The sequence below is a fragment of the Lithobates pipiens genome, unplaced genomic scaffold, assembly GCF_037356315.1.
Source record: "Lithobates pipiens isolate NorthernLeopardFrog02 unplaced genomic scaffold, aLitPip1_a1.2 Scaffold_8, whole genome shotgun sequence".
In the NCBI taxonomy this organism is placed as follows: domain Eukaryota; kingdom Metazoa; phylum Chordata; class Amphibia; order Anura; family Ranidae; genus Lithobates; species Lithobates pipiens.
The window spans coordinates 199,790,510-199,934,688 of NW_027507903.1; the positions used below are offsets into that span (position 1 = coordinate 199,790,510).

A 144,179-nucleotide genomic window follows, 5' to 3' on the forward strand; every position below is an offset into this window, starting at 1 on the left:
ATGCGAACTGAATCGCCTCTAGGCGCTGTGGCGAGCTTTGATCATCTGCTAAAAGAGGAAGGTCTTGAGTTTTTTCCTAAAAGCCAGGTGATTTTCTTCCAGGCGGATGTTGATTGGTAGAGCATTCCATAGCCGAGGCCCTTGGACAGCGAATCTCCGATCACCCTTGGATTTATACCGGGCTTTGGGCACGAGGAGGAGGTTTTTGTTGGCTGATCGAAGACTGCGGTTTGGTGTGTAATGATTTATTTTCTCCATTAGGTATTGCGGAGCTTCTCTATGCACGCATTTGTGGGTGAGGCAAAGGGTCTTGAACGTGATCCGATTTTTTACGGTTAGCCAATGTAAGCTCCTCAGTGAAGGAGAAATGGATTCCCAGGGTTTTTTTCCTGTTATCAGCCTTGCCGCCGTGTTTTGGATCAGTTGTAATCGCGCAAGTTGATATTGTGGTAATCCTATGTAAAGCGAGTTTGCGTAGTCCAGTCGTGAATTAATGATTGTTCCAACTACCACTGCTTTGTCATTCTTTGGGATAAAAGGGATGAGTCTGCGAAGCATTCGCAGCAGATGGTGAGATCGACTGACTACAGATCCTATTTGCGCATCCATTGACATTTGTGCATCTAATATAACCCCGAGACTCTTCGCTTTGGTCTTTGGGGAGATAGTCTGCCCAAAGACGGTTGGTGGAGACCAGGAGGTTTTGGTTGCGGGCTTATGATTTGGGTGTAAGATAAGAAGCTCTGTCTTTGATTGGTTCAGCTGGAGGGAGTTGGTGGTCATCCAGTCCTCTATTGATTTGAGGCAGTTTTCAAGTTGTTGTTGGTGATCTTTTTTTCCATTGATCCGGAAATAAAGTTGCGTGTCGTCAGCGTAAGAGTGGAAGCAGAGATCTGAGCATCTGATGATTTGAAGGAGTGGGCGAATGTAAATGTTGAAGAGAACGGGTGACAACGGAGAGCCTTGAGGGACTCCGCAGGTGACTGCCCGAGTTTTGGAGAGGAATTTTCCTAGTTTCACTGTCTGTGACCGATTTCCTAGGAAGGACGCGAACCATTGGAGATCTATGTCTTGGACTCCGGCTACTTCTGTGAGGCGGACGAGTAGAGTATTGTGATCTACTGTATCAAACGCTGCACTTAGGTCTAGCAGTACGAGGAGACACGGCTCTCCGTCATCTGCTGCTTCGAGGGCGTCATCCCAAATCTTGAGGAGAGCCGTTTCTGTTCCATGACCCGGGCGGAAGCCTGATTGCAGCGGGTCCAGGAGTTTGTGAGTATCCAGGTGAAGTTGTAGCTGATGTACTACAGCTTTCTCCATGATCTTAGAAATGGTGTTGAGGCTTGTAATCGGCCTACGGTTGTTTGGATCCTGAGGGTCCAGGTTTGGTTTCTTGAGTAGAGGTTTGACGATGCCTTGTTTGAGGATGCTGGGAACAATCCCTTCGTGGAATGATTGGTTTATGAGGTGGGTTATGGTTGGAGCCACGATGTCAGAGCATTCTTTCAGTAGTTTTGTGGGGATGATGTCAATAGGTGAGGTACTGTCACGCAGTTTATTAATGATGTTTTTTGCGGCGTCTACGGTAATTGGGGATAGTGAAAATTTTGGCGGTTGCGGTATGTTGGTGCGGACATCCTCTTTATGTATTTGCTGGCTGAGGTTGGATGTTTTCTTCTGACAAATTGTTTCCCTGATGGTTTTGACTTTATCGATGAAAAAATCCGACAGTTTGTCACAGTAATCCTGGGATTCGCTTTCTGGGGGTTCTAGGCACACCGGATTCATTGATTGATTAACCAGTTTAAACAGTTCCTGTGGTTGGTTTGCGGCCGTTGAGATTGTATATGAGAAGTGGTCCTTTTTGGCTTTGAAGATTGCTTTCCGATAATTCTCTGTCAGACCTTTGTAGTTAAATAGGTTTTCCTCGGTGGGATTTCTTCTCCATGTTCTTTCCGCTCTTCTGCGTTCTTGCTTTAGTACGGAGAGGGAGCTATTAAACCATCCAGCATTTTTCTTCCTGTTGAGAGCCCTGCATTTTGGTGCTACCGAGTCTGCTGATTGCAGTAATGCCTTGTTCAGGGAGTTGAGTGTTTCCTCCGTAGAGTGGTTTAAGGTTATTGTAGATATTTTTTTGGACAGAGTGGTTTTGAAGGCTTCGGAGTACAGTTTTTTATGCGATCTGGTCCAGTGCGTTGTTACAGGTTTCCGTTTTGCGTTGGTCATGTTGGTAGTGATTTTGAATTTGATGGCGTGGTGATCCGTCCATGGCAGAGTTATGTTGTCGAGTATGTTGACGTCGATGTTCTGTTTGAAAATGAGGTCCAGGGTGTGTCCTGACCCATGCGTGGGAGTCTTTATCAGTTGCTGTAGACCCAGTTCTTCTAGTTGATTGATGCAGGCAGTTGCGATGGGGTCTTTAGGCTCGTTTGCCCAAAGGTTGAAATCTCCGAGTGCCAGGAAATTTTTGAATTTTAGGGTGTGCATTGCAAAGGATTCCGTGAGGGGTGAAAGAAGATTGGACTTTGAGTCACTGATTGCTGCCATTACTAGTAAAAAAAAAAGGATGTCCCCGGATTTCATTTTAAAAATCTGGTCACCTTACTGTAGAGGGTGCTGAGAAGGGCCTCATAAGATCCCAGGTGTGCTGCCTCAAGTAATACTGACGCACTGGTATCGTTTGAGACCAGCCAGCTATGGGCATGGGTGAGCATTGCTGCCAAATAGTATACGTGAAAGTTGGGGCAAGCAAGTCCCCCCTTTGTCCAGGGCCTGCGCAGAATTTTCTTGCTAAATCTGGCCGGATCTGATTGCAGCCTTAATAGAATCTTAAACAATTAGCTGTGGTGTGTGTAATTAATTAAAAACTGTTCAGTGCATTACAAATTCAGTGTATTGGGATTTAATTGTTGCTTGCAGGGTGAGTCACATGCTGGCTTATTTTGGGAACTGCAATTGAAAGATATCCCCCTAGACTTCACAGTTCTCTCAGCTGCTTAGTATAGTTACAAACAACATCATCAGGCTTCTTCTCATGGATTCTCCATTGTGCAGATTAAATGAATGACTAAGAAATCCAGCTGCAAAAGATAAACACCTGTTATAATGTACTGTAAAAGGGGGTGGAGTTATAAACTCCTGTATATATAAGAAGACAGATCATAGTTCAACTCATAGTTACGTAGTTACATAGTAGGCGAGGTAAAAAAAAAGTCCATCAAGTCCAACCTATGTGTGTGATTATATGTCAGTATTACAGTGTATATCCCTGTATGTTGTGGTCGTTCAGGTGCTTATCTAATAGTTTCTTGAAACTGCCGATGCCTCCCTCTGAGACCACCGCCTTAGGAAGGGAATTCCACATCCTTGCCACTCTTAGCCCTTGTACACATGGTCGGAGATTCCGACAACCAAATCCGTCGGAGTAATTCCGACAGATTAATTCCGTAAGAGGTCCGGAAGTGATGTTGCATACACACGGTCGGACTAAGTTGTCGGAAAATCCTTTTGTACATAACGTGATGACGTTATTTCGTTACGACGGGACTACGTTCAGGCTAGAAGCCAATAGCTTTGGTCTAGGAATTTGATCTGAGCATGTGTGGCACTTTGTCCGTCGGAGTAGGCTACACATGATCGGAGTATGTTCGAGGAGCATTTTGTCTGAAAATTTTACCGGCAAGTTGGAAAAATTGGTCCGTCGGATATTCCGATGGAAACAGTCCGATGCAGACCACACACAGTCGGAATATCCGACAAAATGGTCCGATAGGAAACATTCCGATGGAATCTCCGACCATGTGTACAAGGGCTTACAGTAAAGAACCCTCTACGTAGTTTAAGGTTAAACCTCTTTTCTTCTAATTTTAATGAGCGGCCACGGGTCTTGTTAAACTCCCTTCTGCAAAAATGTTTTATCCCTATTGTGGGGTCACCAGTATGGTATTTGTAAATTGAAATCATATTCCCTCTCAAGCGTCTCTTCTCTAGAGAGAATAAGTTCAGTGCTCTCAAACTTTCCTTATAACTAATATGATTCCAGACCCTTTATTAGCTGTGTTGCCGTTCTTTGTACTCACTCCATTTCCAGTACATCCTTCATGAGGACTGGTGCCCAGAACTGGACAGCATACTCCAGGTGCGGCTGGACCAGAGTCTTGTAGAGAGGGAGAATTATCGTTTTATCTCTGGAATTAATGCATGCCAATATTCTGTTTGCTTTGTTAGCAGCAGCTTTGCATTGTATGCCATTGTTGAGCCTATCATCTACTAGGACCCCCAGGTCCTTTTCCATCCTAGATTCCCCTAGAGGTTTTCCCCAGTGTATAGATTGCATACATATTTTTGCCACCCAAATTCACTATTTTACATTTTTCTACATTGAACCTCATTTGCTATGTAGTTACCCACCCCATTAATTTGTTCAGATCTTTTTGCAAGGATTCCACATCCTGCGGAGAAGTTATTGCCCTGTTTAGCTTAGTATCATCTGCAAATACAGAGATTGAACCATTTACCCCATGTTTCAGGTTGTTTATGAACAAATTAAACAGGATTGGTCCCAGCACAGAACCCTGGGTGACCCCACTGCCCACCCCTGACCATTCCGAGTACTCACCATTTATCACCACCCTCTGAACTCACCCTTGTAACCAGTTTTCAATTCATGTACTCATTCTATGGTCTATGCCAATGGACCTTATTTTGTACAGTAAACATTTATGGGAAACTGTGTCAAATGCTTTTACAAAATCCAAATACACCACGTCTACAGGCCTTCCTTTATCTAGATGGCAACTCACCTCCTCATAGAAGGTTAATAGATTGGTTTGGCAAGAACGATTCTTTATGAATCCATGCTGATTACTGTTAATGATACCGTTCTCATTACTAAAATCTTGTATATAGTCCCTTATCATCCCCTCCAAGGGTTTACATACTATTGATGTCAGTCTAACTGGTCTGCAATTTCCAGGGATGTATTTTGTGCTCTTTCAAATACTGGTGCTACATTGGCTTTTCTCCAATCAGCTGGTACCATTCCAGTCAGTAGACTGTCAGTAAAAATTAGGAACAATGGTCTGGCAATTACTTGGCTGAGTTCCCCAAATACTCTTGGATGCAAGCCACCTGGTCCCGGTGATTTATTAATGTTAAGTTTCCCGAGTCTAATTTTAATTCTGTCCTCTGTTAACCATGGAGGTGCTTCCTGTGATGTATCATGAGGATAAACACTGCAGTTTGGTTACTGAAGACCCCCACTTCCCTTGTGAAAAGACTAAGGAGAAGAATAAATTAAATACCTTCACCACCTCCCCATCCTTTGTAACCAGATTCCTTTCCTCATTCTTTATGGGGCCAATATGGTCTGTCCTCTCTTTACATACTTAAAGAATTTCTTGTGAAATTTTTTTGCTCTCCTCCGCTTTGTGTCTTTCATGTTCTATCTTAGCCATCATCATTGCCCACACTGAACTAAAATTTTACATGTACTTCAAAAATGTGTGCACTGTTTTTTTTTGTTTTTTGTCTACTTGATAAACGTATTCTCCCGGGAGAAGAGGAATTTAGGAGGTGATATAATCACAATTTACAAATCTTTTTTTTTTTTTTTTTAAGTAGATTTTATTTATTTTTTACATGACATGTTAGAATTTACAAATCTTTGAATGGTGAATTTAGCATTGGGAAGAAACTCTTTAACCTACCGTATATACTCGAGTATAGGTCGATCCGAATATAAGCCGAGGCCCCTAATTTACCACAAAAAAACTGGGAAAACTTATTGACTCGTGTATAAGCCGAGGCTGAGACATGCAGCAGCTACTGTTACAGCTTAACCACTTGCCGACCGCCTAACGCCGATGTACGTCGGCAGAATGGCACGGGCAGGCATAAGCACGTACATGTACGTGATTTGCCTCCCGCGGGTCGGGGGCCCGATCGGGCCCCCGCCCGGTGCCTGCGGCGGTCGGTTTTCGTTCGGGAGCGATCCCGGACGAGGGGACGGCCATTCATTCATGGCCACCCCCTCGCGATCGCTCCCGACGAATAGAAATCCCCGGTGACATCACTTCCTCTCCTGTAATGTAAACACAGGAGAGGAAGTGATGTATTCTCTCCTCCGTGTCGGTATTTTTCGTTCCGACACGGAGGAGAGCGGATCAGTGAGTTGCACCAACACATCCCACACACAGTAGAACATGCCAGGCACACTCACACCCCCCCTTTACCCCCCGATCACCCCCCCAATTACCCCTGCCCCCCAGTCACAGTGACACCAATGTCATTTTTTTTTTTTTTTTTTTTTTTTTTGCATTGGTGTCATTTGTGACTGTAATAACTGTTAGGGCAGTTAGAGTTAGCCCCCTTTAGTTCTAATGTACCCCCCTAACCCCCCCAATAAAGGTTTAACCCCGTGATCACCCCCCGTCGCCAGTGTCACTAAGGCTGGGTTCACATTGCAGCGGTTTATGAGAACGAATGTGATTCGCACCGCACTGCAGTGCAAATCACATCCGATCTCTGTGCGATTCGAGTTCAGCCATTCGCCGCACCCGCCGCACCCGCCACACCCGCCGCACCCGCCGCAAATTCGCACGGGACCCTTTTTTTGGCCCGCAGCAGAATCGGATCGCATGGGTGTTCACACCATGCGATCCGAGTTTGCAGATCGCACTGCGATATGCGAACTGATCTGGGGGTGTCAGTAACATTTCACTGACACTCCCAGCAGTTCGCATAGGGCAGTGTGAACTGCCGCCGGGAGGCATGCGATGCGGGAACCCGCCGCGGATTCGCGGCGTTTCCGCATCGCTCCAGTGTGAACCCAGCCTAATAAGCGATCATTTTTCTGATCGCCGTATTAGTGTCCCAGGTGACGCTAGTTAGGCAGGTAGGTATTTAGGTTCGCCGCAGCTTTTTATAGCGCCAGGGACCCCCATATACTACCGCATAAAGCCCCCTGATTGCCCCCTAGTTAACCCTTTCACCAGTGATCACCATATAACTGTTACAGGTGACGCTGGTTGGTTAGTTATTTTTTTATAGTTTCAGGGCACCCGCCATTTATTACCTAATAAAGGTTTAACCCCCTGATCACCCGGCGGGTGTCATTTGTGACTAATAACTGTTAGGGCAGTTAGGGTTAGCCCCCTTTAGTTCTAAGGTACCCCCCTAACCCCCCCAATAAAGGTTTAACCCCGTGATCACCCCCCGTCGCCAGTGTCACTAAGGCTGGGTTCAGATTGCAGCGGTTTGAGAACGGATGTGATTCGCACTGCAGTGCAAATCACATCCGATCTCTGTGCGATTCGAGTTCAGCCATTCGCCGCACCCGCCACACCCGCCGCACCCGCCGCAAATTCGCACGGGACCCTTTTTTTGGCCCGCAGCAGAATCGGATCGCATGGGTGTTCACACCATGCGATCCGAGTTTGCAGATCGCACTGCGATATGCGAACTGATCTGGGGGTGTCAGTAACATTTCACTGACACTCCCAGCAGTTCGCATAGGGCAGTGTGAACTGCCGCCGGGAGGCATGCGATGCGGGAACCCGCCGCGCATTCGTGGCGTTCCCGCATCGCTCCAGTGTGAACCCAGCCTAATAAGCGATCGTTTTTCTGATCGCTGTATTAGTGTCACAGGTGACGCTAGTTAGGCAAGTAGGTATTTAGGTTCGCCGCAGCTTTTTATAGCGCCAGGGACCCCCATATACTACCGCATAAAGCCCCCTGATTGCCCCCTAGTTAACCCTTTCACCAGTGATCACCATATAACTGTTACAGGTGACGCTGGTTGGTTAGTTATTTTTTTATAGTTTCAGGGCACCCGCCATTTATTACCTAGTCTCACTAGTGTACCCCTAAATTTAGGGGTGTCTACTTTCCAAAATGGGGTCATTTGGGGGGGGTTTGTGCCATCTTGGCATTTTATGGCCTTCAAAACTGTAACGCCCTTAGAAAGCCTGAAGGCGGTGCTTGGTTTTCGGGGCCCCGTACGCGGCTAGGCTCCCAAAAAGTCCCACATATGTGGTATCCCCGTACTCAGGAGAAGCAGCAGAATTTATTTTGGGGTGTCATTTCACATATGCCCATGGCATGCGTGAGCAATATATCATTTAGTGACAACTTTGTGAAAAAAAAAAAAAAAAAAAAAAAGTTTGTAATTTTCCCGCAACTTGTGGCAAAATATAAAATATTCCATGGACTCAACATGCCTCTCAGCAAATAGCTTGGGGTGTCTACTTTCTAAAATGGGGTCATTTGTGGGGGTTTTGTGCCATCTTGGCATTTTATGGCCTTCAAAACTGTAATAGGTAGTGAGGAGTGAAGTCAAATATTTACGCCCTTAGAAAGCCTGAAGGCGGTGCTTGGTTTTCGGGGCCCCGTACGCGGCTAGGCTCCCAAAAAGTCCCACATATGTGGTATCCCCGTACTCAGGAGAAGCAGCAGAATTTATTTTGGGGTGTCATTTCACATATGCCCATGGCATGTGTGAGCAATATATCATTTAGTGACAACTTTGTGAAAAAAAAAAAAAAAAAAAAAAAGTTTGTAATTTTCCCGCAACTTGTGGCAAAATATAAAATATTCCATGAACTCAACATGCCTCTCAGCAAATAGCTTGGGGTGTCTACTTTCTAAAATGGGGTCATTTGTGGGGGTTTTGTGCCATCTTGGCATTTTATGGCCTTCAAAACTGTAATAGGTAGTGAGAAGTGAACTCAAAAATTTACGCCCTTAGAAAGCCTGAAGGCGGTGCTTGGTTTTCGGGGCCCCGTACGCGGCTAGGCTCCCAAAAAGTCCCACATATGTGGTATCCCCGTACTCAGGAGAAGCAGCAGAATTTATTTTGGGGTGTCATTTCACATACGCCCATAGCATGTGTGAGCAATATATCATTTAGTGACAACTTTGTGTAAAAAAAAAAAAAAAATTTTTTTTTTGTCATTATTCAATCGCTTGAGGCAAAAAAATAAAATATTCAATGGGCTCAACATGCCTCTTATCAATTTCCTTAGGGGGTCTACTTTCCAAAATGGGGTCATTTGGGGGGGTTTTGTACTGCCCTGCCATTTTAGCACCTCAAGAAATGAGATAGGCAGTCGTAAACTAAAAGCTGCGTAAATTCCAGAAAACGTACCTTAGTTTGTAGATGTGACAACTTTTGCGCAAACCAATAAATATACAATTATTGACTTTTTTTTTACCAAAGACATGTGGCTGAATACATTTTGGCCTAAATGTATGACTAAAATTGAGTTTATTGGATTTTTCTAATAACAAAAAGTAGAAAATATCATTTTTTTTCAAAATTTGCGGTCTTTTTACGTTTATATCGCAAAAAATAAAAATCGCAGAGGCAATCAAATACCATCAAAAGAAAGCTCTATTTGTGGGAAGAAAAGGACGCAAATTTTGTTTGGGTACAACATTGCATGACCGCGCAATTACCAGTTAAAGCAGCGCAGTGCCAAAGTGTAAAAAGACCTCTGGTCATTTACCAGCAAAATGGTCCGGTCTGAAAGTGGTTAAAAGAGTGGAAAAGAGGGTCAACAATGCCCATCTGCAGCTGCATACCTCCCTGTGTCCATCCCTGTGTCCATCCCTGTGTCCGGTCCATCCCTGTGTCCATCCCTGTGTCCCGTCCATCCCTGTGTCCCATCCATCCCTGTGTCCCGTCCCTCCCTGTGTCCCGTCCATCCCTGTGTCCATCGCAGCCTACCTGTGCCAATCTGCAGCCTCTTTGTCCTTCTGCAGCCTCTGTGTGCCATGCCGCACCTCTCCTCCTCATCTGACAGACGGCGGCCATTCCACTGTTCAAAAGCCGCGCCTCTCTGTCTGTGATAGGCGGAACACTCAATTTCCCAGCAGTCAGTGTTCCGCCTATCACGGACATCCTCTCATCCTCGTCCGTAGTATGAGAATGAGCGGATGTTCGTGATAGGCGGAACACTGACTGCTGGGAAATTGAGTGTTCCGCCTATCACAGACAGGGAGGCGCGGCTTTTGAATAGTGGAATGGCCGCCGTCTGCCTACCTGATCTGCGTGACTCGAGTATAAGCCGAGGGGGGCACTTTCAGCCTAAAAAAAGGGGCTGAAAATCTCGGCTTATACTCGAGTATATACGGTAAGCTCTCTAGACAAGTGGCCACTCAATGAAGTTGTTCAACTTATCATTGCCCATGCTAAACCAAAATGTTACCCACAACTATCAAAAATGCGTGCACTTTGTTTGTTTTTTTTGTTTCGAGGCAGCATGGTGCCTTGGTGGCTTCCACCCTGTCTTGCAGCACTAGGGTCCTTGGTTTGTATCCCAACCAGGAGGCTACTTGCATAGTTTGCATGTTCTTGCGTGGGTTTCTCTCACTCTCCAAGGGCTCTATCCTGGGACCAGTTTTGCTTAACCACTTCAGCTCCAGGAGGTTTTACCTCCTTCATGACCAGGCCATTTTTTGCTATTTAGCACTGTGCTACTTAAACTAGTAATTGCTTGATCATGCGATGCTGTACCCAGACAAAATTTATATCATTCAAAAAAAAATAACTGAAGAGCTTGGGAAGATCTGCTGTACTAAATATCCAGTGTTTACAGCGACCTTCCCTGCTGAACTATGGCATTTTGATGAAAGGACCTTTTTTGGTCATGCCCCTTTGACAGAATGATGGGCTTCTTTTGGACCAGCTGCTGTACACACATGGGCCGAATGTGCCCGTTTCTGTTGGGTCAGCTGATGCTGCCCAATATTTGGCCCATGTGTATGGCCCGTTAAAGAAGAGAGGATTAGAAAGTGTACTTATACAAACAATGTGACAATGTGGCAACAACATTTCTCTGAACACTAGCAGTATTCTGACTAACTAATTAACATAACCGAATACCATTTACATAACAACAGTTTATAAAGACAGTCCTAACTTGCTATAACAGTCACCATTTTATCACACTGGTCAGTGAATGATGAAAGAAAAATAACAGCTGACAAAGTTGGGACCCTTGAAGAAAGCACAAGAGTTTCCAGCAGACAACAAAATAACTTTTGCAGGAATAATCTCTTAAAGCGGGAGTCCACCGGGAGTCCGCCGTTTTTTTTTTTAAAAGCCAGCAGCTACAAATACTGCAGCTGCTGACTTTTAAAATAATGACACTTACCCGCCCAGCGTGCCCGTGATGTCGGCACGCGAAGCCGATCTCTCGATCGTCTCTCGGGTGCTGCCACCGCCATCTTGGGTATGGGAATCAGGAAGTGGAGCCTTTCGGTTTCATTTCCCGGTTCCCTACTGCGCATGCGCGAGTCGCGCTGTGCAATAAGGATGGTCCCCGCTGTCTCTGGGATCCATGTGTTTCCCAGCAGGCAGCGGGGGACCTTCAGAAAGGGGTGTAGATTCTGCGGAAAGGGGCGTACCTTCTGCAGAATCTACGCCGGAAGTGGGTGCAGATACCTGTACTGTACAGGCACCTGCACCTCCGCCCTGAAAGGTGCCAGTTGTGGCGCCGGAGGGGGGGAGGGTTCCAATGAGCAGAAGGTCCACTTTAGGGTGGACCTCCGCTTTAAGGCCCCATGTATGCTGCTGCTGCTAATCGGACGTTCAGAGGCAGTTGGACACTTTTTTCAACTGCCCCTGAACTCATCTTATGTGTACATGTACACAGGTTAGTTTACTGTTGTTTTTAGGCAGTTGCGTTTAAAGGCGTTTAAAGGCCTTTATTTGAAGGCAAAAAAATGATTTCACGCGCCAAAATTTCTGACATCTCAGACGTCAAACGTGTCTAAACGTGACTAACCCGCGTTTAGCCGCATTTTGTTTATAGGCCTTTTTTTTGTTTTTGCCCATTTAAAAAATATATATATTTTTTTAATTTTTTTTAGAAACGCTTCTAAACGCAAACGCTGTAAAACGCGGCTAAAAGCGGCATGTTAACGCGGCAAAACAGAGGTTTTAAACGTGGGTTAATATCTGTGAAGTTAAATCATTCAGGAGAGGTTGTAAAAATGCCCCGTGTACATGAAGCCTAACAGACCCAGGGCACAATCTTCTGGGTCTTTTGGATACATAATCAAAGTGAGTAGAAAATTCTGGACAGCCGCACTCCAAATTAAATTTCTCGTGCCTTTACCATGCATTTACCGATGTGCACAATGAATATACATGTTAGTGTATAGACAGATCAATCCATGTATACTTGTAAAGTGTGAATGTAGACAGACATCGCGCCATGCAATTCACCATGCATTTATAAATGTGCACAATGGCTGTGCATGTTAATATATAGACAAATAAGTCCATGTATATTTTCATAGGCTGTAAACTGACTTTGTATAAAGTGTGAATGCATTTAAATGCATGTAAATCCTCAATATCGTAAACATATCAGTGGACCTAATAAAATCAATGGAAGTGCACAACTCAATGTCTACATATACAAGCGGGCTCGAGCAACTCTCTGTGTAATGGTGTTTAAAAAGCCTGCAAACAGACATAGAGGGATGCAGTTCACCATGCATTTACCAATGTGCACAATGAATGTACATTTTAGTGTGTAGACAGATCAATCCATGTATATTTTTAAAGTGTTAATGCAGACAGACATCACGACATGCAAGTCACCATGCATTTATCATGTATTTATCTTTTGGATACATAGTTTAGTTAAAACCCTAAAACAGGAATAGGAGTTGCTGTGATGTCTCTCTTTCACTCCTGCCTAGTCAGTCCTTCTTTTCCTTCCTTAAAAGCAGTGGGGGTGCTCTCTAGTACAGTCTGATTTCATCCAAATCACATTTTGCACCCTCCCAGGGGGAAAGTTCCTGGTCTGTCAGGCAAGGTCCTTCAGTCCTTGAGCCTTCTCTGAGGCCTCTCTCCAAATTGTAGTCTGCTATAGCATAGTTCCATGCAGCCAGGAGCAGCTCTGACTTTTCCCTATACACCTGTTTGCTTCCAACCAGCCCTCTCCTCTTCCCTTTGCAGCCTGGAGGCCACCCTCCCCTTTCTCCTTGCTTTTCATGTACCTAATGATCAGGCCTTAGATCTTCATAATGCTAGTCTGCTCTCAGTGACCGGAGCAGAGCACCGACCCCTCACAAGCAGAGGACCCGTCACCCAACCAATTACCACGCCAATGACTGGTTGCTTTTTACAGACCCAGGTTCTTTAGGTATACCCCAAGAACCAACATGCACTCCTTTGAGTAACTTCAGACAAGGCTTTGTGCAGTAGAAACAAACTTCACTGAGAATTCAGCAGAACATGTTTAACATGCGTAAACATTCTCAACCTAGCTACACCTAACTCAGACTGCCCCAGGTTACCTGAACAGGTGAGGTAATAATGGGAATAGTCCATTCTTGGAAAGACTCGTACATAGATACATAGTAGGTGAGGTTGAAAAAAGACACAAGTCCATCAAGTCCAACCTATGTGTGTGATTATATGTCAGTATTAAATTGTATATTTCTGTATGTTGTGGTCATTCAGGTGCTTATCTAATAGTTTTTTGAAATTATCGATGCTCCCCGCTGAGACCACTGCCTATGGAAGGGAATTTCACATCCTTGCCACTCTTACAGTAAAGAACCCTCTACGTAGTTTAAGGTTAAACCTCTTTTCTTCTAAATTTAATGAGTGGCCACGTGTCTTGTTAAACTCCCTTCCACAAAAAATGTTTTATCCCTATTGTGGGGTCGCCAGTACGGTATTTATAAATTGAAATCATATCCCTTCTCAAGCGTCTCTTCTCCAGAGAGAATAAGTTCAGTGCTCGCAACCTTTCCTCATAACTAATATCCTCCAGACCCTTTATTAGCTTAGTTGCCCTTCTATATACTCGCTTCATTTCCAGTACATCCTTCCTGAGAACCGGTGCCCAGAACTGGACAGCATACTCCAGGTGCGGTCGGACCAGAGTCTTGTAGAGCTGGAGAATTATTGTTTTATCTCTGGAGTTGATCCCCTGTTTGCTTTGTTAGCAGCAGCTTGGCATTGCATGCTATTGCTGAGCCTATAATCTACTAGGACCCCCAGATCCTTTTCCATCCTAGATTCCCCCAGAGGTTCTCCCTCCAGTGTATAGATTGCATTCATATTCTTGCCACCCAAATGCATTATTTTACATTTTCCTACATTGAACCTCATTTGCCATGTAGTTGCCCACCCCATTAATTTGTTCAGATCTTTTTGCAAGGTTTCCATATCCTGCGGAGAAGTTATTGCTCTGCTTAGCTTAGTATCATCTGCAAATACAGAGATTGAACTGTTTACTCCATCCTCCGGGTCGTTTATGAACAAAATAAATAGAATTGGTCCCAGCACAGAACCCTGGGGGGCCCCACTACCCACCCCTGACGATTCCGAGTACACCTCATTTATCACCACCCTCCGAACTCGCCCTTGTAGCCAGTTTTCAATCCATGTACTTATCCTATGGTCCATGCCAACAGACCTTACTTTGTACAGTAAATGTTTTTGGGGAACTGTGTCAAATGCTTTTGCAAAATCCAGATACACCACGTAGATTGGTTTGGCAAGAACGATTCTTCATGAATCCGTGCTGATTACTGCTAATGATAACGTTCACAATACTAACATCTGAAGATAGTGTGAACCCACCCTGAAACATTTAGTGCATTTTTTTTGCCTAATGCATGTTTCACAATAATCCAAAACAAAAACATGCATATGCATGATGCATGATGTCGTAAGTCAAAGTGTGAATAGGGTCTTAGTATTTCAGTCTGAACCGGCTCTCACCTTCAGAGATGGATCTATTAAAAATGTAAAAATAAAATAAAAAAAGAGGTCAGTCAAAACTTTGACCCACTAGGGGTTAAACATTATTCAGGATCCAGCTCAAAACAATCATATTCCCCTTTTTGACTTTCAGCCCCCCTGTTCGCCCCGGGGCGGCTTTGAAATCACACATCTTCAGCGCAATTTCAAAGCCACACATCAGTGCCGATTTCAACGTGGCTTGTGACTTCATTTAACAGAAGTCTATGTAAGTCGCAATGAAATTGGCAAAAAAAGTAGTGCAGGAACCTTTTTCATAATCACTTCGACATGAGTCGTGGCAATGGGGTGTCACTTTAAAACTGTCAAATTGCATGACAAATTGCATGGGTGTGAACGGGGGCTCAAGCTTTACATGTTTTTTGAATGCTTATCTGCTTGCTGTGTTTGGGGTACTATTAACAATGAATGGCACTCCAAGCGTAACGTATTTTTTTTGCGTTCGTGTGCTGCTATAGTGTGAATACAGCCTACTTTTCAGAGGTATTTGACAGGCAGCTTATAGGCATTCTGTCACTTGCTTAACCACTCAAAGCCCACAGCACCGCATGCATTACATGCTATGTAAATAGATGGCTCCTGCGCTGTCTATTAACCTAATCTAAGGGGCTGTCAGGAACCATGAACCAGAGCAAGACAGAAGTACAATTAAATCACACTGTTAATTAATAAAAAATAAAAAGGAAAATAGAGTAAGCGTAGTCAAAGCATAGCCAGAGTCCAGTAACTGGATCGAGTAGTCAGCCAGGCCAGAGTTCAATAACCAGATCGGGTAATCAGCCAGGCCAGAAGTCAGGGATCCAAGTAGAGGGACAGTAAGCAGGATAAGGAGCCAGAAGGGATGTCAGCAAGCCAGTATTTAAACAGGAATGCAGGAGATGGTTTCTTGTGATTTAACCAAGGCGAAGGCAGAGATGAAGTGAGCTGGACAGCTTTAAGTAGGCAGGTCAGACAAGCAGGATCAGGAGCAGCTGGGTAACTGTGGAGAGAGGTGAGAGCTGGCAATTAGCCAAAGCTGAGCAGCCAGCCCAGAGAAGGAAGGGCTAAGCCAGCCCTAACAGGGGCACTGCTGCAAACACCTGTGAATCTGATCCAAACAGAAAAAATGGTAAATGAGTAAATGGTGATGCCCTGATCCCCTGATGAAAGCACATGATGTGACGATACGTGTTGGGATTGGAGCACTAGGTATATTCACATTTTGACTGTAGGAGGCGAGCTCGGCGCTCGTGGAAGTTTACACTGCGTGTCATTACAAATGTGAGTTTGCCCCCTATGATTTTTATGACAATAAATTGTTCTATATGCAGGATTATGCTATGAGCATCTCTCTTTCCATTTCCTAAATACCATCCGAGTTCCTATTTGAAGCGCTTTGGAGCAAGAGCAGACCAAGGACTACATTCAAGGGGCTTATGAACTCGGCGTTTGTGGATTGACGCCTATGCTCCCTATTTAAAAGGGAGTGCATCACTTTTTGATCTGATCCTGTCCCATTGCGTCCGTCTCACTGAGTTATGCTATGTATTTTAATTTTTATGTTTCTCCATTTGCTTTAAAATTCTGCCATTGAGACCATTGAAGCAAACTAACACAGCCAAGAGGGGACTATCACATTTTGCATCTGCCATTTTTATCTGCATCTGTGACCAACCCATGCTGTATACCTTACGGCAGTGGTCATCAACCCTGTCCTCGGGACCCACTAACAGGCCAGGTTTTATGTATTACCTTGGGGAGATGCAGACTAGAATACTGCAAACACTGAGCAGCAAATGATATCACCTGTGATGTATTTCAGTTATCTTGCAAACCTGGCCTGTTAGCGGGCCTGAGGACAGTGTTGATGACCACTGCTGTACAGCAGTAAGGTGAGCTGCTTGCAGACAAACAGGTGTCATCACTGAAGATTTTCCTTTCAACACTTGTGCCTCCTGGTGGTGGGACTCATTGATTACAGTGTCACATGGATGTTTTTTTTTGAGTTTTCACTTATCACAGTATCATTCTATATATAGATTAGATTAGATTATATATCGATTTTTTATCTTTCACTGGACTGTATTGATTTGTTACACCTGACACTTATTTTACTTGGATTTGTTTTCGTGCTATATTCATATCAGGACTTACCAAGTTTTATCTCTATTATGTTTTTGTTAATGTTATTCACTTGATTATGTTAATTGATGCACCTAGATTGTATCACGTTTATGAGATTTTATTTGATATCATTTATATTACCCACTTTTCACACATTAGTCGTATCACTTTGCTGTGTCCAGTGGACATATTTCCTTTCACACAGCGTAAACATCACCATCTACTCATCATGCATTACATGCTGTTGCTTGGTGGTTGTGTCGCAATCCTTTGCATTTTAATGGGTATGTGTTTGGCAGCAGTTCCACCTGCCAAAAGTGGCTGGTGATATAATTTTCACTGTGCTGCAAATGAATTAATGTGTACTAACATGGGTGCTGGTCATGTTACCTTGGGGCTCAACGATCACGGAGCTGTAAAAGTTTGACTCAACTTGGCTACCCATATAAACAAGGCCTAAGGAAGACGCTTCATTATCTGTAAAAAATGATTTTTATTCACAAGGAAAGCGGATTCTGATTGTGAACTGTTATATTCTCTCCTTATAGGCTGGATTTATAAAGAATTCCAGCTATGGATATAATAAAGTAAGGATGCATATACGTACCATACCTATGGGATCCCTCTAGAACCCTGGTGCCCAACCTGCAGACCTTGGGGCCCCTGCAGACACTAGTTTTTGTTTCCCTGTTACAATAGTGTTTTCTAGCAGGCTAATGTAATATGTCTCTAGTCTATGACTGTCTCTGGAATCATGACCCCAGTCTGCAACAACTTCTGTATCATGTCCGCAGTCTCTGGCTATTTCTTGTATCATGTCCGCAGTCTCTGACCATTTCTTGCACCATGTTTGAAATCTCTGAGCATTTCTTGCATCATGTCCATAGTCTATGATCATCTCTTGTATTGTGTCTGCAATTTCTGACCATCTCTTGTATCATGCCCATGATCTTTGACTATAGCCTACTGTGTGTCTGCTGTCATTGATAATAAATATTCACTTAATATTATCTGTGACACTTTGGTGATGTCAGGGGCCACACCTGAGGCTCCCCATATTAAGAAAGTTGACCCCTCCTGCTCTAGAAGCTGGAAGTCACTGTGGTAAATGCCGCTATTTCAGAGATATCCACTCAAGTCCAGTGTCGAGCGGCTGCCCTACTACACTTTGAACATAAGTGGTCGACTGCTTGACATGCCATCAGTCAGAGTAAGCTTTACAATTTCTCAAAGAATGCAATGCATTCTCTGATCAGACAAGGTAGAGAGGAAGGGTGATGTATGAAGTTTAGCAAGCGCAGTACACCCCAACAAATGTTAATGTGTTACCAATTGTAGAGCCCTCATAATCACTAAACTCTAAAGTGCCTCCCACTGGCTACACATGGTACATATGAATTATTCATATTTAGTTGACAAAAAAGAAACACACAAATACATGTTTTAAATGTTTAATCTTGGGCCCTAAACATAATAATCAAGATATACAAAACACTATACATTCCTTTTCAATATTGCAATATCAACTTCTTCCTTATTGTGTCTCTTAAAGAGGAACTGCAGTCTGCACACATAATTTGTAATACAAACCTCTTTGCCATTCTGAAGCTTCTCTCCAACCACTTTGCATCTTATTTTATATATACTGTGATTCTGTACATGCCAAATATGCTGCAAAAATCTCCCTCCACTAAGTCTAGGTGCAGCCATTTTAGCTGTGGGCAGCTGAAGCTGCTGCCTGTTCACTTCCTATATTTATACAGACACACAGGGGCACACATCCAGCTCTGCAGCTCTCGTTGGCCCTCTTATGACTCATCCCCCCTTCCTTCCTTCCAGGCAAACTCTCACAAGAGTGAGAGAGAGAGCTGTGCATGATGTCATGTGCTTAGCATAGGCTAATGAGCAGACCAGAAACAGGAAGTGGGTTGTATAAGGTATTTACTGGCAGAAGAAAAATGGTTAACTATCCAAAATTAAAACAAAAAGAGCAGAAGAATTAATAGATGGAAGGATGAGAAAATGACTGAAGGTCCGCTTTAGCCACTTCAGCCCTGGAAGGATTTACCCCCTTAATGACCAGGACATTTTTTTGCGATACAGCACTGCGTTACTCATACCTCCCAACATTTTGAGATGAGAATGAGGGACACCTACTAGAAAATGTATGTAGACATAGGACACGCCCCCCTGCCACACCCCCCTTAAAGGAGAATTAACCAAAAAAAAAAAAGGTTAATTAAATCCATACAGGCTTTTTTTTTTAACCACTACTATTCCTTTATAATGGCTTTTAAAATTTACAAATGCAGCAATTTAGAATTTGGATGAAAGGTTTAGAACTGCAAAACACTTTTTGAAAAATAAAAAGTGCATTTTATATACAACTATATAGATCAGACCAAAATGAGGGACAAATGAGGGGGGAAGAGGGACAGAGGGACATCACTTCAAATCAGGGACAGTTGGGAGCCATGGCGTTACTTTTTCTAGCAATTGTGAGGTCGTGCGACGTTGTGGCCAAATGAAAATGTATGTCCTTTTTTTCCCCACAAATAAATCTTTCTTGTGGTGGTATTTGATAACCTCTGCAGTTTCTTTTTTTTGGGGGGGGGGGGGGGGATTTTTTTTTGACTTTTTGCTACAATACATATCCAATAAAAATAAATAAATGTATTCATCAGTTAGTTTAGGGCAATATGTATTTTTCTATATATTTTTGGTAAAAAAACGCAATAAGCGTATAGATAGATTAGTTTGCGCAAAAGTTAGTGTCTACAAAATACGGGTGCAATTCATGGGATTTTTATTATTATTATTACTTTATTTTTACTAGTAATGGCGGAGATCAGCGATTTTTATCCTGACTGCGACATTGCAGGGGACAGATCGGGCACTTTTGTCATTTTTTTGGGGACCAATTAATAAGCTCTTCCGTATTTGTCTCTATTACAGGCGCCATTTTGTTGAAGCCTTCATAGTGATCTCGTTCTCAGTTTGATCGACTGTCCCGCTCTCCTTGAAACATTGAAGCTGCGGACATTTTCTTCTCTCCTCTAGCAGTCAGCCCGCCCCGTAGCACGGAACTGCTTGAGCTACACGTGCGCGCGCATTCCCGGCGGCTGGGAGCGAGCACGTCCACCTACGCATCTCCAGTCCATCCAGGGGAGGAAGCGGTGCCACTGGCTTCGGACCCGCCCACAACACGACGACAAGCTCCCGGGACATGGAGCGGCCCTGATTCACTGCTTTCAGCTCGGACACCCAGCTGCCCCTAGCAGGGAGACCGCCGGCACAGCAACATGAGTAACAACAACAACGCCGTGAACAACAGGCAGACCAAGAGGGCCACCACCAACTGCGGCTCCATCCTACTCACCGTGCAGGAGAACGAGGCGCTCTACAGCTACCTGGGCAAGAAGTGTGTGGTGAGTGAGTTGTGCGGGCCTAGCTGGAGGGAAGGGGGGATGACAGGCGGGGTAGTGCGCACCTCACTCCCCTCTCCTGGAGGAATGGTGGCCTGCCATAGGTGTGTATATACATTACCCCAGCACCTCTCTGCTGCACGGTCACCTGCCTTCTATACACAGCACACAACGATTGTTTTACTAAGGAGGAGTCCCAGGCAGGTGATCTGTGGCAGCTGTGTGCCCAATGTACACGTTTGGTGTTGTCTTACCTCAATCTGAAAGAAAAACTGTCTGTGATGCTTCACTGTAGACCTGTCAGCAACTTCACGTCTGATCTGTCATTACATACAGCAACCATGTCATGTTTTATCACTGCCCTGCTGTCATTGAAAAGCTTCACTCAACTGACTGGCTTGGGTGATGTCATTGTTCTGCTGCAGGCTGAAAGAGGCATTGTCTCGGTCACCTCTTCCCCAAGTATAATGCTTCTGTAGCAGGCAATTCCCGAGCAGATTATTCTGCTTCAGGAAGCATTTCTTTTTTAAGGTCTCCTCTCCTCAGAGATTTGTCTGCTGCAGGCAGTAGGAAGAATTTCTCTAGTCTCCTCTGTTCCAGTGATTATTCTTCTGCAGTCATTGTTGCTCTATTTTTCCCTCCTCCCATTGATTAGTCTGCTGCAGGCAGTAGGAAGTCTTTCTCTAGTCTCCAGTGATTATTCTGCTGCAGTCAGTATTGCTCTTTTCTTCCCTCCTCCCATTTATTTAGTCTGCTGCAGGCAGTAGGAAGAATTTCTCTAGTCTCCTCTGCTCCAGTGATTATTCTGCTGCAGTCAGTAGAAAGCATTGCTCTATTCTTCCCTCCTCCCGGTGATTAGTCTGCTGTAGGCAGGTGGAATCGTTTATTCAGTCCCTTCTCCCCACAATAATCTGGCTGCTACAGCAGGCGTTTCCTCAGTATCACTTCCCCAGAAATTAGTCTGCTGCAGGCAGTAGAAAGCATTTCCTTGGTCACTTCCCCAGAAATTAGTCTGCTGCAGATAGGAGGAGGCTTTTCCTGTCACCTCTCCAGTGAATATTTCAGGTACTTGTATAGCGCCGTCAATTTATGCATTTACATATACACTGTACATCGATCCCTGCCCTCAAGGAGCTTACACTCTAAGGTCCCTAACTCGCATTCATACATACTAGGGCCAATTTAGACAGGATCCGAATAACCTACCAGCATGTCTTTGGGGGGGGGCGGAGGAAGATGGTGTCGTGGTTGGGATTCAAACCAGCGACCCTTTTTACTGCTAGGTGAGAATGCTAACCACTACACCACTGTGCTGCCCCATTATTCTGCTGCAGTCAATAGAGAGCATTGCTTTATTCTCCTCTCAGTGATTAGTCTGCTGCAGGCAGGAGGAAGCATTTTCTCAGTCCCCTCTACCCCAAGAATCTGGCTGCTACAGCAGGCATTTCCCCAGTATCGCTTCCCCAGAAATTAGTCTGCTGCGGGCAGTAGAAAGCATTTCCTTAGTCACCTCCTCTCTCTCCCCTCCCTGGTGATAAGTGTGCCGCAGACAGGAGAAGGCATTTCCTTTCGCCTCTCCAGAGATTATTCTGCTGCAGTGTTTCTCAACTCCAGTCCTCAGTGCGCCCCAACAGGTCATGTTTTCAGGATTTCCCTCAGATGAAACGGCTATGATAATTACTAAGAAAGTGAAACTAATCAAAGTACCTGTGCAAAATAATGGAAAGCCTGAAAACATGACTTGTTGGGGCACCTTGAGGACTGGAGTTGAGAAACCCTTGTCTACTGCAAGTACCAAAAGGCAATTTGCTATTCTCCTCTTTTTCCCAGGGAAGGTAGAGCTGCACAATTATTAAAAAATAAAATTGTGATCTCGATTCAACAGGTTTCTGGAGAGAAGGAGATTTCTAGTGGCAATTGGGGTAGGAGGAATTCAGGAGGCCAGCTGGGTTTAGGGGAAGAGGAATAACTGCAGCAGGCAGAACAGGGGCAACAGTAGCTATTGAGCTTTGCTGGAACTCCCCATATAAACATCTGCAAATTGGGCTTCATACAGGGGAGGAGCTCACAGCCAGAAATGCTAGATATAAAAAAATGTGCTTTAATGCCAGGTGGTTCTGTATATATTTTCTGAGCGCAGATTATATTTTTACATGAATTGCTGGACTAGCAAGTAAGTATTTTTCTGCTGAGACTACTCCTTTTATTACCCTAAAGTGTCACACTTTATTCATGCATTTAACATTGTGATGATATGATGACTACATTAAAGGCCAGCCCAGCATGTCATCCTGGTATTTGTAATGTGAAACAATTAGCTGAAGATTTGGTTTTCTGTGGGCAACACCGGTTTCCCTTTTTAAAATGAAATAACCTAATGTGTGCTAAGCATTTAGCCAGTTCCCAATGTTCATTGTAAGCTATTATTGTCCTATTAGCATTCCTCTATATGTTTTGCCAACCAAAACTGACTATTGAAGGGTGAGGTAGGCAAGATTTCCTACCTGCATGTACAGGATTACTCAAGAGGTTTCATATATAGAATGGATGTACTATGATGCACCACTTATTGCTGTGAATCATTGATACTTGCATAACTGGGTTTAACTCTCTGTAAGAGATAATCATTTGTGGAGGAAATATGTTGCTATTTATAATCACTCAGAAGCAGTGTCCTTTTATAATTTTGTGATGCGTCTTCTGATACCAATATTGCTTTATTGAAGTCTGTGATGCATCAGTGTTAAAGGAGTTGTAAAGGCAGAAGGTTTTTTTTTTTTTTATCTTAAAGTGGTTGTAAACCCTTACAAACCACTTTGACCTACAGGTAAGCCTAGATTAAGGCTTACCTGTAGGTCCAAGCAATATCTCCTAAACCTATATGGTTTAGGAGATAGTGCCCGAAAATGGGCACCGCTGTCTACGGCGCATGCGCCGTAGACAGCGGCGTGCAGGCGCACTGAGCGCGGCATTCTCAGCGACGGAGCTGCCGCGCATGTCGGCTCCCGTGCGCATGCGCGGGAGTGACGTCATTGCGGCTTTGCCGAATGACAGCGGCGTAGCTGCGAGACCTCACCAACAAGATGGATGCGGCGGACTACAGGTGACAGCGGCGACTTCGCTGGCTCCTGTGTCAGGTAAGTGACACATAATGGGCTACTATGCGATGCATAGTAGTCCATTATGCTTTGCCTTTGCAGGGAATGAAAGAGGAAGTAAACTCATCAGGGTTTACTTCCTCTTTAATGCATTCTATGCAATAAGATACAAAGCCTGTGTGTAGCAGCCACCCCAGCACCCCCTAATACTTACCTGAACCCCATCTCTCTCCAGTGATGTCCACAAGTGTCTCGGCCAACCAAGACTCTCCCTCCTGATTGGCTGAGACACAGCAGCGGCACCACTGGCTCCTGTTTCTGTCAAAGTCGGCCAGTCAATCAGGAGGGGGGGCAGGCCGCAGCTCCATATCTGAATCGACACTCAGAGCTGACTCGCATGCCCCCTACAGCAAGCTTCTTGCTGTGGGGGCACTCCACAGGAGGGAGGGACTCAAGAAAAGGAGGATCTGGGCTGCTCTGTGCAAATCAACTGCAACAGAACAGGTAAGTATAACATGTTGTTTTTATTGAAGAAAAAATTGATTTTACAATCATTTTAACTCTTGCTGTTGGCTGTTGTCTTTAAAACCATTGACAGAGCAGGTAAGTATAACCAGTTTGCAAACATTAAATGTTTTGTTTGTGAACAGTATTTCAACCCTTATCAATTTTTTGAAAATTTAGAAAAAATAGTGGCACTTAAATCACAATATTGCAGTCATATATAAATGCTAAATACAGCAAAAATAAATGTAATTTTTTTTTGACAAAATATTAACACCCAGTGACAAGTGAAAAATGAATCTTATAATGAAAAGTCCATAAAAATAATCCATTAAATATTTTCAGTGTAATTCTTATTGGCCCACCACACCAATGTGCAAGTGATTCCGCTCCCTTCAGAAAACACACTCACCAGAATAATATGCCTTACACACTCGTGCTTGGCTCAAACCACACAGAAAGGGTTAAGAAAAATATCCGATATCCAGCCATGTATATAAGGGATCTCTCTGTGTAAAAATAATAAAAAGTGATCCAATAGTGTAATAACGTATAAACCAGTTTAATAAAACACTCTCAAATCCTCAACCATTACACTCACATTTTAGTAGATTAAAAACAAGTAGAAATACCACAGCAAATCTTCCATAAAGCTCTAAAGTTGTGAATTGTGGTCACGGCAGACCCGAGGTGTGGCGATGCTGTCTCACTCTCACCCACTCCTCAGACTTGGACCTCCACTTCATGGTTCGGCGTATCACATCAAACGTTAGTGATGATTGCCATACAGCCACGCCCCAACATGTTTCGTCACACAGATTTAATCATGGGACTGGCTGTACGGCACGGCAACCACCCCTCTTATACCCTTACATCAATCACAAATGGAAGTGTACAGACTGCGCCCGCGCAAACCTCGTGTCCCCGTACCCGCAATATCCCTACTGTTGCATCGATTGCAGGCAGTAAAAGGGACAATATTTAAGAGTACATTGCAAACGTGCACTAATTTGTCATGTTTAATACACCCTCCAATTAAACAGCAGCTGGAGATCGTTCCATAAGGTGCACATCACAGGAGGGAGGGGCCGGGAGCACCAAAGAGGCACCTGAGAAGAGGAGGATCGGGGCTGCTTTGTGCAAAACTAACTGCACATGGCAGGCAAGTATAACATGTTATTTTTATAGAAAAAGAAACAACACTTTAAAATCGCTTTAACGCACAAAGATCGCTGCCCTGTGTACAAAGCCCTGTGTGTTTGTGAAGCCCATCAGCAGGTCTCAGCTGTAAACCATTGGCTGGGACCTTCTGACATAATCCCGCTGTAGCCAGTGTCCTATGCGCCCCTAACCTGGATCACGCTGGATTATATACTTTATCCTGCCTGCTCGTGCCACCTGCTCGCAGTAAATGTACTGTGGGTGGGCTGGAAGCAGTTAATATAATTAGGGGTCAGGTGAGCAGAGATGAGGAGGAGCACTGAATGGAGGTGACACGAGCTAAATTAGATAAACCTCTCCTTGGGATGGCGCCTCTCACAGCTCCACAGGATGACACAACCACCACCGGTGAGGACTACTGAAGTCAACCACAGACAGGGTACAGAGCCGCCATAATCCGGACCTGCCAAAAGTGGAAGCAGCAAGAGATGCAGGTAGTCCAGCCAACTGACGCCTTTCCTGACTGACAGTCGCCGAGGCCAATCACAGGCAAGAATCCCGCAGGCCATCCAACCATTATTCTATGCATGAAGGTAAAAAAAACTCTGTGCAGAAGCCCCTCTTATTGCTTACTTGAGCCCGTCTTAATCTAGTGATGTTCTGCAAGAGTTTTGGCTCTCTGGGGATTCTCTTGATTAGATGAGACATTGGCTCCTGCTGCTGTCAATCACAGCCAGGCAATAAGGGGAGAGAAGGGGCGGGGCTGAGCCGCGGCTCTGTGTGGGAATGGACGCGTAGAGCCGCGCTTCGGAAACGAGCTTGCTTGTGTTCCCATATGGCAAACTGCTTGATCAGGGGGCAGGAGGAAGGAGCCAGTAGCGCCGGCGGGGACCTGATTAGAGGAGGCTCTGGGCTGTTATGTGCAATACCACCAGCAGGTAAGTATAACATGTTTGTTATTTAAAGAAAAAGAGCCTTTAATATCACTTTAAGCTCTTTGGGATATGTTCGCATATGTACTTTGACCTCCACTGTGCAATAAAAAAAAAAAAAAAAAGAATGAGCTCTAACCAACTACCTGTGACCTTGCTTTTATGTAAGTGCAAGAGCTGCCTAAATTGATGGCGCTATATAAGTACCTAAAATAAGTGCAAATTACTGATGTGAAAAATTTAGTAACCAATCCAATTAAAATTAAACCTGTTCTGACAAAATACATGGGCTATTGATGATGTATCTTTTTTTTTTTTTTTTCTTTTCAGTTTTTGAAACAGCTTCACCAACGCTAAAAAAAAACGCTATTTAATTGATTTTAACTATGCAATGCAGAATGCAAACACACCCATCCATTTTTGTCTCCATGCTCTGTTTTGTTGAGAAAATGCTTTGAAAAACACACCTGCTAGCATTTCTGGCTGTTGCCATCTTGAGTTGATGATTCTTGTAGCATTTACTTCCTTGAATCCATCTGCCCCTATGCTAGGCCATCATGCAGGCGGATGTGCTTGGCTGAGAAAATCCATTTTGAAGACTCCTGGATGTATGGCCTCCATTTTTGCCTAGGCCTGGAAACCAGAAAGTCACTAAAGAAATGTAAAAAATAGTTTATAACAATATTTTTTTCTATTTACTAATGTTAGCAGCATAAGGATTAAATAGATTAAATAGTGTTTGAAAGAAGGAAGTTCAACAATCTTTTTATTTTTTTTAAAGCTTTTATTTTTTTCTTAAAATAATAAACATGCTGTACATACCCGCTCAGGGCAATAGTTTTGTGCAGGGCATCCCTGAACTCTTCTGGGGTCTCCCACCAGTGCTCTCTGCTCCTCCCCCACTTCTGAGTGCTTCCACCGTAAGATAAGGCAAAATACCTGTGGGCTTTAGGGGGTGAGTTCTCTGCTTTGGGTCAGCCTTTGGCATTGGATGCAGCAGGTGAGTTAAAGTACTATAGGCTAAACTTTATTTTTTTTATTTTGGATAGTGTGGGGGGGGGGGGGGGGGGGCGGGGGTATAACCCCTGTTAACTTTTTAACCCCTGTTAACTTTTTAACCCCTGTTAACTTTTTAACATCTGTGTCCCATTGGAGAGATTTACCTTCACTTGTCCCAAAGACAAAACAGGAAGTGAGAGGGAATCCCTTGGGGACTCCTAGGCCCCAAGGGATTGGTGTCCCTATTGGAATATTTCCCCTCTATTACTTTTCTGAGGACTCGATTTGAGTTTTTTCTTTTACTTTCACTGCAATTTTTTTTTAAAATCTGTATTGGGGTTTGGTTATATAGGTTAGATCTTAGTGGGGTGGTTCTTTAAAAAGTTACTACTATGCTTTCTGCTGTGTGAAATGACACGTGCTGTCATTCCCATGAACTTTTTCTTGTGTCCTTATTGGATGCTGTGATCATGCTTCAGCATCGCTGGCTCCATTCCAAGCCTTAAAATGCGTGTAGTTGTATTACTGTTAGTGCTCTCTCATCCACATCACAGCATGTAATGGAAGTTCAGCACAAAGTGCCTGTGATTAGCTCTTATGGAATTGCATTGAGCAACCACAAAGCTAGAAGTACATCATTTTATATAAAATAATTCAGAAGAGATTTTATAGATGTAGGTGAAATTGCTCATCCCTGGCAAAGTATATTTCTCATTGCACTTGCAGTGTATCCGGAAAGTATCCACAGCACTTCGCTTTTTCCACTTTTTATATTACAGCATTATTCCAAAATGGATTATTTTTCTGGAAAAATTCTACAAACAATACCGCTTGACTCAGCCAATCAGAAAGCTTGTATTCATTGATAAAATAAGGCTTCAGGTGAATGGCTAAGCGTAGCCGAACTGTTTTTTCCTGCAGTAGATGGGAAATCCCCCAACTGCTACCGGTGCACAGCACTGTAGTTTATACAGTATCTCTCAAAAGTGAGTACACCCTCACATTTTTGTAAATATTTTTTTTTCATGTGACCACACTGAAGAAATTACACTTTGCTACAATGTAAAGTAGTGAGTGTACAGCTTGTATAACAGTGTAAATGTGCTGTCCACTAATAACTTGACACACAGCCATTAATGTCTAAACTGCTGGCAACAAAAGTGAGTACACCCCTAAGTGAAATTGTCCAAATTGGGCTCACAGTGTCAATATTTAGTGTGGCCACCATTATTTTCCAGCACTGCCTTAACCTTCTTGGGCATGGTGCTCCCCAGAGTTTCACAGGTTGCCACTGGAGTCCTCTTCCACTCCTCTGGATTGGAGTTTGTAGATGTTAGAGACCTTGCACTCTTCCACCTTTTGCTTGAGGATGCCCCACAGATGCTCAATAAGGTTTAGGTCTGGAGACATGCTTAGCTAGTCCATTCCCTTTACCCTCAGCTTCTTTAGCAAGGCAGTGTTAGTCTTGGAGGTGTGCTTGGGGTCATTACCCTGTTGGAATATTACCCTGCGGCCCAGTCTCCGAAGGGAGGGGATCATGCTCTGCTTCAGTATGTCACAGTACATGACACCACCACCACCATGCTTGACTGTAGGCAAGACACACTTGTCTATGTACTCTTCACCTGGTTGCCGCCACCCCAGCTTGACACCATCTGAACCAAATACGTTTATCTTGGTCTCATCAGACCCCCAGACATGGTTCCAATAATTCATGTCCTTAGTCTGCTTGTCTTCAACAAACTTTTTGTGGGCTTTCTTGGGCATCATCTTTAAAAGAGGCTTCCTTCTGGGATGACAGGCATGCAGACCAATTTGATGTAACGTGTGGCGTATGGTCTGAGCACTGACATGCTGATTCCCCACCCCGTCAACCTCTGCAGCAATGCCGGCAGCACTCATACATCTATTTCCCAAAGAAAACCTCTGGATATGGCGCTGAGCACATGCACTCAACTTCTTTGGTTGACTATGGCAAGGCCTGTTCTGAGTGGAACCTGTCCTGTTAAACAGCTGTATGGGCTTGGCCACCATGCTGCAGCTCAGTTACAGGGTTTTCCAATCTTCTTGTAGCCTAGGCCTTCTTTATGTAGAGCAACAATTCTTTCTTTTCAGATCCTCAGTTATTTTCCATGGAGTGCCATTTTCAGTAATCAGTATGAGAGAGTGAGCGAAAACACCAAATTTAACACACCTGCTCCCCATTCACACCTGAGACCTTGTAACGTTAATGATTCACATGACACTGGGGAGGAAAAATGGCTAATTGGGCCCAATTTGGACATTTTCCCTTAAGGGTGTACTCTTTTGTTGCCAGTGGTTTAGACATTAACCACTTAAAGAGGAAGTAAACCCTGATGGGTTTACTTCCTCTTTTTTTCCCTGCAAAGGTAAAGCATAATGGACTACTATGCATCGCATAGTAGCTCATTATGTGTCACTTACCTGACACAGGAGCCAGCGAAGTCGCCGCTGATCCCTGTAGTCCGCCGCATCCATCTTGCTGGTGGCGTCTCGCAGCTCCGACCAATGACAGCGGCGAAGCCGCGATGACGTCACTCCCGCGCATGCGCACGGGAGTCGCGTCTCGCAGCTCCGCCGCTGCCATACGGCGAAGCCGCGATGACGTCACTCCCGCGCATGCGCACGGGAGTCGACAAATTAGGCAAATCCATTCTTGGATTTGCCGCATTTAGTGCGCCTGCGCGCCGCTGTCTACGGCGCATGCGCCGTAGACAGCGGTGCCCATTTTCGGGCAAATATCTCCTAAACCATATAGGTTTAGGAGATATTGCTTGGACCTACAGGTAAGCCTTAATCTAGGCTTACCTGTAGGTCAAAGTGGTTTGAAGGGGTTTACTTCCTCTTTAAAGACCGGACCATTTTGCTGGTCAAAGACTTTTGCGATTCGGCACTGCGTCACTTTAACTAACAATTGCGCAGTCGTGCAACGTGGCTCCCAAACAAAATTGACGTCCTTTTTTTTCCCACAAATAGAGCTTTCTTTTGGTGGTATTTGATTGCCCCTGCGGTTTTTATTTTTTGCGCTATAAACAAAAATAGAGCGACAATTTTGAAAAAAACGAATTATTTTTTACTTTTTGTTATAATAAATATCCCCCAAAAATATATAAAAAAACATTTTTTTCCCTCAGTTTAGGCCTATACGTATTCTTCTACATAATTTTGGTAAAAATCGCAATAAGCGATTGGTTTGCGCAAAAAAGGGATTACAAAATAGGGATAGTTTTATAGCATTTTTATTAATAATTTTGTATTTTTTTTTTTTTACCAGTAATGGCGGCGATCAGTGATTTTTTTTTTTTTTTTTTTTTTTTTTTTATTGTGACTGCGACATTGTGGGGGACCCATCGGACATTTTTGACACATTTTTGGGACCATTGTCATTTATACAGTAATCACTGCTATATAAATGCAGTGATTCCTGTGTAGATGACACTGGCAGTGAAGGGGTTAACCAGTGGGTGGCAGTGTAGGGGTTAAGTGTTCCTAGGGGTGTGTTACTAACTGTGGGGGGGTTGGGCTTTCATTTAGTGAACACTGATCTCTGCTCCGATCACATGGAGCAGAGATCAGCATCACTTGTTGCTAGGCAGAATGGAAAAATGCTGTTTACACGGCATTTCCTCCATTCAGCTGTCCCGTGAGACGATCGCGGGGATGACCGCGGCGATCGAGTCCGCGGGTCCCGCGACTGGACTCACGGGGGACCCGACCAGCGTGGGAGCTCGCCGGCAGTGGCGTGCTCCCGATGGCATGGCGGCATTGAAGATTGGACGTACCTGTACGCCAATATGCCTGCCCGTGCCATTCTGTCGACGTACATCGACGTGCGCTGGTCGGGAACTGGTTAAGGGATGTGTGTTTAGTTATTTTGAGGGGACAGCAAATTTACACTGTTATACAAGCTGTACACTCACCACTTTACATTGCAGCAAAGTGTAATTTCTTCTGTGTTGTCACATGAAAACATATAATAAAATATTTACAAAAATGTCAGGGGTGTACTCAATTTTGTGAGCTACTGTAGTGCTGACAGCAGATGCATTTATTAGTAAAGGTAATAAAGAGAGGTAAGGGAAACTAAACCTGAAGTTAGGCTTTAAATTGGAAGAAAAGTCTCGTTCCAACTACAAATGTCGTCCGACCCATGACACTACCTGCCTGGAGTTTGCATGTTCTCCCTGTGCCTGTGTGGGTTTCCTCCCACACTCCAAAGACATACAGGTAGGTTTAATTAGCTTCTGTCCAAAATTGGCCCTAGTATATGACTGGGGAACTTGGATTGTGGGCTTCTTCAGTGTAGGGACTGATGTGAGTGTGCAATGTACAGGGATAGGGGCAATTGTAGACACTCAGGTTGAACTGGATGGACTGGTGTCTTTATTCAACCTAACTATGTAAATATGTTTATTTTTATAAATAAGTAATTTTGCTTTTTTATTACATCATGTTTTACTTCAGACTAAAACTAATGAATATGCAGCCCTTACACGTGTTATTTTGAGGAATGGTTACTGTTTACCTAATTAAACAGCAAAGGGTTTTCTTTTGCAGTAGACATAAAAAACACTTGATTTTCTTACTCCCCTGAACTATTTTATGTCCAAATGAGCACATTTTGCTTACCCTTTACAAAAACTGGGGTTAGGTGTCTGTCTCCCTTCTTGCTGCTATTAAAAAACATGGCCATATGACCCCAAATAATTTTCTCCCCAAGCAGTGAGTTAGGAACTTTCTAACAGTCTGGGTCTTATGTGTCCTGTAATGCTCTGCAGAATATGTTGGCACTATATACCAAGATGTTTCCAAACTGATTGATAAAAGCTTCTTATCCTGTTTATATCCAGAATTATTAGAATTTGCATAGACTTATGTAACTGAGTGTGAAAGGCATAGTATTGTGTTCAGGGAATCAAAGTGTGTTTATTTACTTTGTAAATAATGCGCCTTCCTTTTTAAATGTTTTTTATATGTTTGATCTGCTATATTTTTTTATTAAATTTAGAGATGTGTACATTTGGCACTGGTGAGAGCTACTGCAAGCTGCCTGAGAAGCTTTGGTAAGCTCTCAACCTGCCTAGTGCAATAATTGTAGTAAATCGGTTGGCTGTGAGATGGAGCACTGACATGGGCCAGCGCTGCAAAGCAGGAAGCAAGAAAATATGGCTGCCTTCCTTATAAAAATTGAATTGCAAATTAGATTGCGCTTCTCTTTTACATTTATAAGAAAAGGGATGCTTTTAGGGCCAGTTCACACCACATGCAGTCTAGTTTTCTGCATCAAGAATGCATGGAAAGTAGGTTAGTTTCCAATAGCATAGTTCACACAAGTGTGGTCTGTTCCAGAAAAAGAGTAGAACATGCTGCATTTCTCCTGCACTGGACTGCAGTTAAATGCATTGGAACTCATCAGAAACACAATGGACCCCAGCACAGTTAAAAAACAAAACAAACAAACAAAAACACATCTGGGGGACACACCAAAAACACGCATGCAGAAATGCATCCAGAAAGGATCTGGAGTGCATTTTCATGGTGTGAACCAGCCCTTAAAGCAAAGAAATAATTAACAGCGACATCTTCATCCTTGAACCTTTTTGTACACATCAAACAGACATGGTTGTGATTGCAGAACTCCAACATACCTCCCACCATAGCAAACGGGAGCCTCAGAGGCCAATACAGAGGTGTTTAGCTGGGTGATGGGATGGGTATACCAAGTTGAGGTTTCTGAAAGCAGAGTACAGCCTCAGCTGGTGACTCTCAGGCCACATAGGAGATTGTTTTGGGACAATGAAATGTACAAACAAGCGCCATTTGGTATCCCCTTCAGCGTACTCATGTCAGGGAAGTAGAAAACTTCTTTAACACATGACATTCAGGCAGCATCTCCGCACTCAGATCCAGACTGAACCTGGAGCCAATAGATGGAGAGTACGATCAGGACAACGGGGGATTTTTGGTTAGTGTCTTAAATAGATTTTGGGATCACAAGAATAACTACAGTTACACTAAATGTAGATATCTGACAGAATAATGCCTTGTTTTTTAATAGATTCTGATTACTTGTTTTTAAGTCTGTATTGTGAATTTCTGGAATTTTTGTTCCCTGTTGCAATAAGGAAACCTGTAGTGTTTTCTGTAATCATAGGCCTTCTCACAGGTCGCCTGTCAACCCCTCCCTACACAACTGATCATTGCTGATCAGAGCCTGGAAATTCCTATTTCTGTTTCGTCTGTGTAGCCAGGAGACAGGCTGTGAAACCTTCTACCTGCTTTTTCTGAAGCACTTCACATGAATAAATGTGCCACTGTCCACATTCTCATTCATATAATCCAGCAACACAGTATAAAAGTAGTGTGGTGTTTTTCTAATATATACCATGCAGAACACTACAATTAGAATTCAGAAACCAGAAGGAAATATGGATTACTTAGGGAAGCGAAGGTTCTTTCTAATCAACGCCAGCAGGGTAGAGCCCTCTTAAAATGGGTGTTATCATGTCATAACTTCCATCACAAATCTCACTTTGTATCGTTATTTGCTGCTTTATATTAACATATTTGTATTAAAATACTTAAACACTTATCAGCCCAGTTATACTGAGCTGATAATTGTTTAAGTATTTTCAGATCCATTTAAATGAAACAATCTGGAATCCATTTTGGAAATTCCTTTAGATTTATTTAAACAACCCTGCTCTTTCATGTCTTTCCCAGTCTTCATACAATTCAAGTGCATTTCTCAGTTCTACAGTAGCGCATATATAAAATGAAAGGGGGCATTCAAAGTGGGTGGTGGTGGTGGTGGCGGCTGTTTTTTTTTTTTCCTCATAGTTTTCCTTTTATAACCAAAAGACAACCATTTAACCATTTTAAAATGTGTGAAATCAATATAAGGTGACTGGTCATCTTCTGGGTTCAGATTCTTCTGCTGATTTGATTGCTCAGCACGAGATGATAAAATAACTGCCACAAAAGTCTTTCCTGCCGTAAAAGGCTACTTGTCAATATTTTTAAAGCTGAACTAAAGTTAATGCCTCTGTCATTGGAGTCAAAGGGTCGGCATAGACACCACCAACAATTTTTTAATTATGTGGATTTCATTAATCAGCAGACTTGATTGTTTTCTCAGTTTGCTTTTTTTTTTTTTTTTTTGCTACAATTGCCTGTATTGTCGTTTTAAAAAAAAAAAAAAAAAAAAAAAAAAACTGAACAGAGTTGTAGTATTTGCCTATTTTGCCAACTCTTTTTCAGTTATTTACTCCTTTCATTGGCTATGGAGCCTAAAGTATCTTCAGCATCTGACACTTCTGGGAGGGTCAGATGCTTGCTCCCGCACTGTGTGCTGTGGTTTAGCTCAACAGCTCCTACTTCATTACCATTTCTTGTAATGACATAGCAGCTGGCAGGTGAAACCACAGCACACCGGGTGGGGGACAGGCATCTGACAGAAGTATGTCAGATACTGAAGATTCAAAAGAATGGAAGGGGCATGACGGGTAAATATAATACCCCCTCTGTCCCTTTTACAGGATTTACAGACGGAGCCAACAGAACTCCATTTCTATATTAATATGGATGATATTGTAGATACCTTGTAGATTTTGATATCCTCTTATCAGTCCTTACTTTTCCTTTTATTCAATTATCTGGAAAAGCCTGTTTGTGCTATTCGAATGATTGAACTTCCACTCCATTATAGTTGTGCTGGGAAATCCTAAGAAACCAGTTTTGCTGCATACCAGCATATAGCTGAGGGGATTTATTGGCTGTCTTGGGCTGATGCAGCATCCTGTGTGAACAAGTTGCTGGAATTTAGCAGTTCATTTTTATTTATTTTTTTGTTCACTTATTTGTTGGTCATCTGTTCGATGTCTATTAATCCACTTTGGTACAATAACATGACCTCTTTCTTGCACTGATTTATACAGACAAATTAAAATGAACTTTAAGTGCTACTGACATACTGCCTGTTCCATTTGAAAGGAGGATATTGGCCCTTTCTTTGAAATTGGAGTGATTTTTAAAGCCTGTTCTTTCTACTGCTTGCAAACTTAGATTCTTTGCCAAGGAATGCGTCAGACTACTAGAATAGCACAGAAATACATCTGGATTCCTTTCATTGCTATTGTGACACCATGGCACTTTTATTACAATATGTACATATCAGATCCATCTTCTAACACATCAACAGGTTAAAGCGTTTATAATAAAGAACTATAACTAGGGCTGAAAGAACTAATTGATCGACAACGAAACGATTATGAAATGAATCGATTACTATTTTCATAATCTATTAATCGGGCAGTAACATAATGGGGTTAAAAAAACTAAAATGAGCCCTTTATAGTACAAAGAGCAAATAATCACTACTGTAAATATTTTCACAGTTCTACAGTAAAAAAAATTAAGTCCTTAGGCTCGGTTCACACAGGGGCGACTTAGCTGCCTGACAAGTTGCGCTCCGTTCTGTACTATGGAACCCTTCTAATAGGAGCGACTTAAGTCGCTCCGACTTAGAAAAAAGGTTCCTGTACTATTTTCGGGGCGACTTCAGGCGACTTGCATTGACTTCTATACAGAAGTCGTTTTGCAAGTCGCCGCTGAAGTCGTGTGCAGGTCGCGTCTGTGAGTCGTGCTGCAAGTCGTGCCGCGTCTGTGTGAACCGAGCCTAACAGTAGCGATTATAATTTTTATTTAATTTTTTTGTATTGGGGCTAATTTTTTTTTTTTTTTTTTTTCCCCCATTATGTTACTAAATGTCTTAGACCTGGTTCACTTCACACCTAATGTGTTTTTTTTTTTTTTTTCTTTTTGCAGAAAAGTTCATTTACATGGTTTCCTATAGGACACACTCACATCTATGCTTTTTTCAGTCGCTGCGTATTTGGAAAGGGTCAGGGACTTTATTTATTTTCATTTTTTTTATGCAAAAACGGTGCTTTTTTTTTTGGTTCAATACACTGCAATGGAGAAGCTGCAGAAAAGCATGCAATGCATTTTTGCAGCAATTTGGGTTTTTAAATCTGCCCAACAAATCGACCAAAAAAAGCAAAACCTCAAATCGCAGCAAAATCACGTGCACAAAAAACAAAACGCACAGCAAAAAGCAGATCAAAAGAAAACTGCATAGGTGTGCGCTGAGCCTTATGCTGGCCACACGGATCAATTTTCACCCAAGAATATTCAGACCAAAAATCTTTGTACATTCGCTGAATGAAAGATTGTTTGAAATCTTCACTTGGTTTTTTAACATTCTGCTTTTAAAATGAATGCAACTTCTGAAGGAAAACCACATACACTGTCAGAAAACTTCTTGGTCAAAGGAATTTTCAATTTGTAAATTTTCTCATCACTGTGGTTGAAAATGAATGTCGATTTGACCCACTAACGATTAGAAAATCTAACAAACGTTCTTAAAATGTAATTTTTTTTTTTTAAAGGAGGACATTGTTTTTGAAATAAAATGTTATCTCGATGTCTGATATTTACCAGATTCACCCTTTAATAGTTTATACAGTATATAACTTCTAATAGTATATACAGTATATCTCCTCTCTAATAGTATATACACTATATCTCTTTCTGTTATTCTCAGTGAATTAGATATTTTGCTCCCTAACTATATATATATATATATATATATATATATATATATATATATATATATATATATATATATATATATATATATATATATATATATATATATATATATATATATATATGTTATTTATATTTACCATTGCATATAGAGATATTTAAGAATAAATAGCTTTTTTTTCTGTTACATATTTAAATTATACACCACACTTTTTCTTAAGATTATCAGCTGAATAATCGGCTAACTAATTGAAAATAATCGTTAGTTGCAGCCCTAACTATAACTATGGAAAACATCAATATGTTGTACATATTGTAAAACGTCCCAGTAAAATAAAAATTGCACTCCATTTGCGCTTTAAATTTTTAGTTTTAGTTTTTTTGAGTTTAGTTAAATATTTGGATATGGAGCCACAAGTCAAATGAAGCCTGTAGACCAGGGTTGTCCAACCTGCGCCCCAAGACTTCTATGAATAGGGCCAAATACAAAAATCATGAACTTGGATTTAAAATTTTTTAAATGCATAACATTTAGCAAACACATGATGCCGACTAAAAATTTGACAGTGTTAGGAAGAACAAATTGTCTCTTTACTGGACTTTTAAAATTTTTATCTTCCCAAAGGAAAATATCCCACTCTTCACAATCGCACCTTATTCATGTCATCAGTTTTCGGGAGCCCCTGTATTTTTGAGCAGCTATTTTCAAGGGTGAAGCACACGAAGGGCAAAATTAGAACAAAGATATCTGATGAGCACCTTGAAAATTCTTTGAGAATTGCTACTACATCCATCGAGCCACATATTGATTCTTTTTTTTAAAAGCCGTGTCAAACATCGCAAACGTTGCCATTATCTATATCGGTGATCTCTAACTTGCGATCTACTTGACTTTTTCTGCTCATCAGCTAATCAGAGCCTGGTACACACGAGATTACCCCGGATGACAGATCGTCCTTTTTTTTTTTTTTTTTTTTGCATGCTAATCTCATATCGAAAATCATCCATTTACTAAAGTGACAAATTCTCATATGATAGAACAAAAATTTGTAAATGATGTAAAGCATTGTAGTGTACTAGTATTGTATTTTTCGATTGACAACTGTACTAATTAAACAATGCAATCTGCTATTGTACGAGAGTTTTGTGCTTGTCCCATCGATAATATTGGATGAACTGTCGTGATCGGCTCTCGATCAGATTACTATCTGATTATTATACGTTCGTTTCAAAAGTGGTATTTTTCATACTATTTTCTGATTGTGTACACGGGCCATTAGGGTGCATGCTTGTTGGGCTTAAAAAACGCCAGTTTTTTTTTTTTTTTTGTGGAAAAAATGACTCGTATAGTGTGTTAGTACAGGTGTTTTGGAGCATTTAGCGTTTTTCCTCTGAAACGCAAACCAGAGTGTTTTTTTTTATTTATTTTATTTTTTCTGCCTTTTAAATGCTGAACTTAAAATAAGCCTCTGCCCAAATGTGCATGGACACAGAGGATAACACTAGATGCTTCTATAGGCAAAACTCCTGTAGAAGCAACTTTTAAAGTGATTGTAAAGTCTCTTGTTTGTTTAACTAAAAAAAACAAACAAATCTTATAAATGAATGAAATACTTGTATAGCGCACAATGCGAACTGAATCGCCTCTAGGCGCTGTGGCGAGCTTTGATCATCTGCTAAAAGAGGAAGGTCTTGAGTTTTTTCCTAAAAGCCAGGTGATTTTCTTCCAGGCGGATGTTGATTGGTAGAGCATTCCATAGCCGAGGCCCTTGGACAGCGAATCTCCGATCCCCCTTGGATTTATGGATCTAAAATAACCCCGAGACTTTTCGCTTTGATCTTTGGGGAGATAGTCTGCCCAAAGACGGTTGGTGGAGACCAGGAGGTTTTGGTTGCGGGCTTATGATTTGGGTGTAAGATGAGCTCGGTCTTTGATTCGTTCAGCTGGAGGGAGTTAGTGGTCATCCAGTCCTCTATTGATTTGAGGTAGTTTTCAAGTTGTTGGTCATCTTTTTTTCCATTGATCTGGAAATAAAGTTGCGTGTCGTCAGCGTAAGAGTGGAAGCAAAGGTCTGAGCATCTGATTATTTGAAGGAGTGGGCGAATGTAAATGTTGAAGAGAACGGGTGATAAAGGAGAGCCTTGAGGGACTCCGCAGGTGACTGCCTGAGGTTCGGAGAGGAATTTTCCTAGCTATACTTGCCCTGTGTAATGGCTTTGCACAGATCAGCCCATACCCTCCTTTTTGGGTCCCTCCTTGGTGCTCCTGGCCCCTCCCCCTCCTGTTCAGTGCCCCTAGAACAGGGATCCTCAAACTACGGCCCTCCCAGCTGTTGCAAAACTACGCATCCCATGAGGCATTGTAAAACTCTGACATTCACAGACATGACTAGGCATGATGGGAATTGTAGTTTCTGAACAACTGGAGGGCCATAGTTTGAAGACCCCTGCCCTAGAGCAAGCAGCTTGCTATGGGGGCACCTGAGCCAAGCTACAGCTCCCTTTCTCTCCATTGGCTGCTTGACTTTGACAGAGGGGGGAGACAATGGTGCGACGCTACTGTCTCAGCCAATGAGGAGGGGAGTTCCGGGCAGCTTGGACACTACTGCTACATTGCTGGATCAAGATTGACTTCAGAAAAGTATTGGGGGGGGGGCTGCTGCACACAGAAGGCTTTTTCTATCTTGATGTATAGAATGCATTAAGGTAAAAAACTGACTTTTAAAATCACTTTGAGCCAGTGTGCCCTAATTGTTAGTGTATTTTGTGTGTGGCCTAGGACAAATACTTCCAGTGTGGCCTAGAATGGTCAAAGGGTTAGACACCCCTGCTGTAGACATTCAACGTAAGTATCACAATCGGGTCTGTTTTTATCGTGGCCAGTTGACAGCGCAGTGTCATTAGTTGCTGGGCTCCTTGTGCCGCGTACACACGATCAGACTATCCAGCAGACAAGAGTCATTCACATAGGGTGGGGGGCCGGTATCTGAGGGCCCTCTTATTAAAGGGGGCTCCTGGATTCCGATAAGCCCCCCCGCTCGCAGACCCCGACAACCAACGGCCAGGAATATCAGGAAGAGGCCCTTGTCCTCAACATGGGGACAAGGTGCTTTGGGGTGGGGGGCCCGCACGGCCCCCCCTTCCCCAAAGCACCCCCCCATGTTGAGGGCACGTGGCCTGGTACGGCTCAGGAGGGGGGCCGCTCGCTCGTCCCCACCCCCTTTCCTGACCGACCGGGCTGTGTGCTCGGATAAGGGTCTGATATGGACTTTGGGGGGGCCCCCACGCTGATTTTTCTGCATTGTGCTTCACCTTTAAGTCCATACAAGGTGACTGGGCCAGCGACGTGTCAATCTCGCCACCGAAGGCAGCGACATTGACTTCCTTCGCTAGTCCCGGAGCCGCGTTCAAAGTTCAACGGCCTTTCCTCTGTGTGTGGGCAAGTCCGTTCATTTCAAAAGTACGGCGGACTGCCGCCATAATCCGCCGCAAAAGCCCGGTTGTGTGTGGGCAGGTCCGCTCGTTCGGAAAGTCCGGTGGACTTTCCGGCGATTTGCCCGCCAGACTAAGTCCGCCGGATAGTCTGATCGTGTGTACGTGGCATTAGAAAACCATGCCGGCTATTTTTCCATCTGCTCTAACTCTTTCTCCATTGCTCCAACCAGGTACACTTTCTTTGTGACCATAGTGTGCCTGTTAGTACTTCATGATATATCCTTCATGTGTGGATATATCACTATCGCTCACCATTGATGCTTTGTAGCCTGGTACCACTAGCCATATCTGCTGTTCACTGCTTACTCTATTCACTCTTTGCTGTTAAGGCTTGCATTTAAAGTGTTAACTCTAACTTATTATTCACTGCCAGCCCCTCTATTAGAGGCTGGCATACAACACTATACAAGTCCTTTGTAAAAATGAGGGCTCTAAATACCTCTTTAGAGCTGTCTTCAGGCCGGTCACGTGACTCACAGCCGCTTTACAGCTGTAAAGCACCCGTGAGTCACGTGACCGGTCTGAAGACGGCTCTAAAGAGGTATTTAGCGCGCTCGTTTTTACAAAGGACTTGCCTAGTGTGGTAAGCCAGCCTCCTAATAGAGGGGCTGGCAGTGACGATTTTAAGGTTTTTATTTTTAAAAGTAGCGGCAGGGAGAGCGGTGATGGAGACACACTGACATGCAAGAGGGAGAGGGGAGAGAGGAGAGCAGAGAGGACAGCTATGTCTGATGGAGGGATGCACTTTGACCCCGCTCAAACCCCTGTGTAGCCCTGGTTATCGTGGTCAGTTTAGGGAGGGAGTATACAAGAAGTGGCATATTCAGGGTTGTTTTTTTTTGTTTTGTTTTTTTTCCAGTTAAGCGGTTGGGCAGATTACACAGCACAAGCACTGTGCTGTGTAATCTGCTTTAAGGGAGCAGAATCTGAATTATTTTTTTAGGTTAAGAAACACTTTAAAGATTTGATTTTGGTTTTGAAATTTTGGTAGTTCATGAAAATGTATTGACATTAACTGCTTTGTTTTTGGAGACGGACCTTATTCTGCAGCAAAAACACAAAGGAATGCTGTCCGTGTAATCATATTGATCATTGTACTTCAGTCAAAGCAAAGAAGGAATGCACTTGCTAGTCAGCATTTAGAACAGGAAATATATATTTTTTTTTTCCTTAGGGAAAGGAGGATGGAATTTAGATGCTTGTGCGACATTTACAGAGTTCACACACACTCCCACACATATAAACCACAAACCTATTTACTGACCTAGCATAAATATCTTATTTGCATAGAGTTCAGTTTCCTGTTCTTAATATTACATTTTACCTTATGATTCCCATCTAATTTGCTAATTTCACCTAGAGCATTGGACAAAAAAATTGCAAGATCCCAATGTACAAACAGAATCACTCCAAAAGACTGGTAGCTGTGCAAGGACCAGAAATACAAACCTTATAGACGACTACTTTAAGGACTTGGCTGCTGCCGCCTGCCAAACGCAACCCATTCAGGTGAATAGAGCTGCGCTGCAACCACCCCGCTAGCATCAACTGTCAAATGTGTGCTCTCTGAAGAGCGATCCAAGCACAGATCACTCTTTAGAGAACAACTTTAGTGGGAACAAGCTCTGAAATGTTTTTCGCTATGACTGTGCCTGATTCTACCAACAATTTGGGGAAATCAATACTTAAAAGTGATTGTAAAATCTTTCATATACCCAGTGAAGTGACTGGCCACGGGTGATACAATTCTCCTACATAGGTTCTACCCGTTTTATCTTCTCTGCATCCATCCAGTTAATAAAGCTTGTCTGTGTTTTCAGCAAACGTGGCAGAGAGCTGGAATTACATACTGCAGAGCTCAGTGAGGATTGCTCTGAGAGCTGATTGAAGGGAAGAGACACACCCCCTCACACAACACACAGAAACAAAGCTGTGGCTGTCAATCACAGGCTCTGTGCTGGAGATCCCTCTACTGCTGCCTTTTTTTCTATCGGTCTCAGGAAAACTTGTCAGAAGGGATTCATGCTGATGGCAAAGGAATGAAGCGGCAGTCAGAAATAACACTTGGTGCTCTTAATTGAGACAAGTACACATAGAGGTTTAAGTGCCAATAAACCCAAAAACTTAAATTTAATTGTACAATACGGGACACAGGCTTTTAAATCTTAAACGTGGGATATATGCTGCTACCAGGTGAGGACACTGCAAAACAAAAGCTGCTCATATAATGCCTACTCCTGCCATTTTATTTTTTAATTTTTTTTCTTTCTTTGCCTCTTTCCACCTAGTGACCCTTCCCCCCCCCCCCCCCCCCCCGAGGAAGTGCCTGTACCTTCTATAGTAAAACCTAGGCTTTGCCTAGTGCCTATGGTGGATCCAAGCTATTTCCTGCCTCAATAAACCCCTTACATCTCTGGTTAAGGCTGTTTAACCACTTGCCGACCGCCGCACGCCGATGTACGTCGGCAGAATGGCACGGGCAGGCATAAGGGCTTACATGTACGTCCCTTGCCTCCCGCGGGTCGGGGGCCCGGTGCCTGCGGCGGTCGGTATTCGTTCGGGAGCGATCCCGGACGAGGGGACGGCCATTCATTCATGGCCACCCCCTCGCGATCGCTCCCGGCGAATGAAATTGTCCGGTGACATCACTTCCTCTCCTGTAATGTAAACACAGGAGAGGAAGTGATGTATTCTCTCCTCCGTGTCGGTAGTTTTCGTTCCGGCACCGAGGAGAGAGCATCGGTGAGTTGCACAAGCACTACACTACACAGTAGAACATGCCAGGCACACTCACGCCCCCCCAGTCACAGTGACACCAATTGCTTTTTTTTTTTTTTTTTTTTTTTTTGCATTGGTGTCATTTGTGACTGTAATAACTGTTAGGGCAGTTAGGGTTAGCCCCCTTTAGTTCTAATGTGCCCCCCCTAACCCCCCAATAAAGGTTTAACCCCGTGATCACCCCCCGTCGCCAGTGTCACTAAGGCAGGGTTCACATTGCAGCGGTTTATGAGAACGAATGTGATTCGCACCGCACTGCAGTGCAAATCACATCCGATCTCTGTGCGATTCGAGTTCAGCCATTCGCCGCACCCGCCACACCCGCTGCACCCGCCGCAAATTCGCACGGGACCCTTTTTTTGGTCCGCAGCAGAATCGGATCGCATGGGTGTTCACACCATGCGATCCGAGTTTGCAGATCGCACTGCGATATGCGAACTGATCTGGGGGTGTCAGTAACATTTCACTGACACTCCCAGCAGTTCGCATAGGGCAGTGTGAACTGCCGCCGGGAGGCATGCGATGCGGGAACCCGCCGCGGATTCGTGGCGTTTCCGCATCGCTCCAGTGTGAACCCAGCCTAATAAGCGATCATTTTTCTGATCGCCGTATTAGTGTCACAGGTGACGCTAGTTAGGCAGGTAGGTATTTAGGTTCGCCGCAGCTTTTTATAGTGCCAGGGACCCCCATATACTACCGCATAAAGCCCCCTGATTGCCCCCTAGTTAACCCTTTCACCAGTGATCACCATATAACTGTTACAGGTGACGCTGGTTGGTTAGTTATTTTTTTATAGTTTCAGGGCACCCGCCATTTATTACCTAATAAAGGTTTAACCCCCTGATCACCCGGCGGGTGTCATTTGTGACTGTAATAACTGTTAGGGCAGTTAGGGTTAGCCCCCTTTAGTTCTAAGGTACCCCCCTAACCCCCCCAATAAAGGTTTAACCCCGTGATCACCCCCCGTCGCCAGTGTCACTAAGGCTGGGTTCACATTGCAGCGGTTTATGAGAACGGATGTGATTCGCACCGCACTGCAGTGCAAATCACATCCGATCTCTGTGCGATTCGAGTTCAGCCATACAGATAGTATGGCTGAATTCGTGTCGCACCCGCCGCACCCGCCGCAAACTCGCACGGGACCCTTTTTTTGGTCCGCAGCAGAATCGGATCGCATGGGTGTTCACACCATGCGATCCGAGTTTGCAGATCACACTGCGATATGCGAACTGATCTGGGGGTGTCATTAACATTTCACTGACACTCCCAGCAGTTCGCATAGGGCAGTGTGAACTGCCGCCGGGAGGCATGCGATGCGGGAACCCGCCGCGGATTCGTGGCGTTCCCGCATCGCTCCAGTGTGAACCCAGCCTAATAAGCGATCGTTTTTCTGATCGCTGTATTAGTGTCACAGGTGACGCTAGTTAGGCAGGTAGGTATTTAGGTTCGCCGCAGCTTTTTATAGCGCCAGGGACCCCCATATACTACCGCATAAAGCCCCCTGATTGCCCCCTAGTTAACCCTTTCACCAGTGATCACCATATAACTGTTACAGGTGACGCTGGTTGGTTAGTTATTTTTTTTATAGTTTCAGGGCACCCGCCATTTATTACCTAGTCTCACTAGTGTACCCCTAAATTTAGGGGTGTCTACTTTCCAAAATGGGGTCATTTGGGGGGGGGTTTGTGCCATCTTGGCATTTTATGGCCTTCAAAACTGTAACGCCCTTAGAAAGCCTGAAGGCGGTGCTTGGTTTTCGGGGCCCCGTACGCGGCTAGGCTCCCAAAAAGTCCCACATATGTGGTATCCCCGTACTCAGGAGAAGCAGCAGAATTTATTTTGGGGTGTCATTTCACATATGCCCATGGCATGCGTGAGCAATATATCATTTAGTGACAACTTTGTGAAAAAAAAAAAAAAAAAAAAAAGTTTGTAATTTTCCCGCAACTTGTGGCAAAATATAAAATATTCCATGGACTCAACATGCCTCTCAGCAAATAGCTAGGGGTGTCTACTTTCTAAAATGGGGTCATTTGTGGGGGTTTTGTGCCATCTTGGCATTTTATGGCCTTCAAAACTGTAATAGGTAGTGAGGAGTGAAGTCAAATATTTACGCCCTTAGAAAACCTGAAGGCGGTTCTTGGCTTTCGGGGCCCCGTACGCGGCTAGGCTCCCAAAAAGTCCCACATATGTGGTATCCCCGTACTCAGGAGAAGCAGCAGAATTTATTTTGGGGTGTCATTTCACATATGCCCATAGCATGTGTGAGCAATATATCATTTAGTGACAACTTTGTGTAAAAAAAAAAAAAAAAAAAATTTTTTTTTGTCATTATTCAATCGCTTGAGGCAAAAAAATAAAATATTCAATGGGCTCAACATGCCACTTATCAATTTCCTCAGGGTGTCTACTTTCCAAAATGGGGTCATTTGGGGGGGTTTTGTACTGCCCTGCCATTTTAGCACCTCAAGAAATGAGATAGGCAGTCGTAAACTAAAAGCTGCGTAAATTCCAGAAAACGTACCTTAGTTTGTAGATGTGACAACTTTTGCGCAAACCAATAAATATACAATTATTGACTTTTTTTTTACCAAAGACATGTGGCTGAATACATTTTGGCCTAAATGTATGACTAAAATTGAGTTTATTGGATTTTTCTAATAACAAAAAGTAGAAAATTTAATTTTTTTTCAAAATTTGCTGTCTTTTTACGTTTATATCGCAAAAAATAAAAATCGCAGAGGCAATCAAATACCATCAAAAGAAAGCTCTATTTGTGGGAAGAAAAGGACGCAAATTTTGTTTGGGTACAACATTGCATGACCGCGCAATTACCAGTTAAAGCAGCGCAGTGCCAAATTGTAAAAAGACCTCTGGTCATTTACCAGCAAAATGGTCCGGTCTGAAGGTGGTTAAGTGGTGAACGAGAGATTAGAGGTCTTCCTGAAACCGGTTTTGCTTTGTCCAGCTTAGCCATGTAAGACACTGGTGCCTATGTTCATTTGTCAAATTCTGGGCCAAGTGCATGGGCTGGCATTACTGTGTAGACTGTTTAGTGGTCCATACAAATTTAGCAGGATACTGTTAATCTTGATGGCGCACCGTATTGGTCTTGGACATTCTGTGACTCCTAGGATACACTCCATGGGCACTTCAGACTGACTAAACTTCCTGTCTCAAGGGACCAGTCTTCCATCCTGCTTTATGATTGCTGCCTTTGACTGTTGAATGCCAAGTACTGAGAGGTTGTGGTCTCTCTGCCTCAGTTATTCCTGCTTTTCTTAAAGGTATAAAAATGACCTCTCACAAGGCCTGTAATCACACTTTAAAGGCTTACTTGGTGTAGTGCCATGAAAGTATCCCAACCTTCCCCTCTGGCTGGAGCAACATGTCCACCCTGAAGAGTCAAGAATTGGCATTGGACATTCTCTTTAAGAAAGCACTGGCTACTTATTCCTTGTAAAGGCTTTTGTTCAGGGGATGGCTCACATTGTTCTGCCTGTTCATGCACCTGTCTTGCTTTGGGATAATTTGGTCCTGTGGGCTTCACAGAAACCGCCTTTTGAGGATATTCAGGATTTTAATTTGGCTTATGTTAAGATAATTTTATTGAGATGAAACTCAGGACTGGTGGTCTTATCCTGCAAGGAGAACTTCCTTGTTCCTCAAAGATGGGGTGTTTTTTCTTATCGTTGGCCATATACTGTATAAAATTTGCTCAGGTGATCTGTTGGCAACATCCCTCAATTGTTGGTCAAAAATTGGCTGCATCTAATCGGATGCAGAGGCTGTAAAAGCCCCACTGGCCGTCAATATGCAATAGATGCATCGAGCTTCAGGAATCTGCTAGTTTTTAGCTTAACATAATTTCCACCTTAATCAGGACATCGTCCTGCTGACTTTGGCCTGTTCCAAAAATGCCAAAGATTTCTACATTAACATGTAGTATGTGCAGTGCGAGTTTCTCTCTTGGCTGCTGTCATTCTGAACCTTGGAGGCTTTGTTTGTCCTGCCTGTGGATGGCGGTTTAGGCAGGTTATTGCTTGTATACATAAAGGGCTCCACTAAAAATGAAACAAAATTAAAATACTGTCCTTAAGGGCTCATGCACGCTGCATCTCAAAGAAGCTGCTCCTACAGGTTTTTGAGCTTTCATTTTTCTCTTCCCGGAAACTGCACACTATGGCTCTTTCAAGAGTTTACAGACATATTCTCTTACAGGCAGAAGAACCCCACCGAACTCATGTTTTTGAGAGGAACTTTCAAGCAGAAAAGATGCCCAAGTGCCCAAAAAGGTGTGAAAAAGTTTGTAAACATGCAAAAAAATTAGTTGAGAGGAAGGTCGGTGAAAAAACATTCATGCTCAAAGAAGCTCAATAAAAACACGCTAAAAAGCGCAAGCTTCTAAAAGCTGAAAATAAAAACTCAAATGCCTGTAAAAGCAGCTGTTAGTTTATTTTGAGCTGCAGTGTGCAAGAGCTCCAAGTGAAAAAGCTCAAACACAAATCTAGTTCTTGAATGATGAAGAAACTTGTATGTGATCAAAAATTTTTCCAAGCTGCAAACGGTGTCCCACTTATTTCAAGCCATTGACTAACATGGTAAATCAAACCGTCAGCTCTTGAAAAAAGCCGCCACCACCAAGGGGAATCTGGTATACACTTACCAGAAAACGGGGACCTTCCTATGAAAGAAAGGTCAAACAAGCTGTTGAGCATTTAGTCCTCCAAACCCTCCACATGCGTGAGTGGCACTCTGGGAACTCCGGTCTGTTTGCAATCCCGATAGTGGGTTTACAAGAGATATATACGAACCATATAGTCACCACCCCCCCCCCCCCCCCCCCCCCCGTGTCCCTTTCAGATTAACTATTGCAGTCCTGTTATAAGTTGCTGATTGCTGCCATTAGTAAAATTCCAGTATGTGTGTGTCTGTCTATATGTAGCATTTACCCCCAAGGAGCTACTGGTAATTTATTGGGCCTGTACGCTGCTCTTTCCACCCCCAATGGTTTGGCTCAACCTGCTTGACAGCTGTGTAACAGTGTTGGTGCAAAACCCAATAATAAGACCGTTGAATATTCACAGATTATATTCACTTTACCTGTGTTGTCACTTGGGTATACACTACTACACCTGTTTTGGAGAATGAACAAGCCTCACAACAGATTGTATTAATCCAAAAGATAGGTTTACTAGAACAGGTTCAAACCTCAAACACAAGAACCATAATTGGTATACAATACTGAGGCAAATAGTTGTGAATGGCTATCACATGAGAGCTACCTGTATTTCTCCTGCAGATGTGTCTCCAAGTGGGACTAATGCTCAGGCAGCAACCTCAGCACTGAGCACCTTCCCACTTCCAGTACACTGTGCAGACACTGAGATCTGTAATGTGCTACACAGTATTTGAACAGAAAGATAAGACAGTACAATTATTCAGTATTCCCCCTACAGTCTAGTAGGTTATAGCAACACCGTAAGGCCTTTCAGTAAGGAATATAGTCTCCTTCTTTTCTTCAGCTAGCCAATTATATTGCAGTACTTATAATCCGCAGGATTTTCCACCAGTAAAGCAGTGTAGAATAACATAAAGCAGTAACTTCAATTGTGCAAAGTATTTGTGAACTTCCCTGGGAATGTACTTCCAGTGGCAGTTACTTGATAATCAGGCTTGAGGCCTATTTACATGTAACTCTATTGAACTGAACTGTTCCGTGGGACTACCGGTCCCAACAACACTATGCAACCAGTCTAAGTGTATGAATGCGGTACAAAACTTCTGGGCAACAGCCCTCTCACCACACCAGGCCACAGTCAGCTCTGTCATGCTGCACCGCTCCGTGGCATGTCTCTGGATCCTCCCTGATCTGACCACACCACTGCTCCAGCAGGCTGTAGTGTAGACTGTCTCCGGTGGCTTAAAATTTTGCTCTGCCCCCGAGCAGGCCGCAGTGCTCTTTGGACAAACATCCACAGATCCCTGTGGGCAGACCACTCGTCCCAGCAACAAGAGAAAGAAGATGGCTGCGCAGGGCCTTTTATTACCTACCCAGCATGCAGTTCAGCCACTCGGTGCTCATGGGTAAATGAGTGGGCATTATGGGTAGGTGAGTCCTTTTCTCAAGAAAAAATGATTAAGTCACTTCCTGTTAGGCCTTCCCTATGTTCTTGAAATGAGAAATAAACAGTCTTTCACGTTTATACCACTAGAGGGAGCCAGATACCAATTTATAGCATTGTCCATAGTTTAGCATTGCACAGCATTGGAATGCAAAAATACCAGCGCTATATATATATATATATATATATATATATATATATATATATATATATATATATATATATATATATATATATATATATATATATATATATATATATATATATATATATATTCTCCTGTAAAAAGACGGTATAACTTTCACGCAAAGCAGTCAACTTATTGGGATTTTTTTCATCAAAAACATGTAGCAGAATACATTTTGGCCAAAATTTATGAAGACATTTAATTAAAAATAAAACAAAAAAATATTGGATATGTTTTATAACAAAGTAAAAAATATAAGCTTTATTTTTTTATTTTTGCTAGTTTTTCGCAAAAAACAAACAAAAAAACAGTGGCTATCAAATACCATCACAATAAAGATTTTTTTTGGAAAAAAAAATATACATTTTGTTTGGGTACAGTGTTACATAGCCTTGCAATTGCCAGTTAAAGTAGCACAGTGCTGAATGGCAAAAAAATTGTCTGGTGATGAAAGGGGTAAAATCTTCCAGAGCTGAAGAGGTTAATGAGATCAAATTGTAAACAAGACTCTTACTGAATATTTAATTCTTTTAAACTTTATCTTAATTACTTGGAGTTGTTGTGATCTTTACTTTGGCATTTACTTGTAGATTTGTGGTACATGCATTGTAAAAGGAATAATGAATGAACTATTCATTTGATGTGCTCTTCTACAATATCAAAACAGTGCCATGGTATTTTGTATGTGGGTTTTGTATAATATTCAGTTGTTGAAGTAGGAAGAGACTGGAGATTATGTGAAGTCTTCCTACACTTGACTGTCTTCCATTTGTATCTGCATGCCTGCGTATTAACCCTAGCCTGTGACCCTCTTGTGCTTCTACTCGGTCAAATGCCTCCCCAAAACACCACCATTATGATTTATTTTTATTTTTTTCTTGATGTGTGCAGGCCTAAATTGGCCATTTTACTTAGTTGCCAAAGGTCTGGTGTGTTTAAAGCTGCAGTTTTAATTGTGTGTTTTTTTTTTTTTAACAAATACATTTATTAGAGATGCATGATTTAATCGTTAAAAAATAGTAATCATGATTCAACCCCCCTCATGAACTTAATCTGGAATTTCCTCGATTTCATGTTAAACAAGTGCTGAGCCGTTCTCTGTTCAGAGCTGTCAAAAAAGAAAAAAAAAAAACAGTGATAAATGGAAACAATGTATCTCTTGGTTATTTTAAATCAAAGGAATGAATTTCAGTCTGTAAATGAGGTCAGTTTAACCACTTTTGACACTTGTTGCTTACAAGTTAGAATCTGTCCCCAACTTACGGACGCCCAACTTATGAACCACTCCTATTTACGAAAAGGGCGCTGCGGCGACTTTCTGCTGTTCTACGCGCACCTTCTGCCATTTTGCGCATGCACGGCCAAACTGAGCCTCAGAAAATGTCGGAAATGTCATTCGACAGAACATTGGAAATGTCTGTAATTGTCCTGCACATGAGTGGCCAACTTACAAACATTTCTGGATTACAAACAGGAGGAAAGTCCCGTTTGTCACCCGGGAACCCCCTTGTACCTGTTGCCTCCTTCACATCTGATGGATAATTTTTTTTTTTTTTTTTTTTGTGCTAGGTCTTTGAAAGGGGTGGGCTTAGACATGTAGTTTGAAATGTTTCATACTGAGCTGATAATTATCTAATTTTATTTTGCAAAAAATTTATAAATTACTCTTAGGCCAGCCATATATGGAGCAATCGCCTAATTCCCCATGAACACATGATGGGGGAATCCCTCCTGTGGTTTCCCGGCGGGGGACGTCGCACCGTGATTACTTTTTACTGTTAGAAATAATTGCATGTAAAATCTGACAGGCTGTCGGTTCTCAAGTTGATCCATCAACTTCTGTACATTCCGCCTGCCAATGCATGAGCTGAGATTTGAACAGTCTATGGCTGTCTTTAATGACTTTCATCAATATATTCCTCTTCAGCACCATACTCCATACCATACTCATTTTAGGAGAAAGTCGTGTGCATTACTGATTTGCCATTAGTTGACCCCCCTTTTTTTTTTTTTTTTTTTTCCCTTTCTAGACTATTAACTCAGCTGTTGTACAACTTTTTGTCTCGGATCGCAATTCCACATGGATAAAGAAATGTTGTGGAGTAGTGTGCCTGGTAAAGGACAATCCACAGAGATCCTACTTCATTAGAATATATGACATAAAGGTAAGATGCTTCTGATGAATGTTCTGTGACCAGCAATGTATTTTGCTTGCTGTGGTTAATGCACTAGATTTCGATTTACATGTGCCCTGGAATAGGCCAACTTAAGCATTTCAGCTGAATTCTTCAGCTTAGTCAGAGGATTGTCTGCCCACTGTGTAGCCTTTAAAAATTATGTTGGCAGTACAAAAAGACATTCGAGTTTATTTCCATGTGCAAGCTTTTTAATTCTATTTTCTTAAAAGAAAAAAAGAGAGGGGCAGGACTTGGTGCTGGTTATTAACCCATAGTAACTAATGTAGCAGTTTAAAGCAGTAAAACCTGTGAAAGGTAAGTTGTGGTTGCTATGCATTAGTTCTCATATTGTTCTTTCATAAGCTATCTTATAACTATTCGTTGTCTGATATAAACTTTGTTTGCCAGTTTTGCAAAAAAAAATAAAAAATGTGTGGCTGTTTTGCATCAAGCTGAAATCAGACATGATAGAAGACAAAAAGCTAATGGTCACATAGTCGCATGCAACTTGGGTAATGTTTCATTATTGCAGTGGGCTCTGTGAGCGTTATGGGGACACATAAATTACAGTTAGGACACCTGTGAAATAGGGCAGTGATTATCCGAGATGAGTAGATTAGTGTTTGGATCATGATTATCTGATTTCATGATAAGCTGACTGTCATACATAATTCCATATGATATTCATGGTGGGTATCTGACTTTCATTTTAGTAGGAATTTAACCATTAGGATGAATTTGCTACTCACTGTGATAATCAAAACAGTTGTTTGTGTTACGGCAGACCTCTTGAAATTGCTAGAAGCTTGATTTATGTATTAATTTCCCTTTTTTTTAACATGCTTGTATTTGTCTTTCCAGGATGGTCGACAACTCTATGAGCAAGAGCTTTATTATAATTTTGTATATAATAGCCCAAGATCCTATTTCCACACGTTTTCTGGGGATGTAAGTATGGAAGTTGAGAAGCACTGCAGTTGCGTCCAAAGTAATTTTTTAGACTGTGTGGGAAAGGGATATCAGGAAAATAAACTGATGGCAGCAACATGTCTCAAAAAGGTTGGGGCAGGGCCATGTTTACCGTGGTGTTTCTTCCCCTCTTCTTTTAACACTCTGTAAATGTCTGGGAACTGAGGAGACCAGTTTCTGGAGTTTTGGAAGAGGAATGTTGTCCCATTCTTGCCTGGTATAGGATTCTAACTTCTCAACAGTCCTGGGTCCTCTTTTCATATTTTTCATTTTGAGATGCAGCATATATTTTCAATTGTTGAAAGGTGTGGCCTGCAGGCATGCTGGTAGAGCATTCAGACCCTTCTACTATGAAGCCATGCTATATGTGGTTTAGCATTTTCCTGCTGAAATAGATCTTCCCTTAAAAAGATGTCTGGATGGGAGCATATGCTGCTCTAAAACCTGGATATACTGTATCTCTCAGCCATGATGGTGCCTTTCCAGATGTGCAAACTGCTCATTCCATATGCAATACCCCACCCCTATACCATCAGAGATGCTGGATTTTTAACTGAGCACTGCTCACCATCCAGAAGGCCCCCTTTCCACTTTAGTCCAAAGGACACAACTCCCATGGTTGGCAAAAAATGTCAAATTTGGAATCGTCTTCCCACAGAACAGTTTTCCACTTCGCAAGAAGACCATTTTAAATGAGCTTTGGCCCGAGGAAGACGGTGACATTTCTGGATCATGTTCAGATATGGTTTCTTTGCATGATTGAGCTTTACCTTGTGTTCTTTGTATAGCACAGGGAACTTTTTTAAAGTGGTTGTATATTGGGGTGCACCAAATGGAAATTTTGGTGGCGAAACCGATCCCGAAAATGAAGGCTGCACTAGGCCAAAAACTGATACCGAAAATGACAGTTTAACATAAAAAAAAATAAATAAATAAATATATATATATATATATATATATATATATATATATATATATATATATATATATATATATATATATATATATATATAATTTGACGTATAACACACACCTTTTCACCCTGAAAATCGGGTGCAAATAGCGTGTGCGTGTTATACGCCAATACTTCAATATTGGCTGCCTCAGAGGGGACAGGGAGGGAGGCGGGAAGAGCGCCATCAGATTACATACCGTGAGAATCTCCTGAGTACTTGGCGCCCTCTGTAATGGAAAGCCCCATCTCCTGGGCTGCCTTTGGACCACTGTTCTGTCTATCATAGGAGATTCTCACGGTATGTAATCTGTCTGTGCTCATTGCCTAGCATGTCCATAGTCCATCATTTTTTTTCTTTTTTTTTTTTTTTTTCCCCCTAGATGTTTTTTCTAATTTCTTATTTCCCTATGCCGCCTCCAGGGGGCCCACATCAGGAGACACCTCTTTTGTATCTAATTCATGTGCTAAAAGTGTATCCAATCTTTCTATACTTTCCATTTCTAAGGCCCATTTGTTGACCGATGGAGACTGTGTTGACTGCCAATGCCGCAGTATAACCAGTCTCGCTGCCATCAACCAATGTCCAAGAAAGACTCCTTTTAATGTTTTTATATGATCCTGGTAGGATAGAGAGAAGGGTAATTTGAGGCGTATTTGGAATTGACTCCCCAGAAAATGTGGTATACAATTGTATAATCTTTTCCCAAAAGCTAAAGATTTGGGGGCATTCCCACCAGATGTGAAGAAGTGAGCCCTTATCTGCATGGCACTGCCAACATATATCTGATTTTATCTGGATATATACGCTGGAGTGATAGTGGACTCCAGTACCATCTTGAAAGGAGCTTATAGCTTGTCTCTTGTGCTTTAGTTGTTGGCGAGTCCCAAAACGCTGACATTTCTTCTAATATTTAGGGTAGTGAAATATGTGGGTTAGCAACATAAAGTAATCATCGGCAAACAAAGCTAATTTTATTTCCTTTTGCTTTATCAGTATGCCAGTAATGGAAGGATTCTGTCTAATTGGTATTAAGTGCTCTATTACTATGACATAGAGTAAAGGGAATAGTGGACATACCTGGCGGGTACCATTTTGTATATTAAAACTTGTTGTCAATGATCCATTAATCTTTATTCTAGCCACCGGTTTAGTATATAGCGCCAAGATCTTATGAAGTAGATTTAACCCTAGGCCTATTTGCATCAGAGTGTTTAAGAAAGGGTCATCCAACCCGGTCAAATGCCTTCTCTGCATCGACTGAGTGGAGGCATACTGGTATTTTAGCCTTTTGAGCATGATTCATTAATAAGAAAGTTTTTATCGTATTATCGCGTGCTTCTCTTCCTTGAACGAATCCTACCTGGTCCTTATGTATTAAGCTCGGAAGAAGAGGTTGAAGACGGAGCACAATCAATTTAGCATATTTTTTTTTTATCTATCCCAATCAGGGATATAGGTCGATAGCTAGAGCAAAATGTTAAATCCTTTTCTGGTTTCGGAATCAAGGGAATATGGGATTCTAGAGTCTGTGCTGGGAATTGCTTGTTAGGGGAAATAGAGTTAAACACTTGAAGCATAAATGGGGATATATGTTCTTTATACATTTTTTATAGAATTTTGGGGTGAATCCATCTGGGCCCGGACTCTTGTCTGTTGGAATATTGGCAATTACGTCTAATAGTTCTTCATGCAAGAAAGGGGAATCCAAGAATTTCTTGGCATCTAATGTCGGGATAGAATTTTCCCGTACATATTCTTCAATATAGTGCTTTCCAGCTCCATTATCCTCCAAAGATGGTGGGTGAACCAAGTTATAGACGGCCGAAAAAGTATTCCCTAAATGTTGAAGGATTGTGGATCTGATGTAGGTTCTCCCGTTGACTTCTTTATACTTGGTATAAAGGTCTGGGAGGGGCGCGGGTGCAGTATGCCAGCTAACAATCTCCCACGCCTGTTCTCATATCTATACCTTCCCACCGTGCGTCTTTGTTGATATGAGCTATAGGATGTTTCAAAAAGCTGTAATGGAGACATCCTTGTAGATGATAGGTGATATTTCTGCAGAGAGGTGGGCTTTGTGTAAGGGGGGGGGGGGGGGGGGATGTGTGTGTGTGTGTGTGTATATATATATATATCTCGAAAACCCCGGCGCCAGGTTGCATTTGCAGCTGGGGTGTATCCTGTCTCAGTGAACACCCCCCCACCCCCCCCGGCGTGATCGAGTTAGGCCGCGCCGCCGCCGGCCGGTAATTGAGGCCTTCTGCGGTCCTATGCTTCCTTCTGGAATCTGGAGCCCTCTTCTGGTGGCCATTGGTATGACAACCAGCAATGCTAATGGAGCTTCCCCTGCCTGTTTTCACTGCCCACCTATCTCCTTCCCTTTACTTAAAACCCCTAAACATATATATTTTTTATTCTAACACCCTAGAAAATAAAATGGCGGTAGCTGCAATACTGTCGGCCACACCGTATTTGCGCAGCGTTCTTACAAGTGCACTTTCTTTGGGGAAAAATAATTTAAAGTTAGATTACAGTCAGTTACAGTAAAGTTAGGCCATTTTTATTTATTTTTATTGTGAAAGATAATGTTAAATAGATACCCAACAGGTCACGCTTCAAAATTGCGTCGGCTTGTGGAATGGCGACAAACATTTACCCTTTAAAATCTCCATAGCCGACGTTTAAAAAATTCTACAGGTTGCATGTTTTGAGTTACAGAGGAGGGCTAGAATTATTGCTCTCGCTCTACCAATCATGGCAATAACTCGCATGTGTGGTTTGAACACTGCTTTCATATGCAGGCGCTACTCACGTATGCGTTCGCCTCTGCATGGGAGCTTGGCGGGACAGGGTGCGTTTAAAATTATTTTTTTTCTTAATTATTTTAACTTTTTAAAAAAAAATTCTCTGTGCTTTTAAAAAAAATTTTTCACTTTTATTCCTATTATAAGGAATGTAATAATCCCTTGTAATAGAAAAAAAAGCATGACAGGTCCTCTTAAATATGAGATCTGGGGTCGGAGAGACCTCAGATCTCATTTTTTCACTAAAATACTATTTAAAAATATGTTTGGGAAAAAAAAAAATGTCCCTCTAAGAGCTATGGGCAATGACTTGGAGACAGGTGGTGGGGGGGCCCCATCTTCCTCTCACTCATCTCCATGTCAGGCCAGGGACAGGTCCGGATCGCCGTTGCCGACCTGGCTCCTAACTTTTAGCTGGCTCCTAGATTCCAAGCAAATTTGTCAAGCCCTGTGTATATGTGTGTATATATGTATTTTTTTTTTTTTTTGTTTATAGCGCAAGAAAAAAAATAAAAACCACACAGGTGATCAAATACCACCAAAGGAAAGCTCTGTTTGTGGGGAAAAGGGACATACATTTTGTTTGGGTACATCGCAAAAAATGGCCTGGTCATTAGGGGGGTCCAGAGCTACTTCATGTCTCTGAACAGTCAGTCATATAGTTTGGCTTCTTGCTGTAGACCTGGTGAGGGCTTGAGCCATTAATGCCACCTTTTCAGAGGACCAAAAAAGGTTGTTTGCATGTGACCCATTTTTAGCAGAGAACGGGTGAAGTCCGTGCTCTGCTGAAGTCAGTCGGTCCAGGCTCATAGAGTCGGATCCTCCCAGATCCTTGGAACGACACCCGGCTCAGCCTCTCGGTGAGCCGCTGAGAGCCTGAGCTGGCTGCTCCCGCCCCCTCCACAGCCCAGCACTCCAACGCGGGGGCAGAGCAGAGAGCTCTCTACTCACAGAGCTCTAAGAACCGAGCAATTGCTGGTGTTCGATTTGCTTGATTCTCGGTTTTAGAAGTGCCTGTGGACAGATGCAGCATTGGACCGATGCTGCATCCACCTAGGTAAGTATGATTTCAAAAAAACATCTCAATCTCTCAGGAGCACATTATGCTTTGGTCCACACTGTTCTGTCACCACCTACCTTACTCCACGATTGTTTATTGAAAGTGAATCCTTAAAAAATGGATACCTGCCGTCCCCTTGTATGTACTTCAGGTGGAGTAAACACAAATACAGGGAAGATACTATTTGGCAAAATATTTTCTAGTGTATGTGTCTATTGTTTTATGTGAATTAAGTGTAATGTGCTGCTGTTTTGACCAAGTTTTTTTTTGTTTTGTTTGTATTAGAATGCTGACCTCTGCTATGTATATTGCATTCATAAAGTATTCAGAGCCCCCTTTTCTTTTCTTCTTCTTTTTTTTTTTTTTTAATTATGTTGCAGCCTGATACTACAATTTAAGTTCACTCGGTGCCCCATAATGACAAAATGAAAACAACATTTTAGAAATGTCTAAATTTATCACAAAGAAAATATGAAATTTCACATGTACTTAAGTATTCAGACCCTTTAGTGGGTACTTTGTTGATGCACCTTTGGGTAGCAATATCAGCCTTGTGTCTTTGGGGAGGATGCAACAAGCTTTGTACGCCTGGATTGTGGGATTTTTTGCCATTCTTTGCAAATCCTCTCGAGCTCAGTCAGGTTGAATGGGGACCATCAGACATCCATTTTTCCAGAGATGTTCAATAGGGTTGAAGTCAGGACTCTGGCCGAGCCGCTCTAGGACATTCACAGAGTTGTCCCTAAGCCACTCCTGTGTTGTCTGGGCTGTGTGCTGGGGATCGTTGTCCTGTTGGAAGGTGAGCCTTCAGCCCAGTCTGAGGTCCTGAACCTTGTGGAACAGATTTTCATTGAGAATATCTGTCTCCCAGTCCCTGCTGTTGAAAAATGTCACCACAGCATGATGCTGCCACCAACACTACTGTTGGGATTGTATTGGGCAGAAAATTTGCAAGAATTTTTTTTTTATCTTATAAAATATTTAAAAATCATATTTTCTTCATGAATTTAGGCCTAAATGTATTCTGCCACATGTTTGGTAAAAAATAATCCCAATAAGTTTATATTTGGTGTGCGTGGTGAACATTTTATAGCTCCTGGTTTAGATACTGGATTTTTTTTTTCCTTTATACTAGTAATGGTGATGATCAGCGACTTATAGTGGGACTATTATAGTATGGCAGGCAATCTGACAGTAGCTGATACTGACATCAATAGTGACACTAATACAATGATCAGTGCTAATACTATACACTGTACTAGTGGCAATGGCTGGGAAGGGGTTAACATCTACGGGCGATCAAATGGTTAAATGTGTGCCTGTGTGTCGTGGCACTTTTACTAAGCGATCTTGCTGTTTTTTTCCCCTGGCAAAATTGCCTGTCTGTTTTTGGAGCTCTATGTTCACATTGCAGAGCTCCCTTCCCTGAAGTGTAAGAGCTGATCAACGGGTGCCAGAAATCAGTCATTGGCTGGCACCCTCTGATCGGCTTGTGCTTTGAAACAGAAGTGCTGGATCACTTATCAGATATGTGATCCAGCACGGGTGGACTCCAGTCAAGGTGTAGCATCATCTCAGCAACGATCATGAGAAACGGCAGGCACCTGAGCTAAGTGTTGTTGCAAAGGGTCACTTATGCTAATGTGTGATTTCAGTTTTTCCTTTCATACATTTGCAAACCTTTCTGAAATTCTGTTTTCACTTTGTCATTACGGGGTTAATGAGTGTAGATTTATGAGAAAAAAATAAATGTAAACAACTGGATGCAACATAACACAATTGATGAAAGTTAGAGGTCTGAATACTTTGTGAATAGATTGTAAATAAGGGAAAGATCTAGGTGTGTTTTATTTTTTATATATATATATGCAAAATTGTGTTTTCGTTTTTTATATTGCAGGCATGTCAACTTGGTCTTAATTTTGCAAGTGAAGAAGAAGCAAGAAGATTCAGAAAAGCAGTAACTGAATTACTTGGGAGAAGACCTAAGAAACCTGGTAAGTGTCTCTTTGCAAAATAGTTTTTTCTTTTTCTCTCTTAACTTTGGATAGAAGGGGGAAGGATAAGACCCCTTTCACACTGCCAGCGTTAATAGCGCCTGTTTAGCGTCTGAAAAACGCCTGCTTTCACACTCGAGCGGTGTGATGGCAGAGCGTCACAAATGTCCTGCCAGCAGCTTCTTTGGAGCAGTAAAGGAGCGATGAACTCGCAGCTCCTCCACCACTGCTCCCCATTGAAATCAATGGTGCTGCGATACCGCCACTCCCGCAGCATTTTGCGGGTGTATTTAACCCCTTTTTGGCCTCTAGCAGGGGGTTAAAAACGTTAGCGGTCGAATAGTGCCGCTAAGACTACGGTAAAGCGGCGCTAAAAGTAGTGCCGATTTACAACTGTCTCCCCAACCCCCCCCCCCACCCCCCCCCCCCCGTGGCTCAGTGTGAAAGCCATCTAAGACCTTCTTTTTTTTTTTTTTTTTTTTTATATTGTGAAAGACAATGTTACGCCGAGTAAATTGATACCCAACATGTCACGCTTCAAAGTTGCGCCCACTCGTTGAATGGCAACAAACTTTTTACCCTTAATCTCCATAGGCGACCTTTAAAAAATTCTACAGTTTGCATGTTTTAAGTTAGAGGAGGTCTAGGGCTAGTATTATTGCTCTCGCTCTATCGATCACGGTGATTCCTCACATGTAGTTTGAACATAGTTTTCATATGCGTTCGCTTCTGCACGCAAGCTCAGCGGGGCGCGTTAAACTTTTTTTTTTTTTTTTTTATTTATTTTACTTTTATATTTTTAATTTCTACGCTGTTCTTTTATTCCTATTACAAGGAATGTAAACCTCCTTTGTAATAGGAAAAAAAGCATGACAGGACCTCCTAAATTTGAGATCTGGGGTCAAAAAGACCTCAGATCTCAAATTTACACTAAAATGCAATAAAAATAAATGTCTTAAGAGCGGAAGTAACGTTTTGACGTTGCTTCCACCCTGCAATGATATGGAGATGGGTGGGGTCCATCTTCCCCTCACTCATCTCCATGTCGGGCTAGGGAAAGGATCCGACCACCTCCGCCGCTACCGACGGCGGGCACCGGAGAGCGGCAGGAGGGGGGCCTCTCCCACTGCCTGTAAAAGTGATCTCGCTGTGAATCAGCCGCAGAGACCACTTATCATGAAGCGGACCACCCGCTGAAGAAGAGGATACCAGGGTTATAGTAGCTAGTTGCTACCATAACGGTATTCCTCTTCAAAGTAGCAGCATAAAACGACGGTGGGCGGTCTGGAAGTGGTTAAACATTTCCTACTTCAAAACTAAAATTTGCCTATGCCACGAGCACCAGCGTGTGTGTGTGTGTGTGTGTACACACAAATCCCGGTGCTGTCAAAGGAGAGGAGCCATGTTGGTTGTTCCTATTAGGTAGGAACAACGATATGACTCCTCTTAATCCCATCCCTGTACAGTTAGAGCACACTGGGGGAAACACAAATTTAACATCTGGATCGCCCCTAGTGTTAACTCCTTCACTGCCAGTGATCTTTACACAGTAATCAGTGCATTTTATAGCACTGATCGCTGTATAATTATCAATGGTCCCAAAAATGTTAAGTGTCCGATCTGTCTAAAAATAGCAGATCACACCATTACTAGTAAAAAAATAGATTCCATAAATCCTTTCCCATAGTTTGTAGACGCTATAACTTTTGCACAAACAAACCAATCAATATACGCTTATTGCGATTATTATTTTTTTATTATTAGCTAAAAATATATAAGTAGAAGAATACATATTGGTCTAAACTGATAAAGAAACTATTTTTTTATAAAAAATTTGGGGAATATTTATTATAGTAAAAAATATATAAAGTTTTTTTTTTTTTGTTTTTTTTGTTTCTAGCGCAAAAAATAAAAACCGCAGAGGTGATCAAATACCACCTAAATAAAGCTCTATTTGTGGTAAAAAAGACGCAAATTTCGTTTGGATACTGGATTGCATTACCGTGCAATTATCAACCACTTGCCGACTGGCTCCTGTACATATACGTCGGCAGTTTAAAGATGGATATCTCGTTAACGGCAGCAGCTGCTGCGACAACCGAGGTATCCATCTTTTCGGCCGCCAGTTCTGTTTACTATAATGGTGCTCTCTGCAGCGGATTTGCCGTGAGATCACCGTTGGCGGCGGGAGAGGAGCCGCTGCTCTCCCACCCCCTCCGCCACTTACCGGAACCATCGGCAGAGGCGATCAGGACTTATTCGTGGCTGGTTATGGAGACGAGTGAGGGGAAGATGGCCCCATCCGTCTCCATACTTTAGTAGGGCGGAAGTGACATTAAAACCTCACTTCTGCCCATATGTCTTAAACGGCCATTTTTCCTGTAATTTTTTTTATTGCATTTTAGTCCAAATATGAGATCGGAGGACTTTTTGACTTCAGATATCATATTTGAGAGGACCTGTCATGCTTTTTTCTTTTACAAGTGATTTTTACATTCCTTGTAATAGTAATAAAAGTGACTCAATTTTTAAAAAAAACAGTGAAAAATTTAATAAGATTTTTTTTTTTTAAAGCGCCCCGTCCAGACGAGCTTGCGTTCAGAAGCGAACGTGTATGTGAGTAACGCCTGCATAGGAAAACGGTGGTCAAACCACACGTGAGATATCGACGCAATCGTTGGAGCGATATTTTTAGCCCTAGACATCTGTAACTCAAAACATGCAACCTATAGAATTTTTTAAACGTCAAGATTTTTACCGGTAAAAGTTTGACGCCATTCCATGAGCGGGCACAATTTTGCGTGAAATGTTGGGTATCAATTTACTGAATTTTTTCCAAAAAAAGTGCGCTTGTAATACCACTGCGCAAATACGGTGTGACAAAGTATTGCAATGACCGCCATTTCATTCTTTAGAGTGTTTGGAAAGAAAAAATGTATAATGTTTGGTTAATTTTCTAGCAAACCTGTTTTTAACTTGCAAACAACGCAGTGCCAAATTGTAAAAACTGCTTTGGTCAGGAAGGGAGTAAAATCTTCCGAGGCTGAAGTGGGTAAAGAGTCTCCTATGGAGACTTTAAAATATCGTAGTTTGGCATCATTCCACGAGTGTTCGCAATATCTGCTGTCACCAGGGCGACTGGCCCACCTCCATCCTGGTGCCCGATCTTTAGGTTTGATTCTCCAAAACTCAAAGTTAAAATACAGGGGCTGCTTTGAATCAAATGATTGGTCAGGAAAGAAGTAATTATTTTTCCTGGCAAAATATTTTTTTCAAGACAAGCTACCTGTGCATCTGAACGCTCATTCAATATATCTGGTCGTACACAGAACATGGAAATGCAATTCTTTTAGTAAATATAAGCTAAATAACTTTTCTCATCAGCAGTAAATAGCAGTTTTCTTACTTCTGCTAGTGTCCAGCCAAGCTGATTAAAGCTTGTAGGAGGAGTTTTATGACTGTCCCATGAGACTGGAAGACCCCTGACCCTCTGTCTGGACAATGCTGATCAGATTTATCCCAAGGAAAAAAACCTCTCTAGCAATACGCACCAAACGGCGCATGTGCAGCCTGACTCCATAGACTGTATTATAAGGAAATGATCCGGGGACAGTGCAAAGGGGGGGGACAAACTCACTTAATATGTTAAGGGTTACATTTTTTTAAAATTAAAACATGTTCTTCTTACTTTCACTGTACAAATGGTATGGCACATAGCGGCTCGGTCCTCTCTTCTGCTCCCCCACTTGTGATCTTTGCTCCTCTTCGTGTGTCTCCATAGCAAGCCGTTGCTATGGGGGCACACAGTGCCCGCTTGCACCAGAGCTGTGTGTCTATGGAGCCACATGCCACAGACACGCACAGAGGGGCTTGGCACCACCCCCCACTTCCTGTGCAGTTGCTTGACAGCAGGTGCCAGTGGCTTCTGCTGCTGTTCGAGTTCCTGTATGAAAAGTGAGTGCTGCTTGGACAGAGAAGGAAACACCCACGAAAGATTGTCCTGAAATGTAAATGCTAGTGCAAATTAAGTATCATGAGTACTACGGTACTTTTTTTTTTTTTTTTGTAATCTTATATACTGTATATAATAAAAGATTATATTTGACATGCATATGGAATAAAGGGACTTCTATAGAGTAAAAGGATGTCAATTATTCCAGTGTTATATGAATCCATTTCACAGTATAGGCAAACAGGGAAGACAATTCAATCACACATGAATTATAATTAGAGGTGCACCTAATGGACTGGAATGCACTGACTGAAAATTGCCCTGATTATTTGACACTCGCATACATTAAGTGCCGGTTCACATCACAATGTTGTGATACAGGTGGGTTTCTGCATGTGCATTTTCAATGCTTGCAAGTGCTGGTTTCCCCCCTCTTTTTGCCAAAGTTCCCTGTGTTTTTAATTTTTTCCTTGCTTTAATGCTTTCTGGTGCATTTTTGTTGCATTCCATTGCGTCTTGTGTTCAGATGCATTCCATGCAGTAAAAATGTGGCATGTTCTACTTTTGTTGACTGCACTGGAACGCTCTACACTGGTATGAACCATTGGAATCCAAGTAAACTACTGTCCATACTTTTGATGCAGCCTAAAAACGCACTGTGCTGCATGTGGTTTTATCTGGCCCTAAAGGTTACAAGATATGAGAATTTAAGAGAACTTTAAAGCAGAGTTCCACCCAAAAATGGAACTTCCGCTTTAAAGTGCAAGTAAACCCTCCTAAACTTTTCAGCCAAGGAAGCTGCTATCTTGGCCTCTGTTTAATCTGCAACTGCCATGATGCTGCACATGTGATCCGTTATGAAATCAGCCATTGGATGGTTTCACAGTTTGGTTGAGAGCACAAGCAAAATGTGACAGCTAGCATTTTTGGGATGCCGGGAATTTTACCTGTTATTTGAAAGTATCAAATTGATGGGTTTACTTCCGCTTTAAGTACTTGTGACCCCCTGACATGCCACATTTGGCATGTCATTTTTGTGGGGGGGGGGGGGGGGGAGTTGGTACCTAATTTTCACAGATACCCAGCTCACCAATTCCTCTCCTGGTGTCGTGGCACAAGAAGGAAGTTCACCACTCCCCCCCCGTGATCTACTGGGACAAGTCACATCGTAGGACCATGGGATAGGTGAGTATCTGTTAAAAATCAGCAGCTACACTTTTTGTAGCCTCTGACTTTTAAATGAGTGGAATTCCACTTTAAGGAAGGACAGGGCTGGTGATGTGGGACTGTAATTGAGTTAATATAAAATCTTAAAAAGTTAATATGTATCTTGGTGCAGGGCCATCAGAGATGCATAGAAGAGCCCTCTTGTGAACACCCCTGCCAACATGAGGAACTTATAAAAGACTATATAGAAGAGCGCCAAATCAGTAAAAAATGCATTTATTTTATACAATCAACAAAAGTCTCACTTGCATCCATAATTATTGTCCTCCGTTTGATAGTCAAATCACTGTTCCCTTTCGCTGGTGCTGTTACTGGATGAATCCTCCTCCACAGCGCGCTAGGGGAAGCTCCGCTGTGTTCTGTGATGCACAGAGACACAGACTGGCTCGTAGACAGCGTGTGACGTGCTCTCGGGTACCCGCCGGCTGACAACGCGTTTCTGAGCTTGCGCAAGCTTTGTTCGGGCATGCACGCTCCTTTCTCAAGTGCAGGCATACCTGCACTTGAGAAAGGAGCGCGCATGCCCGAACGAGGCTTGCGCAAGCTCAGAAACGCGTTGTGCTCTCGGGTACCCGCCGGCTGACGTCACACGCTGTCTACGAGCCAGTCTGTGTCTCTGCATCACAGAACACAGCGGAGCTTCCCCTAGCGCGCTGTGGAGGAGGATTCATCCAGTAACAGCACCAGCGAAAGGGAACAGTGATTTGACTATCAAACGGAGGACAATAATAATTATGGATGTAAGTGAGACTTTTATTGATTGTATAAAATGCACTTTTTACTGATTTGGCGCTCTTCTATATATTCTTTTATTGGTATCCTATTCATGAGATGACTTCACTCTAAAGAAGCAGCTGCCGCAGGTGATTGTGCACATACATCCTTTATCCTCTAAGGACAGCAAGCAACCTTCTGGATTTTCAGCAAATTCCAAGTACTGTTTTCTCAGATAACTTTTTAAAAAAAACATCTTGCTTTGATAACTGTTTTTGAATTTATTTTAATGAACAATACAGACTGAACTGAAAAGGACACACCAGTATCTTTTAAAGCGCTAGTATCTTGTGGTGTCTTTTAACATGAGGAACTTATACCCGGAAACATTTTAAGGGAGGGAAAAGGTGCACTTATGACAGGTCCCTTGGCCTTTTTCTACTGTCCTTATTCTATGTTTCTATGCGTCTTGATACACTGTAAAAACACTTCTTGTGCCGTGTACACACAACCGGACTTTTCAACAGCAAAGGTCCGACGGAACAAATCCGTCAGACAAATCGATCGTGTGTGAGCTCCATCGGACCTTTGCTGTCCAAAAATCTGACGGACTTTAGAAATAGAACATGTTTCAAACTTTTCCGCCAGACCCAGCTCCTATGGAGAAATCGGCTCGCCTGTATGCTAGTCCGACGGATGAAAATAGACGCTAGGGCAGCTACTGGCTATGAACTTCCTTATTGTAGTCCGGTCATACGTCATCACGTTTGAATTCATCGGGCTTTAGTGCGATTATGTGTGTGGCCAAGTCCGTTCATTTGGAAAATCCATTGGAAGTCTGTCGGGAAGACTGTCGGACCTAGTCTGCTGGATAGTGCGGTCGTGTGCGGCATAAGGCTTCATGTACACTGCTGCTGGTAAACGGACATTTGGGAGCAGTGGGGCATTTTTCTCAGCTGCCCCTGAACTCTCCTCTATCTTATCAGTATGTGTACGCAGGGTGGTTTTATAGTGATTTCTAGGCAGTTGAGTTCAGAAGCATTTTTGGAAAGCAAAAAAATGCTCTCAGGACAGATGTTCAGAGGCATTTGAAATGCCTGTAATGGCTTGTAAATACGGTAACTCGCATTTAGCCGTATCTCGTTTATAGGCGTTTTTTAATTTTTGACTATTTGAAACAAAAAATGTAAACGTGGCAAAGCAGACATTTTTAAACATCTGTTACTATCTGTCAAGTGAAATCGTTCAGGAGTGGTAATAAAATGTTCTGTGTACATTAAGCCTTACTGGAGGCTTGTGGACAACTTAACCACTTCCCGACCAGCGCACGACGATGTACGTCGACAGCATGGCACGGGCAGGCATATTGGCATACATGTACGTCCAATATTCGTTGCCGCCGTGCCATCGGGAGCGCGCTGCCGGCGGCGCGCTCCCGCGCTGGTCGGGACCCCCGTGAGTCCGGTCGCGGGACCCGCGGACTCGATCGCCGCGGGCATCCCCGTGATCGTCTCACGGAGCGGCCGAATGCAGGAAATGCTGTATAAACAACATTTTCCCATTCTGCCTAGCAACTAGTGATGCTGATCTCTGCTCCATGTGATTGGAGCAGAGATCAGTGTACACTAAATGACAGCCCAACCCCCCCACAGTTAGTAACACACCCCTAGGAACACTTAACCCCTACACTGCCACCCACTGGTTAACCCTTTCACTGCCAGTGTCATTTACACAGGAATCACTGCATTTATATAGCAGTGATTACTGTATAAATGACAATGGTCCCAAAAATGTGTCAAAAATGTCCGATGGGTCCCCCACAATGTCGCAGTCACAATAAAAATCGCAGATCGCCGCCATTACTAGTAAAAAAAAAAATAATAAAAAATTAATAAAAATGCTATAAAACTATCCCTATTTTGTAAACGCTGTAACTTTTGCGCAAACCAATCAATCGCTTATTGCGATTTTTTTTTTACCAAAAATATGTAGTAGAATACGTATCGGCCTAAACTGAGGGAAAAAAATGTTTTTTTATATATTTTTGGGGGATATTTATTATTACAAAAAGTAAAAAATAATGCGTTTTTTTTCAAAATTATCGCTCTATTTTTGTTTATAGCGCAAAAAATAAAAACCGCAGGGGTGATCAAATACCACCAAAAGAAAGCTCTATTTGTGGGACAAAAAAGGACGTTAATTTTGTTTGGGAGCCACGTCGCACGACCGCGCAATTGTCAGTTAAAGCGACGCAGTGCCGAATCGCAAAAAGTGGTCTGGTCTTTGACCAGCAAATTGGTCCGGTCTGAAAGTGGTTAAAGCCCTTTTTATCTTTCCATCTATTACATTTTCTGCCCTTGTTTTAATTTTGGATAGTAAAACATTTTTTTTTTTTCTGTCAGTAAACACCTTATACACCCACTTCCTGTTTCTTGTCTGGTAAGAAGACTAGGCTTATGACATCATTGGCAAAGATGTTTTTTTTTTTTTTTTTTTTTTTTTACAAATTATATGAGCAGACTGCATTTTCTCTTTAAAGTTCAAATTGTTGCAAATATAGGATATTTTAAATTGACCATTTGAATAAAAAAAGCTATAGGCAGCGATTGCAATGAAACGACACAACAGTTCGAGAAAGGTTACTGAAATGGGGTGAAAATCTTAGAATTTTAAGTTGGTTCTGCTCCTCTGACCTCCTTGGTCCTTTGAAGTGATAGTTAACCTCGCTGACCAGTTGGGAGGTTTAAAGGTTGAAGGGTATTGCTAGGACCAGCTTTTACTGAAAAAGTTGCATTTCAGTGACTTTGCAAGTCTGCATAAAAAAGTTCCCGATATCTCATGGTGTACAGCAACAAAATTATTTATTTAATCTGCATCTAATAAGATTATAAGCTTTCCTTGATCTGAAGTGACAAACTCTGGTGTAGAGGGTGGCTACATCCATTCCCTATGGTCACACTACATGTAGGAATGGAGCCCCCAAGATGGACTGTGTGACTTATAGAGAAGGACACATGACCTGAACTAGCGTGCACTACTGATTCCAATTGAACAGAAGATAGAGAGTAGGAGAGGTTTGGGAGATCATGGAGAACATAACAGGGAGGCAGAAAAATGGTCTCAGAGTTTCATTAAAAATTACAGGACCATTTAGTGGATGCGTATGGATTATTTTGATGAATAAGGTTCTTCTTTTTCTTCTTCTTCCTTTTTTTTTTTTTTTTTTTTTTTTTTTTTTCTCCAGTGACTTTGCCTAGGAAGATGCAATCAATCCCACAGTGTTCAAACTACAATTTATTAATGTGGCTAATCTGTGTCAGGCATTTGTTTGACTGCACAGGTGTAGAGATTTGTTGTTATCTCTGATCCAGCATGTTGGTCCAGCAAGTAGATGCTGACTTCAGATGATGCCTAACAACAAGAGCTCGCACTGTGATGATGATCTCAAAATGTGTGTGGTGTTTTTTTTCCGCTTACTTGGGCCATTGTTTGTGCTTTTTGTTAGCATGGCAAAGGGTATAGCATCTACAAAAGACATTGCAGCGCAGTTCAATCTTCTCCAAAGATCTTTCTAGTGATTTCTTTAAAGTGATTCTTTAAAAAAAACATATTTGTATAAATACATGTTATACTTGCCTGTTCTGTGCAATGGTTTTGCGCAGAGCAGCCTCATCCTCTTTTGGGTCCCCTGTCAGTGGTCCTGGCTTCTCCTCCCCCCCCCTGCTGAGTGCCCCCAATAGCTAGCCTCTTGCTAATGGGGGCAGTCAAACAGGCTCACTCCCAGGCCACAATCTGTGCCTTCCACCATTGGCCGAGGCAAGCAACACCCAAGGAATGCGGAGGGTGGTGATGTGTTGGCACTTACCTTGGGTAAGTGGAGCCGGAGACAGGCACTCGCTATCAAAGCAGCCATTTGGTTACTAGCTGCAGTGTCAGCCAGGCTGTGCACCAAGGGTGTGCTTTGTCCCATCATAAACTAAATCATGTAAAAAATAAATTAGTGATAGTTCTTTAAAAAAGTTTTTGTGTTTATACGTTAATGAAGATTCTTAATCACAGTAAAGATGGATTTTTATTTATTTATTATTTTTGCAGATAAAAAGCGAGATCCTCCAAATGGTAAGCGGCAATAAAGTACATATATATCTTTTTTATTTTTTATTTTTTTACACCAGTGTGTGAATTAAAGCCCAATGGCATTTTCAGATTTAATCAACTAAATACAATCCAGAGGTATCGAAACTTGGAGTATGCAGTGTCTAAAGCAGCCAATAGACGAGTCAGAAACAGAACACTCTGTAGATCGAAAAATGAAAATGGCACATATGATCATGCCATCATTTGTTTTGCTTGCCTGATCCAACATGCTGAATTTTGTTTCAAAACTTTCAATTGCGACATGAAAATCGTGTCGCAGCTGGCACACTATTGATGTAAAAAAACAAACCACCAGGAATTTTCGTTTAGTTTTTGACTTGTCTACAGCCTGCTAAAGGCCTTCTTCACATTTTCTCAAATTAGTGTGTTAAAAATGATCCCCAAATGCTCTATACACACTTGGCATGCGTTAAAATCTCATGGGGGAGGGTGGGGGTTGTTTTTTGGATTTTTGTTTCTTAAATGTGAGCAAGACGTAATGCGCAGCAAATGCTTTGACAGTGTTACTATAGATTTGAATTTTAGGAGTTAAGATATTTTGACTCCTTGGAAACTCCAAATGTATCTTCATTTTTGAAGCGCAGTGACGCAAACGCTTCATGTTTGGATAATGAGAACAGCTCTGTGTGCTGTCCATATTATTATTTGCAAACTTAAAACTGTGTGCCTCAAGCGCTTGCTTTTAATGCCAGTGGGAACACGGCCTTACTGTTCATGCTTTTTAAAATCAATCACAGACTAAGTATACAGAAAGTCCCCAGCCAGCATGCTACAGAGAAGGACCCTAGCTCTCTGAAAGCAGATCTCGATTCAGAGAGCTGAAATCTGTTTTTCTGAATGTTTCTCCCTCAGCACAATAATTGAGCAACAATAAAAGTGTTACATTTAGTGGATACTATTTGATTTACATTTATTTTGGGATTATTATTCATTTATATGTTTTAGCACTTTTAGGTAGCGCCGCATTCTTATTAATTTATATATTCCATTTTATATAACTGTTAAAAGTAAAGTATGGCTAAAGTTGGGTGTACATTTCACTCTCCTGTGATGGGAGTATGCAAAATCTGGTACAGCTATGCATAGAAACCAATCCATGTTTTATTGCCAAAGCTTAATTGAACAAGCTGAAGTTAGAAGATTGGCTACCATGAACAGCTGCACCAGATTCTGAGTGCTCCAGTTTTAGTAAATCTCCGATGCGTCAGCTGATAGTGGGCTGTTGCTGCTATAAGCTGAAGGGGGTACAGCTCCGCCAGACTTTGCAAAGATATTGTCTGGACACACCGCTCTTTTTGTTTGACAGCTGGCTCTGCCTTGCAGCCTGTGGCTGAGGGCGGAGCCAGCTGTGCCTACCCTCTCCAGCCCAGTGCTCCAGTGAGTGCTGGAGGGAGAACAGCAGAGAACAGGGACTGACATGAGCTGACTGAGAACTAAAGCCATACATTACACAATTTTTTTTTTTTTCTTTAGATTTACCTTCAACTATGTAGTGCAAGGCCCTGCCTGATTGCATACATATTGAAAGTCTTTTTAGGTTTGACCCATTATGGTTTTGGTAAATCTAAAGGAAAATTGAACAAGAAAATTGTATAATGTATGGCCAACTTAAGAGACCAGCAGACGTGATCACTCTGTTCTTGGTCCTAGAGCCAGCATGGGACAGCTGCATATTGACACTGATGCTGCAGATGCTTAGAGTTAAGTTTGTTCTTGTTCATATACCACACTTCTTTTAAATAATTTTATTGTTAATGTGTTGCTTTGCAAAGTATTTCATATTCTGGAAATTCACATTTTCAGGGCCAAGTCTACCTATGGCAACTGTTGATATCAAAAACCCTGAAATTACTAACAGATACAGCCTACAAATGAATAACATTCCCTTTAATAAAGAGAAGAAAAAAGGAAAACCTAAGAAGAAGAGGCTCACTAAAGCAGACATTGGAACACCCAGCAATTTCCAGTAAGTAAATGCAAATATTTATGCTGCCACTCCTTAAAGCGGTATTAATCTATTTATGCCTGATGTTGAAATTTTTTTTTTGCAGAAAAGTCATATTTCCTAGAGCAGTAGGTTATAAATAAGAACCACATTACTGCTGTTCCAATATTGGAACATGAAGCATTAATCGGTTAAACTCAAAACTAAAAGTTATATTTTGCAGCTTACCAATCATTAGATGCGGTGGCTGCATTCGTTTTCTTTTTAGGCTTTTTTTCCTCCTTTCTCACCTGGTGATCTGACCATTAACAGACTTCCTGAATTACATTTCCTCCACTCTGGATAAAAGAGCACAGGGGTCAACTTTGGACAACATTGTCCCTCTCTGAGGTGAGGGGGGGGGGGGCAAATACTAGGAGATATAGATACAATAAAAAATTGAAGCCAATCTCCAGCTAACACTTTCTAAGCAATTACAACATATAGTGTGTTTTTTTTTTTTTTTCTAGTTGAAATAAAATTATTACATAAAGAGTGATCATTGTAAGCGCCCATACAGTAGTAAATATCTCTACCCTGTAACCTTGTAATTGCTGCATCTTCAAGACAACTTGTTCTTTTTAAAAAACAGACTTGCTGGTCAGATCACTATTTAAAAATAAATGAAAGCTTGCCTAAAAAAAAAAAGTGAGGCCCTTTCACACTGGCCCGGCGGGATCCACTTTGCTCAGCGGAGGATCGAACTGCTGAGCAGGCAGATGACAGGTCCGTCTCCACTCACTGTGCAGAGACAGACCTGTCAGAGCCCTGCTCTCCTCTATGGGAAGTTCGTATGGAAACAGACCACCTATCAGGGGTGTTTCAGCTTTTATTTTGTTATCTAAAACATTTATCCCAAAAGAAAAAAATACTGTTGCAGTAACTGCAGTGTGAGCTGGAATTTGGCTTCAATTTATCATTGTATCTAAATCTACTGGTCCATCTAACACACCCCTCCCCGCAGACTGACAATACTGGTGTCCAAAGGTACCCCCTAGGTTGCTCCTTCCAGAGTGGGGACACCCTAATACAAGAGGTGTGTTACTGTCCAGATCACCAGGTGAAAACAGATGGGGGAAAAGCACCAAAAAAAGAATGCAACCACCACATTTGAATGGTAAGCTTTATTTATATATATATATATATATATATATATATATATATATATATATATATATATATATATATATATATATATTATATATTATATTTTTGCATTTCAAAGCGGGGGGGGGGGGGGGGTACTACCTGTCCCAACGTCCCTTGGAAGTTCAGCCGGCTGTCAAGTCAAAGGGCTTCACTGCCAGATTCCCTTACCACAAAATGGCGGAGGCAGCACCTGAGAGCCCATCCGAAAATCGTCTGGGTTGCCGACATTCCTGGCTCCCTGGACAGGTGGGTGTCCTTGTATTAACTTTAGAAGTTCCAACTTTAAAGTAGGTTTAGACGTGTTTACATGATTTTAGGCACTTTTAGAGTTTGTAATCATATTCTGGAGGCACAGAATTCTATTTCTCCAAACACAGCTAAACAGAGTGTGTCTAAATGCAGCTAAATGTTCAGCGTGGATGACACATTAAAAAACATCACATGTGCAGTGCCTTGGAAAGTATTCATACTCCTTGAAATTTCTTTATCGTACATCATAGGACACAGAGTCTCAAGTAATTACTTGGTGGGTTATAGGCCTACCTTGAAGTTGACTCCCCTATATAACCCCTCCTCCTTCCAGGAGCACTCAGTTTTTTTGCCAGTGTCTAAGGTGTTGGTCACGAGTGAAGATGTGCTCTGCAGGGCTCCAGGAGGGATCCATGCTGGATTTAAAGAAACCTCCACAATCAGATCCATCCTCGCCACTGAGGCCATAGGATGGTACCTGGACCTTGATGCAAGAACGAGGTTTTGCCTGTAATGCTTCTCTTTGAGAGCTGGACCCTAGGAACTAGGACTCTTTTAGGTCTTGCTACATTTCCTAAAGTTGTCCTGAGGGGTGCTGAACAAGGCCCAAAGGAGTGGAACCCCTTTTAAAAGGGCCCCAGTCTTTGAGTGTGTTTAAACGCAGCCTGTCGTGATGGGTGAAAGTTGGATCTCTGTTAAATCAGCAGTATCCTGCAGCGAGGACAAGGTAAGGGAAGAAGCTTTGCTTTTTCCTTCAATATACCCTATATGTAGGGTTGCACTGAATGGGTTTTTTGGTGCCGATACCGAAAATGAAAAATACACTAGGCCGAAAACCGATACCGAAACATATTTAAAAAAAAATATTTTTATACAGGAGATGGTCAGAGACTGGGGACATGGTACGGGAGGTGGTCAGAGACTGGGGACATGGTACAGGAGATGGTCAGAGACTGGGGACACGGTACAGGAGATGGTCAGGGACAGGGGACACGGTACAGGAGATGGTCAGGGACAGGGGACACGGTACAGGAGATGGTCAGGGACAGGGGACACGGTACAGGAGATGGTCAGGGACAGGGGACACGGTACAGGAGATGGTCAGGGACAGGGGACACGGTACAGGAGATGGTCAGGGACAGAGGACACGGTACAGGAGATGGTCAGGGACAGGCGACACGGTACAGGAGATGGTCAGGGACAGGCGACACGGTACAGGAGATGGTCAGGGACAGGCGACACGGTACAGGAGATGGTCAGGGACAGGCGACACGGTACAGGAGATGGTCAGGGACAGGCGACACGGTACAGGAGATGGTCAGGGACAGGCGACACGGTACAGGAGATGGTCAGGGACAGGCGACACGGTACAGGAGATGGTCAGGGACAGGCGACACGGTACAGGAGATGGTCAGGGACAGGCGACACGGTACAGGAGATGGTCAGGGACAGGCGACACGGTACAGGAGATGTCCCCCATATTGCAGCCAGCCTGTGAAGGGAAGAACGGAGAGCCGCCTCTGCCGTCTGTTTGATCACAGCGCCAGGAACATCGCAGCTTTCATTTCAATAGCTGTGTTCCCGGCCGCAACGTCGCACACAGCCCCTCCCCCTTGTCCGGGCACTTTGTTAGACAGATCATCCGTCCAATCCTGCGGATGATCTGTCTATCAAAGTGCCAGGACAAGGGGAGGGGCTGTGTGTGACGGCGCGGCCGGGAACACACAGCTATTGAAATGAAAGCTGTGATGTTCCCGGCGCTGTGATCAAACAGGCGGCGGAAGCGGCTCTCCTGTGCTATAGGACAGCCCCTTGATGGGCTGCACCAGGGGCGGGGGCGGGGCCCCGCCCCCACCCAGGGCACACCCCATTTTTGGCTCCATTATCGGCAGCTTTTCTCTTTCGGCGAAATTTCGGTGCATCCTTACTTTTATGCCTTATAAATGTCTCCTCTATAAGGAGTAACTTACACTACCTATGATGTGTCTTAGTGCAGCTCTGTCTCAGAACATGTGTGGTCCCAGCGGCAGAGGGGGTTCTTGCTTAAATAGATCTTGTGGGATTTGGTAAAAATACAGCAGTTGCTAATACAGCGATGTGTATAAACTTCTATATGGGCGGTGGCTGGTTGACGCAGCTGCTTTAGCTGCATGGTTTAAATACAACCCAGCACTTCCACCTATTAACATTGGGAAACACCCTATGCTTCTGTGGTTTTAAAAAAACTATAAATCTGCTGACAGAACCCCTCCCCTTCCCCTCTTCCCCTCCCCCTTGTAGAGGTGTATAGTATGTTCACCTTTGTGTTGGCCATTCGGGTCCCTAGCAGGGCCTGAGAACGCAGAGGGGCATGTCCGCAAGGTCACGTGGCACTGTGTATGGATGGAAGGTGCACACACACACACACACACACACACACACACACACACACACACACACACACACACACACACACACCTCGCCACATAGCTGAGGGGAAGCGCTGAGGATGCCAATCAGGTTCCACCTGAGGCTTTATATCACAGACGCTCTCATTTCAGAAAGACTTTTTAACTGAAGAGAGGCAATCTGTCACACTAAGAGACAACAGAGTGCTGGGCACGTAAGGGTGTAAACAGGCATTTCCAGACAGGAAAAACTATTGTTACTAGTAGCAAAAGAACTGTTATTTTGTGTGTACACCTGCTTGTGCTTTGCACTATGTCTTCCAGACCTACTGTAAAGGTACTCCTCCATCCAGTGTATAGGAAGCGTCCTAGATCCCCCCCTCCCCCACCTTAGACTCTTTACAGTCAGTGGAGGGTCCAAGAGAATTATGGGGACAGGATGGGGTATTGCCCTCAGATGATCGGGAGGAAAGACATGCGATTATTTCTCTGCGGAGGAAACAATACTTGAAGTTCCCAAGGATCCCTACTTCACAATCTGAAGTACAGAGGCTTGCAAAGATGGTTCGCTCTATTAGCATGCTACCCCGAACAGAGTTAGCTGAAGGGCCGGTCTCTTCCTTGGGTTCTTTGAAGCCTTTTACAGCCTTTGCATGTGTTTCCTGTCCACGCATTACTAAAAAAGCTTATTTATACCGTATGGGATCATCCGGATAAGCTTTTTTTTCCCCTTCCAAAGAGACTCACAAAGCTCTATCCTATGGAAGAAAGATTCACTAAAAGATGGAAAGTTCCAGCAGTTGGCGCTGCGATTTCCAATGTGAAAATTTTTTTTTTTTTTTTTAACTTACCCAGTGAACAATGCGCTTATGCTTAAAGATCCAACAGATAAGAAGTTGGAAGGTCTGTTAAAATCCTTTTTTTCTTAGCAGGTACTGTTGCTCAGCCTGCAATTGCAGCTATAGGCATCTGTCAGTCCTTAAAGGACCAGTTCACAGATGCTCTCAGATGAGCTCCCTGCACAGGAACTGGCTGAGCTACCTAAAGCATTATGCTTTGCTGTAGACGCTATGAAGAATTCTATTCGTCAGGCATAACGCCTTGCGTTTGTACTTGTACATATGCGAATGACCCTTTGGTTAAAGGGTTGGTCAGCTGAGATGCCTTGTAAGAACCTTCTAACTAGTTTCCCCTTTAAGGGAGAACGATTATTTGACGATAGTTTGGATAAATACATTCAAACAATTTCCAGCGGAAATAGTACTCTCAACATTCAAAATAAAATATAAGCGTCTTTCATTTAAACTGTTCGGGCTCTGCCATCAGACCAGGTATTAAGGAAGACCTGGGGCTACAAGTCTGCAAAGCAGAATACAAGACCTCCTTATGAAGAGGCATCTCTCCACTCACCAAGTTGGGGGGGGGGGGAAGACTTCTGATGTACTCAGAAGTCTGGCAAAGGGAGATTCAGGACAAATGGACTCTCTCCACAGTGTCTCTAGGATACAGGATTGAGAGTTTCCACCATCTCGTTTTCTGAGATCAAACGTTCCGAAGGATCCAGGGAAAGGGCAATCCCTGTTGCAAACATTAAACCGTTTATTGGCTCAAGGGGTGATCAGACAGATTCCCAAACAAGAGCAAGGTTTGAGGTTTTACTGAAACCTCATTACGGTGCCAAAGCCAAATGGGGATATCAGACCAAGTCTAGATCTACGTAATCTAAATCGGTTCCTGAAAATCCGCTTCATTTGCATGGAGTCAATCAAGTCAGTCGTTTCCATCCTGAAAGGAGAAAAAACTTCTGGCGTCCATTGACATCAGAGATGCATAGCTGCTTGTCCATATATTTCCTCCTCACCAGAGGTTTCTGCGGTTCAAAGTAGAACAGAAACATTTTCAGTTAATAGCCTTGCCCTTCGAGCTTGCTACAGCACCTCGGGTATTCACTAAGGTATTAGCCCCACCTCTATTCAGATTAAGGGCACAGGGCATAACTGTCTTGGCTTACTTAGACGATCTATTGTTAATAGACCAGTCAGTGGCTTGCTGGAAGCAAGGTGTAGCCATCACAAACAGTTACCTGGAAGGTTTGGGTTGGATTCTCAACCTAAAGAAATTCTCCTTAAAGCCACTAAGAAGGCTGGAGTATCTGGGCCTGATCATAGACACAGCCCAGAAAAGGGGTGTTCTTGCTTCCCACAAGGATCAGCTCCATACAGGAGCTGGTGAGGATGATCAGGTTGAAGAGAAATCCTTCAATTTGCCTTTGCATGAGGTTGTTGGGGAAGATGGTAGCTTCATTCGAAGCAGTTCCCTATGCTCAATTCCATTCGAAACTGAAAGCAGTATTCTGTCTGCTTGGAACAAAACGATTCAAGCTTTGGACTTGCCAATGTGGCTGTCCCCATGAGTGTCCCAAAGCCTCAGTTGGTGGTTACTATCTTGGAACCTGCTGAAGGGAAAGTCCTTCAGATCAATTATCTGGAAGGTAGTAACGACAGATGCCAGCCTTTCAGACTGGGCAGTAGGAGCCTTGCCCATCGACATCCTAGAGATTCCAGCAGTGTATCTGGCTCTAGAAACCTGGACCTCCAGCTTAAAGAATTGTCCTGCCAGGATCCAATCCGACAATGCCACGGCTGTGGCATATAACAATCACAAGGGATCACCAAGAGTCTCTCAGCTCAGAGAGGTGAACCAGATTCTAACTTGGACAGAAGAGAATGTCCCATGCCTATCAGCAGTTTTCATTCCGGGAGTAGAGAATTGGCAGGTGGACTAAGTCGCCGGCAGTTATTCCCAGGAGAATGGTCTCTTCACCCCAAGGTGTTTCAAGCTGTTTGCCAAAGATGGGGGACTCCGGACGTAGACCTTCTAGCGTCCAGATTCAACACTAAGCTAGTTAACTTTGCATCCAGGACAGGGGACCCACTCGCATACAGAACAGATGCATTGGCGACCCTGTGGGATCAGTTTTTACTGATCTATGCACTTTTCCCCGATTCAGTTGCTACCTCAAGTTCTTTGCAGGATCAAGCTGGAAAGAAAATCGGTAATACTGGTAGCACCAGCATGGCCCAGAAGGTCATGGTACGCAGAGATCTTAAGGATGGCAGTGGAGAGTCCAGGGCTCTTCCCACTAATTCCAGACCTGCTATCTCAGGGGCCGATATTCCACCCTACTTTACGACCGCTAAATTTAACGGCTTGGCTATTGAGACCCACATTCTGAATAAACGTGGGCTTTCCAGGTCGGTTATCTCTACTTTGATTAATGCTAGGAAGCCAGCTTCTAGAGCTATATATTATAGAGCCTGGAAAGCTTATGTTTCCTGGTGTGAGTCCAAGGGTTGGTACCCTTGGAGATATATCATAGGCAGAATTCTTACCTTTCTACAATTAAGTGTAGAGATGAAGTTGGCCTTGAGTACTATTAAGGGCCAAGTCTCAGCCTTATCAATTTTTATTTCAAAGACTGCTTGCTATGCATTCTTTAGTCCAGGGTTTCATGCAAGGAGTGTTGCTGATTAATCCACCAGTTAAATCACTCTTAAGCCCTTGGGACTTAAATTTAGTTTTGTCAGTGTTACAAAAACAGCCATTCGAACCGTTGCAGCATGTTCCCTTAGTCCTTCTGACTAGAAGCTGATATTTTCGTTTGCTATATCCTCAGCAAGGAGGATTTCAGAATTGGCGGCTCTTTCTTGTAAGGAGTCATATTTTGTTTATTCATGAGGACAGAGTGGTGTTGTGCCCTCATCCAGGTTTTTGCCAAAAGTGGTTTCAGGTTTTCATCTGAATGAAGATATTGTCCTGCCAGGGTTTTTCCCAAGACCTTGTTCCAGGGAAGAAAGGTCACTACATTGTCTTGATGTAGTGAGAGCATTGAAAATGTATTTAAGAAAACTGCTCCGATTTGTAAGACTGAGGTCTTATTTCTTCTGCCAGAGGGTCCTAAGAAGGGACAAGCAGCGCCAAAATCCACTGTCACTAAATGTATTTGGCAAGTTATAATTGAAACTTATGATTTAAAGGGAAAGATTCCCCCTTTTCAAGTTAAGGTGCACTGTACCAGAGCGGTTGGTGTTTCTTGGGCAGTGCCTCACCAGGCCTCCAGGTCTCAAATCTGCAAGACCGTGACTTGGCCTTCAGTACATACATTTGCAAAATGTTATCAAGTGCATGTAAGATGGTATGAGGATATCGCCTTCGGGCGCAGTGTGCTGCAGGCAGCAGTACAAGTCCTCAGGTCTGGGGGTTACCCTACGGGTTCTGTCTCCCTCCCCTCAAGTAGCATTGCTATGGGAACAAATCCCACCAAGTAATTACTTGAGATTCTGTGTCCTATGATGTACGATAAAGAAAACAGGATTTTTAAAACCGCTTACCTGTAAAAGCCTTTTCTTGGAGTACCTCATAGGACACAAAGCTCCCGCCCCTCTGTTTTATGGGGTGAGGGTATATATTACTTGTATTGCTTGGCTACAAAAACTGAGTGCTCCTGGAAGGAGGAGGGGTCATATAGGGGAGTCAACTTCCTGTATTGCTTATACCAGTGTCAACACCTGAAGGTAGGCCTATAACCCACCAAGTAATTACTTGAGACTTTGTGTCCTATGATGTACTCCAAGAAAAGGATTTTTACAGGTAAGCTGTTTGAAAAATCCTATTTTTCCACGTTTTGTCATGTTATAACTGTAAATGGTATTTTATTGAGATTTTATGTGATAAACCAACACAAAGTGGCACATAATTGTCAAGTAGAAGAAAAATGATAAATGGTTTTCAACGTTTTTTACAAATATGTGAAAAGTGGGGTGTGCTTTTGTATTCAGCCCCCTTTACTCTGATGCCCCCAACTAAAATCTAGTGGAATCAATTGCCTTCAGCAGTTCCCTAATTAGTAAATGAATTCCACCTGTGTAATTTAATCTCATTATAAATACAGCGGTTCTGTGAAGCCCTCAGAGGTTTGTAAGAGAACCTTGGTGGACAAATAGCATCATGAAGGCCAAGGAACACACCAGACGAGTCAGGAATAAAGTTTGAAGAAAGAATGAAGTTTAAAGCAGGGTTAGATTATTAAAAAAAAAAAAACAATCCCAAGCTTTGATCATCTCACGGAACACTGTTCAATCCATCATCCAGAAAGACAATGGCACAAATGAAAACCTACCGAGACAAGGCTGTCCGCCTAAACTGGCTGTCCGCCTAAACTGGCTGTCCGCGCAAGGAGAGCATTACTCAGAGAAGCAGCCAAGAGACCCATGGTAACTCAGGAGGAGCTGCAGAGATCCACAGCTCAGGTGGGAGAATCTGTCCACAGGACAACTATTAGTCGTGCACTCCACAAATCTGGTCTTTATGGAAGAGTGGCAAGAAGAGAGCCATTGTTGAAAGAAAGCCAGAAGTCTTGTTTACAGTTTGTAAAAAGCCATGCGAGCGACACAGCAAATACAGTTATGCTCATAAGTTTACATACTCTGGCAGAATTTGATTTCTTGGCCATTTTTCAGAGAATATGATTAACACAAAAACATTTATTTCACTCATGGTTAGTGCTTGGCTGAAGCCATTTTATTATCGATCAACTGTTTTACTCTTTTTAAATCCTAATTACAACAGAAACTACCCAAATGACCCTGATAAAAAGTTTACATACCTGGGTGATTTTGGCCTGATAACATGCATACACGTTGACACACAGGGGTTTGTATGGCTATTAACGGTAACCATCCTCACCTGTGATCTGTTTTCTTGTAATTTTTGTGCATGTATAAAAGGTCATTGAGTTTCTGGACTCCTGACAGACCCTTGCATCTTTCATCCAGTTCTGCACTGATGTTTCTGAATTCTTAGTCATGGGGAAAGCAAAAGAATTGTCAAATGATCTGCGGGAATAGGTAGTTAAACTGTATAAAACAGGAAAGGGATATAAAAAGATATCCAAGGAATTGAGTGCCAATCAGCAGTGTTCAAACTCTAATCAAGAAGTGGAAAATGAGGGATTCTGTTGAAACCAAATCACGGTCTGTTAGACCAACTCAAATTTTTAGCAACAACTGCCAGGAAAATTGTTCGGAATGCATAGAAAACCCCCACAAATAACTTCAGGTGAAATTCAGGACTCTCTGAAAACATGTGGTGTGGCTGTTTCAAGATGTGCAATAAGGAGTCACTTGAACAAAGATCGTCTGCATGGTCAAGTCGCTAGAAGAAAGCCATTACTATACAAATGCCACAAAGTATCCCACTTACAATACACCAAACGGCTTCAAACCTTCTGGCACAAAGTCATTTGGAGTGATAAGACCAAAATTGAGCTTTTTGGCACAAACGCTACATTTAAAGAGGAGTCAACAAGGTATATGATGAAAGATGCATCATTCCTACTGTGAAACGCGGAGGTAAATTGCTGATGTTTTGGGGATGTGTGAGCTACAAAGGCGCAGGAAATTTGGTCAAGATTGATGGCAAGATGAATGCAGTATGTTATCAAAATTACTGGAGGAACATTTGTATTCATCAGCCAGGAAGCTGCGCATGGGACGTACTTGGACAGTCCAACATGACAATGATCCAAAACACAAGGCCAAATCAACCTTTCCTTGGTTACAGCAGAATAAAGTGAAGGTTCTGGAGTGGCCATCTCGGTCTCCTGACCTCAATATCATTGAGCCACTCTGGGGAGATCTCAAATGTGCAGTTCATGCACATGCAAGACAGCCAAGAGTTTACAGGAACTGGAGGCTTTTTGCCAAGAGGAATGGGCAACTTTACCATCTGAGAAGATAAACGGCCTCATCCACAAACGCCACAAAAGACTTCAAGCTGTCATTGATGTTCGGGGGGGGGGGGGGCAATACATGTTAAGAACTGGGGTATGTAAACTTTTGATCAGGGTCATTTGGGTAGTTTCTGTTGTGATTATGATTTAAAGAGTAAACACAGTTCATAGTAAATGTCTTCAGCCACACACTAACCATGAGTGAAAGAAGTTTGTGTTATCGTTCATATTCTATGAAATTTTCCCAAGAAATCATAAATTCTGCCAGGGTATGTAAACTTATGAGCAGGACTATATGTGGAAGAAGGTGCTCTGGTCAGATGAAACCAAAAATGTAGCTTTTGGCCTAAAAGCAAAACACTGTGTGGTGGAAACCTAACACTGCACATACCTCTGAACACACCATCCCCACTGTGAAACGTGGTGGTGGCAGCATCATATTGTGGGGATACTTTTCTTTAGCAGGGACAGGGAAGCCGGTCAGTGTTAATGGGAAGATGGATGGAGCCAAATACAGGGCAATCTTAGTATGTTAGTCTCCAAAAGACTTGAGACTGGGCCGAAGGTTCACCTTCCAGCAGGTCAACAACACTAAACAATGCAATGGTTTAGATCAAAGCACATTTATGTGCTTGAATGGCCCAGTCAAAACCCAGACCTAAATATAATTGAGAGTCTGAGGCAAGACTTGAAAATTGCTGTATGTACTCCATCCAATCTGACAGCTTGAGCTATTTTGCAAAGAATGGCCAAAGATTTCACTCTCTCTAGATGTGCAAAGCAACTGCACTCCACACTTTTCAGATATTTCTATGTAAAAAAAAAAATTTCCACTTCACAATTATGTGCCACTTTGTGTTGGTCTATCACATAAAATCCCAATAAAATACATTTTGTTTTTGTTAGTAACATGACAGAATTTGGAAAAATTCAAGGGGTATGAATACTTCATCAAGGCACTGTATTTAAATGCTTTCAGAAATGTATTTTAAAGGCATATAAACACAGGTTTGACACAGCCATTGTGACTGAAGCCTTATGCTTCTCCCCTTGTGGAATTCTTTTGACATCATGCTAGAGATTAAACAAGCAGAGTCTCGCTAGTAAAAATTGTCCTCAAGTCCCAGATCTCAAAGCGTTGGAAGCTGCTGCAAATGATGTCTTCTTTGTGTGGCATTGTTTTGTTGGGGGCAATTCACAAAATCTACCCAATTTTGATTCTTTATGCATAGATGAAAAACGGTCATGCAGTTGTTGTAGATTACGTTCAAAAGAAAAAGATGTATTGGATTGTAATCCATTATTGCTAAAGAAGGAAATGCATGCATCTCCTAGATTGTAAACTCTAAGGATAAGGGCCCTCTGATTCCTCCTGCATTCATTTTTTATTTATTTTTTGTAACTGTACTGTCTGTCCTCATGTAAAGTGCTCCGCAAACCTTTGGCACTTTATAAATTTTGTTTAAGAAGAATCTTTTTGGCATGCCTCATTTTGGGTTTGGGGCAGACAACAATTCTCTGTCCTATTCAAAGCAGCTAGCGGCTGATAATGCCAGCAGCTGTTGGAAGATCTGCCCTGGACTAGTCTGCGTCCAGGGGCGATCATCTATATTGCTACATTTGTGGTTACATTCAAACGGCCTTGAATGGCTGCTGACATGGTCATCTTCTCCTTTACATTGAATGGGGCTTTCCACTGCCAGCTGTTTGCAGAATATCCTCTGCCCACACTCGTTTGAATGAGGCCTAAATATCTGCGTGACCCCCCGACACTTGGTATGTATACTGTGTAATACTGCATGCTTCTCAGGTTTGAAATTTTACTTCATATGATTATCTTTTTCTCTTTAGGCACATTGGACACGTGGGCTGGGATCCAAACACGGGGTTTGATGTAAGTTTAAATGGGAATCTAACTTAAAATTCTTTTCAATAATGTGCTGATGGTTTTATTTATTTATTTTTTTGTGTGTGTAAAATACATTAAAGCGGAGGTCCACCCTAAAGTGGACCTTCCGCTCATCGGAACCCTCCCCCCCCCCCTCCGGCGCCACAATTGGCACCTTTCAGGGGGGAGGGGGTGCAGATACCTGCACTTCCGGGATAGCTCTCTGCGGAAAGGGGCGTAGATTACGCCCCTTTCCGCAAATGTGCCCGCTGCCTGCTGGGAAACACACAGATCCCAGAGGCAGCGGGGACCGTCCTTATTTGACAAATTTAGTGAACATGTATATTGTATTTCAACATTCACAATTTTTTTTTATTTTATTTAAAGGTAAACAATTTGGATCCAGAATTGAAAAAACTGTTTGACATGTGTGGTATCTCTGAAGCGCAACTTAAGGATAAGGAAACTTCAAAGGTCATCTATGACTTTATTGAAAAAACAGGAGGCGTTGAAGCTGTAAAAAATGAGTTGCGCAGGCAGGGTAAGTTTCTCCTGAAATTCCCCTTATCTTTTAATTGAATGAATTTCTTATTCTAAACTTAGACAGGCAGTGACCATTATTAAGTCACCTGAAATGCAAACTTACCCCAGCTCATACGTTCACATTGGGTGTGTGTGTATATATATGTGTGTGTGTGTCTGTATGTATATGTGTATATATAATGTTACCACAAAACACCCTGCTTTGGGAATTGTAATATTTGTGTTGCACTGTCACCATTGTTACCTCTTGGCCTTCAATATATAGTCCCTGGGATTCAGTCTGTAAGAGCAGTCTAGAGTTTCCTTCACAGAAGGTATATATGTATAGCCAAGGATTCCTTATGTAGGTTTCATCCTTGCTCTCTTGAATTCATTGACTGTTTCAGAGCAAGTATCCACACATTTAATTAGAGCAGTCTAGTGGCCTTCATGGGTTACTAGCCAACAACAGTTTTGAGATATATTATGAAATACAGTTGGTATCCTCCTGAACTGTTTACACAAAACAGCTTGGATCCCTGCCTTGAGTATTACACCAGAAAGCTAATCAGAGTAGGCAGGAATTTTCTGGTCTTCAGTTGTTATGTTTTGGTTATCCAAACTAATCTGTAGCTTCATTTTTTTTTTATTTTTTTTTCTACTGCTGTAGCTTCCTTTAGCGTTGCATATATTATGTATTCAGAGATACCTTTCTGCGCTATTGGAAAGAGTAGTTATGAGCACTTAAATTATACATAATTGCAATTATTTTTCTGTACTCTCTCATGGCTTGGAAAATGACATGTTCCATGAAGTTCTTGACATGTACCTAGGCACACTTTACTACCAACACTTACAGCAAAGGCTGGGGATAATCATGTCAGCAACTAAAACCCATGATAATGGGAAACAGGACATGACGTAGGAATGAACATTGTACTCTGAACAACAAAAGAAAAAAAAAAAATTCACTTGAGACTGTTGCAGTATGTTATCTCGTGGCTTTTCGTGCATTTCAATGGGCTCCCAACACAACACAACATAGGTCTTGCAGCTTTTCTATCAACACAGTGCACCACAGAGCACAAATAGTTCTTATCTGTGAGATTAGCAGTGCAAAACACATGTGCATTGTATATTACTAGGTGCACCAGGATGCCAATTAAAGTTAATTGTAACTACATACGTTTTGTGCGTTACTGACGCTAGAGACCTATATTTATCAGGGCGCTTTTTCAGGTGTGATTAAGCCAAAAAAGTTGAGTAAAGGAGAATGTTTTCCTCTTTCTCCACATAATGGAAAAAAATGTTTTTTTATATTCCATTGGGACACAGGGATTCTTGCAGTCTGATTATACTGCCGCCTACAGGAGGACAAAAATGTTGATGCCTGCCCTGTATAGCCCTGCCTGTAATTGCCCCAGTTATTTGCTCTTGTCCCAAGAAGTTTCTCTAACCATTATTTTGCTAGCCTTATTCTTGTTTTTTTTTTTTTTTTTTTTTTTTTTTTAATCTGTGGATTTTAATCAAGATTATTCCTTTGCCACCCTTCCCCCACTCTGGGGGAACACTTTTAACAGGGTATTGTTTTGCATGGCAATTGACTCTTGTACTCTGGAACAGATAGTTCCAGAGTTGTCAAATGATTCTGCTGTAGGTTGGGCCTTTAAACTGACCTCCGACAGGCATCACCTGAATGATGCAGTGCCTTCACCTTTGGAGAGTCCAGGGAAATCTCCCTATGACCAGTTGGCTGACCTGTTTCTGGGCAGCATTGTGTGTGCCATTCATGTCAGTTTTGTCTTTTCTGCAGTCAGTGCATTGCCTTTTGGGGTCCTGACCACTGATGCTCCCTAGATTCAAGAGTGACAGTTGAGCACTTGAGTCTCTTCCTCCATGGCACAAAGTACCCTTCGCTACAGAGATTCCTTCAATCCCACAGACAGTCAGCAGAATGGACAAACTGGTACCTAGCAGCAGATTCCACCTAAGAGGCATAACGCAGGTCCAAAGATCTTAACGGGACCTTATCACTAGAATGTTCTAATAACAAATTTAGGATTTTTACCCCTTTCTACTTATCAGAGGGTGCTTTTTTTTTTTTTTTTTTTGGGATGGGTTGGGTGATTCATGACTTGTATATCTGGTAAGTGGTTAGACATGGTACAGTGTGGCTGTCACACTACAGGAACATTTCTGAGAATTCATTGGATGGGGCCTTCTTCGCTTTCTAGTTGGAGTGTTCTTACGCACAAGTCAGGGTTAAGTGTTGAAATGGATATTTTGATGATAGGCAACTCCTATCCTCATATTGATTAGTGGTTCCAAATTAACAACTACTGCAGTAGGGAACAGACACAAAAGATACGCTCAGCATCTTTCCAGATAACCGTTCTCCTTTATTATGACGCATTTGAAGGCTTTTATACACATGATTACGTAGGTATCACATTAATATTACAATTGTACGTTTATGGTAACAAGGGGCGTTACATAGGCAGCCTTATTCTAATCAGAACTCGAAAGAATGCAAAACATGTACTGAAAACATTATTAGTGCCGTGTGCACAGTGAGGGCATTGTGCAATACATATAAAATAGAATACAATTATATACAGAACCTACAAATTTCCATTACAGTGTGTAAAAACCTAGCCTCCTTTTATTGATTAGGTCTTTTTCTTAAATATTCTATGTCTGACCCAACTTCTTTTCCCTTAAGCCACTGGTCAGGTATTCTTTTTTTTTTTTCTTTTTTTTTTTTTTTTTTAATGCTCTTTTGCACATAAAAAATGTTAATCCTAAACTCAAGCTGGCCATTATAATTTTGCTGATTCAGCAAGGACTGAACGAATTTCGATCAGTGTGGCTCTGTTCCTGCTCAACAAAAGTCATTTGTTTGGTCCGCTTCTATTAAAGGGACATGCTGAAAAACCTTTGTCAATCAGTAGCTGCGCTTGCTGATTAGTTTTTTTTTTTTTCTTTTTGGTTCCGCTCTGAATGGAAAAAAGCAAATCCGCAATGGTCAGCTTCAGGCTTATGGATTTTTCACTGAATAGTTCCTACTCCTGCCAGTAGAGGGGACAATTTGAGCAGATTTATTGCAGCAAATTTCGTATATCTTTGTAAATCCTTTTTTTTTTTTTTTGCACAGTCCAATGTTGCATACACTTCACTGTTTAGGAGTTATCTATTTATTTATTTTTTTATTGAAGTTTGTTCTTATAAGAGGAGTATAATATACCGCATTGAAATGTTGCTTAAGCTTCACAATACAGGGAATATGTATAGTGGGGAGGGAAAGGGTACAGGATAGGAAATTTTTGTCTTCAAACAAAAAAAAAACTTTGGGGGAGGATTTTATGTGCTTAGATGTAACTTTATTTTTATTTTTTTGCCAAAAAACAGTCCCCTATGTGATGATTTTTAGGTGACAGGTTCTCTTTGTCATATGCAGGGTCTAAAAGACCCTGCATGTCTCCCCTGTACTGCACTGAATATTTTCCAAAACTTTATTTCTTGGTAAAGCGGGGACACTGAGAGCATGACAAGTGACATCAGAGTCAGAGAGATTGCTTTCCGGGTCACAAGCAGAAGGGGAGGAGAGCTGACATGCGTCCGCTTTTCTCCTTCCCCTCTACCCGCCATGGAGATCCTGGGCCTGCAGATAGAATCCTTGTAGACATGACGGGGGTGGGGGTGTAAGTGATAGGCAGCAGTGGAACTCTCACTTGGCAGGCAGGAGTCCCGGTGGCGGAAGGCTTAAAATTCTGAACTGCAGATGGGCTAGTTAAGCACCCAGACCCTTCTAATACGAAGCAATGCTGCTGGCATAGATGCAGTATTTGGTTTGGCATTTCCCTGCTGAAATATGCAAGGCCTTCCCTGAATGGATGGGAGAATATGCTGCTTGATGATGCCTTTTCAGGTGTGCAAGCTGGCCATTCCATATGCACTAATAAACCCCCATACCATCAAAGATGAAGGCTTTTGAACTGAGCGCTGATAACAAGCCGGAAGGTCCCTCTCCTCTTTAGTCTGGAAGATGCAGTGCCCTTGGTTGCCAAAAATGTCAAATTCATTTGTTTGAGCAGAGAACCGTTTTCCACATTGCAGTAGGCCATTTTAAATGAGCTTTGGCCCAGAGAAGACGGTGGCATTTCTGAATCATGTTCAGATATGGCTTCTTTGCATGATAGAGCTTTACCTTGCGTTTTTTGGATGGCACGGCAAACTGTGTTCACCGACAGGGACTTGTGGAAATATTCCCTCAGCTAGTTCAGATGGACATCACTGCCTGTTTTTATCATGGCTGTTTTTATTGCAGTGCCATCTGAGGGCACGGAGATCACAGGCCTTGTCCCTTGTGCACTGAGATTTCTCTAGATTCTCTGAATTTTTTCATGATGATGATACATACTGCAGGGCTGCCCGCCTGTGTGACACATACCTGTGCATGGTGGCTTCTTCTGGGGCACCTGTGTGCCCCCGGCGACCCGCTCCTGCTGTGAATGGTCACAACTGGAGCCAATTAACAGGTCTGGCAGACCCGATGTTCACCGGCACCCGCTCTAAAGAGGCAGAGCTGCAGTCTGCCTATGTAAACAAGGTAGATCGCCATTCTGACAGGAGAAGATGGAGTGCTTGTGTTTCTGCTAATCAGGAACGCATATCTGTCTTCCACCAGTCAGATTATCCCCCACCCTGTTAGCAAGCACTCCCCTAGGAACACAATTAACCCTTTGATTGCCCCTGATACTGACCCCCTTCCTGGGTGCCATTGCAGAGGCAATGCATTTTTTTTTTTTTTAAAGCACTGGTCACTGTATTGGTGACACTGGTCCCCAAAGTGTCACCTAGTGTCAGATTTGTCCACAATGTCGCAGTCCTGCTAAAAATCGCTGATCGCCACCATTCCTAGTAAAAATTAAAATGCCGTAAATATATCCCATAGTTTGGTATGCGCAAAGGTTATTGTGTCTACAATCAATATCCGCTTATTGGGATTTATTTTATTTTCTTTTTAACAAAAACATGTAGCAGAAAACATTTACCTAAATTTGATTTGGAAATTAGATTTTTTTTTTTTTTGTAGTTTATAGTTTTATAGCAGAAAGTGAATTATTTTTTTTTTTTTTAATTTTCTGTCTATTTTTGTTTATAGCTCAAAAAAATAGAAATACCACCCAAAAAAAAAAGCGCTTTGTGGAGGGAAAAAGACATACATCTTTTGTTTGGGTACAGTGTTGCATGAACGTGCAATTACCAGTTAAAGTTGGGCAGTGCTTTGGTCAGGAAGGCGGTGAAACCTTCCGGGGCTGAAGTGCAATTTTACATTGAAGAACATTATTCTGAAATTGTTTAACAATTTTTAGAGACAAATTGATGGATCAGCCACAGCCAGTCTTTACTTCTGAGACACACTGACTCGAAGATGTGTGTTTTTTTTTTATTTTTTTTTTTTTTTTTTTTAACAACCAATCATGTTACTGACCTGTTGCCAATTCACCTAATTGCAAAATGTTCTTCCAGCTCTTCCTTGTTAGTACCACTTTGCCAACTGTTTGTTGCCCTGTCCTAACTTTTTTAACATGTTGCTGCCATCAATTCCAAAATTAACTTTTTTTTTTTCATAAAATGACAAATTTTTTCAGTTTAAACATTTGATGTTTTCTATTGTGAATAAAATATTTATGAGTATTGCAAATTGCATTTAGTTTTTATGTAGATTTTACACTGCATCCCTTTTTTATTTTGGAAAGAGGGTTGTATAAAAGACAGCAAAGAGGAGAAAAAAAACAAATTAAGTTGCCTCTGTTTTTATACCTACAGAAACCGTTAGCATTGAAGAAATCTGAGTGATATTGGTATGGGAGTTCTTGATAGGAAAGATCTTTCTATAATAAAAAAAATGCACACATACTATGAGTGCAGCTTTTAGGCTTGGTCTCAACATAAATGCTGCACTGTATTCTTAGAGTGTGTGTGTGTGTGTGTGTGTGTGTGTGTGTGTGTGTGTGTGTGTGTGTGTGTGTGTGTGTATATATAGTGTGTGTGTATATGTTTGTGTGTGTGTGTGTATATATGTGTATATATATATATATATATATATATATATATATATGTATATATATGTATGTATATATATATATATATATATATATATATATAATTTTTTTTTTTTTTTTTTTTTTTTTTTTTAAATGTGTGATGTATATATTTCTTCCCTACCAAGAACTTGTATAGCAATATCACTCAGATTTCTTACATCCTAGTAGTTTTCGCAGGTATTGGAACTGAGGAAAAATCATTGCTTTTTGCTTATTTTTAAGGATTTCCTTCTTTTTCTTTTTTTTTTTATGCACTCTATTTTTGCACTTAAAACTATTTGAATTTGCTTTCATGAACCTATTTTCCGATATAAATGTAAACTAATGTATAGAGTGCTCACATTTGTTCTATAGGTCCTCCACGTTGGATTGGTATGTATGGGACTTTGCATAGTGTGAGAAAGTTAAATGCATGGTTTGTGCTGTGATTATTTTTATTTTTTTCTCCTAAATAGCTTTAAAATTGTATTCGGTAGTAGATCCTAATTAATTGAGCTATGTTGCCAAGATATATTTAGCGTCCTTCATTGTGACTTCTAGCATGTGCTTTCTAACCACAAGTGCTTGTAGAAAAATGTAAAACCTGCTGACGTTGGCCAAAAATAATGGCAAAGCCTTCGGTTGATCTATAGGTTTTCTAAGCACTGTTAAAATAACGTGCAGCTCCCCCTTGTGGTAGGAGTTTCACTTCATTCTTGAGTAACAAATGTTGATTTATGCCTTGCCAAGCTGAACAATATTAGGTTAATTTTCAGTTAATAGCATGGGTTGACCGTAGAGTTGGTGTGTCTGTTAGATCTTAGTTTTTTGGACACAGCATTGGGGTACTTAACAGTAATTGTAGCCAATTTATGACCATATTGCAGGTTTCCTGTTCATAAAACCCTTAATTTATTTAATCTTTCAGAGAGCAGTAAAATATTGGTAGTATATCACAGAAATTGTATACTCTGCTTATAAAGAGGAACCAAAATAATAAACAAGCACCCCACCTAAATGCCACAAATGTACAGTATTACAATTTATTACAGATGCTTAATTGCAACCTCAGTGATCTAGTCTCAATGCAAACTGTTGTGAACCTCAAAGGGGTTGCCTACTTTTTTTGAATCCTGATTTAAAAATATTGTATTTTTCTTTTTTTAATCCTTTTGTTTGGGTCATTCCTTGAAATGCTGAATAGCCATACTTGTAGAGTGTTTTTGTTTTTTAAACATTATTGCAAGGTAAGTGTACCAATTCCAGCGGAACATAAACCTGTATTTTTCAGCAGAGGTTCACATACATTTTACAAGATGATAATGATTGTTAAATCATTTTGTTTTAGTATAGATATTGCAATTTAAAGTGTGTGTTTTTTGTTGTGTCTGAAAAATCAAAATGTAATGGGAAAATATTTACTGTATAAATGCATTTTATTTTTTTTAGCTCCACCTCCACCACCACCTTCAAGAGGCGGCCCACCACCTCCTCCATTACACAGCTCAGGGCCTCCACCACCGCCTCCACCAGCAAGGGGTGGCATCGGTAAACCACCACCACCTCCTTCCAGAGCTCCTGCAGCTGCACCCCCACCACCTCCACCTCTTCGGCCTGGGGCAGCAGGACCGCCACCTCCTCCACCTAACAGAGTGCATCCTCCGTCATTGCCAGGTCACTCTTCATCTGCACCTTCTAGTCCTCCACCCCCTCCTCCTCCTCCAATGCCAGGATTTGGGGCATCTGCCCCACCCCCTCCCCCACCCCCACCTGGTCCTCCACCTCCTCCTGGTCCTCCACCTCTACCTGGATCTGCTGCAGACAGTGACCAACAGATGGCAACTCCTAGTGGCGGCAAAACGGCTCTACTAGAGCAAATTAGGGGAGGAACACAGCTAAAGAAAGTAGACGGTAAAGAAAATCGACCTGTGTCTTCCGGTGGACGAGATGCTCTTCTAGACCAAATACGACAGGGTATTGCATTAAAGCCTGTAAGTATCTACTGTATTTTCTTTTTATGGTAAGACTTAAAATAATGGGATGTATATACATTTTTTTTTTCTAGGGCTGGTACCGATTAAAATGTTGATGTTCGATTTAATCTTTTTTTTTTTTTTTTTTTTTAACGAATTTTGATTAATTATAACGCACATACAGATCCAACTACATTTAGCTGATCTCCTTGCATTGCAACTCTGCATTAGTCAGTGGTAAATGTGGTATACAATATATACACCCGACACTAGTTCGTTTCCACAATCCATAACTTAACTTCACAGTTCACACAAATACGTTTTAAATTCAAACTGTAGCACTGACATAAGTCATTTATTTTCCACAGTAGCGTGACAATCCCTCCACCTCCAGTCTAACTAATCACTCTCACCTTATGACATGGACCCCTGTGCAAACAGGTGGTCATGCAAGTGGGTATCAAAAGGGTTAACACGGACCATAAACTTCTCTCATGTCTCCTTAGATCTCAGCAAGGACGCCAGGTCATGGGTAGAAAGAAAAGATCTGCTCACTGCTTAAGTATAAGTTTTAATTTGTGTTCAAACACAAACTACTCACATAAAGATGATAAAAACACAGCATGTAAAGCCGACAATCGTGTTTGTTCCGTAGGGCAGCAATGGGGGACATCATGCGTAGCTACTCCCCCTTATTAGTTACGTGCAATCAGAACTTCAACATCACTGAACTCCTCCCCCTTCCCTTCGTTAGCAGACGGAGGCACTTGGGGAAGGGGGGAGGAGTCCAGTGACGTTGATATGCGTGGCGTCACCGGATATGCGACAGAACTCCCTGAAGACCCGGAAGCCGACGGAGAGGTGAGTACCGATCAAAAGAATTTTAATCGATCAAAAAAATTAAACGATTAATCAAGGAATTAATCTTTAATTTCCACAGCCCTAATTTTTTCCTTTCCTGTTTGGAGTCAGCAAATGGAGTTGTATGCTTCTCTATACATGTACTACAGCAGGTACCTGCTTGTATTGCAGTTTGCATGCATTGCAAACTGGTAATCTAACTTGATTTAATTGCACTATTTGATTTTCTGTGAACATAATTCTAGAGGCAAGAGGAAACTGATGCTGCAGCACCTTCAACTCCCACGGCCCCTACAGGAATAGTGGGCGCTCTGATGGAAGTGATGCAAAAAAGGAGTAAAGCCATTCATTCTTCAGGTACTAACATTTCTTTTTTTCCCTTCCAGTTACACATGGTCTATATAATGACACCGTTACAAAATGAAATGCAGCATCGGCATAGGAGTTTTCAATTGATGAGATTGCATTACAGACTGAAAATCTGCCTCCTAAATTGCACACTTGATGGATGGGGGTCATTTATTTGTGATTGCTTTAATGGCAAAACTCATGCACCAATATTACTATTATGTAACAAATATTCACGTTAAACAGAAGCACTCCTTTTGGTTTATGATCACCCATATTATGTGTTTTAGCTTGAGCTGTGTTGCACTGCAATTGCATAATACAGGAAAGGTATTTAAAATTCACAGAAGCATATACGTTGGACACAGTGGGATGCACTGCATTGTTTTGTTTTTTGTTTTTATTCATTTTTTTAGAACGCCTATATGTTTTATACAAGGATAATATACCCAGAAATACATTTTGTAGACATACAGTAAGGCCTCGTGCACACTTAAGTTCATAAACGCTGTTTTTACAGGCGTTTGAGTCCATGCAAACTATAGGCGTTTACAGGGGTTTAGAGGCAGAAACAAAAACCATCACTTATTGAAGAGAGGAGCCTTTGAGCATAAACACCTGAGGCTCCTAAATGCAGGTAAAGGCATCTAAACATGTGGGGATACTAGGTGCTTTTAGTCCGCATGCTTATTTAAAATTGAATAGATGCCCAAGCGCTTATTGTGCTTGAATGGTTGAAAAAACGTGGCTTGGGAGCTTTTTTGCAGCTCCTAGGAGAAAAGTTATTGCAAGAGCTTCAGTGTCCATGAGGCCTAAAGGAGCTATGAGCTTTCTGGCTAGTAATTGCTGCCATTTGACAGTGATCACCTGCCAGTGAAGTGCTGCACACTTGGTTGAGACTTCTATGCTGTGTACAAACATGTCATAATCGCCTACGGAGCAAAGATAACTCGTTACAATATTACCTCTCATATGACTGAGTTGCTAATTCTGTTTGCCCATTCAGATCTTTTTTTAAAAGTGTTTTTTTTTTTTTTTTTTTTTTTTACTTTAAAGGTTAATTCTAGATATGGGTATTTTTACAGGGTTATGTTGGTTCAGTTTAGGCTTTAACAATGCATATACATGCCCATACTTGTTGGGTCCCCCTGAAAGCTGGAAATGGCTGTAGTAGACACAGCTAATACAGTGTTTTCCACAAATTTTTGGGAGTCATGGACTACCATGCTTGCTGAACACAGGTGGTCGCCCGCTCAGCTTGGGTGCTATTCAGAGAACGCTTTTGCATTTTATCATTGAATACAAAGCCTTCTCTGGTTAGATGAGGTAAAGGGGCATTCATGATCTTGTTCAATCAAAGAACGCCTTGCTGTACCCACTACAGGTAATTTCAACTTAGAGGGATTGGCTAGGTATAATTACATTGGTCCAAGCTGAACCAATGTAACGATGCAAAAATATCCATACCAGACTTTCATCTTTAAAAGAAGTATGGGGTTGGAAAAATAAACGTTATATACTCACCCAAGCCTGTCCCTGCCAACTCTACACTGAGAACTAAGTGATCAAACACTGCTGATCCCTCAGTTCTCCCTTCCGATCTGAGCAAAGAAAGGTGACTGGCTCTGTGCTCTGCGCCTCCAGCGTTCACTGCTCCCAGCGGCTTACAGGTCTAGGCATCTGAGTGGTTCCTGACTGTAAAGTTGGGACTCAATCCAGAGCCTGGACTGGCTAAGTGATGACGGCTGACAGACTTTAGCCAGCTGTTTGCTATAAAAAAAAAAAAAAAAAGGTCACAGGAGTGCAGTTTTGCGCTCTTGTGACCCATTTTCTCCTGGCAGTGGGCTAAAATCTGCTGTCAGCTGGTGTTGCTCAGCCAGTACAGGCACTGGATTGGTCCCATCTTTTCATAGAAGTAGTGCCAAAATGTTTGGCCATACTTCGTTTTTCAGGCTGGGTTCTCACTAGTGCGAATTCGCATGTCAGGAGACTTGCCGGCTCAATGGAGCCGGTTCACACAGCTCCGGGATGACTGCAGAGCGGTTTGCAGTCTTGTGAGTCTTCTGGTCCATTTCAGGTCTGAATCCTGCCAAAAATTCTGGCCCAATTTGTCCCTGAACTGGAGAACAAGGATGCACACCAGGCCCCTGCACAGCAGTATAAACCCAAGCCTGAAGCAGAGATTAGAAACTACACTGTACAACATGGGTCTTCCAAGCAACAAATTAGTCAGTTGATATCAGTAATGCATCCTAAACATTAAAGTGCAAAGTTGTGTGCAAAGAAGAAACATTAGGAAAAATATCATTTGGGCAGGTGTGGGAACTGCTATCCTGCTAACAGACTGTAGGACCATTTTCTTCAACACAGGAAATGTTACTTGACATTTCCAATGTCCCTAAACTTGTAGCTCTCGTAGGAAGTGTTTTGGGTTGTAAGACTTGGCATTGTCCTTCATCTAGTGACTCCTGTGACTGCTTTGTATGTAAACTTATCTCAAATGAAAATGCTGCTATTGATAACCTCTTTATAAAAATACTAGCTTGGCTGTCATGTATCCAGTGGCTTCAGCAATTTTAGTAATGGACCCAGAACAGGCATGTAGCCAGTGAAGTCCAAAATCTGACTGGTAGATTCCCCCCTCCAAGGTTGGGACTCCTGCCAGTAACATTTCCTGTCTTAGAGTGGCAGAAAGCATGAGGGTTGTCATACCAGACTAGGAAGTGCTTTAGAACCCAAAAAAAACTCCCATTTTCCTTATCTCCATAACATATGAGAGGTGCTCTGTAGTTCACAGAACTGAGAACTGCTTTCATAAGTGCAGTGCAGGAATTTATCAGCTAACAAGGTTTCTGGTTGGACTAACTTAACCGTATCAAACAGTTACAACAAAACCCTTTCAGTGATAGAATTGACAGCTCAAAAGTAAGCAAATAAGTTCATTGTTCGGCTGGTCATACATTATACAATTTCCTTGTACAATAATACTTTAGATTGACCAAAACCATATAATATGAGGTCATTCCTAAATACTTTCAGTTTCTATGCCATAATGCAGGCCCTTGCACTACACAGTAGAAGTTAAATCTAAAGGAAATTGAAAAAGAAAAAAACATGAGATAATATATGTAGCTAGGGAACAAACGGGGGGGAAACTATGGGAAAGGCTGAGTTAACAAAAGACAAGCTATAGATTATTTGATTTTTTTTTTTTTCCTGCGACCACAGGTTAGTGTTGATGGGGGAAGCCCTCCTGCAGTACTATTGTGTTCTGCTGGATTGGAGAGTGCAGAGAGCCTTCTCTGTCACCAGACCACAATGATTACTGTTAGCAGCTATAGTTGCTGTCAGTAATCCCATGCCAAAAAGCTGATAGGCTGGTTGTACTGAAGTCTTTGACTTCAGTACAACCAGCCTGCCCATAGATGGATGGAATCTCAGCAGGTCCCTGCTAAACCGCCAGAGATTCTGTCCATTTATGGTCGTCTTAAGCGGAAGGTTTTTCCTGGTTACAGTGAAAACAAGTGCTTCAGACATTGCAAAGAAATAGATTTTGTTATAATAAAAAACTATTTTTGTTTCTGTATATTTATATTTTCTACTTATTCTGGTCTAGAGAATATCTAAAGAACTCTCATGCTGCTTAATATCTGTAATAATGTGCTTTTCTGTTCCCTGATAGACACTGATGAAGATGAGGATGATGATGAAGAGTTTGAGGATGATGATGAATGGGAGGATTGATCTACACATTATATAAATATAATATATATTTTTTTTAAGGTGAATGAATACTAAACACTACTTTCTGTCTACGAATTCTGTAAAATTATCATGTAAATGGTCTACCAATTTGCTGTATATTTTTGTTGCCTTTTTGCTTTTTTAATAATCTGTGCAATACCTCATTGGAGATGCAAAAGTTTGTCATAACACTGCACACATCTCTTCCTCCCTCTGTGTGCAAACTCATGTGACTTTGACAATGACATTAGTGTACACATAACATCCAACTGACAAGCTCTAGGTGAGATAAGTGAGGCAGTGACAGAAAAATTTAATGCAATTGTTATAATTAAAAAAAAAAAAAAAATACTATTTTCTTACCCTGATTTTTCTGTATCTAAATTTCTTAAGGAAATCTAGTATAGCACTACATTCTTTTTTTAAGTGGTGTTGATCTTTGCTAATTAAGCCCCCATCATTTCGAATGCAAAGCTAAATGTTAATTATATATGGGGGGGGTTTTGGCACAATTTTTTTACACTACAAATCATCAGTTTGTATTCTTGCAGCCACGACAAATAATGCATCTGCTATAGGAACAGGAAGAAGCAAGCAATAGCATCTGCTGTTTTTTCAGCAATCTTACTTGATTTTGGATTTTTTTTTTTTGTCCACTCTGTATCCACAAAATCTGTTTAGTACTCTAATAAGTTGCTATGAATGTGATATTAGGGGTGAGGAGAAAAGACTGACATTGATTCTACATAACTCTAATGTACAAGACAACTCATCATTGTAAAAAAAAAAAAAAAAAAACACACTACTGCTGGGTTAGTAAACTGCCCAAGATGACACTCTGAGAACACCAGGCGTTGTAATGTGGCCTGTTTTTGCACTTTTATTGTATCCACTTTGACAGAACTGCTTGGTGCTTGCTTCTCTAGTGTTGGGTTAAGTTCCAGAATTGCGTGCCAGTCGCATTGCAGAAGCTCCAAAATACATTCAGTGCCGTTTTCTTGTGCTGCATTCTGCTGTATCAAATAGCAAACACTAAAACAAAATCATACAAGAAAAAAAAAATCTATCTTGAATGGCATATGAATATTAGTCTATATGGTAAAATAAACACTAATATGTTATGAACCTGCCTATTGCAATATTCTGTTATCTAATGTATAGCTCTGGAGAAGAGAATGGAATGAATGACAAATAAAGAAAGTTGACACAAATTGTATATATAGCTGATATTTTACTTCTTAGTCTTCACATGGTCTTTGTGTAGCACATTATGCAATAGATGGACACAGTGTAGGCTTATGAGCCAATCATTACAATTTGTGACTCGGCAGGCACTTTGCAGTAGTCGGCGAACATGGGCTTCCATTGACACTAGAAAAGGCTTCTAGCTAGCTGCCAACTAGAATTGTTTTATGCTCATTGACTGCCTGGCTTCTGGGATTTAGGAGCAGTTTTATGTATCTAAGCCTGTGAAGAATCTGACATCTTCTCTAGCTGAGCTATAACAAAAGAAAACACTGCTATTGCTTTGCTTGTTAGTTTAGCTCTTATTGTAAATGTTAACTGACTGTTTATGACTTATGAGGTTATACTTACAGGCTGGCCCTGTGTAATTTTATATTCTTGAAATCCTACTAAATAATGGACTCTTAAATAATCATGCAATTAAAGTGATCATGTAAACTTTATAGCGTACTTGGTGCATATTGATGAGCAGTGTGTTTATTATTACTATTGAAAATATTGAGGAAACCATGCAAACTGTTTCAGTGTGTTCATATTTCCTGCATTGTGATGGAGAACAACATTTCTGTAATGTTTCCTGTGCTTTGAACACAACCAAACTTCATGCCACTCAAGCTTGTTTTCTCCCTTTTGGTAAGTTGAAAACCAGAGAGAATGTCAGTTAACTGCTATTTTGATTAGATAGCAGTTGTATGTGATTACAACTTTCTTCTGGATTTCCCTAGATGCTTTGAAACCCTGGGTGCAAGTTAATACAAATGTACTTTAGCTGGTAGGTTGACACTTTTGACGGCTTCCCACATGTTGCTGTTGGTCAGAGGGACAATCTATCATAGTATACTGGTAGTGTAAGGCCCTTGAGAGGTTGTGTTAAAGCATCATCATTTTTTCTGAAGGCTAACATTACAGAAGATAGCACCCGGTTTTTAAAACTTGGGGCACTCTGGAAGAAATTTATATTTGGAAGTCGCTGTGGTCAAAGTGACTGTTTTTTTTTTAACGGCACTGCAGACATACCTAAAGTGGAAGTCCAGGCTCTAACTGCAATGCCTTGAAAAGGTATTCATTCCCCTTGACATTTTTCACATTTTGTCATGTTTAAACCGAAAACAAATGTATTTTATTGGAGTTCTCAATTGGATTTGGGTCTGGACTTTGGCCCATTTTAACATATGAATATGCTTTAATCTAAACCATTCCATTGTAGCTCTGGCTATATGTTTTGGGTGGTTGTCCTGCTGCAAGGTGAACCTTTGCCCAGTCTTGAGTCTTTTGCAGACTCTAACAGGTGTTTTTTTGTTTTTGTTTTTTGTCTTTTCTTTTCTAAGGTTGCCCTGTATTTGGCACCATCCCTCTTACCATAAACTGACAAGCTTCCATGTCCCTGCTGAAGAAAAGCATCACCACAACATGTTGATGCTTGATGTGTTCAGGGTGATGTGCAGCGTTAGTTCTCTGCCACACATAGCGTTTTGCTTTTAGGCCAAAAAGTTACATTTTGGTCTCATCTGACCAGAGCACCTTCTTCCACATGTTTGCTGTGTCCCCCACATGGCTTCTCGCAAACTGCAAACGGTACCTGTTGTGGCTTTTTCAACAATGGCTTTCTTCTTGGCACTCTTCCATAAAGACCAGATTTGTGGAGTGCACGGCTACTTGTCCTGTGGACTGATTCTCCCACGAGATCTGTGGATCTCTTCAGCTCCTCCAAAGATATCATGGGCCTCTTTGCTGCTTCTCTGATTGGTCTTCTTGCCTGGCCTGTTAGTTTAGGTGGACGGCCATGTCTTGGGAGGTTTGCAGTTGTGCAATACTCTTTGGATTTTACAGGGCTCCTCCGTGAGATGTTCAAATCGTGGGATATTTTTATTTTTATTTTTTTATAACCTAACCCTGCTTTACACTTCTCCGCAATTTTATCCCTGACCTGTCTTGTGTGCACCTTGGCCTTCATGATGCGATTTGCTCACTAAGGTTCTCTAACAAGCTTATGAGGGCTTCACAGAACAGTTGTAATTATACTGATTTTAGTTAGAGGTATCAGAGTAAAGGGGGCTGAATACAAATGCATGGCACACTTTTCAGATGTTTGTTTAAAAAAATAAAAATAAAATGAAAACCATTTATAATTTTTCTTCCACTTCACAATTATGTGCCACTTTGTGTTGGTTTTTCACATAAAATCCCAATAAAATATATTTACGTTTTGGTTGTAACATGACAAAATGTGGAATATTTCAAGGGGTAAGAATACTTTTTCAATGCCCTGTAAGCTTACAACAGCTCCCACCCACCTTCTAACTCTAGGTAGAAGCAAGATGCTTATACTTGCCTGTTCTTCGGGCTGATATTAGTCTGATCTGGTCATGTGATTGGCTTCCAGTAGGGGCTTCAGGGGAAAGGAGGGACAACCAAAAATGTCTGCCTCATAATAAGCCTATAGGAGATGTCATTGCACAGCCATTTCAGAAGTTGCTGGCTTCAGGAGTTCTCCCCTGAAGGCAGCTGCTGGGAGGTGATGTGATCTGACCAGAGCACCCTAAGACTAGGTAAGTATAAGCACCTTCCTTCAGGGTAGTTTGAATAAGGGTTAGAAGGTGGTTGAGAGCAGTTTTAGGCTTAGAGCCTGGACTTTCACAAAAGCAATAGCATGTATAATAAAAGAATTCGAAAGTAGTAAAATTACACAATAGATGGCACCTCACTGACGTTAAACACTAGCATTTTATGCATCTGGACATATAACCGTAGTGCAGTTTCTGAAATACAGTTACCATTTACCAATGGTAATAAATTATCTTGAAGAAATAAAAAAAAGCCTTCAACTGTGATTTTAAAGGGGCATAAGTGTTTTTCACATTGTTCTGGGTCTCTATTTAGGTGATCAGCTAAGTTTTTTTTTTTTTTTTTTTTTTTTTTTTTTCCTGAAATACATCACAGGTGATATAATTTACTCAGCGATTGCAGTATTCTAGTCTGCATCTCCCCAAGGTAATGCATAAAACTTGGCCTGTTAGTGGGCCCTGAGGAAAGGGTTGATGACCACTGAGTTAAGATATGTCCTCCACTTATAGCACATTAAGGGTTTACAGGTTCTATATATGGGTGTCCAATGCCTAAAACATGGGCCACTGAAAATGTATAAATCAGAAACCAAGGTAAGTAATTAAGGGGGTAATTGCCCTGTAAGAATCCTCCAGTAAAGGCCCCCAAATTGCACTTTTAATATATCATTTTTTATAACTCTGCATCTCATGCTCCTGTGTGAGTCCGGTCTTCACTAACCCCCTCCACCCAGACACGCTCACACTTTTTTTTTTTTTTAAACCTCTACAATGGTTCTACAGAGAACACACTTGCATTCCAGCAGTACTTGTAGACATCCACTGGTTGGCCTGCCACATTTGATTCCAGGTTCTTTCAGCTGGTCCTGTTTGATGCACATGTAGTGCATTAAAGACCTGGCTGCAGAAAAATGGAAGAGGCAGCAAGACCCCTAATGGGTGTGATGCATGGACAGTCTTTTTCAGATCTCACTTTTGTGTCTAAGACCCCATACACACTATTAGATTTTCTTCAGGTTTACCAAAACATGTAGTGCAAGGGCCTGCCTGACTGCATACAAAGTGAAACGCTTAAGGTTTGACCTCATATTATATGGTTTTTGTAAATCTGAAAACAAAAATCTAATAGTGTGTATTGGGTTGGTAAGCCCTGAAGATAAAAATCTGCAGAGTGTATGGGGTTTTAAGGTCAAAGACATCAGATTTTGAGATTTTCCATGAGCATTCTGGTCTTTATGCTGGCCGCCTTCAAGGCTATGCCATTTTCCAAATTCCATACATGGAACACACATGCTTCTTCCCTGGACCACCCTCTGCTTCTCTCCAGCCAAGCAAGAAACTCTTCACTAGTCTGGTGGATTTCCAACCCAGTATTGGCAATAGTGAAGTCTGTTCTTATGTGCCAATGGAGAGTGATAACCCATACCTGTCACAAGATAGGAGTGTCCCAATCTCTTACAGGTCAGGGAGCATGGTCACTCAAGGAATCCAAACTTCCCATCAACATCTTGGATCTCAAAGTGATCAAGATGGCTCTGCAGCGATAGACCCTCTTCTTCAAGGACACCTGATCTGCGTGTAAAAAGACAATCCCACAGTTGTAGCCTATATAAGTCGCAAAGGGGGTACAAGAGGTCATGCAGCCTAAAAGTAAGAAAGCTTGGTAATTTCATGTATGGTGAAACACTGTCCAGCATTCTCTGCTTTTCAGATGTTGGTGTGGACAGTTGGAAACAGTCGCTGCTGCTTGGACCAAAAGGAATGAGCCCTTAACTCTGACATCTTCAATATGGCATGTCATAAATAGGGGGAGGGGACTCCACATGTGGAAATCCTGGCTTCCAGGGTCAACAGTTGCTTTTGTTTCTGACCAGGATCAGGGATCCTATATCACTGGCGTTGGATACTCAGCTAATTTCCTGGAATTGGGTTTGGGCTAATATGACTTTCCTCCAGTGTGAATTTTGCCTCCGCTGCTCCACAAAATGGAGCAAGAGAGGAAGCCATTGATTCTCTCTGCATCAAACTGGTGCAGAAGAACCTAGACATGCGCAGGTTTGAGAATTCAACTGCTGACCTCATCCAACAGGCTAGAACTATTGTTTCAGGGTCCCCTGTTCTATTCTTCTTCCCGGTCACTGGCTTTAACAGCATGGCTGTTGAAGCCCAGTTCTTGAGTAACAGCGTTCTGTTTCTGTCATTCCCACACTGCTAAAAGTAAGAAAAGCCACTTCCAGAAAGATCAACTATTGTACCTGAAATCTTTCTATGGCTTGGTGTAAACACAGGTACTTTAAGCCCAGAGATTCTTTGTCTCACATTCTGGTCTTTTTACAATCGGAACTTGGCATTAGGTATTCCTTAAGGCACAGGATATGGCCTTGTCCATTTTTTCCCCCAAAAACCTATTGCTACCTATTTCCTTGGAAAAAAAAACATTTTAAAATTGTTTTTGGGATCAGTCCTCCACTTATAGCACCCTGTGCTCCTTTGTAAGGTAGCCTTCTGGTGGCTTTGGTCACCTGTTAGATGTGTGTGTTGTGTTTTTTTTTTTTTTTTTAAGGAGCCATTCCTCACTCTTCACAAGGATAAAATAGTCTTGTGCCAAAGAAACTAATTTCTAGCGGATTGTTGTACACTGTGGGAACTTTGGTCAGAACCATTGGAGTGTACCTTTTTAAAGCTACAGTTTCTCTCTGGAAGACTGCCTATTTGTCTCCTCTTCAGGACCTCACAGCAACATCCTACTCTAAGATTGCCACTGGTGGAAGGATAATACAACTCGTCTCAAGAGCTTGCACCCTAAAGTATAAAGCACCTCCTACTCTATGTGCTCACTCCACCAGGTCTGTAGTACTAACATCAAGCCTCTGTTGCCTAGCTTTGTGAAGCAACACTAGGTGGATGTTAAATCCTCTGTTGATGCATCTTTCAGCTGCAAGGTTCTTAAAGGGGTTGTAAAGGTAAATGTTTTTTCACCTTAATGCATTCTATGCATTAAGGTGAAAAAACATCTGACAGTGCCTGCGCCCCCCAGCCCCCCCCGTTTTACTTACCTCACCCCTCGAAAGTCCCGCGCTTGTCCCCCGACGTCCTTTCCACCGTTCAGCCTGGCCGCTGATTGGCTGGAGTGGATAGATGGAAAGCAGCGCAGCCATTGGCCTGCGCTGCTGTCAATCACATCCACTGACGTGGAGCGCCGGGGGGCGGGGCCTGTGATACAGCGAGCCGCTACAGCCGCCGGCTGTATCACGGGAGCGCGCCCGCAGATGCTTCTCACCATGCGAGGGAGCTCGCATGAACGTGAGAAGCATCTGAGGGAGGAAGCCGAGACATCCGCCGAGGGACCCCAGAAGAGCAGGTTTGGGGCCACTCTGTGCAAAACGAGCTGCACAGTGGAGGTAAGTATGACATGTTTGTTATTAAAAAAAAAAAAATAATTCTCTTTACAATCCCTTTAAAGCACACTCCGTTGGGTCTAGTGACACAACTCTGTTTGCCTTGTTGTTTCCCACCCTCCTTATTCTTTCATTAAGCACATCCCAGGGTCTATGAATATTAAGCCGGTGTCCTGTACTGTACAGTTAAGATGAAAGGAATTTTACTTATCTGTAAATTCCATATCTTTGCGTACAATACAGGATATAGCCCAACCTTCCCTCTGTCGCTTTAACCTGCATTGCTTACTAAAAAACTGAGGACTATTGGAGAAGGTACTAGCCTATAACTTGGGGTCTGTGAATATCAAACCTGTATTCTATTTTGTACTCTAAGATCAGAAATTTACAGGTGTAGCAAGGTCTCCAGCCTCCTTCAGTTTAATGAGAACCTCCAGAGATAGCTGATATCCTTCTGTATGTGGTGGGTTGGGAGGCATAGTGGGTGCAAGGTGGAAGTTATTGGGAGACAGACACTTCTTGAATACAAGAGATGTTTATTTCTTTTACAAACTTTTAGGGGGGAAAGAGGGTTAGGGCCAGGACACCCTTGCGTAGTTGCAAGTTCAATTAGCAGACTCAGAGACTTCAATAGGTAGACAGCCATGCAGGGAAAGGCCTCCAGCAAGAATCCACAACTGCATTGCAGAAATGCTGTATACTATGGCAACAGCATTCACTTGAGCTCCAGCAATATTCACGGTGGTATCTTCCTTAAGCGTCACCCCGCCTCTCTGCTGGGTGCCTAGCTTGGCACTCCTGATACTTCTTAAGCTTCACCCCTGCTGGCCTCTGCGACCGTCACCTCCGCTGGCTGGGTCCCTGACTGATAACCATCTGAAGTTTCTCACCATTCCCATGTAGTGAGAATGGGTTTCCAGTACTTGCTTCAGTTACTCACTGTGGTCCCTGATAACAAGGTGGATGGTCCCTTTGTGGCGACAGCTTCCCCTCTACCTCTGACTGGTTCTCTGACCAGCAGAACTGCCACTTCTGGTTGGACTGCAAGCTTCACTCCCAACCCTGTGCTGCTCTCTTGCTTATGGATAGGCCCTCAGACAGCCTAGCAGCCAGATGCCCCCTGCATAGGCCCAATCCCTGGCCTAGCAGCACGACACACGTCCACCCAGACAGCCGTCCGGATGACACAGAACATAGATCACCCGACTCCTCCCAAATATATAGATTCTCCCAGCAGGCCAAGGAATTTAAGAAAACTCCTGCCCATTGGCTGAGATATCCCATATACCCATAACCTGACCTTGAGTTGCCCTTTTCACATCCAGTACCACCAAGTACCCAGCCACCTAGTGGTAGAAGAGAAAACTGAAACAAGGCTAAACTTGGGGAGAAATCAATGATTCTCTAACAATCAACCAGGTTGACTACTCCTGGCAAGTAAATTTGTGAGGAGCAACCCTGCCTAAATTACAGGGTGCTACACAGGTAAGTCAAAGTTCCTTTGCATTGCATTGGTGAGGTGGGAAAAAAAAATCAGTTTTGCTTACCATAGCACTATAGTGTTTAACAAGTTGCTGGCCCTGTTACTGACTGTCCTTCAAGCTCAGACGATCTCCATTTTGGAATATCTGGATGACTTGCTTCTGTGGGAACAGTCAGCAGGCAGAAAACTTCCAATGCATCTGGCCAACATGGTCCTGCAGTGGTTGTTCAGTCTGGAGCTGGAAGTAATTTCTCCCAGTGATCTGAAAGGTACTGACGATGGACATCAGCCTGTTGAGCTGGAGGGAAGCCTTGTAAGTCCTTATTGCTTCTGAGGATTTCTTTGTTGAAGGAAGCTTGGCTACTGATCTTTCTGGACCTCGGGGTGCTTCACTATCCATTCATAACTGGAGTCCCCTACATCAGGGTTTTCCAGCCAGGGGTACAGTCAAGAACGCCATGGCTGTGGCATACATCAATTGTCAGGCCGCTCTGAGTAGCAGTGTTCACGCTTTGCATTCCAGCCCTGTCTGCTGTGCACATTCCAGTTGTAGAGGATTGACAAGTGGACTTCCTCAGCCACTAATGTCTGGAATGCTGAGAATTCTCTCTCCTTGGTAAGAGCCTTTGGCCAGTATGCGGCTTTCATGGGGCCACCTGTATGTTCTCCGATGACTGGTTTTGTCAGTTCAGCCTGATTTTGTCAGTTCTCCAAAGACTGCCTTGTTAACCTACTGGGGACATTCCCATTTTAATTCTTGTAGGGTTGCCTTATCTGCACCTCTTACCTTGGGTTGATGGCTTTCTGAGTTTATAGCCTTATCATTTAAGGAATTATTTCTTGTGCTTTATGACCAGAGTTGTTTTAAGTGATACTAAAAACAGTACTAATCACAAATAATTAAAAAAGCAATATAATTCATAAACCTAATTAATCCAAATCCTATATAAAGTGTTCCATAAAGTGCATTTCTATTTCAACAATGTGAAATCACTGCGCACACATTTATTATCCAAACAGGTTAAAACAAATACAATTCACTTACATCCTTTGGTGCTTAATGTCCAACACTAGAAATCAATCTCATGTAATAGACCAATTCCTGGTTACATGCATGCAACCTCAGTATGCGTGTTGATGTCACGGGGATCTACCTTCACCCCTTCACAAACCTCTTCAACTTCCTCTGAAGCACCAAATCCCACCCAGGGATCAGTGACAGTTACACAACAGCTGGGCTGTGGTATAATCAACACAAGGTGGTTTATTTTTTTTTACCCTATTTGTTTTGGAATATTTTTATTCTACTCTTAAACATTCTAAGGAGCTTGCCCACCACATTTTGGATGTGGTTTGGACTGTGACAGTCTTCCTCTCAGCTACAGCTTCTATTTGTCAGTCAGACACACTGTTTGTATTACCTGAGGTTCTAGGTAGGGGGAGGCTGCTTCTACCATTGCTAGTATGATTTGTCAACTTCACTCAAGCATATGACCTGAAAGCAAAGTCTTTCCCCTTTTCCTGTTAAGGCTTCCTCTACTGGAAGCATTGGTGCTTCAAGGGTCCTTCAATGCTAGACCTCTGTTCTCCTGAAAAGCTGCCACCTGGTCTTCTGCTCACATGTTTTATCAGATAGATGTTCATTCTGCTATGCTGGCTTCTATTAGAAAGTCCTCCATGTGGCACTCTTGAGAGGCCTTGACCCTGTCCTGTTAGAGTTTTTTTTTGTTGTGTCCTGTGATGAACAATAAAAAAAAATTATTTTGTCAATCATCTGGAGGTGGAGCATAACCCATTCATCTAGGAGTACATTTCCTGTGTCCTGTGATGTACTTTTAGTGAAGTAAAAAAAAAAAAAAAAATCCTGTTTTTAGAGGCCTCTAACTGCAGGCGTCACAAGCTGGCTTCCTCAGTCTTTCCTCCACTTTCCATCTCTAAGTTTCCTCTTACACCTTGTGTGCTTCTTGATAGAGGAGTGGGGAGGTTGCCCATGAGGTTCTGAGGTTTTAGCATAGAAGGAGACTCAATCCATTGACATCTCTCCCAAGCTTACTGGTACGTTTTATTTTTATTTACTGGCACAATTTGTAAGGCAGTCCCTCTACCACTGCTCATTTCTCCCACTATAGATACACACACACACACACACACACACACACACACACACACACACACACACACACACACTACAGTGTGTGTATATATATATATATATACGTATACACACACACACACACACTCCATTGGTACAACTCAACCACAGGCTCAGTGGTCAGTAGCTATAGCAGTAGCAAGGCACCCATCAACCAGCTAGATAAGTAAAGAAGCAGGCCACCTCTGCAGGTTACTACTAGGTTGCTGTCTTCAGGATTACCCCACCATGAGGTGAGCAACTTCAGTAGCAGATATAGGTAGGTATAAGGTTAAGGCTAAGCAGAAGCATAGTCAGTAAACAAGCTAAAGGTCAGTAACATGTGGTAGCAAAGAAACAGATTGCAGCAGGAGTGACAAGAGTGATATAATGGCTGGAGGAAGCACAATAAGCTAGCAAACAGGAAGTGCAAAGGCATGGCTTTAATAAGAAGTTCATGTGTGGAGCAAAGAGTACACAAGGGTCAAGGCAGGATCATTCAAGGAATTGTCCAAGTGTGAGGGCTTACCTAGGTTGGGGTCCATGGTGCAGAGATGTACGCTCACTCTTGCAAATAGACACGGCCCACAGTAACAAATGGATAAGCTACCTGGGTTGTGAATCTGTGCACGGGGGCTTGACAGGAGAAGCCAAGGGATCGTCAAAGAAAGCCGTTGTCCGGGATTCCAGAAGTCAGCATAAACAATACAAGCCAGGGTCAGAAGCCGGGGTCATACTTGGAACACTGTAACTTGAAAACAGGAACACAGGTACCTTTGGTGACAAGAGACAATGAACTGAGGTGTGGCTCAGAGGCAAGGCAACAGGAGCACCAAACATGCAGTTACTGGTTCAATACCTCCTTGAGCCACTTGGGGCGCGACCATGCCTGGCCGTCTAAAAGACACGGTAGGGACCGTGACACCAGGGAGCTGTCCAGCGTTCCAGGTGTCCAGCGTTCCAGGTGTCCAGCGTTCCAGGTGTCCAGCAAGAAGAGACATCACCAGACACAACAGGTGCAACCTTCAGCCTACAAACTAGACTCTACTAATATCCACAAGGGAAAAGAAAATAAGTGAATAAAAATCCCAACAGCCACCTCAGCCAAAGGGTGGGATAAAGAAGGAGGAGACAGGGGAATGGGGAAACCTTGCTACAAGGAGATGAAAATGATCCCTATAGGACTGTTTCATCTCCAGTCTTATGTAATTGAAAGGTTAATTTGCTGTTTTGACGTAGTACACACTGTAAGAGTCTAGCTCATAGCTGCAGTCTCTTTTAGGCAATTTCCCCCCATCTCTCTATACCATTGCTAGGTGGTTTAACAAGTCATCATTCAAGCCTATGGTCAAAAGGATAGCATTAGGGAGGACTCCACTAGATTAGTGCTTCATTGGCTTTTTGGCAACAGCCATCTATTTTTTTTTTAGCCTTGCAAGGCTGTCAACTAATCTTCTGCTCCCACATTTGTCCTACCAGATCGATGTTCAGGCCTTCTCTGATGCCATTTTCCAGTCTAAGGTGCTACTAGCTGCTCTCTGAGTCTGTCAACCTCTTTTTGACCCGTTAGTTACTATTGTTATTTTTTTACTGTGTTGCCTATCCCAATTTTAGACTGCTTTTGGACATCTCATGATTAAAGACTAAAGATCCTGTGTCCTGTACTGTACAACTAAGGAAATAGAATTCTAACTTGCAGTATCAGTCTAATCTGTGTCTTGGAAGACCCGTCCCTCCACTCTGCTCTTTATGAACCCTTTTGTTTGCTGTTGACACCCACCAACATTTGACCAAATCCTATTTGCCAGAAACAGACAGATGTGGGATCTGTTTCCAATCCATATGGTGGATTGTGCAACAGTCGGATGTAAAAAGACAGATGGTCCAATTACATCCGACCATGTACAGAGCAGAGTGGGCTGTATCTGTGTCCACTCTGCATAAGCGGAGCAGGCATGGACAAGCCATCCACCTGCTCAGCTGGGATCAGTGGACAGATTCCCCACTGGATTCCCTCGCATGTAAAAGGGGCCTTTCGGCATGGTGTGAGGAGTGCTGAACGGGAGCTCCGCTTGCCTAATGTCCGACACTGCATATCCTGAGGCTAATTTCACTTTCTACAACCACCACATGGGTATACAGATATCCGACATCCATGGAGATCATGTCACCACCACGAAAAAGGCGATGGAAACGGCCGCAAATTGGCTAAATACCGGCATGCGGAGAGGGAGACCTCAGAAGAAAATGGCGCCGGCTCCCCTTCCTTTGTGGACCCAGCGGCAGAGGATACTGCACGAGTGCTGGAAGCCACCTCAGACTGCAAAAGCACATTAACATGCAAGATTGAGGATGTGAAAATTGATGTGTCCCTGATTCGACAGGACCTATAGCAGCTTAGGGACTGGGTCACGGAAACAGAGGCTTGCATAAGCCACGTGGAGGACAAGATGCCGCCATTACAGACTACTACCAAACGACTACAGCACCAGCTTAGCATGGTTTTAGTCAAGCAGGTTTATATGGAAAACCGTCTCCAGATGTGCAACCTGCGATTTGTGGGATTACCTGAGGGCGCAGAGGGCTCCGATCCCCCCCCCCCTCTTTTCTAGAGAACCTGCTGGTGACAACATTTGGGCGAGCGGAAGTTTCCACGTCCTTCGTTATGGAGCAGGCCCACAGGCTGGCTGCCAAGCCCCCTCCCCGGACCTTCATAGCTAAGATGCTTACCTTCCGTGACCGAGATGCAGTCCTCCACCTCACCAGACAGAAGGGCAACGTAACGTTCAAGAACCGCGAGATCAAAGTTTTCCTGGACTTTTCAGCGGAGGTTCAGAAGAGGAGGGCACACGTTAATGAAGCCAAGCGACCACTGAGGATCCGCCACTAATCTTATGCAATGCTCTTTCTGGCCAGACTTTGTGTCATTGGTGAGGACAGTGCAAATTTTTTTGATACGCCGGAGGATGTTTTTGCATGGCTGGAGAGCAGGGCAGCGCTGGATGCGCACCATCCTAAAGGTATAACCGTCTGACATTGGAGCAGGTCAGCGGTGGAAGACCCGCGTTGCTTCTAGCTACCCTGGGAACTGAGGTCTACTCCGTTTGAAAAAGTACTGTACCCCACACCCCTTGCCCGAAGAAACCTGTGCCTCTCCGTGCTGATGCTGTTCCTTCCCTGCTCTGCTTTTCCCCTGCCATAATGCTTCTGGACTTCCCAACCTCCCCCCCCCCATTCTCCTACATGTTTATCTCCTTCCAACCAACTCATGCTCATGACTGGCAGACAGCCCTGAACATTTGGCATATATGGCAAGCTGTTACCCGTCATGACGCCCAGGACATGGACTCTATTTTTTATATCCTTCCGTTTCCCCCACATATATTATCTTGATGATCCAGAACCGGGGGTCTCATTCCTCGCACTGTGGTGTGATCTGCAACAGATAACCGTCCCCTTAGATAAGGGAGTCTTTGCGGGCCCTGTTATATTCAATACCAACTACGGTTGTTATGTAGCACAAGTAATGTTTCCCCAGCCTGTCCGGATCGGACAGGCGGCGCCCGATGTTAGTCTGGCGTGCTGCCTGGCCGGACGCACTGGTGTATTGGTTTATAGTTTAGTTAAGGTTTATTGTTGGTTTAATGTTTTAATATCTTGTAGTGCAATGAAGAGTATTACCTATTGGTATCTGATTAACATGTTTCCTGCAGGGTGCGCTGGGGCTTTGCACCCTGATATAGCACTGGAATTACAGTGGCTTATGTTACATAATCCTGTCCCTGTTGCTCCAGACCCCATGGACGGAGCGTGAGCCCCCCTACTTGCGGGGTGGGCCGCAGCGACGGCGCGCTGGTTCTGGATGCTGGGGCCATTGATAGATGTTCACTCTTAATATGCCTAAATTGAAATGTATCACATGGAATGTATGGGGTATCAGAGCCAAACCAAAGGGAAATGCTGTGTTATCATATGTCAAGGCACAACGCACAGAGATTATGGTGCTGGTTGAAACTCACCTCACGGGCCAACTTATGCTAACACTTAAGAAACCCGGGTGGGATGGATGTATCAGGCCCCCCATGCTGCTAACTCTAGGGGAGTCACAGTATTGGTGACCAAGATGGTACAATTCACATTGCTGACACTTAGGTCAGACCCTCAGGGTAGGTTTTTATTCTTGCATGGCAGAATAAACGGGCTGGAACTCCTAATTCTGGCAATCTGTATACCCCCTCCATTCCAATTCACTGTATTAACAGAAGGGCTGTCTTTCATGTCCCAATTCCCTACTGTACAGGCAATCTGGCTAGAGGACTTCAATAACATTGTAGATAGGGAAATGGACAGGCTGTCACTGGCACCCCCTGACAATCCCGCTCACTCACAGACCAGATTCGGTAAACTCCTAACTGATCTTGCCTTGATTGACACATGGAGACATCGGTATCCCCATGATAAGGTATTTTCCTGTTTTTCAGCAATGCACAACACCATGTCACGCATAGATCTTATATTAATATCCCGCTCCCTTCTTCCTATACTAGGCGATGTAGGCTTTAATGCTCATATCCTCTCTGACCACGCTCCCTATTGGGCTGAGCACCGGCTGGACTCTCCCCCCGCAACCTATGCCTGGAAGCTTAACCCCTTTTGGTTGACGGTTGTTCCAGGCATGGAGGAGGCTGGTACCGAGTGGGATTTCTTTTTCCAAACCAACAGGGGCACAGCACCATTTGAGGTGGTCTGGGATTCTTTCAAATCCTATGCCCTTTTAATTTTGTCCCAATGCATAGCCAAATATAGAAAGGCATTTTCACAGGTGGTCAGGCAAGCAGAACAGCCATAGAAAAGGACTTCTCTAGCAACCCGTTCCCATTCAAAGCAGACCAACTAAAACTACAGGCAAGGATAGTAAATAGCTTACCCTTTGAAAAAGCAGAATGGACGATATTCTACAACAAACAGAGTGTATGAGTGCGGGGGAATGCGCGGGATGCCTTCTGAAATACCTAGCCCATCTAGACCACAAACCTCCAACTGTGGTCTCACTCCGTAATGCTGACGACGTGTTGGTTACTGACCCTGACGAAGTAGCTGGGGAGTTCTGCTCCTTCGCATCACTATACTCTTCTAATGCCAGCAATCCCAGGGAGGAGATAGCGACACTCTTGGCTGGCATAGAGCTGCCTATGCTTTGCCAATCCCAGAATGAGATGCTGGAGGCTCCCATCACCAAAGATGACATAACAGAAGCCATGTCCAAACTCAACCCCTCAACAGCACCTGCATCTGATGGCCTCCCTCTCAAATTTTATACCATAAATGCTGATACCCTAATCCCCAGGCTACACGAGTTATTCTCTCATATATTTCAAACCGGGTCTCTGCCTCCCTCTATGGGTGAAGCCTATATCGTGCTCATACCCAAGCCTGACAAAAATCCAGAACTAACCGAATCCTATCGCCCAATCTCCCGTCTCCAACTAGATATTAAAATCCTGCCCAAGATCCTACGTTTAAATAAAGTGATTCTCACCCTGATCGACTCAGACCAGACTGGATTTATGCCAGCCAAAAATACTGTCCATAACCTAAGCAGACTATATATGAACTTGCAAGCCGAGCATGCTGAGATGGGTATAGAGTCGTGGTGTATCTTGGCGCCGCAAAGGCGTTCGACTCCGTTGAGTGGGAATACCTTTGGGAATGCCTGGCTCGGTTTGGGTTTGGACCCAACTTTATTAGATGGATGCAACTTTTGTATCCCAACCCTAACGCCAGGTTACTGGTCAATGGGAGGGTCTCTGCTCCCTTCCCACTTTCTAGAGGCACACGTCAGAGGTGTCACTTGTCCCCTTTGTTATACGCCCTAGCGGTGGAACCCCTCACATCTTCCCTCAGAACACATGCGGATATCCAGGGTCTACGGTGTGGGGGTGTGGTGGAAGTAATCAGTCTATATGCTGATGACATACAGTTATACTTGGCGGACACAGGCCCTTCCCTCCAGACAGCCCTAGAGGTGATACAGAATTTTAGGCAGCTATTCAGGTTTGAAAATAAATTGGGACAAATCCCAGATACTCCCTATTGATATAGGTGCCCCAATGAAGACTCAAGCTCTATCCCCCTAGTCAGGGTCAGCTCCATTAGATAATTGGGAATCAAAATCACCTGCTCCCCAGAAGACTTTGTTAAACTTAATTTAGAGCCTCTGGTTGTGTATCTGAAATCCAAGACACAGACATGGGCCAAATTACCCCTGGGCATTATGGGTCGGATAAATATGATAAAGATGGTTCTGCTCCCCAAGATATTAAACATATTATGGCATGCCCCGACTTACTTACCCCTTAGAACCTTTAAAGTTATCAAAGCTATCCTTAACTACTTTGTGTGGGGCAAGACTTGACATAAACTATCGTGGCGGGTGTTGAAGAACCCCACTGATCTAGGGGGCGTAGCACTACCTGATTTTAACCTTTAGTATTTAGCAGCGCAATTATCCCACTTCTATTATTTAAATAAACATGACAAGGAACATTATGTGGCACTAGCCTGCTCCCCCTATGCCCGTGGATACACTCACCCTTTTCAGATTCTCTTCAGGGAACCCCTGGGTGTTGGGTAGCCGGAAGGGACAACCATTGTAAAATCTGGGAGGTAGTGAGGCGCAGACTTAGCACGCCATCCACACACTCATACACCACTATGGGACAATCCAGGCCTAAAAGAATTATTGACCATACCAGACCACGCCCTTTGGCTCAGCCAGGGGGTGACGATCCTATCTGATCTTTAACATGGAGCTATCCTAAAATCATTTCAACAGCTTAGGGAGGAGTTTAGCCTACCTAATTATATGCACTTCCGCTACCTCAAGCTCTGCCACGCCCTCCAGACCCAATTTCGTGATACGCCTCCTAATCTAGAGCACATGGAAATTCTTAGCATAATAACGGGACAAAACTCCCATAAACTTATCTCAGTTTTTTATAATTCTCTTCTTTGCCCTACTGCGAGGACTGTAGCATACCAATTGAAGGAGAGATGGGCTGGCGACGTGGGGGAGTTGGGGGACGATGGGAGGATGTTCTGGATGCTAGTAGAAAAGTGTCCACGAGACTCTGACCGCCACACACAATTATACATCATGCACAGATCATACTTGACCCCCCTCTGCCTAGCTAAATACAGACCTGACCTCAATCCGCTGTGCCCCAGATGTGACAGTCCCTCCAGTACCTTTTTTCATCTTCTGTGGTCATGACCCGTAATACAGGACTATTGGTCTCACATAGTAAAGTTTATCCAGGATGAGATGGGGTCCCCCCTGACCCTATGCCCTAAACAATGTGTGTTGGGTGTGTTCCCGGATCCAGATTCAGACAAATTCCATAAAATATTCTTGCAAGAATCATTATTCATAGCTAAACTACTTATAGCAAGAAAATGGTTAAGGGTCTTGCCACTTACATTTCAGGAATGGAGATCTGCAGTCAACAATGTTCTGCCATACATGAAAGAGATTTATGCCCATAGGGGCTGCCCAGCCAAATATGGGAAAATCTGGGACCCATGGTTAGGAAACGCAGCTACTTGCAATGAGATCTCCGACTGATTCTATCAACGTGGAATACTTAATATGAATGGTTAGATAGTTCCCCTTTAAACACATGCGCTTGCTTCTCTTATGATCAAACAACCACTTACTGTATGTAAATAATGCAAATCGATGTGTATATTAAACTCAAATGTATAACCCTGATTGAACGTGTTATCTTATCAGAGGCTTGTGCCACAAATCCTTTGTTTTGTACCTATAATGCCAATGTTTCTAGTTTGTAAGTTTCTACTCTTCACAATAAAAACTACCGTATTTTCCGGCGTATAAGACGACCTTTTACACGTAAAAAAATTGGCCAAAAAGCAGGGGTTGTCTTATACGCCGGGTCAGCTCCTCGGATGCCGGCTGGGTGTTCGGTAATACTGTATGTAGCTTCGGCTACATACAGTATATACCGCTGAGCCAATCCTGGTGAGCGATGTATTCAAATGAATACAAAGCCTGCTCGGATTGGAGTAACGACCTCTGCCAATCCGAGCAGGCTACTCTGTAGCCTGCTCTGATTGGCTTGGAGAGTCAGAGCGGCGCGGGCTGATGATGTTACAGCCTCTGCCAATCCAAGCAGGCTTTGTATTCATTAATAGAATACATCGCTCGCCGTGATTGGCTCCAGCAAATGCAGGAAGAAGGAAGAAATATGAAGCCTCGGAAAGCCTCGAAAGCCGGGTCGTCTTATACGGTAAGTACAGATTTAAAAGCATTTTTGTCCTGTAAGATTAGGGGGTCGTCTTATATGCCGGGTCGCCTTATACACCGGCAAATACGGTACGTTATTTGTAAAAAAAAAAAAAAAAGGGGGACTTTCAGTTAAAAACCCTTCTTTCCCATTCCCCGATTTTATTGATGGCTGCACTGTATTTCTCAAGCTGAGTTTTCGTGACAGTGATAACAGCAGACCATGCCGGCATTATGTATGGTGAAACAGTCGCTTCTAGTCTCCATTGAAAGCTTGTGTGAAAGGTTGACAAAGCAGAAGTGCAACTGAGAGGAATGGACAGAGCAGAGCATTGTCAGGCTAACAAAAAGCGTTTTAGCCTTCATACAGATATCAGCTTATGCTAAGTTTTACACACCAAAGTATTTATTCATACATGTGTGCATACTGTCATACTCCTGTAGTGTACTGCTCCAGTTAAAATGAATATACAGTATCTCACAAAAGTGAGTACACCCCTCACATTTTTGTAAATATTTTATTATATCTTTTCATGTGACAGAACTGAAGAAATTACACTTTGCTGCAATGTAAAGTTGTGTGTGTACAGCTTGTATAACAGTATAAATTTGCTATGCCCTCAAAATAACTCAACACACAGTCATTAATGTCTAAACCACTGGCAACAAAAGTGAGTACACCCCTAAGTGAAAATGTCCAAATTGGGCCAAATTAGCCATTTTCTCTCCCTGGTGTCATGTGATTCGTTAGTGTTACAAGGTCTCAGGCGTGAATGGGGAGCAGCTGTATTAAATTTGGTGTTATCGCTCTCACTCTATCATACTTGTCACTGGACGTTCAACATGGCACCTCATGGCAAAGAACTGAAAAAAAGAATTGTTGCTCTACATAAAGATGACCTAGGCCAGTGATGGCGAACCTTGGCACCCCAGATGTTTTGGAACTACATTTCCCATGATGCTCCAGTACACTGAAGAGTGCCAGAGCATCATGGGAAATGTAGTTCCAAAACATCTGGGGTGCCAAGGTTCGCCATCACTGACCTAGGCTATAAGAAGATTGCCAAGACCCTGAAACTGAACTGCAGCACGGTGGCCAAGACCATACTGCGGTTTAACAGGACAGGTTCCACTCAGATGCTGTCAGCATTTCTGCAGAGATTGAAGGGCTGGGGGGACAGAAGCTGAGGGTAAAGGTGATGGACTGGCCAAGCATGTCTCCAGACCTAAACCCTATTGAGCATCTGTGGGGCATCCTCAAATGGAAGGTGGAGGAACGCAAGGTCTCTAACATTCACCAGCTCCGTGATGTCATGGAGGAGTGGAAGAGGACTCCAGTGGCAACCTGTGAAGTTCTGGTGAACTCCATGCCCAAGAGGGTAAAGGTAGTGCTGGAAAATATTGGTGGCCACACAAAAAGACACTTGCCACAATTTGGACATTTTCACTTAGGGGTGTACTCATTTTTGTTGCCAGCGGTTTAGACATTAATGGCTGTGTGTTAACTTATTTTGAGGGGACAGCTAATTTACACTGTTATGCAAGCTGTACACTCACTACTTTACATTGTAAAGTGTAATCTCTTCAGTGTTGTCACATGAAAAGATATAATAAAATACAAAAATGTGAGGGGTGTACTTTTGTGAGATACTATATGGTTCTTTGTATGCATTGGCTCTTCAGGCTGTGCAAAGTTAATTACAAGAAAGTCTAAGCACTGGAGCTCTCCTGTAGAATAGTAGCAAGTATTGAAAATTGAACAGCAAATAACTTTTCATCTTAGATAAAAGAATGTAGTCAATAATACAGTAAGTTGCAAGACAAAGTAAGCATTTTTGAAGTGGCTGACAATGGACAGTAAAAATATTAAGTGCAGTATTTTCTAATGTCATACTGCCAAATATTGATGCTGAGCTTTTATAAAAAAAAAAAAAAAGTCGTTATTTTTTTCTGTAAAAGTACAAGCACAACAAAACACTTGCTGAAGTGTAAATGTAAATTGAAGTGATGGCTAGCAGTTGCTGATAGTATGGAGTCTGACATTGCTGATCTTTTCTTAAAGCCCAACTCCGGGGAAAAAAGTTATTGTAAATCCCGCGTCAGATATAAAGGAAAGAGGTAATAATAGGTATTTTGTGTGTTGCTGTATAGTAGTTACAAGCAGCCAGCTCCGCTGAGAGCAGCGGCTAACAGTTGTGAGCAGCTTCAGTCGCCCATTCCCTCTACTCAATCCATACCTATGTACAAATATTTTTTCACACAATACATGGTGTTATGTGATTGGAAGATGAGAGAGGGGAGGGATGCATATGATTTTGGTTGCTTCACTCTAAAAAGGAGAACAAAGGGTAGTTTCAGTGAGCTTATACTGTGCATGTGACTTTCACATTTTTACATGGCTGCTCTTACTTATTTTGTACTTGTTCTTCTAATAAATATTGATATAGAAATTTTTATTTTATCTACTTTATTCTGAAATCACTCTCTTGGTAAAGTGGACTGCCAGCTTAAACGGTCTAGTTTTGGAAAGAGTGGGAAAAGAGGTGTGAACCTTTGTGAGATGGATCTACTTGGAAACAGTGGCGGCTGGTGCTCCAAATTTGTTTGGGGGGGGCGCAAACAAACTGAAAAATTCTGAAAAGAACCCCATCAATTGCAGCCTCACTGTACCATTAATTGCCACCACTGTACCAACAAACGCAGCCATTGTGCCATCAAATGCAGCCACTGTGCCAATCAAATGCCGCCACTTCACTATCAAACACAGGCACTGTGCCCATCGATTGCCACTACTGTGCTCATCAATTGCCACCACTGTGCCATCAATTGCAGTCACTGTGCTCATTAGATGCAGCCATATCAAATGCCGTCAGTGTGCCCCCCACCCGCCTTCTGTGCTTACCCTGTCTCGGTGGCAGTGGGACAGCTCCTCGATGTCTTCTCCCATCCTGTCTTCCCATCCTCTGCCGATAGACGTCCAATCACAGCGCCTGTTGTTTCAGCCAATCTGGTAATGGGTAACAGATCTGAGCACCTGATTGGCGGAGAGGCGGTTTAGTGTTAGGAATTCTTGTTTTTTTGTTGACCATTTTTGCTGTTTGTCTACGTTTTCTTTCACTTGTCTACTGATGGTGGTTACTGGGTTTTCATCCTCTTTGATGTTGAAGTCCATTACCCTTTCAGATAGCAGTCTTCCCCCCTAGTGGTGCTAACTGTCTTGTTCTAGAAGATTGGATTCATTCTTGGTGCCATTTACACATTGCTCCTTCAGCTAGTTGTTCCTTTGGAGATTTTTCTAGCCATAATCCAACATCCATTGGATATCTCAGTGCCTGTTGCCCACTCCTCAGTTGCACTGCTTTTGCATGGCTCACATGCCTTGAGACGATTCAGTTCGCAGTTGCAGCGCTATACAACTTATTAATTCATTCATTCACATCTAGATTTTACTATATTCACAAGTCTCTCAATGAACAATAAAGAAAATACAGTACGATTTTTGTACTGTCAGTAAAAATGTTTTTCTTGTAGTCCGTTGAAGGACATAAATCTCATCCCACTGTGTCTTGGTCCTCTGTACTGCTTGCTCTCAAAACTAAGGCATAACTGTTAGGGGCTGCCTCATAGTGGACGGCCCTTCACCACCTTTTCTGAAGGCAGCTGCATAAAAACCCACATCAATGATTTACTATATCCCTGTGTCCCTCTATGGACTCCAAAAAACTATTTTACAAGAAGTTCAAACATTTTATTGTATTCATTTATGTATAATGTTTATCCCAAAAGAAAAAAAAATTGTTGTTGTAACTGCCTTAAAAGTGTTAGCTAGATTTTGTCTTTAATTTCTTAGTTAAGTGCATCTAAATTTGCTTGTACACCTAATGCTGCGTACACACAGACGAAATCAGTGCGATGGACAATCCGATCGTGTGTGGGCTAATCCAATCGTTTTTCATTAAAAGAATCCGACTGACCTAGAAATAGAACATGTTTCAAATCTGTCCGACGGATTCAATTCCTATCGGGAAAACCGGTTGTCTGTATGCTGGTCCGACGGACCAAATACGATACGAGGGAAGCTATTGGCTACTGGCTATTGAACTTCCTTTTTTAGTCCTGTCTTACGTTATCACGTTCAAAACGAACAGACTTTCGAACAGACTTAGTCCGTTCGTGTGTAGCCAAGTCCGTTCTTTTGGAAAGTCTGTCGGGAAGACCGTCTGACCTAGTCTGCCGGAAAGTCCGGGTGTGTGTACGCGGCATAATACTACCCTCCAAGTGTTGACAGTTCTGCTGTTCCAATAGTGGCTCAGCTGCTCCTCCATAGAGTGGAACCAGCTTAATACAGGAATTGTGGGGTTGATTTTCTAACACTGGAGAGTGCAAAATCTGGTACAGCTGTAACATTGTCAAAATAAACTGGAAGCTGATTGGATTCTGTGCAGAGCTGCACCAGATTTTGCACTCTCCGGGTATAGTAAAGCAACCCTTGTGTTACTGGCTGGATCACCAGGTGAAAATAAAGAAAAATAAAAGATTGAAAAAGAAGATTAATGCACCGATAGGGCTCATTGAGATGGGTGATTAAGCCTCATACTTGTAAATAAATTTCTTTAAAACCAGAATTTGGTGGCTTAGCCCACTCTAACCACTTGCCAACTGGTTCACGCCAATATACGTCGGCAGAAGGGCACGTACAGGCAGATTAACGTACCTGTATGTTGCCCTTTAAGAAGTGGTTTGTGGTCCCATGGACTTGATGTTGGTGGGGATACCCGCGATCGTCTCATGGAGAGGAAAAACAGGGAAATGCTGATATAAACAATCATCTTCCCATTCTGCCTAGTGACACTGATCACAGCTCCCTGTAATTGGGAGCGGTGATCAGTGTCGTGTCACACATAGCCCCTCCCCCCTCAGTTAGAATCACTCCCTAGGACATACTTAACCCCATACAGCGCCACCTAGTGGTTAACCACTTCACTGCCAGTCAAATTTACACAGTAATCAATGCATTTTTAATTGCACTGATCGCTGTATACATGTGAATGGTCCCAAAATCACGCCAAAAGTGTCCCATCTGTCCGCCATAATGTCACAGTCACAATAAAAATTGCTGATCATTGGCATTACTAGTTAAAAAAAAAATATATTAATAAAAATGCCATAAAACTTTCCCCTATTTTGTAGATGCTAAAACTTTTGCGCAAACCAAGTAACCACTTGACCACTGTGCACTTAAACCCCCTTCTTAACCAGACCAATTTTCAGCTTTCGGTGCTCTCACACTTTGAATGACAATTACTCAGTCACGCAACACTGTACCCATATAAAATGTCATTTTTTCACACAAATAGAGCTTTCTTTTGGTGGTATTTAATCACCGCTGGGTTTTTTATTTTTTGCGCTATAAATCAAAAAAGACTGAAGATTTGGTCATGGATTTTTCCGGGAGCGTGCCCCATGGACGTCCTCCCAGAATAAGCCGACCACGATGTAGCCGTCTTTCGGCTATGGCCCGGTCAGCAAGTGGTTAATAAATGCTTATTACGATTTTTTTTTACCAAAAATATGTAGAAGAATATGTATCGGCCTAAACTGAGGAAAAAAATGTTTATATATATATATATATATATATATATATATATATATATATATATATATATATATATATATATATATATATATATATATATATATATATGTTTTGGGGGTATTTATTATAGCAAAAAAAATAATGTGTTTTTTTCAAAATTGTCGCTTTTTTTTTGTTTATAGCATAAAAAAGAAAAACCACAGAGGTGATCAAATACCACCAAAAGAAAGGTCTATTTGTGGGGAAAAAAGGACGTCAATTTTGTTTGGAAGCCACGTTGCATGGCCGCACACTTGTCAGTTAAAATGACACAGTGCCGAATCTCAAAAAGTGCTCTGGTCTTTGGGCAGGCAAATGGTCTGGGGCTTAAGTGGTCAAAGTGTTTTTTAAATCCAAAAGCCCCATACACACTATCAGTTTTTCTGCTGAGTTTTTCCTTCAGATTTACCAAAAACATGTAATAAGAGGTCAAACCTTAGGAGTTTCAATTTGTATGCAATCAGGCAGGCCCTTGCACTACATGCTTTTGGTAAATCTGAAGGAAAAACTCAGCAGAAAAACTGATAGTGTGTACGGGGCTTTACATATACCCAGTGAAGGAACTCTTCGCGGGGGCAGAGAGCTCAGTTAGGAGAGCTCTGAGAGCTGATTGGAGGGAAGGGACACACCTCCTCTTCACATAGGAACATTTTTCTCTTGGTTTCAGGAAAACTTGTCAGAAGTGACTCATGCTGAAAGCAGAGGAATATAGCAGCAGACAGAAATTACACTTAGTGCTTTTAATTGAGACAAGTACAACACTATACAGGGATATGCTTTATTTATTTTTCATTTTGGAGGTTTACAACCACCTTAAGGCTGGCCGTGCACTAAGCAATTTTGTACGAATTTCTACCATATTCAAAAATTATTGGTGGTAGATTGCCTTGGTCTACACAATTATTTCAATTGTTTTGATAGTGGGTAAATGTAAAGGCCCGTACACACGGTTGGACTTTTTGACAACAAACATGCAAATTAGCTGTTTTGGAGCAACATCCGACTGTGTGTACGCTCCATCGGACAAACTTTTTCTGTTTTCATCGGACTTTTGTTGGCTGTGCGAACGGACAAACTTTCTGGCAACAAAAGTCAGATGGAGCAAAGTCCGACCGTGTGTACGCAAAAGCATCGGACTTTTGTACAAGGTACAAACACGCATGCTCAGAACCTATGCAAACGATCAGACTACAATACAGAAGTTGACCAAAGGTGGCGCTGGAGTCATTGAACGTCCTCTTTTGAAGTGGCGTCCGTACGTTGTGTTTGTTGTCAAAAAGTCCGACCGTGTGTATGCAATACAAACTTGTGGACCACGCCCTTTGTACAAAAGTCCACGGAAAAGTTTGTACAAGTCCGACCGTGTGTATGAGGCTTTAGATTTATCTTTATTCTGCAATTTTCAGTCTTGAAGATCACATAGCTGACAAACAAAGGTACACATGTCATAGCTCTTATGCCCTGTACACACGAGTGCCGGAGTTCCGACGGAATTCCGCTGAAACTGTCTTTGGTGTACACACGGTCACACCAAAGTCCGATCGTCAAGAACAAGGTGACGTACAACACGTATGACAGGACTAGAAAAAGGAAGTTCTATAGCCAGTAGCCAATAGCTTCTGTCTCGTACTTGCTTCAGAGCATGTGTCGTTTTTGGCCCGTCAGAACAGCATACAGACGAGCGGTTTTCCCGATAGGAATTGGCTCCGTCAGAAATATTCGGAACGTGTTCTATTTGTAGGTCCGTCAGAGTTTAAAAAAAAAAAAAGTCTGATGAGGCATACACACAATCGGAATATACGATGAAAAGCTTCCGTCTGACTTTTTCTGCCGGACATTCCTCTCGTGTGTACGTGGCATTACAGTTGGAATGACTGCAAATTTTTCTCCGCAGTTATTGCTGTCGACAATAGTCCAAGCTGCAATTGGAAATGAAGTAATGTGCCAATTCAGGAAACTGTACTTTGAATTAATGTTGATATATGCTATTCCTTATTATTAAGGACTACACCGAAGGCTCAGATTTCATTTTAACGGCCAAAGTTGAATTGACCGATATGGAGAGTCACTTCTCCAGAGGAACAGGATGTGTTTGAAAACAATCTGTGTCTTATCTCTGTTAAATTCTTAGGATACTCTACTGTGGTTATGTTTCCAAATAAAAACTGCAAAGATAAGCCTGGCAACTACGATATGTATATTCTCTCCAGCACTTTGATGACAAGTTATTTAAACTGGATTATTACTGATGTTTTTGTTACTAAACAAACCACGATGGCAAGTATGATTATTGAAATAACTGGTATTTTTTAAGTTACTGTTTAGCATATATATTTTTTCATTAGGGGGGATACTACATCATACATATTAGTTATATGGCTGCAGGCAATAGGACACCTACCAAATTACATACAGAATGTAGGCAGGTTGAAAAATGTACAGGGTTAGCTATCCAGCAGCCCCTCCAGGCTGGGGAAAGGGTCAAGTGTTTCTTGCTTACTTATTAATTACAATAATTATTGTAATTATTACAATAATTGGTTATCACTGGGTAAACAAAACAATTTAAAACAGTCCTAAATAATTCTCCTTATCAAAGGTAATATGTGTAGTCTGTGTAAACAACACTATTTCTTCAATCAAGCCGATTTTTTTCTTGTATTACTTCCACCACACCTTCGAGAGAAAATCCACCACCACAAAAACTACTGACCAAATTGCAATGTAAGCAGCGCATTACATTTATGTAGTAGTCCTCTGCAGAGACCTAAGACATACAATCACTCTCTGTTATTTTGGATATGTCAGATCCTCAGGAGCCTAATGTTCAAAGGTAAGGCCGCGTACACACGGGCGGACTGTCTGACGGACTTGGTCCGCTGAAACGTGTTTCAGCGGACAGTCCGCTCGTGTGTGGGCTTCAGCGGACTTTTTCAGCGGACAGTCTGGCGGACTAAGTCTTTCGGAATTTTCGTAATATTGTCCGTCCAACTTTGGTTTCAGCGGACAGTCCGCTCGTGAGTAGGCTAGTTGGACGGACTAAGTATGGCGCATGCTCAGAAAGGATTTACACGGCAGAAGGTTGCATTGCAGTGTATTGGACGTCGTATTTCTAGTCCCGTCGTACGTGCTGTACATGTCATCGCGCAAGCTTTCAGCGGACTGTCTGTTCATCGTGTGTGGTCAAGTCCGTTCATTCAAAAGTAGGACGGACTGTCTGTCGGATTTTCTGAGGCCGCGTACACACGCGGGGACTGTTCGCCCAACTTTGTCCGTCAAACAGTTTCGGCAAACAGTCCGCTCAAAATTAGCATGGACGGACATGGCCACACACGACGGACGAACAGTTTGCTGAAACCGTGCGCTATGACGTGAACGGCACGTACGACGGGACGAAAAATACGACGTCCTATACACTGCATTATAACTTTCGGCATGTAAATCCTTTCTGAGCATGCGCGGAACTTAGTTTGACGAACAAGCCTACACACGAGCGGACTGTTCGCTGAAACAAGGTTTCAGCGGACAGTTTTTCGGAAATTCCGAAAAACCTTGTTCGTCAAACTGTCCGCTGAAACTGTCCGCTGAAAGCCCACACACGAGCGGACTGTCCGCCCAAACACTGTTCAGCGGACAAAGTTGGGCGAACAGTCCGCCCGTGTGTACGCGGCCTGACGGACTTAGTTGGCCAGACAATCCGCCCGTGTGTACGCGGCCTAAGAGAGAAAACTTTACATAGTGTGAAATCTTTTAAAACAGCTGCAAAAATATATTTAAAAAAATGGTGCACTCACATTTAGGCCTCATGCACACTGGATGTTTTTGGATGTTTTTAACAGCAGCTGTTTTTGGCTTCAGACATTTTTTTCTACAGTCAATAAACTCTCCAGCATGTTATCCTATTTGTCAATGCACTCATAGGCTATTATCAACTGTTTTTGGCTGGGGCATTTTTTGACTGTAAACCCCCCCCCCCAAAAAAAAAATTGGGGGTTCTGAAAGGAGTGTTTCAGCAGTAAAAATGCTCTAATGTCAAAAAATGCAGATAAACATGCAAAATCGCGTTTTTGTAGAGTTTTTGATCCCATTGAATTAAAAATGTTTTTTTTAAAAACGCAAAAAAAAATGCTATTGAAAAACTCACTGCAAAGCTAAGCTACTGTCATTTTTATAAGGTTATTATAACGTCCAGTGTGCATGAGGCCTTAAGGGTGTTTATCCTGACACCGCTATATAAGCATAAAATTAAAGCCGGGTTCCTTCCGACAATACCAAAGCTACGAATAAACAAAAGTTCAGCATAGCGTGGTAGCCGCACAAAAAACACCAGCCTTGTCACGGGCATTGATGAGTGTGCCCTGTACCCACACATGCATGGGGGCAGATGACCCCACCCACAAGTAAATAATGTGTATTGTGCTGTTACACCCCCCCCCCCCCCCACTTCAGCTTTAAAGAGTTATTGTGGCAAAATCAAAAATGACATGCTGTGATGCAATCTGTCAATAGTATTAACACAACAGTTTTTGGTTTTGCTGGCATTCCCCCTGTAAAATTGATTTAATCATTTATTAATCCTGCCAATAGATCTGCTATTTTACACTTTATGCAACAGGCCAAGCTGTCCAAAAAAAGTTTTAGCTAAAGGAGTCCTGACTAACCATTTACTACAACCAGGGTTGCTTATAACAGTCACCTTTCAATTTATACATCTTAAAGAAGAGCCTAACTGTATCTGAGCAGCACACTGAAAACGCTTTTCATGTTTAAGAAAACGTACCCATCCATCTATGTCTCTGTGCTTTATTTTGTTGAGAAATCACTTTGAAAAGCACCCAATAGTATTTCTAGCCATGGACATCTTGAGTAGGGATGAGCTGAACACTCCCCGGTTCGGTTCGCACCAGAACTTTCGAACAGACCCCAAATTCGTACGAACGTTAGAACCCCATTGAAGTCTATGGGACTCGAACGTTCAAAATTAAAAGTGCTAATTTTAACTGCTAATATGCAAGATACTGTCCTAAAAAGGGTTTGGGGACCTGGCTCCTGCCCCAGGGGACATGGGTCAATGCCTAAAATGTTTTTAAAAATGGCCGTTTTGGTGGGAGCACTGATTTTAATGACGATGAAAAAGTGAAAAAAAAAAGTGAAATATTCCTTTAAATATCGTGTCTGGGGGTGTCTATAGTATGCCTGTGAAGTGCCACGTGTTTCCCGTGTTTAGAACAGTCCCTGCACAAAATGACATTTAACGGAAATAACGTCATTTAAAACTGCTTGCGGTTTTAATGTTATATCTGGTTCCTGCAATATGGTTGAAAATCATTGAGAAAAATGGCATGGGTAGCCCTCCCTGCCCATTACCAGCCCCTTTGGGTCTTGTACGGATATTAAGGGGAACCCCGTACCCATATTAAAAAAAGGAAATACGTGTGGCCCCCAGGCCCTATATACTCAGAACAGCAGTATACAGGCGGTGCAAACAAGACAGGGACTGTGTAGGTTTGTTGTGTTAAGTAGAATCTGTTTGTAATTTTCAACTGGTACATTTTTAAAGTGTAGCTCCAGTCAAAAAATCTTATTTTTAAGCTTTTTGGAAAACATAGGGAAGGGTTATCACCCCTGTATAATTTGTTTTGCCGTCCGTCTTTTTTCATCTCACTTGCTGCTGTCTCCTTCCGTTTGCAAGTAGGAGATGTTTGTAAGTTGGATTTTTGAAAGTAGGGGCCTGCCCTTTATGCTCTGCAGAAATGGCAGAACAAGGTGTTGGTTTTGCCACAACATTGTAAGCCCTCAAAGTGACTCTTGGTGGGCGCTGGAGCGCCCTGCTGTGAACGATTATATCAAGAATTGTAATTACATGCCATTGTTGAACAGTGGTAGAAAAGTTGACCTTTGGTGGTTGTGGTGCTGGTGCCACAACACTACAAGTCCTCACAGTTACTCTGGGTGGGCACAGGAACGGGCCCTCCTGTGAAATATTATATCAAGAATTGTAATTACATGCCCCTATTAAACAGGGGCTGAAAATTGGACCTTAGGCACTGGTGCCACGACACTGCAACCTCTCCCATATACTCCAGTTGTAGTGCAGGAATGAGCCCTGCTGCAAAGCATTGCATCAAAAATTGTAATTAAATTCCCCTGTTAAACAGGGGCAGAAAAATTGGGCCTTAGCCACTGGTGCTAGTGCCACGACACTGCAACCTCTCCCATATACTCTAGTTGTAGTGCAGGAATGAGCCCGGCTGCAAAGCATTGCATCAAAAATTGTAATTAAACGCCCTGTTAAACAGGGGCAGAAAAATTGGGCCTTAGGCACTGGTGCTGGTGCCACGACACTGCAACCTCTCCCATATACTCTAGTTGTAATGCAGGAATGAGCCCGGCTGCAAAGCATTGCATCAAAGATTGTAATTAAACGCCCCTGTTAAACGGGCTGAAAAATTGTGCCTTAGGCACTGGTGCTGGTGCCACGACACTACAACCTCTCCCATATACTCTAGTTGTTGTGCAGGAATGAGCCCTGCTGCAAAGCATTGCATCAAAAATTGTAATTAAACGCCCCTGTTAAACAGGGGCAGAAAAACTGGGCTGGTGGCATCACCAAGAACCAAAAATGTTCTTCCAACATATCAGCGGAGGAGGAATAGGATAGACAATCAACATAACAGGACAGTCACTCAGCATAGGCAGTCTTGAAGGGATGTGATATTTCTAAAAAAAATCTTCGGTTACATCAGCTTCAGGTGCTTGGTAGCTGTGGGTGATCCAAGACTGATTCATCTTGATGAAGGTCAGTCGATCAACTGAGTCGGTGTACAGGCGCACCCTGTGATCGGTAACAAAGCCACCAGCAGCACTGAAGGTGCGTTCTGTAAGAACGCTGGATGCAGGACAGGCCAGTAGCTCAATTGCATACTGTGCAAGCTCTGGCCAGTGATCCAGCCTCAAGACCCAGTAAGCCAGAGGATTTTCGGTGGGAAAGGTGTCCAAGTCTGACCTTGCCCCTAGGTATTCCTGCACCATGTAAATCAGACGCTGGCGATGGTTGCTGGAACCGATCATACCTTGGGGCTGCAGACTAAAAAATTGTCTGAAAGCATCGGTCAGACGGCCACCTTCTCCACCGCTCCTTCTGACCGATGCCTCAGCAACAAGTTGTCCAGGACCAGGAGTTTGTAACCTCCCAGTCTCTGGGAACGCGTTGCACAGACCTTTCTGCAAGGCCTCCCGGAGATGTCTCATCCTCTGCTCCCTCTGCAACGGCAAGATAAGGTCGGCAACCTTACCCTTGTACCGTGGATCAAGGAGAGTGGCCAGCCAGTAATGGTCCCTCTCCTTGATCCGAAGAATACGAGGAGGCCATGCAGCGTAGGTTAGCTGAGGCATTTGGTCCGGAGTCCTCTGGGTCACTAAGGACAACATGATCCGCAGCTACCTCCTCCCAGCCACATACAAGTCCACAGGTTTCTTGGGACTGTAAATCATCCCTACAAGACTGCTGCTGATGCTGAGTGCCAGCCTCCACCTCCATGCTGACACAATCATCCTCCTCCTCTTCCTGTGTGATGGGTGGCACAGCAGGAACACTGTCTGGATAAAGGGGGCCTTGAGAGGCAAGGAAGTCCTCTTCCTGCCTCTGTTCTGCCTCAAGTGTCCTGTCCATTATTCCACGCAGCGTATGCTCCAAGAGGTGGACAAGAGGTACAGTGTCACTGATGCATGCACTGTCACTGATCACCATCCTTGTGGCCTCCTCAAATGGTGACAGGACAGCGCATGCATCCCTGATCATGGCCCACTGGCGCCGTAGTCACACAGGTACTCATTGATGGCCCTCTGCTGCGTGTGCAGTCGCTGCAGCATGGCCAATGTTGAGTTCCACCTGGTGGGCATGTCACATATAAGGCGGTTCTTGGGCAGGTTCAACTCCTTTTGGAGCTCAACCAGCCGAGCACAGGCATTAAATGATCAGTGGAAATGCACACAGACTTTCCTGGCCTGCTTCAGGACATCCTGTAAGCCCGGGTACCTGCCCAAGAACTGCTGCACCACCAGGTTAAGGATGTGAGCCACACAGGGCACATGGGTCAGTTGTCCCTGTCGGAGGACGGAGAGGAGGTTGGTGCCATTGTCGCAAACCACCATTCCTGGCTTAAGCTGGCGTGGCATCAACCACCTCTCGGCCTGCCCCTGCAGAGCTGACAAAACATCCACCCCAGTGTGGCTCCTGTCCCCCAAACAAACCAGTGCAAGCACGGCATGGCATCGTTTAGCCTGCGTACTTGCGTAGCCCCTGGAACGCCTACGGAGCACCGCTGGTTCTGAGGACAGAGCACTGGAAGAGGCCATGGAGGAAGAAGAAGAGGAGGGGGTGGAGGAGAGAGGTGTGTCACAACCAATAGTAGCATTTTGGAGGCATGGTGGCGGAACAACCTCCAACACTACTGCACCTTGTCCTGCATCCTTCCCAGCTGCCAGAAGAGTGACCCAATGGGCCGTGAAAGACAGGTAACGTTACTGTCCATGCTTGCTGGACCATGAGTCAGCGGTAATATGCACCTTACCGCTGACCGCCCTGTCCAGCGAGGCAAGGACATTGCCTTCCACATGCCGGTAGAGAGCCGGAATCGCCTTCCGTGAGAAAAAGTGGCGTTTGGGGACCTGCCACTGAGGAACCGCACATTGTACAAACTCACGGAAGGGGGCAGAGTCTACCAATAGAAAAGGCAGCAGTTGAAGTGCTAGCAATTTAGCCAAGCTAGCATTCAACCGCTGGGCATGTGGATGGCTGGGAGTGAACTTCTTTCGCCAGTCCAGCAGCTGGGGCAGGGACATTTGCCTGCTATAATCGGATGTGGGTGTACTGCTAGCAGAGTGCCTGGAAGCACCTGGCTGTGACACACCTAATTCTACACCTTCATTCCTCTCAGAGCAGGTTTCTGAGAGGACTGAAGGTCTAGTGGGGTTAGAGATCCCAGCTGATGAGGAGCAAGGAGAGGTCTGCTTTGTTCTTTGGTGTGGGTCTTTGAGGTACGCTTGCCAATGAGCTGCATGGCAGGTCAACATATGTCTGGTCAAGCATGTGGTGCCCAAGTGGCTGATGTTTTGGCCACGCGAGATATGCTTGAGACATATGTTGCAAATAGCAGCGGTGCGATCTGATGCACTCGTCTTAAAAATGGCCCACACCCAAGAACTTTTAGAATAACGCGCAGAGGCAGCGCCCTGCACAGGCAGAGCTCTGCGGTGTGATTCAGTTGGTGTGCTGCCCCTAAGCTGGCCCCCGGAAAGCATCCTGCCTCGTTGGACATGTGCCTCCTCCTCCTCTCTCCTACCAGGCACCCACGTGGAGTCAGTGCCCTCATCATCCCCTCCCTATTCATCGCTGGAGCAAACCTGGCAGTATGCTGCAGCTTGTGGAACATGACTGCCAGATTGCTGTCCTTCTTGAGCATCCCCTCTCTCTGCATTCACGCTACTGCCTTCCTCTAGCTGAGTATCAACATCAGAGCCTACAAAACACTGGGCATCCTCCTGGAGCATGTACCCAACGCTGTGCTCAAAGAGTTCAGGAGACTCCTCAGGAGGACGTGGTGGGTCTAGGGAAGGAGTGACTGATGATGACATTGAGAGGAGGAAAGACGATGCATTGGCAGCTGCTTTGCTAGTACCCTGGGCCTGGGTGAGAGAGGATGAGGAGGATGAAGAGGGCTTGGTCATCCACTCTATCAAGTCGTTGGCATGTTGCGGCTCAACATGTCCAGCTGCCGAAAAGAAGGACAAGCGTGTCCCATGGCCACGTGCTGATGATGACGATGCACCGCGTCCATGACCAGCACTGTTGTCTCTAGACACAGAGCCTGCTTGCCCTCTTTTATCGGCTCGCGCCTGTCTGCCTCAACTTGCTGGCCTTCCAGACATGGTAATGGCCTGAAGGGAGATGGGAAAACCAGCAATTGGGTAGTGTATATTGTGCTGGAGGCACACACAACATCCACTAACTCCTGCAGATGGCAGATGGCTCAATTAGAGAAGGGCTATGTAGGTGGATATAACGGTGCACGCACAATCTCCTACAACTGACTGCAAGCTCTATTTAAAAAGAGCAAGATAGTTAGCTATATAGGTGAATATAGCGGTGTATACTGGGTTCAGGGCACGCAGACAGCACACACAATCTCTTACAACTGACTTCAAGATCTATTTAAAACGAGCAAGATAGCTAGCTATATAGGTGGATATAGCAGTGTATACTGGGTTCAGAGCACGCAGACAGCACGCACAATCTCCTACAACTGACTGCAAGCTCTATTTAAAACGAGCAAGATAGCTAGCTATATAGGTGGATATAGCAGTGTATACTGGGTTCAGAGCACGCAGACAGCACGCACAATCTCCTACAACTAACTGCAAGCTCTATTTAAAAAGAGCAAGATAGCTAGCGATATAGGTGGATATAGCTGTGTATACTGGGTTCAGAGCACGCAGACAGCACACACAATCTCCTACAACTGATTGCAAGCTCTATTTAAAAAGAGCAAGATAGTTAGCTATATAGGTGGATATAGCGGTGTATACTGGGTTCAGAGCACGCAGACAGCACGCACAATCTCCTACAACTGACTGCAAGCTCTATTTAAAAAGAGCAAGATAGCTAGCTATATGGGTGGATATAGCGGTGTATACTGGGTTCAGAGCACGCAGACAGCACGCACAATCTCCTACAACTGACTGCAAGCTCTATTTAAAAAGAGCAAGATAGTTAGCTATATAGGTGGATATAGCGGTGTATACTGTGGTCAGGCCACGCAGACAACAACCACTACAGAAGAGCAAGAACGCAAAATCGTCCGATAAGATCGGTGTATACTGTGTTGAAGGTACACAGAACACCCACTAACTCCTACAGACGCCAACACACTACACAAGGCCGCCACGCTGGCGGCCTTATATAGTGTGGGGCTGGTACTACACCGCCTGAGCTATGACTCTCCTCGCTGCCGGCGCTGTGATTGGCCAAGCATGCAGGGTCGCAGTGCATGCTTGGCCAATCATAAGCCAGCAATGCACTGCGATGGCACAGTGCATTGTGGGCCGTGAGCGCCACACGAATTTGGCGAAAACGGCCCATTAACGTTCGGACTTCGCCGAACGGGCGAACAGCCGGTGTTCAAGTCGAACGTATGTTCGACTCGAACATGAAGCTCATCCCTAATCTTGAGTAAGGGCAGATAATTAATGTAGCATTTAAAGTTGTGCTCATTAGTTTACATACCTTGGCAGAATTTATGATTTCTTGGTAATTTTTCAGAGAATATGAATTATAACACAAAAACATTTCTTTCACTCGTGGTTACTGTTTGGCTGAAGCCATTTATTATCAGTCAACTCTATTTATGCTTTTTAAATCATAATAGCAACAGAAACTACCCAAATGACCCTGATCAAAAGTTTACATACTCATATTTACATATTTTGGCCTGATAACATACACACAAGTTGACACCAAGGGGTTTGAATGACTATTAAAGGTAACCATCCTCACCTGTGATCTGTTTGCTTGTAATTAGTGTGTGTGTGTGTATGAAAGGGCAATGAGTTTCTGGACTCCTGACAGACCCTTGCATCTTTCATCCAGTGCTGCATTGACATTTCTGGATTCTGAGTCACGAGGAAAGCAAAAGAATTGTCAAATGATCTGCGGGAAAAGGTAGTTGAACTGTATAAAAAAGGAAAGGGGTATAAAAAGACATCCAAGGAATTGAGAGTGCCAATCAGCAGTGTTCAAACTCTAATAAAGAAGTGGAAAATCTACGATATTAAGTCTTATAGAATAATAGTTTTACTGCAGTGAATGCTAACTTTATCCCTCCCCCCCCCTTTTTTTTGTGTTTACCCCTACCTTCGCAACTTGTTATACTCACTATAGCCCGGGGACAGGCAGCGCTGTCTCTCTCCCCAGGACACAGCTAGTTCCCAGTGGGGGTGTTCAGGGTTGACTGATGGCGCTCTCATCCTCTCAGGATTTGTTGTTAACTGTTAACCATGTTCATCTATGTTTTCAATATGCTTGCTCTTGCTAGACTAAGCTTCCTGACTGGAAGCAACGGCTACAACTACACGACAATGTAAGTCTTATATTGCTGTTATCTTTTGTGCAAAAATTCAATAAAAAATAAGTTAAAAAAAAAGAAGTGGAAAATTAGGGGTTCTGTTGGAACCAAACCACGGTCAGGTGGACCAACTAAAATTTCAGCCACAACTGCCAGGAAAATTGTTCAGGATCCAAAGAAATACCCACAAATAACTTCAGGTGAAATAGAGGACTCTCTGAAAACATATGGTGTGGCTGTTTCAAGATGCACAATAAGGAAGCACTTGAAAGATGGGCATCATGGTCAAGTCGGCAGAAGAAAGCCATTACTACGCAAATGCCACAAAGTATCCCACTTACAATACGTCAAACAGCACAGAGACAAGCCTCAAACCTTCTGGCACAAAGTAATTTGGAGTGATGAGACCAAAATTTAGCTTTTTGGCCACAACCATAAATGCTACCTTTGGAGAGGAGTCAACAAGGCCTATGATGAAAGGTACACCATTTCTACTGTGAAACCCGGAGGTGGATCACTGATGTTTTGGGGATGTGTGAGTTACAAAGGCACAGGAAATTTGGTCAAAATTGATGGCAAGATGAATGCAGTATGTTATCAAAAAAATACTGCAGGAACACTTGCATTCATCAGCCAGGAAGCTACACAAGGGATGTACTTGGACATTCCAACATGACAATGATCCAAAACACAAGGTTAAGTCAACCTGCTATTGGCTACAGCAGAATAAAGTGAAGGTTCTGGAGTGGCCATCTCAGTCTCCTGACCTCAATATCATTGAACCACTCTGGGGAGATCGCAAACGTGTCCATCAAGATTTTTTTCTTTTAACACAGCGCAGTGTGAGACAATCTACTGCCTCACACTTTGCGAAGGCCAATAGAACTTTATGAAATGTCATTGTGTGACATTTCTATAAAGTTCGTTACGAAAAAAGTAGGGAATGGTGCACCGGTGTTCTATCAATATGTGCCCTCCGTTGAAAAGTGCCCACGCATGCATAGGACGGAGCCACACTCCAGCTGATTTCCCGATCAGCTGGAGCAACGTGACCATGGTGCATGCGCACATCACAGGAGGCATCTTTTGATGGGAGAATTTCACAGACACAATTGAAAGCTATTCACAGAGTGGAGGGGAACACTGTAGTTGCTACATTACGCCTCGCTGTTGCAGGGTGACTTGTGGCTGTGTTAAAGGGTGGGTTTTGTCTGTGTTGCAACCCGCCCTTAGACACAGGCAACAGGTGCTGATCAAGAGACTAAATCCGCCGTGCAACACTGACAAAAGGCGACCTTGATCGGACTGAAACCCTGCAACAGCGAGGCATAATATGAGAACTAGGGTGTTCCTCTGCTCTGTGAATAGCTTTTAATAGTGTCCGTGATGTTCACTCTCCCTTCGAAAAATGCCTCCTCTGATGTGCGCATGCATCATGGTCACATCACTCCAGCTGATCGCCAAATCAGCTGGAGTGTGGCTCCATCCTGTGCATGCACGGGCACTTTTCAATGGAGGGCACATATCGAAAGAACACTGGCACTGAAGTTCATTGCATTGCATTTTACACCAGTTACTGCATTGTGGCTGGTGTGAGTTTCCCCCTAAACCCCTTCAGGACCAAAGTCAAAACAAACCTTAATGCCCAAACCCAATTTTGCTACTTTGACATGTGTAAGTAAAACTGCACATATCATTGCAACTCAACTGATAACATCAACACTTGTTAACCACCTCGCGCCCGCCCTATGGCCGAATGACGGCCGTAGAGCAGGTGCGTTCGTCCGGGTGGTCGTCCCTGGACGTCCTGATGTTTACTTCCGCAATGCGCGCCGCCGCGGGCGCGCATCGCGGAAGTTCTGTGTTCGCCGTGTCCCCCGGGGACAGGCAAACACAGATCGCTGTAAACGGCCAATCACAGCGGCCGTTTACAGCGTGATCGGCGTGTCCAATGGGAGATGATCTCATATGTAAACATATGAGATCATCTCTCAGCACCGCTCTCCCTCCTCGCACAGACAGTGTGAGAGGGGAGAGATGAACGGCTGCAGCGGCAGCCGTTCTGCCTGTAGTAAAAAAAAAAAAAAAAAAGTAAAAAAATAAAATAAAAAGTGCCATCCTCCCCCAGCAGTGCCATCTGCCCCCAGCAGTGCCATCCGCCCCCAGCAGTGCCATCTGCCCCAGTGCCATCTGCCCCAGTGCCATCCACCCCAGTGCTACCTGCCCCCAGTGCCATTCACCCCAGTGCTACCTGCCCCCAGTGCTACCTGCCCCCAGTGCCACCTGTCGTCAGTGCCACGTGTCATCAGTGCCACGTGTCATCAGTTCCACCTGTCAGTGTCACGTGCCATCTGTTCTCAGTGTCACGTGTCATCAATGCCACTTATCAGTGCCATCTGTCATCAGTGTCACGCATCATCGGTGCCATGTATTAGTGCCATCTGTCATCGGTGGCACGTATTAGTGCCACGTATTAGTGCCATCTGTCTTCAGTGCCACGTATTAGTGCCACGTGTCTTCAGTGCCACGTATTAGTGCCACGTGTCATCAGTGCCACGTATAAGTGCCACGTGTCATCAGTGCCACATATTAGTGCCATCTGTCATCAGTGCCACATATTAGTGCCATCTGTCATCAGTGCCACCTGTCATCAGTGCCACGTATAAGTGTCATCATTGCCACGTATCAGTGCCATCTGTCATCAGTGTCACGTGTCATTGTCCTGGTGCTTCAAAAGTGTAATAAATAGTCAACAAGTTAGATGTGTAATTTATGTTCCTAGAACACATGATGGCGCTACCTGCATGTTGTGCCTCTCTATGTGGCCAGGCTGTGAAAAAGTCACACACATGTGGTATTGTAATACTCAGGAGGAGTAGCAGAATTTTTTGGGGGGTGTTATTTGTGGTATACACATGCCACGTGAGAGAAATAACCTATTACAATGACAATTTTGTGGAGAAAAAAAAAATGAAAAATCTTAATTTTGCAAAGAATTGTGGGAAAAAAATGACAACATCAAAAAGCTCACTATGCCTCTTACTAAATACCTTGGAATGTCTACTTTCCAAAAAGGGGTCATTTGGGGGGTATTTGTACTTTCCTGACTTGTTCGGGTCACAAGAAGCGAGATAGGCCACCAGTACATCAGATGTGATCAATTTTGTGCGATTCGCACCACAGCTTGTAGACTCTCTAACTTTCACAAAGACCAAATAATATCCACTAATTTGGGTTATTTTTACCAAAGATATGTAGCAGTATAAATTGTGGCCAAAATTTATGAAGAAAAATTAATAATTTGCATAATTCTGTCACAGAAACAAAGAAATATGCGTTTTTTTTCAAAATTTTCGGTCTTTTTTCATTTATAGCGCAAAAAATAAAAACCCCAGAGGTGATCAAATACCACCAAAAGAAAGCTCTATTTGTGGGAAAAAAAGGACAAAAAATTCATTTGGGTACAGTGTTGCATGACTGAGTAATTGTCATTCAAATTGTGAGAGCACCGAAAGCTGAAAATTGGTCTGGGCAGGAAGGGTGTTTAAGTGCCCAGTAAGCAAGTGGTTAAACATGTTGCGCGGAGCCTAGCAATTGCTGGGAGAGGAAAGTATATTGTGTTGTATGGGCTGAAAGAGATCCGAAACTAATCAACAGCTTTGCAGTGAGACACAGGCAGTGCTGCTTTTTCCCTTATGCTTTTGCACTTTGGATGGATGATATTGTCTTCATGTGAGTGTATTACCTATATTTTTGTGATATAATAAATACAATTAAAATAAAACAAATGATTTTAAATGAACTTTTATGCATTATTTATTATATTTTTTAATTTAAGTAATATGACATATTTACTAGCCTCACCATCTCCTGAACCAGATCTTCCTGTGCCCTGCAGCAGTTGCATGTACATGAACAAAAACGGGCCCCTCTGTTCTCAATCAGCAATGACAGGATGGACCCAATATCTTCATGTCCCTCCTTCTCTTTCTCTCTACTTCTTCCATTAGCAAATATGGCGTTACTGCATCTGCCGCCATGAAATACGCCATTTCACTAAAGATTGGAAAGCAGAAGGCACCACAGAACATGGCAAAAACCAGGAAGGGGATGAAAATAACACAGGAATCAGAAACACACAGCAACAAATTATGCCAGCGCTCCAAAACACTTGAAAACACAGTAACAAAATGCACTAAAACACTCATACACACAAGCAAAAAACACAACAATCAGGTGTGAATGCAGCCCCCAGGAGGGAATTTTCCTCACATTAAAATATCATCCCATCCCAAAGATATCATCCCAATTTCTCAGTGTAACCTCTTGCCAACCAACTTACATATACAGCATATACGGGTCTGGGGCGTGCATGCGCACAGCTGGAGACCCGCTCCCGCTGTGATTATACACAGCGGGAGCTGATCTGTGGGTACTGCGGACTCGATGTCCGCCGGCACCCGCCAATCATTAGGCAGAGAGCCAGAACGGCAATCTGCCCATGTAAATGAGGCGGATTGCTGTTCTGTCAGTAGGGAAGGCATTGATGCTGTGTTCCTACAAAGCAGGGACATGGATCAATGCCTTCCCCTAGTAAAAGCACCTCCCACTCAGTACACAAGCTAGGCCTACAGTTAACCCTTTGGTTGTCACTGAAGTTAATCCCTTCACAGCCAGTGTCATTAGTACAATGACAGTGCATATTTTTTAGTACTGATCACAGTATTACTGTCACTGGTCCCCAAAAAGTGTCAATTAGTGTCCAGTTTGTCCTCTACAATATCGTAGTCTCACTATAAGTTGCTGATCACCACTATTACTAGCAAAAAATAAAAATTCCATAAATATATCCCATAGTTTGTAGCCGCTATAATATTTGCACAAACCAATCATATGCTTATTGGGATTTTTTTTTTAAATCAAAAATATGTAGCAGAATACATATTGTGCTAATTTTTTTTTTTTTTACTGGATATGTTTTATAGCAGAAAGTTCAAAATTGTCTTTATTTTTTTGTTTCTAGTGCACAAAATAGGTGATCAAATACCACCAAAAGAAAGCTCTATTTGCGGAGAAAAAAGAACATACATTTTATCTGGGTACATTGTCGCACGACCATGCAATTTTCGGTTAACTTCAATAAAGGGCACTTACCGTATATACTCGAGTATAGGCCGACCCGAATATAAGCCGAGGCCCCCAATTTACCCCCAAAAAAACTGGCAAACTTATTGACTCGTGTATAAGCCGAGGGTGAGACATGCCTGTCCATCCCTGTGTGTGTGTCCGTCCATCCCTGTGTGTCCGTCCATCCCTGTGTGTCCGTCCATCCCTGTGTGTCCGTCCATCCCTGTGTGTCCGTCCATCCATCCATCCCTGTGTGTGTGTGTGTCCATCCATCCATCCATCCCTGTGTGTGTGTGTCTCCATCCATCCATCCATCCATCCCTGTGTGTGTGTGTCTCCATCCATCCATCCATCCCTGTGTGTGTATCCATCCATCCCTGTGTGTGTGTGTGTCTCCATCCGTGTGTGTGTGTGTGTGTGTGTGTGTCCAGCCTACCTGTGTCCCGAGCCTTTGTCCCGAGCCTCCGTCCCGTGCCTTGCCTCCTTGCCTCCGTCCCGTGCCTTGCCTTGCCTCCGTCCCGTGTCGTGCCTTGCCTTGCCTCCGTCCCGTCCCGTCCCGTGCCGTGCCTTGCCTTGCCTCCGTCCCGTGCCCTCTTCGTCGGCGCCTCGGCGGCCATTGTAAAATTCAAAAGCCGCGCCTCCGCCTTCGCCTGTGATAGGCGGAACACTGAATTTCCCAGCAGCCTGTGTTCCGCCTATCACGGACATCGTATCATCCTCGTCCGTAGTACGAGGATGATACGATGTCCGTGATAGGCGGAACACAGGCTGCTGGGAAATTCAGTGTTCCGCCTATCACAGGCGAAGGCGGAGCCGGAGGCGCGGCTTTTGAATGATAGAATGGCCGCTGTCTGTCTGCTCGACACGCTGATCGAGCGGGCAGACAGCGATGACTCGAGTATAAGCCGAGGGGGGCACTTTCAGCCTCAAAAAAGAGGCTGAAAATCTCGGCTTATACTCGAGTATATACGGTACACCTCCTTCCTGTCCAGACCATAGTTACATAGTTAGTAAGGTTGAATAAAGACACCAGTCCATCCTGAGTGAATGTCTACAATTGTCCCTATCCCTGTACATTGCACACTCACATCAGTCCCTACCCTCAAGGAGCCCACAATCCAAAGTCCCCATTCATATACTAGGGCCAATTTTGGACTGAAGCCAATTAACCATCCTGCATGTTTTTGGAGTGTGGGAGGTAACCGGAGTACCCGGAGGTAACCCATGCAGGCACAGGGAAATCATGCAAACTCCAGGCAGGTAGTGTCATGGTTGGGATTTGAACCAGCGACCCTTTTTACTGCGAGGTGAGAGTGCTAACCACTGTGCCGCCCAATTTCAGCATTCTCACACTTTGAATTACTCAGTCATTCAACACTGTACCCATTTTTTCAAATTTTTTCACACAAATAGAGCTTTCTTTTGGTGGTATTTAATCACCAATTAGTTTTTTATTTTTTGCAATAAAGTAAAAAAAGAGTGAACAGTTTGAAATAAAAACACTTTTTTTTGTTTCTATTATAAAATTTTGTAAATAAGCAATATTTGTTCATCAATTTGGGGCAAAATTTATACTGCTACATATCTTTAGTAAAAATGACCCAAATTAGTGGATATTATTAAGTCTTTGTGAAAGTTATTGAGTCTACAAGCTATGGTGCAAATCATTAAAAATTGACCACACCTTATATTCAAGCTATCTCATGGTCGGACCATAAGCCGATCAACCTATCCCTGACTCTCGCCCCGGGTTCCTCTCGCGTATGCCATTGAAGCCTCAATGAATTTTTGCTTAAGCATGATCCCTCTAGAATGGAACTAGAGCAAACTCTGCAGCTCTACTTTACCGAAAACACTTCCCCCGAGGTATCTCCTACCGCCACATGGGAAGGACACAAAGCGGTGTTCCGAGGGCCAGTACATAGCGATCTCTACTGCCCTAAAGGGGAATGCGAACAAGGCGAGACAGCTTTTGCTCAGCCGACTCCGAATTCTGGAGGCCCGCCTGCGGTCCTCCCCTACCCTCCAAACGCTCAGGGCATTGGTGAGCACTAGAGCTGGCTTAAGGGACCTGGAGTTTGGAAAGACGGAGAAAGCCCTTCTCCGTCTGCGCCAGACCTACTACGACAAAGCAAACAAACCACATACCCTCCTAGCACGGCAATTCCACGAGTTATACCTTGGGCCCTTAATCTGGCCAGAGGAGGGCCAAGATCTTTGTAAACATCCGAGGTGCAGTAGCTAGCCCGAAAGGCAGAACTACGAACTGAAAGTGGCATTTTTCTACTTCTAAACGCAGGAACTTTTGATGAGCAGGGAAAATAGGTACATGCAGGTACGCATCCTTGATATCTATTGATGCCAGAAGTTCTCCTCCTTGTAGGATGGAGACTACCGATCGGATCGATTCCATGCGAAAGGACTGTATCTCTAGAAATCGGTTTAGATCTTTGAGATCTAGAATGGATCTGAAATCTCCATTTGGCTTTGGTACCGTGAAAAGGTTTGAATAAAACCCCATTCCCTGCTCTTGTATGGGAACTACCATGATAACTTTTTGCAACAATAGTCGCTCCAATGCTAGAAGGAGAGACTTCTTTTTCTCTGGGTACGTTTGATCTGAGGAAACAAGGAGAAGGGAATTCTCGGAATTCTAGTTTGTAATCTAAAGTTATTGTGGAGACCACCCATTTGTCCCAAAATTCCTCCTGCCAGAGCCCTGAGAACTTTAGTAGTCTTCCCCCCACTCGAGTGAGCGGGGGCGCCCCTTCATAAGGAGGTCTTAGCGTTTTGTCTTGAAGACCTTCTCCCCCAAGACTTCTTTTGTCCCTGGGGTTGACTCTGAGTTTTAACCTTAGAGCTTGACGGAGGAGGCCATCGTGACTGCCTTGAGGCTAATGCCCCTGGCACTGGAGAAACTGCCCGTTTAAAGGAGGGATGTTTACTCCTTTTCTTGACTGGTAAAAGGGTCCTTTTTCCAATAGAGATCCTTTGGATATAATTGTCCAAGTCCTCTCCAAACAGTTTTGCACCACGAAAGGGAAATCCTGCCAGGAGTTTCTTACATGGTAATTTGGCTGACCAATTTTTCAGCCACAAGATTCTACGCATGTGTACCAATCCAATCGTAAGGATAGAATCTCTGAGAGCATCAACAGCAAAACACAGAGCCACTGGAAGGTTAGCTAACCCCCGGGCTTGCTGTTCAGGTAAGGCTTTAAGCACCTGTTTAACATGGTCTCTCAAATATTGACAGACTCCAATTGCTGCCACTGCAGGTTGTGCTACTGAACTTGCCAAGGAGAAAACATTTTTTAATAGGAATTCCATTTTATTAGTTGGATCCCTAAGCATCTGAGCATTGTCAACAGCAGTGGTCATCAACCCTGTCCTCAAGGCCCACTAACAGGCCAGGTTTTATGTATTACCTTGGGGAGATGCAGACTAGAATACTGCAATCACTGAGCAGACAATGATATCACCTGTGATGTATTTCAGTCATCTTGCAAACCTGGCCTGTTAGTGGGCCCCGAGGACAGGGTTGATGACCACTGGTCAACAGGACAAGTCAGGCTTTTGTTTATGGAGGAAATGGCGGCATCAAAACTGCCGGTATACCCCAAATCTTACTCAATTTTTCCTCCATAGGATAAAGTGTAGAAAACTTTTTAGGAGGAAAAAAATGTTTATCTGGGTGATCTCACTCAGAATAGATAAGCTTTTCCAGCAAACCATGAACAGGAAAAGCATGTGCAGTTTGAGGAGGTTTCAGTGAACCCAGAGAAGAAGTGGGTTCTTTAACTGACTCAGTTACCGGTAACTTAAACGTGGAACGGACCAATCCAGCAAGAATTTGCACCAACATTTTCTCATCCTGAGAAGCTGAAGAGGGTCCTTCTCCACTAGATTCCTCAGAAGTGGAATTATCAGTTTCCTCCCTCCTCTATCCTCTGAGGGGGATTTCTCTCCTTTATCCCAGAGTTTCTCACTCTGAGGGTCCTGGGTGACAGAGGGGGGCCTAGTGCGTTTTCTTCCACTGTGAAGATGCGATTAAGGCCACTAATCTTTCCTCTAAACCATTTATGGTTGAGCAAAAAACCTCCTGTGTAATGTACACAGGGGCTGAAGTGCCAGAAGCAGCTGCAGCCCCTAACCCCGGCGGCTCTCCCTGGCCAGCCTCCCCAGGTCCTGCAGGGGGGGAAGAGCCTGAAGGGGACCCCTTAGAGCCCCTATTCTTCAGGGTACTTGTACCTCTTTTACCCATAGTGCAAAGCAACAAAAGGCAGAGGTACCACACAAAAAAATGCACTGACTGCTGAGCCCTGTAGTTCAGCAACTGCCGCTGCTACTTAAGACTCAGCCTGGTGCCTAAGTAAATGCTGCCTGGGAATGCCTGTGTCTCCCACACTCACATGCGCCTGTCAGCTCTGTGTCCCTCCATAGGCTGTGTGCATCTAAAAAAGAGTGCACTTTAAAGCCTGTGGCCCTCCTCCGACCACTTCCACCCCCCCCCCCCTCGTTTTTAAAAACGAGCATGTCCCGCGTGAGCAGAGGCTCTAACCCTGCTAGCAAGCATGGAGGGGAGGCTGGGACAGAGGAGAGGGAAGGGCCGGTGGATGTGAAGTCTATGTAATGGCGGCGAACGGCGGTGGACAGGGCGGATGGCAGCGGGTGGTGGGGTATATTACTGCTCTCTGCCCAGGCTTGTCTCAGCCCCCTAATCCGTGGAGGGAGAATCCCAGAAGGAAGAAAAACCCCTTACCTTCATCCTACCTGGAGCATGGCTGGAGGAGCATAGAGCGTGGACACCAAGCAGACAGATCAGGCATGAAAAGGTATGTGCTCTTGGTAGCCACTGGTGGCGACTATAGGCATAGTATACATTTACATAAAAGGAGAAAACCTACTAGAATTAGAAAAAATCTGCACCTCCATGTCTCAGA

General features: G+C 43.1%; 1 protein-coding gene across 3 annotated transcripts; it reads left to right on the forward strand.

Moving 5' to 3' along the window:
• The first annotated feature begins 20,012 nt into the window (after positions 1-20,012).
• Positions 20,013-98,914, forward strand: WASL (WASP like actin nucleation promoting factor). Of its 3 annotated transcripts, XM_077469698.1 has the most exons (12): positions 20,015-20,322; positions 51,259-51,393; positions 52,267-52,353; positions 59,095-59,191; positions 69,180-69,203; positions 71,046-71,208; positions 83,653-83,695; positions 84,077-84,230; positions 90,676-90,693; positions 91,750-92,291; positions 93,380-93,491; positions 97,165-98,914. In XM_077469698.1, exons 1-12 carry the CDS (start codon positions 20,197-20,199, stop codon positions 97,224-97,226), a joined length of 1,563 nt encoding a protein of 520 aa, XP_077325824.1. In that variant the 5' UTR covers positions 20,015-20,196; the 3' UTR covers positions 97,227-98,914. The 3 variants fall into 3 exon arrangements, with proteins under 3 accessions (XP_077325826.1, XP_077325824.1, XP_077325825.1); XM_077469700.1 differs by lacking the exon at positions 69,180-69,203 and having other exon boundaries at positions 20,013-20,322; XM_077469699.1 differs by lacking the exon at positions 90,676-90,693 and having other exon boundaries at positions 20,018-20,322.
• Positions 98,915-144,179: the final 45,265 nt, after the last annotated feature.

Excerpts from the sequence above, each read along its gene's own strand:
- WASL (XM_077469698.1), top strand. The coding sequence starts at position 20,197 with ATGAGTAACAACAACAACGCCGTGAACAACAGGCAGACCAAGAGGGCC. Across the intron at positions 52,354-59,094 it reads TCCACACGTTTTCTGGGGAT|GCATGTCAACTTGGTCTTAA; the intron begins GTAAGTATGGAA and ends TTTATATTGCAG. Across the intron at positions 71,209-83,652 it reads GGAACACCCAGCAATTTCCA|GCACATTGGACACGTGGGCT; the intron begins GTAAGTAAATGC and ends TTTTCTCTTTAG.